We start from the raw sequence: 138,316 nt of genomic DNA on the forward strand, positions 1-138,316 counted from the left end.
TTAGCCAGCCCCACTCCATTATGCAGAGTCGTACCGACAAAGTTTCCAGGTCGCACATGTTGATTGTCTTTTCTTTGGTCGACATGCAAACTCCGAACTTAGGTAAATTCTTAATAATCTCATCCATCACTTTGTCATTGTTGAAGGAAGTTGAGGTTGTATTTCAAAATTAATTGGCAATGGAAGGAGTAGTTCAATTTCTTATAAATCCTTATAAGGTTTTCTAATTTTCCAATGTAGGACTCTTTACTTTCATATTCTCACACTTACTGGGTTAGCATAGATTATATGTGTTAAGAGTGTTTGTCTCACATTGAAATGTTAAGGGACCTAGCCTGGGTTTATAAGGAGTTGAGCTACTCCTCCCATTGCTAATTGGTTTTGGGGTGGAACCTCAACTTCCTTCATGGTATCAGAGCAAGGCTTCACGTGTTGGGCCTAACGGCCACACGTGCTCCCACGTCACCCAATATGTGTTGTCTACGTGTTAGGCTTGAAAGTTCGCCACACATGCGGGAGCGTGTTGAGAGTGTTTGTCCCACATTGAAATGTTAAGGGACCTAGCCTGGGTTTATAAGGAGTTGAACTACTCCTCCCATTGCCAATTGATTTTGGAGTGGAACCTCAACTTCCTTCACATGAACCTATATTTCATCTTTTTTATAAATATTATAATATTCTACCCTATCCCTTGTACTAGTTGGTGGCTTATAGCTTATCACATATAGGTAAATTGTTTTGGTCCTAGATAATTTGCTTACACATATAGGTAAATTGTAAGTAAAGTGTTTCGATTTGAAAGCTTGCCACGAAAATTACATATGATCATATGGAAGTAAGCAAATATGAGTCACAAGCAGAAAAGCCAACTTTTTTTTATTTTCTATGCTGAAGGCCTAAATTTATTAGAATCTTATCTTTTATATGAGGCCTGATTCTTTAATAACATCCAGAAAGTCTTATTTTTGAAATAATGTATGCAAACACAAAATCATATAAACCATTATAGATTAAATAACGAGCATCAAAATATGGTAAACTTTATTGTGGTTCCAATCTACTTGGATTGGATATCCCTAGCTCAAAGCTATAACTGTTGAACTTGAAGCCCTAGAATTGGGCGCAGATGCTCATACACTTGGCACCTTCACAAACCCTAATACATTTATCACCGCTGGCGTTCGATATCGGGGGCGTGCATTGAAGAGTTTCCTTGCAAGGAATGGTCCAGCAACCCACAATCACGATCACGGCAAAGATTATAAATAGACCCATGCAAAGTACAAAGTAGAACTCACGTAGATAATTTGTAACAACAGGAATGACCCTCCTTCTATGCCTTACTTCCAGTTCATCCTTAATTTCTACGGCCGTAGGATGTTGAGGATGTTGAATCTTTGTCGTATCCCAGTAGGTTAATATTTTAGTTTTGAGCCTTTGATCTGAAGGTGAAGTTTCTAGCTTTCTCAGATCACTTTCCAATTCAATGAGCTCACTCTTGGTTTGGTGTCTCTGCATGACGCTTCTTTTATAATTGCTTCCAATTACAAGCAAGGAAACCAAGTTGAGTATGGCTGCTATCAGAGAGAGGCTGAAAAGGAACCAGCGATCTGAGCATCTGAGCGCTGTGGTGGCAGTGAGGATAGCCCCCAAAATAATTCCTTGAAAGACGAAGTAGTAGTTTGCAAGGCTGAAGGCGCTTGTTTGAAGTTGATTTACTCGATCATCCTCCTTCTCAATGATAGTTTGCAACTCCTGTTTTCTTTTCTCCATGTTATCTCTCTTTTCTTTGTCACCATTTGGTGGACATGGATGGATAACCATACTCATTCTAAGAGAGCTAAGGATAAGAATGCAATGGAAGGAGTCTTAGAGTAATTCAAGTCCCCTCCTCCTCCATACAACTTATATACAGAGATACTTCTGTTGGCTTTTTGAATATGCCAAAACACTCACTGTCTCTCACACTCATATCAACATTATTATACATGGGCACAACCAAACCAATTATTGTAAAAAAATAAAAAATAACCTAATCATTCAATTCAAAATTAAAAAGAGGAAACTCAATAAACACCCACTCATAGTTCAAAAATATTTTTTTTTTTTTAAAAAAAGAAGAAGAAAAACTTACCCAATTGCTCAATTCAAAATTAAAAAGAGGAAACTCGATAAAAACTTAATTATTTTTTAAATTTATAGCTTAAATCAATTAACCTAGTATATATCAATTAGGAAATTGAAAAAGACATGACAGAAAACTTGATTATGTAAAGTTAATTGATACTTTTAAATTGAAAATGCAAGATGGGTAATATTTAAGTGATGTTTTGATGCATTTTATAAAGTTGTTGTGTAAATTACATATGATTGTTTCTTTTCTATTACAATTGTGAATTTCAGTTCTTATAATATTTTCTTAACTTACCAAAAAAAATTCACATAATTATACATATAGAGTATAAGGTCCCATTTAGGATGTTCGCTTAGGACTTCCAAAATCTAGAGCCGCAACAAGATACACAGCAGAAGTCAATGAGGGTAGTACATAGTGGAAACGTCTAGGTAACCCCTAAGCACGAGTGCGTGTGAGTAACTCCTCCCCCGTCCTACCTTTGACAGAAAGAGAGAAAAAAAAAGAAAAAGAAAAAAAAAAGGGCAAGATTTCCATTCATAGTGTTGTGGACCGAATCAACCCAAAAAACAGAGGAAGAATAAGAGAGGAAAGTTGCTCCATTGAAGCGTGAGAAGATCTCTTTGGCAAAGTTCACATTGTAGAAAAGGATTACGCTTTAACCTGTTTTTGCTTTACGGATCACCCGCACACAAAAGCTTGAGCATTAAAATAAGGGAATTCAAGATCTCTGATCTAATTCAGTCATTTCAAGATCAAGGGTGTCGTAGTGGTGGAACCCCTAATTTGTCTCTAATGATAATTAGTAATTGATAATGTGATGTTGCGTGCCGGCCAAAAGATTAACGCGGCTGGCTGGTGCTCAAGTTTTCTTTATGGGATGCTCTTCTTTTCGCGATCATCTCTTCACTAGAGAATGTGTGTCATATTGGGCTTTTGGAACATATGGTTGAGCCCACTAAACTAATGCATAAGCCCACACCAACGTCCGAGGAAGAATCCTTTTAGATCCCCAGCTACCCTCCTTTTTCACTGAACCCTGCATGTCATTTTTTGTCTTGTACAACAGAAAATATGAATTCCAATCTTCAATACAAGTTCCTATTTACCACAAAATATTCTTCAAATGCTTCAATTAGTTTCAGCCCATAAAAGTACCACATCCTACTTTCTGATTGTTATTGGGTCTTACATATATTAACGGTCAAAAATTACTTACGTGTGAGCGATTGAAAAATATCTTAACACAGTTGTTCTGGTAATAGTTGAAAAATAAACACTAGGATGTGTGCTTCACTTATGTTATGATGAGATTCACAGTCTAAGCATTTCATGTGAATACAATGAACAGCGTTTGAATTACGTTAACTGTAAAAACATTCGTGAAATATATATAGAATTTTAGATAAGAAAAGATGCATATTCACACAGGGAATTTGAAGACGGCATGTTCGACCTCACCGGAAACACACCACAACATAGCTGCTGTTGCATATGAGTCATGATTGTCTATAAGAGGATGTCCCAGTTGATCTTTCTGTTAAATATTAGCGTAAATAGTATTGTACCTACTACCTATTCCTTGATGGATATTGAACTTTTTGGTGGCTGAGAACAGGCTGTAAGTAAATTGTTATGAATTGTGCTTAGATAGTAGCTACTGAATCGCTGTGGCCTATCACACCATCTAGTTACTGTCATACTGAGCAATTTCATACAAACAACCATCGATTTTACATAGAATGAACCGGAAAACAAGGATAAGAAAGCAATAAAGACCCGGGACTATTTATTAGGCCCTCCCTGAGCCAGGGCAGGAAGTGCGACAGACCTAGACCCTGGTTCAAAGGGAGGTATTTTTTTTTGGTCATTGTCAGGTCATATTCAACGGTTATATAAACAAAATAAAAGACACATTGACGTAAAGTAACGCCAGCGGTGTTTGTTAGGCCTGGTTTTTAATTCAAGTCCATCCCAAGTTCGAATCCCAGCATTGTGTTTCATTCCTTTTGCCTTTTTTCTTTGTCTTCAAGTAATAGAGAGATGTATAAAAATAAGCAGGTTCTTTTGAGTACTCCAATGCTTTTATATACATCTCTCATTTTATAATATTACGTAGAGATACATCTCTCATTTTCTTTTTTGTCTTCGATCCTTTCTTATATAGAGATATATATAAAATAAATGATATTCTGTAGGTCTCATTTTATAATATTCTACATCCTCATAGATTTTTCTTGTGTGGTATATTTTTGGCGTCGCCCCAGGTCTTGAATATCTCAACGTCGGTCCTGCTATTTGTCAGCATTAAATAAAATTATTTATCAGCGTTAACACTTTATTTATTACATGAAAATATGGTAAGCTTTATATTATATATGGTACCAATATCTATGAGAAGAAAACACCAAATTCAACATAAACTTTATTGTACCAATCTACTTGGAGAACGCTAGCTCAAAGCTAGAACTGTTGAAGGCTCTAGTATTCGGTGCACATGCTCATACACTTGCCACCTTCACATACCGTGATGCAGTTCTCAGTGTTGGATATGGGGGGTATGCATTGAAGAGCTTTCTTGCAAGGAATGGTCCAGCAACCCACAGTCACGATGACGGAAAAGCATATAAAGAGACCCATGCAAAGTAGAAAGTAGAAATCACGCATCTGTTTATGATGATTATCAACCGGCACAACCCCCTTGCGGATCTGCCTTTGTTCCCTTTCATCCTTAATTTCTACGGTTGTAGGATCTTCAGAAGCAACCTGCCCTGAAGCTTCTATTATCGTTGAAGTCCAGTACGATAATATGTTGGCTTTGAGCCCATGATCTGAAGGTGAAGTTTCTAGCTTCACCAGATCACTTTCCAATTTATTTCGCTCAATCTTGGTTTGGTGTCTCTGCAGGACACTTCTTTTATAATTGCTTCCAATTACAAGAAATGAAACCAAATTGAAAACGGTTGCAATTAGAGAGAGGCTGAAAAGGAACCAATGATCTGAGCATCGGAGCGCTGTGGTGGCAGTGATGATAGCCCCCAAAAGAATTCCTTGGAAGACGAAGTAGTAGTTTGCAAGGTTGAAGGCACCCGTTTGAAGATGGTTTACACGATCGTCCTGCTTCTCAATTACAGCTTGTAGCTCCTCTTTTCTTTTGTCCATGTTTTCTTTTTTTTCATTGTCACCATTTGGTGGACATGTCTGGTTAACCATACTTAAACTAAGAGAGCTAAAGATAAGAATGCAGAGAGTCTTAGAGTAAAGTCCCCTCCTCCATACAACTTATATATACAAATATACTGTTGGCTTTTTGAATAATCCAAATACACTCACTCTCACACTCAGCTGCACCTGATTCTATACACAACAAAAGACTCAAAGTAAAGCAAGTCTTTTCAGTGCAGGACGTCCGTTCTTTGCTAAAGAACAGATTTTGTACTGATAATGTTGTCAACACCGTATCAACACATATAATCGAGGACGGATTTTGTATTAATAATGCTGTCGACCGCTGTATGAACCGAAAAAAAAAACAGAGCGGAGGAAAGTTGCTCTCGGTACAAACTTCTGCTTGTCTATTGGAAAGTGAGAACATCTCTTTGGCAAAGTGTAGACCGTTGAAAGGGAAAACTTCCCTGTTAACGCATATTATCCACACACAAAAGCTTAAAACAATCAACATCCTGAGGAAAACCTTTGCATCTTCTCAAGGGTGACTAGTGGAGGGACCACTAATTTGTCTTCGATGACAATTATTAGCAATTGATTTTGTGATTTTTCCGGCCGAATAAGATACGTGGGGCTGAGGTTTTCTTTATGGGTTTGAAAAATTGGAGATGCTCTTCATTTGGGGTCATTGGGCTTTTGGTCATCTTTTTAAAGTACTTGAACATGCAATTGATCTTATGTATATGATTTATTGCATCTGAAATTAAAAGTATCAAGTCAATGGATCGATATACGTGTTTAGATTGCTTAAACAAATCAAAGTACCCTTTTATATATTATCTTGAATTGATGAACTCAGATCAACATATATATGCTTGAATTCACCAAATTGATTGTTTTACAATTTTCTCTGTACTCAACATATATAACTAGTGTAGAGGCTAAAAAAGAGTGTTAAACCTAATCTATGTCCACCTTTTAGGACTTTTAGAATTTTAACCACTCGAGGGGGATTTGAGCACTGCTTGAGGAATCTAGAAGGGGATTTGAGTACTGCAAGAGGAATCTCAAATAGGGCTTGTGAAGTGATCAAGGAAACCTCAAGTGGCTATATTTCTAAATCTTGAAGAAAAAAAAAAAAAAAAAGCTTAATGTCTTTCATGTGTTTTAAAAATATTTAGTTGTTGCCAAATTGATTGTCATGCGCGGGTTGCTCACATTAGAAGGGAATGAAAGGAATTGAGGTTCCATTCCAAAACCAATGTATAGTTAGGGGGAGTAGTCCAACTCCTTATAAGCCCTTGCAAGGTTTTATAACTTTCCTTGTATTCTCTTCATAATTATCATGAATTTCATTTTTTAAATTTGTTAAATACTTATTTCGTCATCCACACTATTAAAGATTTAAAAATTAATAATTTTTTTTCCAATAGAGAAAAAAAAAAAAGTTCATGAAACTCAATATTAAGGTACCCAACTCATACAAAATAAAAAAATTCACAAAGCTTTAAACAAAAGAGGAAGAGAACTTTAAGAGTTTTTAGTGCAAATGTCTTAAACTACCGTGGCTAGGAGAACTGTGGCTTATACCATAGTTTTCTAGTAGTGTGGCTCCGGCCCTGCTGGTATAGCACAGCTTGGCGGTGCTCAAAGGTGTGGTAGGCAGTGCACTGGTGTTGCTAGTGATTTCACGATTGAGTTGGGAGATGAGGGAAGAGGAGATACGTATAGGGTTATTAAATCTTTTTATTTTTTTCCTTAAGAAAAGACTAAAATCGAAAAGAATAATAAATAAATAATAAATATTTATTGGCTGGGCTGGGGTGGCTTTTCTTGTTAGCATAGATTATGTACCTATATTTCATCTTTTTCTTAAATATTATAATAATATTCTACCCTATCCCTTGTACTAGTTGGTGGTTTATAGCTTATCACATATAGGTAAATTGTTTTGGTACTAGGTAATTTGCTTTCATGTATAGTTAGTAAGCAAAGTGTTTTGATTTGGAAGCTTGCCACGAAAAATAAATATGATCATATGGAAGTAAGAAAATATGAGTTACAAGCAGAAAAGCCAACTTTTTTTTATTTTCTGTGCTAAAGGCCTAAATTCATTAGAATCTTATCTTTTATATGAGGCCTGATTCTTTAATAACACCCAGAAAGTCTTATTTGTAAAATATGTATACAAGCACAAAATCATATAAACCATTACAGATAATGACGAGCATCAAAATACGGTAAACTTTATTGTGGTTCCAATCTACTTGGATAACCCTAGCTCAAAGCTATATAGAACTGTTGAACTTGAAGCCCTAGAATTGGGTGCAAATGCTCATACACTTGGCACCTTCACAAACCCTAATGCATTTATCACCTTTGGCGTTTGATATCGGGGGTGTGCATTGAAGAGTTTTCTTGCAAGGAATGGTCCAGCAACCCATAATCACAATGACGGCAAAGATTATAAATAGACCCATGCAAAGTACAAAGTAGAACTCACGTAGATGATTTGTTACAACAGGAATGACCCTCCTTCTATGCCTTAGTTCCGGTTCATCCTTAATTTCTACGGTCGTAGGATGTTGAGAGGTCGTAGGATGTTGAAAAGCGACCTCTGGATGTTGAATCTTTGTCGTATCCCAGTAGGTTAATATTTTAGTTTTGAGCCTTTGATCTGAAGGTGAAGTCTCTAGCTTGCTCAGATCACTTTCCAATTCAATGAGCTCACTCTTGGTTTGGTGTCTCTGCATGACGCTTCTTTTATAATTGCTTCCAATTACAAGCAATGAAACCAAGTTGAGTATGGCTGCTATCAGAGAGAGGCTGAAAAGGAACCAGCGATCTGAGCATCTGAGCGCTGTGGTGGCAGTGACGATAGCCCCCAAAATAATTCCTTGAAAGACGAAGTAGTAGTTTGCAAGGATAAAGGCGCTCGTTTGAAGTTGACGTACTTTATCATCCTGCTTCTCAATGGTAGTTTGCAACTCCCGTTTTCTTTTCTCCATGTTTTCTCTCTTTTCTTTGTCACCATTTGGTGGACATGGATGGTTAACCATATTCATACTAAGAGAGCTAAAGATAAGAATGCAATGCAAGGAGTCTTAGAGTAATTCAAGTCTCCTCCTCCTCCATACAACTTATATATACAGAGATACTTCTGTTGGCTTTTTGAATATGCCAAAACACTCACTGACTCTCACACTCAAAAGTCAATATTGTGTATGTTGCTGTCTATGTTTTGTAGTACCGTAGTGGAAACGTATGAGGTAAGGTAACCCCCTTCCCCATTCTACCTTGGACAAAACAAAAAAAGGCACGATTTCTATTCATTGTTAAAGGACGAATCAACACAACGAAACCATTGAAACGTGAGAACATCTTCTTGGCAAAGTTTACACTGTTGAAAAGGATTACGCTTCAACCTCCTTTTGCTTTACAGATCACCCGCACACAAAAGCTTTGAGCATATGTGGCTTAAAACAATTCACGGAGGAAACAATTGAAATAATTCAAGATCTCTAGTCTAATTCAGTCATTTCAAGATCATGGGTGTCTAGTGGAGGGACCCCTAATTTGTGTTTAATGATAATTAGCTACTGATAATGTGATGTTGGCTGCCTGCCAAAAGATTAACGCGGCTGGCTGGTTCTCAAGTTTTCTTTATGGGTCTGAAAATTTTGAGATGCTTCTTCTTTTCGCCTAGAGAGTAGAGAAAAGAGCTGTGTCACATTGGGCTTTTGGATCATATATATAGTTAATGCATAAGCGAGGACCCAAAGTAAAAGTTAAATTTGTGCATTTCTAAAAGCCCAAAGCCTAACGTTGGAGGAAAAATACTTTTTATTATAACGGAAATTTGTTTAAGGTATAAGCTTTAAGGCCATCTCTAGTTATAGGACTAAATGTAGTCCATGACTAAATATTTAGTCCTTTAAAATATTAATTTTTTAAAGAATAGTGTATGGTTAAATTTTTTCATCTCCAGCCCCCTTCATATTTTATTATTTAAAAAAAACTATAGTACAATACTCATACATTCCACAACTATATATTGTTTAATGTAATTAAACTACTATTTAGAGACAACATTCCATGACCAATAATTTTTTATAATTTTTTTTAAATAACACTTGAAAACATTTAAAAAGGTGACCGCATTTATTATATATATATACATATAAAAGGATGGGTTTCAATGGTCTGACCTCCAATGGTCATGACCAGTAATTTTTTACGAATTGAAAACATTTAAAAAGGTGACCACATTAAAAAAAGAAAATAGTTGGGTTTAAATGATCTGACCCCAATGGTCATGACCAATAATTTTTTATAAAATTTTTCTTAAACAACACGAATTAAAAACATCAGTCCCGATCTCTTGGACCACAGGAGTCCAAGAGATTGTGGTCACCCACCGTTGGATATTAATCCAATGGTTCAAAAAAGTTTTTTAAAAGGAGTGCAAGAGTGAGTGAACCGTTGAATTTACATCCAACTGTGAGTGACCACAAATCTCTTGGACCCCTGTAGTCCAAGAGATCAGGACTGTTAAAAACATTTAAAAAGGCTTTTAAAAATATATCGATGACATCAGCGCTTTTATTGTTGGCTGTTGGATATGCATTTACACGAGATGATTCGTGCTGTTGCCCACACTTGATAATTTATCTTCTTCAAAAGCACACGTACGGGACCCACAAAAAATTTGGCATAGGCCAAAGTTGGGCTAAATGTGGCCCGGTTGGAGGGTTAAAGGGCCAAATGTACCCCTCCAAATTTGGCCAAAATTTTATTTTGCCCATGACTGGAGATGGCCTAAGTATCTCTTCTTTGACCGTGTAGCTGAGACAAATACCAGTAGCTTTTAGATCCTCTGCTTGCCTTTTCCTCTTCTTTGGGCATTCTTTCATCTCAATGAAGTTTTGCTTGTTCAACCAAAAAACAAAACAAAACAAAAAAACAAAAAAATTCAACTACACAATATCGTGTGAGTAAAGTCTACAAAATGTTGTTGTTATAAAAATATGAATATTGTTTGAATACTTTAGGTTGATTATATTCTTCTCCATAATTAGGGATATATAGGAGTTTACATGAGTGCTTTACAAAGAAATAGATACAGTAAATAATTAGGAGAATATCTCTTCATTATACAAGGACATGCCAACTATATAAAATAAGAAAGTAAATCCCCTAATTAATCAAGGAAATAAATCTCCTTGACTAATTAGGATAGCTCATGTCAACAGCTGTCGCACGCCAATCATGCAAGAGGATGTATCAACGGTAACTATGCATAAACCTTGCAAGCTAGTTGGGCAGAACTTACACTAGAAAGATACACCTAGTCGGGGAATGTAATGAGCCTTATCCTCAAATGCATCTCTAAACATAAATAAAAGTGTAATGACCCAAACCTAAAATTCATATTTAATTAGTAATTTATTATGCGGAAAGACAATTTTGCCCTTGGAATAAATTATGAACTCAAAGTTGACTTTTTGACCGAAAAGAAATTTGATAATTCCACATACACCGTTGCGTAGAGCACGACGACACGAGTTCGTAAACACGAAGTGAGCTCGAATCGGAGTTTTAACGAAGAAAATACGAGTAAAATATCACGAGGGGCAAAATGGTAATTTGAAAAATTAGATTTTATAAAAAACCTCAGCTTTCTCTCTCTCTCTCTCTCTCTCTCTCTCTCTCCTTCTCTCTCCCCGCGAGCTCTCCCCCTCTCTGTTTTTTTTCCTCCAGCCGTCGCACTTCAAACGTCCATAACTCCCTCCACCGACCACCTCTGCACCTGCCGTCGGCGCCAACAGAACCAGCTCGGTTCCGTCTTCAAGCCCCGACCACTCTCCGCTGCCAGCCGTCACTGTAGTCGCCGGAATCCGTCCAAAAACGAGTCAGTTTTGTCAAAACTTCAAACTGTTCGTTCTCCTTCAATTATCCTCCGAATTTGTCAAGGTATGGATTTCTATCTATTTTCTGTGCTCTAGCTGATGGTTGGGTAGGTTTGCATTGATTTTTACCGTAGCTAGTTCAGTTATCAAATTGGAAGTCGGCCGACTTTCGGCCTCCGTGTTCGGCCACTTCTATCGGCCGACTTCCGGTCAGTTTTTGGGGTTGGTCCAAGAACAAAAGTGGTTCCAAATATGGTGTTATACCTAGAATAGGAGTTTGGAGCCTTGGTTTTGAGATTTTCTGGTGATGCGTTATCGCTTTGGACACCCATTGCTGCCGGCGCGTGCGACGGCGCGTGGGCAAGTGTGGTGCAGTGACACTGTGTTCTGATGCAATCCTTAGGTCGTCACGAGCGCGTAGAAATTCGCGGATCTCAATTTGGATACCGTTTGAGCCTCGAACGGATTTTCCATATTGTGCGATTATCGGGTTCAATACTGTCGAGCCGTTGGATAGTAATAAATTTTAGATATGTTATTCGAGATAATTTTAGAAACGTGTAGGATTCGACGGATTGTGAATCGGAGTCCCGGATACTCCGAAAACGCGACCCTAGGGCGAGGGTTTAGAAATTATGCGATTACAGGATTGTGATCAATCCGACCGTCCGATCAACACCAGTACCCTCGGGACATACCCTCGGAGTCCCGGATACTCCGAAAACGCGAACCCTAGGGCGAGGGTTTAGAAATTATGCGATTATAGGATTGTGATCAATCCGACTGTCCGATCAACACCAATACCCTCGGGACATGTGTCCTAAATATATTGGACCTTCTAGCGGCATCCGGATCATATTGTGAGGTCATGGACCCGTGGGGTTTTGGATTGACTTTTTGGACCTTAGCGCTATTTGAGTCCCAAGATACCGCTAAACTACCCCACGTGGAAGGAAAGCTTTTATGGGCATAGGGATCACTTTAAATTGCTGCACGTACTTTTAGGAGCCGGGGGTAGGATTTTTAATTTAATACTATATTGTATTAATAAAATATTATGGTCATTGAATCAGGCACCCGGGCACCCGTTGACCCGCAGGAGGGACCTTCAAGAGGTCCAACGAGCTCAGACTATCAGTGAGTGGACTCTTTGTTTTAATAAATGAATTTAAGCAGTTCAGTTTCAGTTATCAGCTGTTTTATTCTGTAAAATATTTTATGTTGCATGCTGCCGAGTGAAATTTCCTTTAAAGCTTATAGGAACAGATATTCTCGTTAATTGTCAGATAAATGGCAGCAGAATTTAAAAGGTTACAGAAAGTTAATTATTTAATAGTTTTGCTTCAGAAACTTTATATTTTCTTAAATCACCTTGTACCCAGTTATTAAATGTTGTCTTCGGATTATATTTGTTGCCTTCGGTTTAGTCAGCATGCTTGACAGTTGCCCCACGAATTCCTTGGTACTCGAACTCGTGTGGAGCGAGTAATGCGGATAAAGGTGGACTACGGTTCCCTGAATCCTGCCAGTTGCAGCTCAGACTGACCTCATGTCACTGAGACCTGCGAGTATGTGTCACCCATGGTGATGCAAGGAATTGACGGATACAAGGAATTAACGGAAAGAGGGTACACCTAGGTGATAGTTTAAATTGTTTTCAGGTGTATATAATTATATACAGGCATTGATTTCAGAAATGAAGCAAAAAAGCTAGTTTGTATAACTGTTTTTACAGTGGGGTTAGTATGTTCATATGGTATTTTCTAAACTTTGTTTTTGGGTCCACTCACCCTTTTTGTTGTTTTGCGCCCCCAGGCAGTAGACGTGCACAGGAATCCACCACCGGGCCACTTTCCATCTTCCGCGCCTTTCTTCTGATGTAGGATTTTGTTTTGTAAACAGATTCACTCTTTTGTACATTTAGTAGTCGCTCTGATTTTTGCCCTAGACTGAGATTTGAACTGTTGGAATGTATATATACATATGATGGCAGTTGGTTGTATATATGTATACTTGTTTGGCAAGTGAAAATGTTTTGGTATTGAGCCAGTTACAAGGGAAACTCTGCCGGTTTTTCGGTAGAAGTCAACCTTGTTATTTTCTCATGTTTTGTATAGAAGGGCAAATAGGTCATTTATGCCCGACATTTGCCAGATGTCGGACACGCACAGGGTCTGACTCGGATTCCAAAGCGGAATTTGGATCAGGTCCTGTCAAAAAGCCTTTTAAAAAAAATGAAAATCACCACATAAATAGAATTCAACACAAAACAATACTATTTAAATCTAAAAAGTTTACCTTGCGAGACTTAGAAGATAATATACCAACAACAAAAGGTTACCCTATGAATAGTATGGTCTCTTGGGATTCCAATTGTAATCCAACATAATAAAAGAATACCTATAAATAATGTGTTAAGGGCTTTTTTTTTAAAAAAAAAAAAGAAAAAGAAAATGTAGAATGACCCTTTTTTATAAATAAAATATAGGACTTTTAATTAAATATACCAACAACAACATCAAACATCTGAACATTAATCATAAGTAATAGCAAGAGAGTAAAAAGAAAAATTAAGTGCAAAAATTTTATATGCTTCTCAAAAATACCACATATGCTTGTTGATAGAGACAAACGCAAAAATTTGTGGAAAGACGCTTGTATGGAGAACAAAACCTCCGCGCAGCCAAAAATTGATGGCGACAACAAAACTCTGCCCACAAAGTCACAATGCGTAAAGAAAACAGAGGAGACGGCGTTTGGATTCGGTTGGGCAGATTAGATACGCCTTTTTTACTATCTTTACTATTCTATAATCTCTCCTGTACTAGGCTAATTTTTTTGGGGAAAACTCTGGGCCCGTAGCAGCTCAGTCTGCCGTCCATGTACATGAACTACAACACCCAAAATTACCAATACAATTTTTAAATTCTCATAAGTAAAAATAAGTAGATACTCAGACCAAAAAAAATATCAAACTCAAAAAAAGTTAATGTAATTATTACAAATAAAAAAAATTGTAAAATCAACCGAGACGACAGAAACTACAGTCGCAACCATGAATAGTAAGAGCTCTATTTAATTATGCTTTTTTAAAAATAAAAAAGAAAAAAAAGAAATCTTGTTGGACTCTCGTTTTCTTTTTGGCAAATAAAAGGTAGGGGTCGTTTTTAATAAACACCAATACCAAATAATTGGATATTTGGAATTGGACATTATCTGTCTTTCATTTTCTTGGATTTACCAAAAAAATAGAATATTTTTCATAATTTTGACAATGTTTCATTTTTTTCTCCACTATTTTAGCATCTTTAAAAGCTCAACATTCATCTCCTCCTTCTTCCATTTTCAGCTGTTGCATCTGTTGGCTACATCCATTTGAGATATTTAGTAATATATTCATTCTTAACATTAAAACTATAAATAAATTTTACACTATTTAATTTCTATAAACAAACCTAAAAAAAAAACTTAAAAAATGACAGTTAGCCCTATTGAATTTAATTTTGATTATTAAATTACTTTGATGTCCTATTGAGTGTTTTAGGCTTTTTTATGAGGTTTTTGGGTTGGGTTTGTTTTAAGAAATCAATGGCAATTTTGTAATTTAAAAGAAGTTAAAAGCCTTTTTATTATTGAAATTGGTACTGAGGTGACGAGGGGTAAATTTAAAAGATATTCAATCAAGAACACAACAACCTTCACACACTCTAGACCTTGACCAAATACTCTTATGACTAGTCAACTATTAGATATGAATTATACCAAACAATAACATACACAGAGCATACCAAGATGTACCTGCAGGCCTAGAGAATTACTAGTGGCAACCTAGGCACTCAGAAGGACCCATCAATCTAGGCATCCCTTGTGCTAGCAACAACTATGGTGAAAGTGTGTGAAGACAACATAATCAAGTAAACACCAAATAGCAGAAAAAGATGACTAGTCAACCGCACAAATTCAGATGACTAGTGAACTATCAAGAACACAAACTCAGAAAATTTACAGAGATGGAAACTAGAAATTGTTCACCCAGAAATCCACCATTGGGAAAAACTGGGGGTCATTAACCGACCAGGCAATCCACTAAGCAAAAAAGATTCTTACAAAGAACACTAGCAAGCTCAAGAAATTCCTAGGTCTATTTAGGAAGATGAGCTATACCTCCTTTGTGCAATCTTCTTCTCAAACTTAGCAAAGCTTGAAGCTCAGTTCTTCATGGCAATGGCAGCTCCTTCTCCAGCTCTTTCATCCCATGACACTAGCTTGCAAGCTCTAACTCAGACAGAAATGAAATTTGGATTCATGGAGAAAATGACCAATTTCTTCAAGAAACCATATTCTTGAAGAAATCAATCTTGAATCTGACCTAGATGTATATGATAGAGCGTTTGATCTAGCAAGATAAAGTTTTCATATTTCAAATGCAGTTTTCAAAAAGAAACAATTTGAAACTCAAAGATGAAAAATATGAAGGTTACTCATGAAGAAGAAGAAGCGAAAGTTTGCTATGAAACTTTCCAAAACCTATCCCCAAAAGTGACGGCTTCCCAAAGAAGAATCGCAAGGCCTTTACAGACCAAAAATTCCCGTAGGTCAGAATCCCATGTGGCAGCCAAGAGAGAAAAAAGAATAGGACAAAAAAGTTGGTTATCAAGCTGGAGAGCAAGGATGACTAGTCATCCAAGAAACAGATGACTAGTCATCATTTTATGAAAACAGTATGATGCAATGTTATGCAATACACAATTTACCTTTGCTAATTTGCATGAACCTCCATATGATAGTTGTTAGTTTAGAACACCTAGAAAAGCTATTCTCAATCTAAACTTGAGCTTGATAAATAACAATAGAAATCCTATTACAAAGTTGTCAAGGGAAGCCAAAAGAAAAAACCAAAATGCATACATTAACAATTATGTTGTAAATGGACTTTGGGTGTGTTTCTAAAGTCCATTTCATATATGGTTTTTTTTTATATAATTTGGGCTCCCATATTGGGTGTAATAATGAATCTCTCTATTTATTTTGGGGAAATATATGTATATATATATACAAAGAGCTTCCATTGAGGGATCCTTCAAATAAGCTTATTTGAGGGACACTCCTTGTAGGCCCCAATCCGGATTGTATTTCACTAATCCAAACCGTCTATTTTGTAGATACTCATTCAAAGATCATCTATACAAAAAATCACTTGAATCCGATATCATGTGACCACTCAATTGAGTTATTGAAATTTTAGTACTTTCTTAAAGCACCGTGTTCATTGATTTTGTAAGACACAATTGGATGTCTAAACGGTTTCCGATTTGTCTAATTTTTTGTAAGGATGATCTATGAATAAATACCTAAAAATAGATGGTTTGGATTATTGGGAAAAGAATTGTAGGGTACCCTAAAGGGCGTCCCTCAAATAAAATTATTTGAGAAATCTCTCAATAGAAGGGGACTGTATATATATATATATTGATTGCTCTTGTGAATAATTTTACTGTTTATAAGAAAGGTTGTGTATTTCAATTTGTTTGATCCTAGGTAAAAGTTCAGTCGGCAGAGGATACAGGTCCATTAAGGAAGAAAGTTTTCGGAACCTGTCCTCTCTCGTAATACAGTGGGGTCTGAAGCCAGTTCCACACCATTATACAGTTGGGACAAATTAGACGACGGAAGCTCCCAGGTGCCAGCACATGGAGATTGTATTTTCTTTGGTCGACCAAGTTGACTAAATTAAATTTGGCAGCACAGGCATGCGCCAAACGTATGTAAATTGTTTATCTAATCATCGGTATACTAGTGCCTATTTCATCTTTTTGTTAAATGTTAGCGTAAATAATATTGTACTTATTATTCCTTGATGGATATTGAACCTTTTGGTGGCTGAGAGAGCAGGCTGTAAGTAAATTTTTATGGTGCTTAGATAGTAGCTACTGAATCGCTGTGGCCTATCACACCATCTAGTTACTGAGCAATCTCATACAAACAACCATTGATTTTACATAGAACGAACCGAAAAACAAGGATAAGAAAGCAATAGATCAGAGTAGAAGGAACATTTACAAACATGGAGACACGGGACTATTTGTGACACTTTATTTAGTACATGAAAATATGGTAAGCTTTATATTATACATGTTACCAATATATATGAGAAGAAAACACCAAATTCAACGTTGTACCAATCTACTTGGATAACGCTAGCTCAAAGCTAGAACTGGTGAAGGCTCTAGTATTCGGTGCACATGCTCATACACTTGCCACCTTCACATACCCTGATGCAGTTCTCAGTGTTGGATACGGGAGGTATGCATTTAAGAGCTTTCTTGCAAGGAATGGTCCAGCAACCCACAATCACGACGACGGAAAAGCATATAAACAGACCCATGCAAAGTAGAAAGTAGAAATCATGCAGCTTTTTTTGGTAATTATCAACAGGCACAACCTGCCTTTGTTCCGGTTCATCCTTAATTTCTACACTTGTAGGATCTTGACAAGTAACCTGCCCTGAAGCTTCTATTTTTATTGAACTCCAGTACGATAATATGTTATTTTTGAGCCCATGATCTGAATGTGAAGTTTCTAGCTTCTCCAGATCACTTTCCAATTTATTGCGCTCACTCTTGGTTCGGTTTCTCTGCATGACGCTTCTTTTATAATTGCCTCCAATTACAAGCAATGAAACCAAGTTGAGTATGGCTGCTATTAGAGAGAGGCTGAAAAGGAACCAGCGATCTGAGCATCGCAGCGCTCTGGTACCACTGACGATAACCCCTAAAATAATTCCTTGAAAGACGAAGTAGTAGTTTGCAAGGTTGAAGGCACTCGTTTGAAGTTCATTTACACGATCGATCTGCTTGTCAACTGTAGTTTGTAGCTGCTGTTTTCTTTTCTCCATGATTTCTTTTTTTTCATTGTCACCATTGGGTGGACATGGATGGTTAACCATACTTAAACTAAGAGAGCTAAAGATATAAGAATAATGCAGAGAGTCTTAGAGTAAAGTCCCCTCCTCCTCCATACAACTTATATACACAGAGATACTGCTGGCTTTTTGAATAATCCAAACTCACCTCCTCCTCCATACAATAAATACACAGAGATACTGTTGGCTTTTTGAATAATCCAAACTCACTCTCACACTCATTCTAAAACAAAGGACTTAAAGTAAAGCAAGACTTCTCAGTGCAGGACGTCCGTTCTTTGTTAAAGGACTGATTCTCTATTGATAATGTTGTCGACGACGTATCAATCAGGACGAATCCAGGATTTCAAAACTCCGTGGGCTAAATTTACTTTACGTTCGCAGGAAATTTCAGCGGTGAGGGCTATATCGCACCGAGTTGGACTTTACAACACGTGTGAGAGAAAAAAGAGATACACATAATCAAAAAGGAGAAATGAAGGAAAAAAAAACAAGAGAAAAGCAAAAAAAAATATATATATAGGAAGAAGAAACTGTGGGAAAAAGCTCAATTCGTAGTAGATCCAAACCATAAAAAAATGGAGAAACAAAGGATCACTACAAGAAAAAACCTTTTTCGCGACCAAATTCCCTGCGACCAACCAAATTTTGGTCGCCAAAAGAAGCTTATAGGCGACAAAATTATGGAATTTGGTCGCCAAAGGTTTCGTTAACTATAAGACTTCAGCGAACGGAATGGCGACCAACTATTATTCAAAGGCAACCGAAATTTTTTGTGGCCAGCTGACAATTTGGCGACCAAACATGTGTTTGGTCGCCATTTTTTGAAATGGTGCGCACAGGAAAATGAAAAATTAGGGGCAACGAAAATATTTGGTCGCCAAATTTGCCAGAATGGTCTCGAAAAGAAAACTCGCGCCTAAATATTTCATGGGGTTTGCGACTAATATATTTTCGTCGCCAATAAGAGGTTTTACGAATTGAAATTTTAAAAACTACGTCGTTTTTACTGACCTTGCTGTTTGGCCACCAAACGTTTTTGTGGCTGATTCTTGAGACTTAAATTTTAGAACCCTCTTCTCTCTGCCCAATTCACTTCTCTATACCTCCTCTCTGCATCGCGCACACCATCGTTACTCCGGCGTCGACAGAACAATTGTCCACCGACGACGACTAGTCATATAGAAACTCTCTTCCCCTATGATTTCTCTTGGCATGAGTTACTTATTTCCCCCTCTCTCTGCCCCTAATTTTCTAGAATCTTCTCAGCCACTTACTTCTTCTGCTGCCTCTCTTCAGGTATGGACACCATCTCTCTGACACTAATTTTCTAGAATCTCTAGAATCTCCTCAGCCATTTCCCTCTTCTATTGCCTCTCTTTATGTATGAATGCCAGTTTCTTTGAATTTTTTAGTTTTGAGTTTTGGGTTTGCCATATTTTGATCTGGCACTTACAAATGAACCCTGATTCTGTTATCTCTCTCACACACATGAGAAATTCATTGTTTGTTAAAAAATGACGGTGAGATTTCTGTTCCAGAATCAGGAAAATATGCTACTTCTGTGAATGCATGATAAAATACGGGAATTGGCCTTGCCGAAAAGAGGCAAACTCCTTGTCTTCTTAAAGTTTTGTTCTTGATACCACACATGTTGATTCTATATAGAAAGTTGATAAGTAATATGTGCTTATTCCTTCATGTCTAACCTTGAGTCTGTTGCTTGGCATTATGTTGAAAGCTGAATATATGCTACTAATTTTGACAGAAGATGTAAGGCTATGTGGTTTTATGTTGGGGTTTTACCTTGGATATTTGCCCCTTTTATGATTGCTTTCATTATGATGGTTTGGATTAATAAGCAAAAAAATAATCTTGTTTTTATACTGTTATGTTTTTATGTTTTCGATTGTGATGTTCATTGAAATTAAGGGCAGAGGTTTAGACTATTTTGAGTCTGGAGACTAATTTGGTCTCAACCTCTCCCAAAATTAAGTCTTTTGCTATGTTTTTCTTTTGTAAAATCAATTATCTAGCTGCTTCAATTTTTTTTGTACTTTTTAAATGATTATAGTGTTCTACACTTGAAAATCATATGTACATTGCTTGTTCTCTAGTGGGATCCTTTTTGTTTTTTCAATTAACTTAAATGAGAGGATTTCTTTGCTAGTCAGCAATTTTAGAAGAGTATGTTCGTTAAGTAACATTCTTGGAGAAGTTTTTGGTTAATTTTGAGTCTCCAGGATTATGAGAAACTGATGGGTCTTCTTAAGGATTTGGTTAGCAGCAGGCCATGGTATTGGCATAGATTACGAAAATTAACTGTTTTGTACTATTTTTGCTGTTTTTTTAAATTTTATGGTGTCTAACAGAGTTTGTTTTATGTTTTGCCTTAGGTTTCAGTTTGAAATACTTGCTTAAGAGGCTATATTCTGTCAAGAGGTATGGATAGCTAAAAATCTTGCTTTTTGGTTAAGAGGTATATTTGCTTCAAAATATTGTTATCATTATCCACATGAAACTGTTTGCTACTATCTATTTGTATTCTCATGGCTATGAAATTTCAGTTTGCAATGAATGGCTATATCAATCTAAAAGGTTAGTTTTGTGTAGAAATTGAATGCAAGTAAATTGTATTGCATACCTCTGTGGTGTCTCTATAGTTGACTAGTCTGTGTTGCATATCTATACTAAGGCCAGCTCCATGAACAAACTGTGTTCTGGATTGGGCCCTAATTTGGGGCCATATCTATTAAAAGTTTAATTTGAACTTATTCAGTGGTCCAAATAAATATCTAATTCAGGGACCAAATTAGTTTAACTCAAATAAAATGGAAAAACAACTGAAAGGTAGAGTAGCTCAGCAACATCATTTCTCAGTGTTCATTCCAACCTCAAATTACCTTTTTATACAACTTCAGTCCTCATTCAACATGATTTATTTTGACACATAGATTGAGGATTTACTGGTTCAAACTTGAAAGTATATATACATATTGTATCCCCATTATAAAAATATTTTTTTATGTAGCAATGTTTTAATTCTAATTAAGTCTGTTGTTGTTCAAGAGAGTTTTTTTGATGTTGATCCTATGAGCATGTGTTAATTTGCTTGGCTGAGTATGATGGAGGAGATAAAATAAGAGTTCTCCTGTGTTGTGATGAATTTCATATGGAATGCATTGACAAATGGCTAAAAGAAAAGCAAGGGTACATTCATTACTTCTGTGATACTTATCCTAGTTTACCAAGTGCTTGCTTTTGATGAATTATATTCCTATATATGACGATATCTTATATTCTCCATATGCTAGAGTCTTCAGATTAGCTGACATGAATTAATTTTCCAATTTCATTGCCTGATTTTTTTTTCTTCCAGCTATTTGCATTAGACTTGAAATTTTCCTAAGAAACTCCTTGATCAGCCTGTGTCAATAATTCTTTCATTGATTATATATTGTTCTCTCATTTTTCTGAAGTTAACTTGATTGAGTTGTCATGCACTGCCTGAAATTTTGGATACCATGTGAGTTATAAGTTGCGAATGAAATTGAGACGAAAAACAATGAACTCTATTTTTATAAGAAAATTAGTCTGCTTTGAGTTTAAGTTTGTTTTTTCTTGATACGTAAGTAGGAGATTTTAAATTGGGCTTGTTTGTGCTTTTTGTGCATCTGCATATATAGCAATAAAAGGAAAGTGATGGTTCCAATAGAGCAGATCAAAGATGTACCACATTAATACCAATTTGTATTTTGTGTTACTCTGTATATACATATTTGACATTGCTTTATTTTGTTTCTTTGGTAGAGGCAGATGACGAATGAGTTTGAGAAGCTGAAGCAACAATTGGTAGAGTATGAATTCATGTCACGGTACATATCCCACAAGCTTGGTCTCTAGTCTTCATGTGGAGAAAATGAATGCATGACTTGGGGTTACAAAGGGAAAGAAAATTCGGAGCCTGGTCTCTAGTTTTTTTTTAATTTTTTGGTGAACCTGGACTCTAGTCTTTGAGTGTTCTTCATTCATTTATGCTTCTAGTTTTTGGATATAGGGTACGAAATTTATGTGTACTTAAATGACTAGTATGCTTGTGTGCCTCAGAATGTTTACAACTTTATTTATATTATTTTCAATTGATTTTGCTTCCCTAAATTTGTTGTTTTCTGAAATTACAATATGTTTATTTATTGTTTTTGAGAAACTCTCCATTCTTTTTAATTGACAAAAAAATAAAAATAAAAAAACACATTTTAGCGACGAAAGAAGTAGCTTCAGCGACGAAATCTCTTAGACCTATTGGCAACAAACATTACATTTGGTCGCCCAATCCCTTTTAAGTACGCGCCAATTTTTGGTCTTTTGGTGGGAGGCTACCTTCATAGGCGACCAACTGAAGTCTATTAGGCGACGAAACTATTTGGTCGCTTAAACAATTTGGCGACGAAAATTAGCTTTGGTCGCCTGGTACTTTTAGCCACGAGGCTAAGGCGACGACCTTAGCGACGAAATAATTTGGTCGCCAAATTGTTTTGGCGACGAAATTTGACCTTTTAGCGACGAAAAGTGGTGGTCGCTAAAAGGGTTTTTCCGGAAAAAAAACAAGAGAAAGGTGGAAAAACAAAAAGAAATAGGAAGAAGAGAGAGAGAAATGAAGAAAATAAGAATGTAATGGGGGAGTAGCCCAACTTCTTATAAACTCAGGCTAGGTCCCTTAACATTTCAATATGGGACAAACACTTTCAACACGCCTCCGTACGTGTGGCGAACTTTCAAGCCTAACGCGTGGACAACACATATTGGATGACGTGAGAGCACGTGTGGCCTTTATGCCAAACACGTGAAGCCTTGCTCTGATACCATGAAGAAAGTTGAGGTTCTACCCCAAAACCAATTAGCAATGGGGGGAGTAGCCCAACTCTTTATAAACCCAAGCTAGGTCTCTTAACATTTCAATATAGAACAAACACTCTCAACAAGAATATGGGTATTGAAATTTTCTTTTTTTAAAATGCATGGGCTAGAGAGAGAGACGTAGACTACATGACATTGACAAAAAAAAGAAAAAAAGCATGGGCTATAGCCCACACAGCCCAATAGCTAGATTCGTCAAAAAATGGAGGACGGATTTGGTACGTAGGGGAGGAAAGTTGCTCTTGGTACAAACAAACTTCAGCTTCTCTATATTGGAAAGTGAGAACATCTCTTTGGCAAAGTTTACCATTGAAAGGGAAACTTCCCCTGTTACTGTTAGTACATTTCAACTTGCTTAAAATTTTATTAATATTTTATTACATGTAAGGGAAAAATAAAACTCACAAATCATCTCTCACACAACTACAGCTGGCCTGAAGCCATCTCCACACAGGACTTTCTCCTGTTGGTTCGATGCAGTATGTGGTCAAACTGTACATAAAACAAAAGGATTGCTTTGCTGTTCTCTGGTACAGTGTTTGAGTGGCTGGCAGCACAACAACTTGAAAATAAAACCAAGCCAATAAAAGGACTTAATACAACCCCATATGTATAATCTGACACACAAGTTTATGACAGAAACTTGCTTAGTTGGTTCTCAGCTACGAAAAACAAATATGAAATACTGCAGGTAAGAAACAAAAGACTTATAGGGCTATTGATCATGCATGCCACATGATGAGTGGTAGAATATAGACCACCCTGGATTGTGCATGATCTTCTTTCCACTATTTCAACTCTTATGGTTATAGCCTTGTTAGATTGTGATAAGTTGAAATTGTCTTAGCCTGAAGATTATAATTACACTCCTTCATGCCTAAAGTAATCAGAATCTTATCTTTTCTAAGGCCTATAATTCTTTCATAATACCCAGAAATTCGTATTCATTCTTATTTGTAAAATCTGTTGACCCAGAAAATCATATAAACCATTGCAGATTAAATAATTTAGTAAGCTTTATTTTATATATATATATATATATATATATATATATATTACCAATCTATGAGAAATAAAACACCAAATTCAACGTAAGCTGGTACTAATCAACTTGGATAACCCCAGCTCAAAGCTAGAACTCTTGTAAGCTCTACTATTCGGTGCACATGCTCATACACTTGGCACCTTCACAAACCCTAATGCATTTCTCAGTGCTGGATACGGGTGGTATGCATTGAAAAGCTTCCTTGCAAGGAATGGTCCAGCAACCCACAACCACGATGACGGCAAAGGATACAAAGAGACCCATGCAAAGTAGAAAGTAGAAATCACGCAGCTGTTTGTGAAGATTATCAACCGGCACAACCCGCTTCCTGATCTGCCTTTGTTCCGGTTCATCCTTAATTTCAACAGTTGTAGGATCTTGACAAGTAACATGCCCTGAAGCTTCAATTTTTGTCGACTCCCAGTACGATAATATATTAGTTTTGAGCCCGTGATCTGAAGCTGAAGTTTCTAGCTTCCCCAGATCGTTTTCCAATTTAATGTGCGCACTCTTGGTATGGTGTCTCTGCATGACGCTTCTTTTATAATTGCCTCCAATTACAAGCAATGAAACCAGATTGAGTATGGCTGCTATTAGAGAGAGGCTGAAAAGGAACCAACGATCTGAGCATCGGAGGGCTGTGGTGGCGTTGACGATAGCCCCCAAAATAACTCCTTGGAAGACAATGTAGTAGTTTGCAAGGTTGAAGGCACTCGTTTGAAGATGGTTTACACGATCATCCTGCTTCTCAATTGTAGCTTGTAGCTCCTCTTTTCTTCTCTCCATGTTCTCCCTTTTTTCTTTGTCACCGTTTTGTGGACATGGATGGTTAGTCATGCTCAAACTAAGTGAGAGAGAGATAAAGATAAAGAATATGCAGAGAGTCTTAGAGTATAACGTCTCACACTCAGCTGGTCCTTTCTCTACAAGATGAACAATAATCCAATACATATACACAGCAGAGATACTATTGGCTTTGTGAATAATCCAATACACTCACTCTCACACTCAGCTGCTCCTTGTTCTACAAGATGCACAATAAAAGTGTCAAAACACGGCATGATTTCTCAGTGCAGGACGTCCGTTCTTTTGTTAGAGGACAGATTTTGTATTGATAATGCTGTCGACGACGCCGTATGAACCAAAAAACAGTGGCAAATAATAGCGGAGGAAAGTTGCTTTCGGTACAAACTTCTGCTTGCGCAAAAAAACAGTAGAAAAACATATCTTTGGTAAAAGTGTACACTTCCACCTGCTTTACATACCACCCACACACGTGTGCCGGCCTTAGAACAATCCACATCCTGAGAAAAACCATTAAGTAATTAAAGATTTCTACTCTGCAATTCACTTATTGATATACATCATTTTCTCAAGGGTGACTAGAGGGACCACTGTTTTGTTTTTGATGACAATTAGCTGAGGTGATCTTGCCGACCAAAAGATTAACTCACGTGGCGCTGGAGTTTTTTTTCTTGGGTCTGGAAAGTTGGAGATGCCCTTCATTTGTGGTCATCTCTTCAGGAAAAATGTGTCACATTGGGCTTTTGGTTACAATTTTCTTTGCACTCACAGAAAGAACTAGTGCAGAGGCTAAAAAAGAGCATTATAAATTCACTAACCTAATTTTTGTCCACCTTTTGTGACTTTTATAGTCGCTAAAATTCTTCCATTATGCTACACACTAATTTAAATCCCCCCTCCCAACCAATTCAACTTTAAATATATACTAGTCATTTGACACGCACTTCCAACTCCACGTACATGTGGGTGACGGGTTCAATGGTCCAAGGATCTGTTCATGGCTTTCTCCCATGTTTAACTTTGACTTTTCATTACTACTGCAAATAATCGATTGCTTAGATTGACTATTATTTGAGTTGAACAACCAGCAACCATTGAATTTCAAGCCATATAACCTCTATATAATTCACATCTGATACGGTCAACAATCACAAACAATAGAAGTAGTCTCGTCTCAAACTGCAAGGGATATATATTCAATGATATAATAAGGTAACCAAAATAATAATTTATATGCGTTATAGATTAAAAATCATATATTCGCATAGATTATGTACAGATTATCTGCTATATATATATGATCAGTACATAATTAACAGATTGTACATGGGCCGTAAGCAACCTAAAGGCATAATGGTTTCCACTAAATTTCTATTATTTCTTCCCCTAATTTTGTTACCGATCATCGGTACTCAAGCCATTGATATGTTCTGTCTTGATGCATTTTCTAACACCACCATTCTCAATGACACCTATCACAGAAACGTCAATGGTGCTTTGTCCTCCTCATCTCCTCCAACAATAGTAATGGGTACGGGTTTTACAGTTACTCCTACGGCGAAAACTCCAACAAAGTTTATGCAAATGGGCTTTGCAGAGGGGAATTGAAGCCCGCTGCTTTCGTTACTTGCCTCAACAGCTCCATGTATGTCCTCATGGAGGGTTGCCCTAATAATAGGGAGGCAAGTTTGTGGACCGAAGGCTGCAAGTTACGATATTCAAACCACTCCATGCCAGGAAACGTGGAATTGCTTCCATCTTCAACGTCCTATAGCAACAAAAATGTGTCATCGTCGTCGTCGGTCGTGGAAGGGTTAATCAGCGGCTGGTGGCGTTATTGGGAGAACTAAAAGTGGAAGCGGCAGACGGTGGTGACGTTCTTAAGTTTGCAGTGGGAAATGCAAGTGTTTCTATATATTCTAATAACATAAGTACAATATATGGACTTGCGCAGTGCAATCCAGATTTGTCTGAGCTGGGATGTAATAATTGCTTAGGTGAAGCTCTTGGAAGCCTCCAAAAATATTTTTATGGGAATGGTTTTGGGAAATATGCTAATCCCAGCTGTGACGTAAGGTATGAGCTTAATTACCACTTCTTTGCCCCTGCAAATCAGACAGTACCAGCGGCATTGTCACCATGAATGAGCTTCCTTTTCATATTTATGTGGATCAAGAGAGAAACAGAGCAACTTTGTCAATTGATTCTATGACGTCCAAGGATCTGTTCATAGCTTTCTTTCATGTTCAACTTTGACTTTTTCATTTTTAATGTAAAATAATCGATTACTTAGTTTGCGTGATGAGCTAAAACAATTCATATTAGTATTAATTAATTAATTAATTTTTATTTGTGTTGAACAACCTGCCACCATTGAAGTTCAAGACATTTAATCTTTTATATCATTCACATATGATACGGTCAACAATAAAAAACAATAGTAGTAGTCTTCATATATGATAAGGTAACCAAAAAATAATGCTTGCGTGATATTTAAAAATTCATATGTTCCCATCTTATGTAGAGATTATCCTATATATACATATAATCTGTCCATAATTAACACAATGCATATGGACCGCGCACAGATTAAGGCAGGCATAATGGTTTCCACTAGATTTCAACTATTTCTTCCCCTAATTTTGTTACCGGTCATCGGTACTCAAGCCGTTGATATGTTCAACTGTCTTGACGCCTTTCCTAACACCACCATTCTCAATAGTACCTATCTCAAAAACGTTAATGGAGTTTTGTCCTCCCTCATCTCCTCCAACAATAGTAACGGCTACGGGTTTTACAGTTCTGCTTAGGGCGAAAACTCTGACAAAGTTTATGCAATCGGGCTCTGTAGAGGGGATCTGAAGCATGATGCTTGCGTTACTTGCCTCAACGCCTCCAGATATGATCTCATGGAGGTTTGCCCTAATGACAGGGAGGCAAGTTTGTGGACAGAAAAATGCAAGTTACGCTACTCGAACCACTCCATGCATGGAACCGTGGAATTGATTCCATCTTCCACGGGGTACAGCAACAAAAATGTATCGTCGTCGTTGTCGGTCCTGGAAGGGTTTAACCAACGGCTGATGGCGTTGCTGGGAGTACTAAAAGTTGAAGTAGCGGCTGGCGGTGATGTTGTTAAGTTTGCAGTGGGAAATGCAAATGTTTCTATATATTCTAAGAATATAAGTACAATATATGGACTTGCGCAGTGCAGTCCAGATTTTTCAGAGCTGGGATGTAACAATTGCTTAGATGAAGCTTTAGAAAAGATCCAAATGTATTGTTATGGGAGTGGTTTTGGGAGCTATGTTAATCCCAGCTGTGACGTATATTATCAGGTTGATCACCTCTTCTTTGACCCTGCAGCTCAGACGGTACCAGTGGCATTGCCACCATTAATATCTCCACCTTCAGCCAATGCAAGAGGTATGTATATTTGATTATTGATTTTTCTAAACTTCAATTGATGATGATAACTTGTTTCTTTGTACCCCATTCTTTGATCTGAGAATATTATTTGTTTATGATTTTTCTTAATTTGCAGGAAAGAAGAGCAACATATCTCAAACTCTCATCGTTATTTTCGTGTCGATCCTACTTCCTTTCATCGTTATGCTTTGATCCGATGTGTATAGCTTCCATGTATTAGTTTGGAGATAATATGTTGACAGAAAAATAGTGCTTGTTATACTGTTCTTTTATCCAGAGAAGGAATAGAATCTTATGTATGTAAAAAGGTATACATTTTGTGGTTGTTGAATGCAACAAGAAGAAAGAAATTGGTATGTATGATCTATCAGATGTGTTTAATTCCCTGTTTGTGATTGTAAAGTTTGTCCTTGCTCTCTGATTTCAAAAATAAAGCTTTGACTTTTTATGTACTTTAAAAATATTTATTAAAAAAAAAGAGAGTATAATTTGTGCGGGTCTTGGCTTTCTCTCATGGTTACTCTGACTTCTCATTATATTAATGCAAGTAAATGATTGCTTATGATAAGCTAAAATGATTACTATTATTACTAATTACTAATTAATTATAATTTGAGTTTAACAACCAGCCACCATTGAATTCCAAGACATACAATCTTTAAAAATTCACAGAAGATTATACGTACGGTCAGTACAATCACAAACAATATAAATAATCTCGTCTCAGACGCCATTAGCAAGAAAAATTAACATAATTGTTAAGATACTATAGTATTTCTTGTGAAATATTCTTGTCATATGTTTAATATTTTTGTTTGATCCGATGCGTAATGACATTAAATAATTTTTTGATTTATTGACTTTTCTAAACTTCAATTGATGATGATAACTTGTTTCTTTGTACCGCATGCTTTGATCTGAGAAGATTTTTTTATGATTTTTTCTTAATTTGCAGGAAAGACGAGCAACATATCTCAAACTCTCATCGTTATTCTGGTGTCAATCCAACTTTCTTTCATCATTATACCACCGAGCTTTGTAACGCAAGCTTGTAACCCGTCCCGAGTGGTGGGGGCTTTGAGAGCATATAGTGCATATATATCAAATACGAATTGAACATCCTACCATTCAATATCAACTGAAAATATTGATAAATTACGAATTTTCTGATCACATACTTCTTGAATTTTAAACTGAGCTTTTGCCTTGTATTTGCGCAAACTAACATTTAGCTCAATAACTTCATAATTTGAAGAGTTTCATGATGCACATTAAAAAAAAAAAAAAAAAAGAGTTACTGTATAAAATTAGAAAATACAAAGATTTGGAGATAATAAGTGAATAGAAAACATTATAAATAAATAAAATGGAGAATCTTGTAAGCTATCTAACTAGGAAAAATGAGGATAGCCAGGAGGCTATACTATTTCTTTTTAAAGAATTAGATAAAATGAGTATAGACGTGCGTTTATACTTTTTTTTTTGGGGGGGGTAAAAAACCATAGTATATCTGTGCGGCTATACTATTTAAATACATTATATTTCAATGGTAGAGCCGCATGATGACACTATTTAATAAAAATAAATAATAAAAAAGGATCATCCTGGTTGCATTAGTTTATACTTTATAGATATTAATTTGGTATAACTGCACGGCTATATGAATAAAATACGTACGTTTTTTTTTTGGCAAAATTTTGGCAAATTACAACTTAAAACTTCCGCCACTATATAATATTTTAATATATATTATTTGTATTCAATAATATGTGATAATTATGTGTATAATACCTGAATTTTGTAAAAAATATGTATATTAAACATGAAAAATATGTATGTACATGTTCAATATGAATATTGTACATTCGCTTTTAAAAACTGTGAATTTTACCAAGTCCTAAAGACGGTAACAAAACAAGGATGTATTATTCAAATATTAATTTGGTATAGCAATGCGGCTATAATATTTTTTTTAACGTTGAAAAAACCGAGTATAGCCGTGCGACTATACTATTTTGTTAAAAGAATTGGGAAAAAGCCCAGTAAAGCCGTGCGGACACACCACTGCCTTAAGATTGGAAAAAACCTGGTATAGCCTTTTTTAAACGGGTATAGCCGGGCGGCTATAATATTAATTTTTTTAAAAAAAATAAGAACAAGAGTATATCAGTGCGGCTATACTATTGCTTTTAAAAAAAATTGGGGAAAACAGTATAGCCGGCCGGCTGTGCTACTTGTTTCCCCAAAAAAAAATAGAAAAAACGAGTGTAGCCGTTCGGCTATACTATTTCTTTTTAAAAAGTTAGATAAAACGAGTATATAAGTGCGGATATACTATTTTTTATTAAAAAAAAAGTAGTACGGCCGGACTGCTGTACTATTTCTTTAAAAAAATTGTAAAAACCCCAGTACAGCCGTGCGGCTATACTACTATTTCTTTTAATAGGAAAAAGAGTATAGCCGTTCGGCTACATTATTGTTTTTTTTTAATTGGAAAAACCTAGTATTGCAGCCCGGCTATACTAGTTCTTTTTAAAAAGGGAAAAAAAAATTCAGTATAGCCGGCCGGTTATACTATTTGCTTTAAAAAATTAAAAAAGTATAGCCCCTATACTATTTCTGTTTAAAAATATTAGATAAAACGAGTATATATGTTCGTCTATACTATTTGTTTTAAAAAATTGGAAATAAAAAACCCAGTATAGCCGTGCGGCTATACGATTGAATTGTTTTAAAAATTGGAAAAAACCGAGTACAGCCGCCCGGCTATACTATTTCGAAAAACCGGCCGGGAGAAAGAGAAAGCAGCCAGTGTCATCTTCAGGCCCTGCCAATAGCACGGGAACAGCAAACACAGCTGGGCCTTCCCCGAGTTCAGCCCCTTCAACTCCCTCAACGCACACTCCTGCAGATGTAATCTCAATGCCTGCCTTGCCCCATAGTGGTAGCTCCTCCAAGCCTCTGATGATGTTTGGCTCTGATGGCACTGGGACTCCTACATCACCATCAAATCAGTTGGTGAGCGACTTCTTCAACTTCGTGTATTAGAAGGAATTGGCAACTCCTTGCATGTATTCTCATTGGAATTCCATTTTGGCTGTGGGATGATAAAGATCTTGAATTGCAGGCTGATATGGATCGATTTGTAGAGGATGGTTCTCTTGATGATAATGTCGGGACTTTTTTATCCCATGATGATGTTGTACGTTAATAAAATACCAGGGCACTGCAAGTAATAGGTATTGAATCACAAGTCTGAATCAAATATCTTTATTTTTTCATTAATTTTTTTCTCACTTGTATTAATTACCATGTGTTTTTGGTAATTGTACCATCCACAAACTTAGAAACAATGTCAGTGCATAATCCCAGCATTAATATATATATATATATATTTATTTATTTATTTATTTATTTATATATCTGTATATGTTTTTAAATGTGGTTGTGGTGAAGCTACTATCATTTACTTTGAGGGCTCAGAATTTGAATTTGACTTTAGGGTTCACATTTACGGAAGTACACTCTGTTAAAGCAAGCACAAGCAAGGTTACTAGCTGTCACTTCTCATCGGATGGAAAGTTTCTTGCTAGTGGTGGCCATGATAAAAAGGTGAGTGAATGAATGTCTAATTGCTAAGAACTGCTGTGGGGAGGATTCAATGCTGCTACATATTGATTCTTCCAGAACATAAATGTGAAATTGCTTGCTTAATTTACTTATTAAAAGCAATAAGGTTGTTTTTTTGGGTCTTGCGTTTACTTATTGAAAGTCTTCTTGATATATGTATGATGCAGGCTGTATTGTGGTACACAGATACATTAAAGGTAAAATCAACCCTTGAAGAACATTCAGCTTTGATCACTGATGTTCGTTTTAGTCCAAGCATGCCACGTCTCGTCTTGCAACGTCTTCATTCGACAAAACTGTCAGGGTCTGGGATGCTGACAATGTTAGTTGAAAATTCTTTCGTTCTATTCATCTTATACTTTGAAAATAACCTTTTGTTTCGAAAATCAAATACTTTGAGTAATCAGACTAAGTATACTTCTAGATTGATCTCTATCATATATTCCATAAGCTTTCCCATGATAAGTTTGTCTTTGTGCTGAGTCATTGCTGGGGTGCCGAAGTGGTGGCTCTATTCTTAAAAGTGATGATTTATCTTTTTGTATCTTTTAACTGTGACATGTAACGGATGTGCTGTATTAAAACATCATTATGTCTTTAATCTGCAGCCTGGCTATTCTCTCCGTACCTTTATGGGACATTCTGCCTTTGTTATGTCATTTGATTTCCACCCAAATAAAGATGACCTTATCTGCTCCTGCGACTCGGATGGTCAGATACGCTACTGGAGTATTAACAATGGCAGCTGCTCAAGTGTGTTCAAGGTAGAATCTTGTATATTTGGATGTAGAAGTTCAGTGGGGTGGGGTAATAGTGGTTCTCAGATTATTGGCATTGCACAGCACAGATGAGATTTCAACCCCACCATGGAAGATTTCTTGCTGCAGCGGCAGATAATGCTGTATCTATACTGGATGTCGAGACACAGGCTTGTCGGCATTCATTACAGGTCAGTTTAACATTTTGTTTCATCATAATTGTCCATTTGATAATTGTGAGTTAAACTGATTATGTAATGCTACATTTTAACTTCTGATTCTTTCTTGAGTTCTATATCAACAATGATATTCTTTTTGGTGAATAACAGTGGGCATTATTTCCACATAAAAAAGGGGATCCTGCTTGACTCTTATAAACTTTATTCTTTTTTGGATTACATTGGAAGGGATCAGACCCCTGACCTATCCTAATCTTAATCCTAACCCATATCCCCACCCTCCCTCACCACTTAGCTAACCTAAAGGGCTTAGTCCGATAATCATTATTGTGGTCTCGTTGCAAGTATCTGGATGGTTCAAGTATCTGGATGGTCCGATAATCATTAAATATTTCGTTGAATTTCTACTAACATATTTATCTGTTGTCTTTTGGCACTTTTGATGCAATTTGATGTTCCTATACACATTCTTGAACTATTTACTTCTCATATCCTAATATTTTCATGTTGATTCTCAATTGTGTTACTTGGAATTTGGTTTTGAATGCAGGGGCAGACTAAGCCTGTCCATTCTGTGTGCTGGGATCCATCTGGCGAGTTCCTTGCATCTGTCAGTGAGGACTCTGTAAGAGTTTGGACACTCGGATCAGGAGGTGAAAGGGAATGTGTTCATGAGTTGAGCTGCAATGGAACTAAATTTCATTCATGTGTTTTCCATCCAACGTATACTTCGCTGCTGGTCATTGGCTGTTATCAGGCAAGTCAATTCTGCATGATTGCGCTCAAGTAATGTTTGTTACATTTTTGGTCAGAGTCCACCATTCTCTTAAGCTGTTAGGATGTTTGTTCCTATTTGACCTGTTTCACTGCCATAGAAATGATTCTTTGCTGATGGTTATGTTGCTGCAAAATATCACATTTGATTATTATCTGGGAAAATAATTGCAGTCCTTGGAGTTATGGAACATGACAGAGAACAAGATAATGACTTTATCAGCACATGATGGACTTATTGATGCTTTGACTATGTCAACTGTTACGGGTTTGGTTGCTTCGGCTAGTCATGATAAGTTTTTCAAGCTCTGGAAGTGAAATGATTGTTACTCTGCTTAACTGTACTTCAAAATAGGAATAGGTTTCTACCAGTCTTGGTCCAATGCTTTGTAGTTTGTCTTTTGGTTGCTCGATTGATCGTCGTCTTTTGCTTTTTTGGATCTCAAACTTTGGCTCCATATGACCCCCAGAAACTGACCTTGTAATATTATTGTTGTATTTGTCTACCTGTTACTGTAATAGTAAACCTGGAGATCTGTCATGCTTCATGGAACTCTTGTAACGCCTTTCAAACAGTGAAATAGAATTTTTATGATTCCTTTCTCATTTTGTTTCATTTTGGTTCAGTGCAAACTATATAATTCCAAGCTCCCGAATCTCAATGAGATGATAATTGTTCTCTCATCAATGTCCATTTTGTCAGTTTAAATAGGTTCCTGTGCCTTCTCTGTGCAAACTGTGTCGAAGTTTATCTAATACGTATGAAATTTTACACTTAGGAGAGGTCATTAATAAAATTGAAGCTGATTGCTTTTCATTGCCACCTAAAACTAAGCAAATGAAAGACCAACCACTAAAGAAATTTGTTTCAGATCCTGTGCTTCATATGTCCGTTACTTCAATTAGATACTGCCACAGAGGGATCCCTGGCAGAGCATGAGGTTTTGACAGCCTGGTAAGGGAGAGATTGTTGTGTGCCGGTAACATCACTTGGCATCTTGAGAGACTCCAACCCAAATTATTTCTGTGTGATGCATTGCTTAAAGCCTGAATGTCAAAGGTCTCTGGATAAAAGAATATCCAATGGCCAAGGGAACCATGCAAGTCTAACGACAACTAAACCAAGTTTGGCTGATATCTTATGTAAAAAATCTACTTGGCCAAACAAAATTTATTTCCCTATGTTTATCTATTCTAAATTTTTTACATGTTTGCGAAAGATATATATGGTTTTCTAGTTAACATCGTATTATGTAAGCTTATAGTGTTCTTGGATTTTCCGGCCTTCTCCCTTTCATGTTTATAGTTAAATATTAAGATGTCCTCTGGCCATTGATTCCAGTTGGGATATTTTAGAGCACTTGTAAATTGGTTATTTGGTTATATATCATTGTCGCTACAGAAACTCTGCTCTGCAATGTAAATAAAAGCCTCTAAAGAAGAAGCAACTCATCAGAAACGCAAAGCAGGTTTAAGAACATCTCCAGCAAAGATGGGTTCTGATTCTCAATGCCGGACACCGGCCATAGAGTTGTCTATCAATTCAGTGGGATTCGAACGTTGAACTGATGATTGGCACCATTAGAGCAAGAGTGTTAGAGAGGCTTGTGAAAATTATGGTTGTTTTGAAATAGTGTATGATAAGATACCTCTGCAGTTGAGAGCAGAGACCTTCTCAGTGATAAAGGAACTTTTCAGCCTTCCATTAGAAGCAAAAGAATATTAATCCAAACCCTTACCATGGTTACTTTGGACAGTATGCAAGTATTCCCTTGTATGAGAGCTTTGGCCTTGAAGATTCCTCCAACTATGACTCTCTTAAAAGCTTCACAGAGCTGATGTGGCCTAGTGGTCATGACCAGTTTTGGTAATAAGTTTCATTGCATTGTTCAAGAACTTATTTTGAGCTTATGTTCAACATGCATGTATAGTTAGAGTGATTTTTATTCTTGTTCATGCTGTTCTGTTTCCAACAGTAACACTGTAGTTACCATGATGAAGAAGCTGGATGAGCTGAAGGATATATATGATTGACATGATGATTCTTGATAGTTATGGTTTGGGAGAGAAATCGAATTCAATAGTGCCATGTAAGACGCTGATACAGGTGATGAAGTACAGCGCACCTCCATCTGGAGAGTACATGAAAGGGCTCCAAGCTCACACGGACAAACAATTCAGCACAATACTTTGTGATGATCAAGTTTCTGGGCTTGAATTTGAAACCAAGGATGGACAATGGAACAAGTTATCTCTATCTCCTAGCTCCTTCATCTTCTTAGTTGGAGATCCTCTTATGGTACAATTTAAAACTAATTTATTTATAACTGAAATTACTTAGATGTAAACATATCTGATACAATCAGAACGTGTGCTCAATATGATCTTGTGCAGCAAACATGCAACTTGGTAACACCTTCTAAGTGTGCTGAAGCTTGAAGATACGCATATATGTGATCACTCATGATGACTTGTTGTCCTTGACATTGACTTGCAGGCATGGAGTAATGGCAGAATGCATCCCGTGAAGCCTCGTGTGATGATGTCTGGAGAAAAAGATTGATATTCTCTAGGAGCTTTTGCAGTTCCAGTTGAGGGTACCATCATCAAGGCACCAAAGGAGTTAGTTGATGAAGAATATCCTCAAATTCTCAAAGAATTTGAATACATGGATTTTACCAAGTTCTCCTATTCAGAGGAAGGAAGGGCCATAGACTCAGCAAGGCAAGTTTTTGTGTTTGCTGGAATTAGCACTAGAGAACAAGACAATGGCTCTGGCAGAACATGAAGGACTCATCGCTGCTTTGGGTGTGCCAACAGGTTTGTTTTCTTCAGCTAGTCACAATAAGTTTGTGAAGCTTAAGTGAAACGATCGTTACTCCGATTAACTGCGGTTCACAATAGAAGTTCAGTTTCTATTAGTCTTGGTCCAATGCTTGTTGTTTGTGTCTTTTGGTTGCGTGGTTGATCATTGCCATTTTACTTTTCCCGGTTTTGAACTTTGGCTCCATATGTCTCCCAAAACTCACCATGTAATGTTAGGTATGCCTGTTGCTATAATAGTAAAGTTGGATATCTAGGCTGATGCTTCATGGATCTTTTGAGACACCCCAAACAGTTGTATAGAAATTTTCTATTTCCATTCTCATTGGGTTTCAGAATGTTAAGGCATGCATATGATTTGCTTCTCCCTAAATTCATATTTGAGCAACAAACTATTCAGTTTCGAGCTGCAGATTCATTCTGAGACGAAATCTGAAACCAAAGGAATGTGATGTTAAACAAGAGGTTTGATGGACATGATTTGAATTGATAAATATGCGCATGCCTAGCATATGTCTAATCTCAACTAGAACAAGTTTGGATGTTAGCTTATGTAAAAATCTTACTTGGCCGGACGAAATGGTTCTCTAAAAAAAAAAAAAAAATGTACATGCTTGTTAAGGTGATGGATAAGTATATGGTTTTCTAGTTAACAACTTAACATCGTATTATGTAAGCTTCTAAGTTCTAGTGTTCTTGGATTATATACTGGCTAATATAATAAGTTGATATTCTAATTAAAGATTCCATCTCTCCCTATCAACTGATCCAAATTAAAAACTTTACATGACCTCTGATTGGAAAGTGGGTAGCCGGCTATACTCCTTTTTATACAATTTATAAAAGGAAATAGTATAGCTATGCGGTTATACTCGGTTTTTTCCAATTTATTAAAAAAAAAAAAATAGTATGGCCGGCCGGCTATACTCACTTTTTTAAATAGCCGAGCGGCTATGCCGGGTTTTTTCCAATTTTTTATAAAAAGGAATGGTATAGCCGACCGGCTATACACGGTTTTTTCAAATATTTTTTAAAAAATAGTATAGCCGGTCGGCTATACTAGTATTTTTCCAATTTTTTAAAAAAGAAATAGTATAGCCGGTGGCTTAGTAACTTTTCCAGAAGTAGTACAGCCGCCCGACTATACTTGGTTTTTTAATTTTTAAAAACAAAATAGTATAGCCGTGCGGCTATACCGGGTTCTTTCAATTTTTTAAATAGAAATAGTATAGCCGATCGGCTATACATGGTTTTTTAAATTTAAAAAAAAATATTGTATAGCCGCCTGCCATACTATTTTTTTTTTTTTTTCAAAAAGAGCCAAGTAAAACCGTGCGGCTATACAATTTTCACTTCAGCTTCAGCAGCTTGTCAATATTAATAAACCACCTAACAAAAGACATCAGAAATACACAGGGCCAGTGGTGGTGGCCTTGATAAAACGGTGGGTGAATGATTATCTGAATTTCTTCAATTATTTTGGGCAAGAATAAAAAATGGATTTTATTTATAAGAAAATACAGAGTATAGCCGAGCGGCTATACTATTTGTAAAAAAATTAAGAAAATACCGAGTAAAGCCGCCCGGTAACGTTGTTCTCGCCATCATGCCAAGTAACAAGGAAAAAGAAACCAGAAGTTTATATTTTGAAATGAGAAGAATGTTTGAGATAATAAGGAAGAGTTGGGGTACATCAATATCAGGTATAGTTTTCTTTGACAATTGAGATTAGGAAGACTTGAGATCAGGTAAAGTCCTTTTCTATCTGTCTCTGGCAGCTGGTATCGTTTTGCTAATTAGTTAAGAAGTCATGTAAAAGCAGAGGGTTAATGTTTCCTAGTTTAGTCACTGAGGTCGACACCAGAAAAATGCAGCCCACCACGGTTTAGATTTCATAAGTTAAGAGAAGGTGTAGAAAGAGAAAAGACCTTAAAGATATTCTGCACAACTGATTCCGGTATCTTTTGAAATAAGGTAATCAAGAAGCACCTGATGGTCATAGCTCAACTGCAAAATAGGAAGAAAAAAGAAAGTGCACAATGTCAGTGATTCTTTTTTATTCTGCAATACCATATACTTCAAATTAACAACTAGGAGGCATGCCGAAGTGGAAATGCAGATATGTAAATGTCCACGAGTGAGCATCTTGCCTCTAATAGGAAAAGATGGAACAAGAGTACAGGATTGAAAAGATCTGAGACACGGAAAAGTAAATTGCCATTCGAATCCTCCAATGCAACCTTTTCCCTTTCATCCCTATATAAACCCAAAAATCTTGTTAAAAGGAATCCATGACGATAACTTTTAAAACAATGGAAAACTAGGATATTAATTCCTTACTGTTCTGCACAACAAGGTACACAAAGCAGATGCAAGAGCACTTTGAATAATACATCATCCTACTGTTCAAAAACACGCCAAGAAATGAGAACATGAGTCTAAAAAACTGCAAGAAAAATAGGACAAATGAAGAATACAGAACTGCAATTTTAGTACGTGAAATTGTTGAATAAGATGATGCATTCAGATAGACAAAACAAAATATGGATACAATTTTTCTTTTTTTGGGTCTGGGTGAATAGATTGCCTATTTTGTTTATATCACGTTGCATATAAACATAGACCAAAAAACTCCTAGTTTCAAAGATAAAGAAGACATACCTCTTTGATATACAGTTGGATGAAGGATTTGGCAAAGTCAACACATTCTACAAAATACATTTCATGGTCCATTGTCATATTAGCTGGAAGATGCCGTTGAAGCCAGTTATAAAGCTCCAAGAGACCTTTCTTTCTTAGACAGTAACATTAGGCTTCTAGTACTAGAAAGAAATCAATAAAGCAGAAAGGCATGAGCAATGCCAATGCGCCTCCCTCCACTAACCGACCTCTCCCTGCATGCGTGTTGACGACTAATTTATCCTTTCCTTTTCTTTACCCCAACCAAGACCACCATGAATTATAAATCTCTCACTCCCTCTTCATTTGCCTCCCAATTCTCACTCTCTCAACAACAGAAACACAGTTTTCTATCTCTTCCTTTCACTCCACACGAAACAAACCCCTCATTTCTTATGCCTTTCCTTATTTTATGTCACCTTTCCTCCTTCTCACACACTATATACATGTCACATTTGCTCCTTCGCACCAGCAAGCTTCGTCTGTCTTCATTTGGAAAAAAAGGACACGACCCGCCCCGCTGCCCAGACCCGCCCAAGCCGCCTAGGTGCCGCCTAGATCCGCCTAGATTCGCCCAGGCAGCCTAAGCCCCGCCTAGATCCTCCCAGGCCGCCTAGGCGCCGCCCAGATCCTCCCAGGCCGCCTAGGCCCCCTCTAACTCCCTGGTGTCGGTGTCCTCCCGCCTAGTGCCTAGGCCGATATCTCGAACACTGCTCAAAACCAGGAACGGGGTTGCTCGGTGCCCCTAGACGTTCGTAGTGATGAGTTCGAGTCCAATTCGCCAGAATATTACCCCAAAAAACCGAGTATAGCCGAACGGCTATACTATTTTTAAAACAAAAAAACAAAATACCGAGTAAAGCCGCCGGGCAATACTGGTTTTTTCAAAAAAAAATTTGGAGAAAAACAGTATAGCCGCTCGGCTATACTGTTTTTAAAAAATTATGAACCACCATTCTAACCTTTCTAAGAGAATGGATTCATCTTCATAAAAATCTTCGGATCTACCATATGAACCACCTTTGGCACGATTTTTTCTCTTATTGTTCCTTCTTTTTGTTTAAAATTTGAATTTTATAATTATTGTGCACGAATTATAATAATTTGAGAAAATTTTGATAAATCACATCAACATGCTATGTGGATATGTACACAAGCAATAAAATAACTTCTCAAGTGAGTCAGCGAATTACTAAAGTATTTTTATGATCACAAATTTATTGATTCAATTTAACACTCCCGACATAAATTTGTTTTGGTAAGGCTCCATTAACATAATATTTTAAACGTATAGCCGCACGGCTATACCCTTGAAATATCATAATCTGAATTTTTCTTTTTTAATTACTTTATTTAGTAGTTATGTTTTAATTATTACTAGCCTCTCTGCACGCGCTTCCGCGCTTGCGAGAGGTTTTTTTTAAAAAATAAGTAAATTTATTTTAGAATTAAAAAAGATAATGGATAGTTGTGTTCCATAAAAATAGGATCCATTATCTGCCTTTTCTTTTTCTTTTAATTTTTTTGAATATGAAAAAGTGTGAATTTACCATATTATCCTCATTTAATTAATAATTTGAATTCTTAATGTTTGCATTAACCAAGGGCATTTTCTGGTATTTTGAATGTTTCACCATTCTCTGCCTTTTGCTTTATATATATAGATTTACTTAGTGAATAATTAGTATTTAAGTATTTTATTAAAGAAAAATATTTAAAAACCAATTACTATTTATTAAGTAATATATTTATGAAGTTAATTAAAATATTTTATACTAATTATTCACAAAATAAATAATGATTAAAACATAATTACTAATGAAAGTAATTAAATAAGGCTAAGATTTTATTGAATTACTAAAAAGAAAATTTAAAATAAAAATGGACTGACCTAAAGATACTAAGTTTATACTTATTATTTAAAAAAACTCTCCCGACGAACTTTCGTCAGCACAGGTCTATCTCAGTGCAATTTTGCCAGATTAGACCTCTCCCGAAGACATTTCGTACTATGAGCCACTTGTGTTTGTTGTTTGAACATTTGAGTGTTATTTTTACGGAATTCTCTACATTTATGTAAATGATTTTGACATTTGTTCTGCGATGGGTTCTTTAGTTTTTCATACTAAATCCAACTATATAAAGAACATAAAATTTGGATCAACAGTTGGAAAGTTACAAGTAAAAAAGGGACAAAGGTTGAAACTGGAATAACATAGGAAATTCATAAATTCCTCTTTGATCAAAAAGTGCTATAGTACCCGGGTGATAAAGAAGTGATAGAATGGTGATAAAGCAGTGATACAATGGTGACAAAGAAGTGATACAGCAGTGATAAAAGAGTGATACAACAGTGATACAGCAGTGATAAAAGAGTGATACAAAATGCTGATTATATTTATCTTTAGTTTCTTGTTTTGTATTTAAATAATATAATAAGTATAAATATCATATCGGTACAGGTTTCCGTTGGATTAGGAATATTGTTTTCGTTAATCAAATCAAACAATTCAGTACGGATCGGATCGAAATAATTAAAATTAAAAAATAATTATTTAACCAAACCAAACCGTCGATACAGTACGATCAGTATGCGGATAATTCGGATGAGAAGCCCACCCCTAAATAAATCTACTTTACAAACCCTTTTTCATTTTCTAGTTTAGTCTGGGCTATAACATTTTTCCTACTCTCTCTGTTGTCCGTCTCGGATGGCATACAGAATCATTAGCAGAAGGAACGGAGAGCCAAGACTTAATTTGACTAAATGATCACATAGATTGGTTGCATATATGCTGGTTATAATCTTGGGCCTGCTGGCTTGTATTGTGTGGATACTTTTTGGGCCTCCAATGTTTTCATATTTTTTCTCTAAAAAAAAGGTAAAAAAAAACCCACGACAGACGAAAACGACACCAAAGAAACACCTTGCCAATGGAATTTTTTTGTTGTTTTGCTTTTGTTTTTCCTGCTGAAAACTTCCAATTGGTACTACCTGTACTACATGTACTACTTCTACTACACAATAATTATTATGCAAATCAAATGCTAGCCTATACTGCACCCAATTTAAACCATGAAAGAGAAATGCGACCGAAAAATCCAAAAATGAAGGAAATGCCTAGTAATTCATTGATTCTGTATTTGGCTATACATTATGGTGCATATACATATGGAACTGCAGCACAGGGTAATTTACATGGCAAAGCAACCGCCACTTCTTCTAACAACAACCGTTTTAACTGCAGGAGCATCCTTCGAAAACCCAACGACTTCCGATCTCCTCTGAGCCGAGGGCCTTGGAAGATTCTCAGGCACAATGGTCTCCAGAGAATTGGGGATCCACGGCGGGCACATTCTTTTGTCACTCCATTTTGTAACCCTCTGATCACTTGATTCTGTCACCAATGGCAAGGGCATGCCTTTGGCAATGGCATCCAAGCTGCCCATTTCCAACCCAATCATGATGCCGGCTGTCATGCCTAACACACATCGTTTTGTCCATGATCCATCATTTTTGTTCCTGCACACGCAAGTATTTACCATAATTAGACACCAACATACCCCTTTCAAAACTTTCAATTGGGTCATTAGACACCAACATAACACGCGTCTTAATTTTATAAGACCGCGCAAATTCTTCCCAAGAAAGTGCAAATATGGGCATATAAGAAAGTTGGGTTTAATTACATACCATGCAAGTACTTGATTTGGCTTTGAAGGCAAAGAAGGGCTTGAACCAAGGTTTTGAGTTGGCGGCGGCGGATTGAGGCAGCAATTGAAGTTTGTAATAGCCATCTCTCTCTCTCTCTCTCTCTTCTTTCCCTCTTAATTTAAGCAGAAAAAGGAGAGAGGGAGGGATGATATATAGAAAAAGAGGAAGGTGGGTTTGGTTTGGTTACATAGAGCAAGACAAGGACCCCAACGCAACGGTGACCCTCCATCAAACACGTGGGGTTGGACCCTCCATCAAACACGTATCATTTCTCTGTTTTTGCTTGCCGTCTGGTACCATTTTCTCTTGGAGAGACGCGTGTTGGAATGAGTTTCCTGTTAATAAAATCATCAGTTAGCGTATTCCCAAGAAAGATGGTGACACACACAGAAAACTCATTCAAAATTCATATTGAATTTCACTACTCAGTTAGAGTAACCCCAATTTTGATTATTTAATTATTATTTTATGTTCACGTGACAATTTAATATCTCGTTGAAAAAATAAAGAAAGAATCTGTATTAATATTGTCGCTATCTCTCTCTGCAGATACACCCAAAAACTCCATGAAAATTACTGAAAAGCATGCCAAGGCAGCTTTGAATGGTTACACTGCGTCTCACTTTCAGACAACAATCACGCCTCCTCTGCATCTGTGATTAGTTCAAGTTTGAACGTCAGAAACAATAGTTGGCACTTGCTTGGACTCCACCTCATTCGGACTTTAGACCAATCAACACATGCTACCCGTTTACCATCACTTTCACCCATCACCCAAATTTTGTTATTTTTCATCATTCATGTAATATTATACGTGACTCACCTAAACTTTTCTCCAATTTTATCTACCAAATAATATACGTGCATACACGATCTAAATCGATTATTTTTCAAGTCAATGTAATTATTTCAAAAAAAACACTCAAAATGATCATACATGAAAAATTTGACAGTTGAATTAAAAGCAAAAGATCTAAAATTTAAAAATAATAATTAAGGTAGTTATAAGTTATAATTATAAAAAGAACGCCATCATTTTAATCTGTACCATCATGTTAACTTTAAGCTTTCTTTCTTCATTTTAAAGGATTATTTTTAGATATTTATTTATTAAAAATATCTATTACCTCGAAAAATGACCAAAGCATGTGACTTTATGAAGTCCAAAGTCAAACGCAGCTGGGGTTCTCAATGCGACGTCGTTTGGCTTTCCCCTAAGAAACCGACCAGTTAAATCTTAGCATTCAGCGAAAACCAGTGTCTTCGTGTAGATCGCCCAAAATCTCTCGTTCTCTCAGTCTGTTAGATCACAGGGCATCGCTTTCACTACGATTTCGTCGCTTTCTAAAACCCTAATTCTCATTTCTCTCTCTGCAAAACCCTACTGTTCAATTTGCACTTCCCTGAAACCATAAATCCCATCTTTTTCAATCTCTGCACCTGCAAAACCCTAAATTCCCAAATCCAATCTCCTCTTAGTTCGCCATAAAAAGCCTTAGTCAAATCGAATCCCTTTTCGTTTTAAAAGTGCTAATCCCCAGCTGAGTCAACTAATCATTCATCAGCTCCTTAATCCCAATACATTTCTCCACTCCAAACCCTAATTTTTCATTTTCTGTTTCCTTTGTTCAATTCAGCATCGATCCACATTGCTAAAGTCCCATTCTTTGAGTTCAACAGAATCAGTAATTAACTCACTGAGTTACATTCTGAGCAAATTTTCAAAATTGACATTTATGGTGTGGTGGGTTTGTGGCAAAGGATGTGATGGTTGAGAACTATGGAGGGAAGTAAAGTTGAAAATGGAAGCTCAAGCGAGGGCCGGCCTCCCAACCCTCTCGCCGGGGCGTACTGGCAGTGCTTTAGCCATGACGGCGTTCCTGTGCTTTGCAAGAAATCGCTTGTTCGACACCCATCTCTTGTATGTGTCATTATCAGCTTATGCGTTTTTGCCATTTTGTCATAATAGCACTATATATATATTTACGTAGTATTGGTTTCTTAGCTGTTTATGACCGTACTGATGCAAACAGTTAGAAAATTTGTAAGTCTAGCCGCACTGTAATTTTGGGCAATCAGAATTAGGAGTGTCAATACATGATGACATAAACTTGAAATGCGAGCATTAGAAGTTGAATTATTAAAGGCTTTGGTGTGCAATTATTAAAGGTCTGAATGGAATTTTGCAGATGAAGACAAAGACATCTGACATTAAAGTTGAACCGGGAGTTCAAGCAGAGGAATTTGAATCTAAGTTCATTCCAGTTGTCCGGTCCGGAGCATGGGCTGACATAGGGTCTCGTCCCAGCATGGAAGATGTATATGTCTGTGTTGACAATTTTATGCACGATTATGGGCTCAAGAATCGTACTGATGGCCCAAGTGCCTTTTATGGGGTATTTATCTTCTCTTCCACATGTTATTAAAAATTTCCTTACTCGTTGTGCAGTTACATTCTAGATCCAAAGTTGTTTAGTTCTTATTCGTTGACTGTATACCTCATCTCTTTAGATGTAGCTTTCTGTGGTAATATCTATAATGAAACATACATATGGTTAGAATGATGATCTACATGTATTGAACTTGCTAGCTAATCTATCTTCAGCATTTCCCAACTCGACATTCCTATGTTATTGGTTGGTCAGGTGTTTGATGGACATGGAGGAAAGCATGCTGCTGACTTTGCTTGCTTTCATTTGCCAAAGTTCATTATTGAGAATGAAGACTTCCCTAGGGATATTGAAAGGGTTGTCACTTCAGCCTTTCTTCATACTGACACTGCCTTTGAAGAAGCTTGCACCTTGGATGCCACCCTTGCCTCTGGTACCACTGCATTGACCGCTCTTCTCATTGGAAGGTTGGATATTTTGGTTTTTGCTACCTGTGAACTATAGGTGCATGTATCATGATTGCTTAGAGTACATCAATTATATTTTAGTTCATTCTTCTATGGCATGATTGATGTGCGTGAAATTTGAATCTCATTCCTTAGTGCTTCTTTTTGTTGTTCACTGCCTTCTGAAGTAAGCTCTGAGTTCAGTACAGACTGAAGAAAATGTATGGAAAGTATTGGGAATACCCAGCCATACTCTGTTGAAAATATTTTCTTATGGGTGTGTGTGGGTAATCTTTGATCTACTCGTCACATTTAGCTGTATGCAGGCTGACCTAACGTTGTCTCAATCCAATTGGTTCTATGGTTCAAGCAGTTCTTGGTTAGTTGAATGATTTTGGTTTGATCTGGGTCTGCTCTGTTTATCTAATTCATGCATGTCCTGTTAATTTATCCCATCAGCTCCAAAATATTACTTTCAGATGCACCAACAAACATGTGTGTTTGATTAGCCGTACTGTATGTTGATCTTAGTTTCTGTTGCCAGGTTGTTGGTGGTAGCAAATGCTGGAGATTGTCGAGCAGTGCTGTGCCGCCGTGGCAAAGCAATTGAAATGTCAAGAGATCACAAACCGATTTGCGGCAAAGAGAAACAACGCATCGAGGCATCTGGAGGATATGTGTATGATGGTTACCTTAATGGACAGCTTAACGTTGCTCGTGCATTGGGAGACTGGCATATGGAAGGGATGAAGGGCAGGGACGGTGGGCCACTCAGTGCAGAGCCAGAATTTATGACTGCAAAACTTACAGAGGATGATGAGTTCCTTATCATTGGCTGTGACGGGATCTGGGATGTGTTTATGAGTCAAAATGCTGTGGATTTTGCTCGGCGCAGGCTTCAGGAGCACAATGACCCAGCCACATGTAGCAAGGATTTGGTTGATGAGGCTTTGAAGAGGAAGAGTGGGGACAATTTGGCTGTTGTCGTAGTCTGCTTCCAACCACAGCGTCCACCTAACCTGATTGCCCCTCGCTCAAGAGTGCAGAGGAGTTTTTCTGCTGAAGGGTTGAGGGAGTTGCAAAGCTTCTTGGATGACTTGAAAACTTGAGATAATGACAAATGGTTTACCCTTTTTTCTCCTTTTCTACATTGTGTTTTTCTAATTGAAATTTTCCATTGTAGTTTTACTGAGATTTTTGAGTTCCAACTGTAATATATGCGGCGGCCATGTCGGTAACCTAATTTGTTGTTCTTGTACAACTCTGATTTAACTTGTGTATGCACTCCTTGAAATGATTTTACTTTAGTGGATGGCATTTACTGTTGTTAAGGAATTGCTTGTTCATGAACGTGCCTTTATTATTTTATTGGAGGTTTGTTAGAGCATTTCCAGCAATTTGCCTTTTGCCATGGTAGGGGGGAGTTACTATTCATGTGAATAGTGGCTGCCCTTGCAAAAGGTTGTGGTGTTTCCACCAATTACCATGGCAACAACTATTTACATGAGATATAAGGAGAGAAATTTGTATAGAGTTTTGGTGTGGTAAGTAAAAACTATGACTAAGTATTTATTTATTTTTAAAAAATTTGAAATTTTTTGTATTTTTTGTAGATTTTTTTAAATTTTTGTTGTTGCTGAATTCAGCAAACCCGGGCTTGAACTTGGGCTATTCTTGCTTGAGGGCTGACCTGGTTTCGTATGCCCCAGCAGCTGCCCTGGCCAGCCCCAGTTGCCAGAATCACTTTTTGGGCCCTCAACCCCCAGCCTTAACATACGCCCAGACTTCTTGCATGTTAGTTTTGCCCTTTCCGGCTTTCAGGCAGGATCAGGAAAGATTAAAAAAGATTGTTGCTTTTACCATATTCGACTGATCTATCTGGAAAATACTTGAATCACAATGACAGATGAGAATGATGCAGGTTATTCAACAATGGATATTGTTCATATATTTATTTGTATAACATTCTCATCTTTTTTGGAAATTGAATGCTCTAATTCCATAGGCAAAGATGAAGCCGAATAGCAATGAAAATCCAACAATCACGACGGCAACGATGCCCAAAAAGTCATGCTTGTATCCAAAGTAACTTCTCAAGAAATGCTCCACTGATTCCCCCGACTCCAGTGTGTCCTTTATGTCTCCAAATTGTGAAGCAACCATTCCATACAATGTCCAAGCAACAGGGCAGACCCAATAGTACCATTTCCACCATATTGGAATTCTCTGTCATAACCAAAATTTAGTTCCATATTTCATAGAAGGTATGCATATGAATTTATGTATCTATGTATGTATGTATGTGTATATATTTACTTACTGTTGGAGGAACAACAAATCCGGAGAAAAGGTTCCATATTGCATAGAAGCTAGATGAGGTTATGGCAGCAATGTTGTGGTTGGGAGTGAGAGCCATGGTCATCATGCCATACAATGTATAGTATAACAAGGTGAAGTACAAGAAAAACAGGAACCAAAAGAACTTGGCAGCTATCCAATCAAATCCCATCATGGAATACACTATGAATCCATAAATAACAGTCTGAATGAAGATGTAGGGAAGCTCAATCATCATCTGCAAAGACAGTGACTTGGTGAGCCATTGAACATTACAATGAGCTTCCTACGATTTCCTGAGTTTCAGGGAGAGAAGCATGTGTGGTTTCAATAATTCTATGCCATGCATTGCCAGTTTCAACTGTTTTACCTGTCCAAATGCGTAGGGCAAAGCCGAATACATTCCAGCTGCTCTCTCTCTGTAAAAGACTGTTCTCTCAACAGCCACAACCGGCTGCACTGAGGCGCCGTTTTGTACCCCGAGAAAGATTACAGCAGCATACATGGAGCCCATAGCATTGAAGAGATCTTGCTGCTTTGTCCTGTGGTCCGCAAACAAGTTTGAACATATTGGTGATTAAGAAACAGAAATCTGGATGCCATTTCCAGCCATTGTTTAAGTTTACTCATCTACATACCTTTTCGATCCAAGATTCCAGAATATCAAACCAAACAACAAAGCGATGAACGTTGTGAATAGCAGCCTTACTGCACTATATGATGGGTTTCTCCAGTACGACCAGTGCTGTTTCCATAGGCAAGCCATACATTGGATGAGAAAAGACTGAGAGTAGCGAGTAGGGAAGTATAGATCTCTAGAACCCGAGGGTGGTGTACTTAGTTCCTTGATCATTGCTTTGCTGCTCCTGAACCATTGACCTTAGAGTATCAACAATTGTATAGAGCAACCACATGCATCAACTACAAATACTAAGACTTTTTGAATTCTCATCCCTCTCCTGGAAGAGACTTGAAATTAAACTCTTACTTAAATTGCTCTGAGTTCTTGTACACCTCTGTGAAATTAACCCTGAGAGCTGCCTCTTGCGCAGCCGAAGTAATCTCCAACATCCAGGTTGCAGGGTTATATCCATCTTTGATTTTAGGAACTCCATTAATTCCCTTGGTGCCACAAAACTCATATATATGTTAGTTAATAAATAATGTTAAGGAAGATTATGTCATTATTTATTTCTCTATGGTCCTGACCTCAAAGTACTTGATCAGATGAGAGGAATGGGAGCCTAATGGACCACCATACATTTGCTCACCTCCCAGTTTCAACAGAAGAAGCTGCAATGCAACATGAAGTGCTTAAAACATTTACTTTGCAACACAGGTTACAGTTCCTTTTTGAAATGGGATATCTAACCTCATCAAATGCATCAAATATGTCTATGCTTGGCTGGTGGATGGTGCAAACCACAGTTCTTCCTGTGTCCACCGTGTTCCTCACGGTTCTCATCACGATTGCTGCTGCTCTGGCATCAAGGCCGGAGGTTGGTTCATCCATGAAGATTATAGATGGATTTGCAACAAGCTCAACAGCAATTGTCAGCCTTTTGCGCTGCTCAGTCGAAAGACCGGTCACACTAGGTAATCCCACAAGTGCTCCCCTCAATGAAGTCAGCTCCACAAGCTCCATGACTTCTTCGATGAACATCTGCAACCCATCAAACATCAGATCAATTTGTACTTAACTTGGTAAGTAGGCCAGAGAGTACAAAAATGTTCATGTTTGATGCTTTATAATAGTTTCTTGTCTTCAACCCATAAAAAAAAAAATGTGTCTTGTCTGTCTGTTAAAAAAAGAATGCTGAAATTGTACCTTTCTTGTTGCAGAATCAACCTCAGGGAGTAGCCGAAGCCACGCAGAAAAAAGTAGAGATTCATAAACTGTAACATGAGGAGAGTGGATATCAGTTTGCTCACAATATCCTGATATGCGAGCAAATGTTTCTTGCCTTTTCGGATACCCAGATACCATGATGCTTCCCTTGATATGTCCACCAGTTTTCCTTCCAGCCAACACATCCATTAGAGTGGTCTTGCCAGCCCCACTGACACCCATTAGAGCTGTTAAGACTCCTGGCCTAAATGCACCACTCACACTCTTCAAAAGTTCCAACTGATCCTCTTGAGCACCCTCAGCTTTCATTTCCTGAAAATACATTGAAAATTCAACCAAAACATTATTATTGTCGAGGTACTTCTAATTTAACGTTGAAAGTTACCTGTGGCATATCTATTGCATATCTGATCTCATCGAAAGCAAGGGAAAGCGGTTGAAAAGGAAGAACCATTCCGCGCTTCCTTTTCCCATTAGCTTCATCAGTTCTTCCCCCTCTTGCAGATAACGGTAAGCTTCTTTGACCTTCAGTAATTTTTGCATTGAGTTATTGTACATCAACAATGCTTGAATTCAACAGGGTATTTAAAACAGAAACATATGTAGGAACTGAACTGAATGACCCACCAGAAGAGCTCTTTCCTCTTGGCAATAGCTCAATGAACTCTCCAGTTGTGCTAGCATTTCTTTCAGCCATGCCTTCTTTGGAAAGTACTGTCTGAGGCTTACCAAATGCTGCAACATTAATCCAGTTTTTAGATGAACAAGTCCAAAACTGAAAGCAGAAAGAACATATGAATCGTGATACTTACGATCAAGATACTGCAGAGCCAAAGTAAGAAGGAGATTGAACAGAAAAATATATCCAAATAAAGCCGCTACTCCAATCCAATACCATCGTGCTTCTGGGAAAATTCCATGAGACTTCAGGATCAAAACTCCCAAGGATTCTGTCGAATTAGGTGGAACCTATAACATAGAGATATCTCCACATAATCATTGATCACAATCATTCTACCTTCTATCAATTTTCTTTTAGTGGAGCTACACAAACTTTGAGAGAAATAGATGATTACATGTCTCCAATTCTTTCCAAGAAATTCATTCACAGTAATAGCATTTTGTCCATACATTAACGGCGAGATCCAGTAACCCCACAACCACCATTTTGGCACAGCCTCTGATGCAAAAAAAGAAGAGGTTTTTAAAATTAGAATCTGAATCACATCAGCAGTGGAAATTAGTAATCTTATTACTTCTATAGTTAAATCACCTCGAGATAAGACAAATCCACCCAAAACCATAATTATAAGCAATGCAAAGGATCCAGTTGTGCTTGCAACTATTACATCCCTTCCTAAGGCTGCCATGAACCTGAACATCCCAGATGCCATCTGGTTTATGCACAGGAGTAAAATGTACTGCTTGAACAACCTGAAATATATAGAGCTTTCATCAAATCCTAATCAAACTTAAAGTATGAAGCATTATTTTTCTCACCTTTCTGCACATGGATCAAATCCTATGACATAATAAGTAATGACCACCCAAATGGCACTTTCTACAAGAGTGATTGGGATCTTGAGGATCCATGCAGGTAGAGAGTATGCCCATGAAGGAAAGAAGAGAAGATCTCTTTGTTTGTAGAAGACAGGAAGTTTCATAATGGCCATGTTGAGTTCTGATATTCCATTAAACATTGCTACAATGACCGCAAAGAACAAAGCACCCATATAAACTCCACCATCCTCCACTGTGTTTTTGTGCATCTTAATTCGTAGAAATATCGATGCTGTTATAGAAGCTAACATAATAAGCTGAAACACAAGTTAAAAAGGAACAATTATAAGGTAGAATCACTTTGAGGCCAAGTACTTGTGAGAATATGAAGGTGAAAATGTCCCACATTGGAAAGTTCGAAAACCTTGCAAGGGCTTATAAGGAGTTGGGCTACTCCGCCCTTGCAAGGTTTTCTAACTTTGACATTTTCAACTTCACATTCTCATAGTACTAAGGTTTCAATAAAGTTTTCAAGTTTTCCAATTCAAGTCAATTACAAAAGACTCAAATGCTTTACTCACTAGGGCAAATTTGAAAATGAAGGCAAATGAGTTCCTCTTCATCAGCAAGAATTCTCTAGAAACGCAAGCTCGGAACAACTCCTTCTTGTTAACGCCATACTTCTTGGCTGACAAAGCAGCACGGTGACTTTTGGACTTGTCGAAGGGAACAGCAAGCTCATCACCAAGTTTCTGACCAACTGGAAATGACTGGAATGCTTCGGCGAAATCATTGACAGTAACAAATCTATAGGGCTCATCTAAACGTGCCCAGTACTGCTCTTGATCTTTCCTTGATGTCACCTATGACAACCCCCACGAAAAGAATATTGTTAAAGAAAAAAGTTAGTACTATGACAGTCAAACACTACAAGAAAGTGAAGAAATTAAAAAGGGAAATCACCTCTTGCAAGAAGTCAGCAACTCCTTTCCTCTCAGGACACTTGAATCCCATGGATTCAAAAAATTCAAGCACATTTTCGCGTGGACCCTGATACACGATTTGCCCATCTGAGAGAAGAATAATATCATCAAACAGGCTATAAGTTTCGGGGGCTGGCTGAAGGAGGGAGACAACTGCAGTTCTGCTTAGAATATGGATGGATTGCCTGAGTGAATTTACTATTTGGAAAGTTGTAGAACTGTCCAAGCCAGTTGATATCTCATCCATGAAAAGAGCTCTTACTGGTCCAACAAGCATCTCCCCTATGTCATTGTTACCAGAAATCTCAGAAGCATCAATTTACATGGTGTAAAATTTAGACTTTCTGAAACTTAAAAAAAAAAGATTTTTAGATACACAATGACTTGTTCTATGTTTTACCTATTGTGACACGCTTTCTTTCTCCACCTGAGATGCCTCTTACCATTTCATCCCCCACCATAGTATTAGCACAGACTTCAAGTCCCAGAATCTGCAATAATTAAAAGCAGAAACATAAAGTTATATGGATACAAGCAAATGGTTGTCCATATCTCCAAGCTGAAATGAACTTCAAGGTGGTACCTTGAGAATATAATCAGTGACTACACTGGTCTCCTGCCCTTCTAGTGCTGCTGCCTGAAGAATTTCAAGTGTCAGAGGAATTTCATAGAATGAAAGCGGCAGTTACATGAAATTTATTTCTGATAAGAAATGCAGATGGAGACTCCCACATTAAAAGGGTTGGTTAATTTTTCTCTTCAATCTGTTTACTTGCCTTCAGGTAGATGTCAATATCAGGGTCAGGTTTGATATTCTCCTCCTTCTCTCTTCTACATAGTTCTGCCAACATGTCTGCACTTTTTCCATATATGAAATCAAACCCTTTAAAACTCTTTGGAAGGAAAAATGAAATGTATCAAATAAATGGTGTTTTGACTAACCGCAATTTGATCCAACTCCTTGACATCTAGCTGAGAAAGCCAACGTCTCTTTCACTGTCATTTCTCCTATGTGGAGATCATTTTGACTTATATAAGCTGATGTTCTTTGAGGTACAAATTCTTCCATTCCATGTCCATTATATGTAACCCTCCCGGAAGACTTGACATTCATCAATTTCCCTATTAGAATTTGGACCAGAGGTGATATGAACTGAACCAAAAGAAAATCTCTAAATTTAAGCTTTCTTACTTTTAAATCTTTACCAAGTCTTCCGGCCAGAGCTAATAGTAATGTGGTCTTTCCAGAGCTTGGGGGACCTAAAAGCAAAGTCATTCTGCAGGAATTGCATCCATGAGTGAAAAAAATTTGGTAAATGTACAATGGATTTTTTTTAAAACATGGCTAACTCACCTTTGAGGCTTGATGATGCCACTAATGTTTTGAAGGATTGTTAAAGGTGTCTTTCTACTTGGAAAAATGTGAAGATAATGTAGCATGCCCTGTACCAAGGGGGAGTTTCATGACGTGAGTATTGGGAAAGATAATTACTAAAATTAGAATAGAATTTATGTTTATGTGATCTAAAAGATTACCTGTAACATATTGATAGCAAAGTTGAGTAATGTGGGCAGTGCTCTGCTTCCAATATAAACTTTTGCCTCAACAGTTAGATGGTTGAACCGAACTTCAATTGTTGGCACATCAAGTCTAACTCTGTATTTAGATTTGGGAAAAAAAGGGAAAAACCAACACAAATACCTCACCAAAATGCTCCCAAAGACATAATTAAAGTAATTCAACAGTATTGAAACTTGTACAGCCAACAGTTCCATCAACAAAGTCACATTCAACGTTAAATCCTGTTCTGTTTTTAGGTGGAAGACATAATTCCACTCTCTTAAATTGTTTGAAACACATAGAATGCACAAGAACTCACCGATCAATCCGTTCCTTGAGCTTCAACAAGAACTTTTCATTATCTTTCTCTGCATTGCTCACCAGCCTCTCCAACAAAGTCTTTCTCTCTAGCAAACCAAGTTTCTCTACATCAACCGCTCTAGCTTGACCCTCACCATCAATGAACAAACCTCTCCCTATACGTAAACACGTAGGGAGCCTCTCTATTGCAGCCCATTTCAGAGCTTCTTCATCTTCTTCTGCTCGAGAAGACCTCGAAAAGACTTCCATACCTGATCCTAAAAGGCCCTATACAAGGACTGAAATGTTTATATCACCATTCATGCTCTGTTCATACCAACCTGCTATCATGAATAATTGAACTGAAACGGCTTAGATATTATGAGATGGGTCTCTCTGTCTGTCTTTACTTTTTTTCTTTTGTCACTTGGGCAATGGACTTTGCGAGACTCTGGACATTTCGAAATATAGACACCAAATACTAAAAAAAAAGGTGCATGATGCGTGTGTGTGTGGTAGGGAAAGTATAAGGTGTCGAAAATCCATTCCGGTGATGTCTTATCTGAAATATAAGATTCTTGAAGGGTTTGAATTTAGTCCTTTGAGGTTTGTTAATGATGCCTAGATTATATGCGTGAGATGTGAGATTCACATCAATTAACGATTGTCAATTATTTCAACCGCAAAAAACTCATATATAGCTATCAAAATTCTCATCCTTATTATTGAAAAAACTTATGGTGCTTTATAATTTCAAAAAGACACCCCAAAAAAAATACCTAATAGGTTGAACCGTCAAGACGCCCCAATTTCAAGGTCCACTTAATCATCACTGTAAAGTTAATAAAAACTAATAATTGTGATGAAATAAGAGATAAGGTCAATAAAGTTTGGTAAAGAGCATATATAGAATTTTCTATTGGTCTACCTTTCGTAAAGTATGAAGGTGACTAAGGTCAAGTTGTGCAAGAAACAAGAACCTTTCTAAGATTAATCATTTTTATCAGCACGATTATAAAGACGAGGATACTTTACCAAAATATTCTTGAATATAAAATACACACATTCTAGCTGAACCATAATTTTCATTTCTAAAGGAAGTTTCTTCAACTATATTTGGATTTTCTCCGTTTTACAAACTTAAACTTAACTTAACCAAAGATTGGCAACTAGAAAAAAATCATGATCTCAGCCAATGCCAATGTCAATGACTATTTAGTCTAACCACAATCAGTTTCTACTTCGTTGAAAGAGGTCCCGAATTTAAATCTCGTTGGACAACAATAGTTTTTTTTCTTTTTCTTTTTTAAGTAGAAACCCCAATTGTTAGGTGGTTTTTTTTTTTTTTTGAAACAGTTCGAATCATTAAATCACATTGCGAGATCAAGATAATTTCTTGAATTTTTAAGCCCTTATTGTCATTTGCATGGTTATGAAGTTTCAAACAGCTCAAAACATGAAGTCATGATATTTGCATTTTGTCGTTCAGTTGAATGCAAGCACATAACACGTTTTCACCTCTTTTGGAGGTACAACACTTCAATTGAAAATGAGCCCTGAAATCCCGAGAAGCACAATTGCAACACCACCTGAAAACTCTCCTCTGTACCAAAAATAATCCTTTATAAAATCCTCAACAGGTTCACCATACAAGGCCCAAGACACACGGCACACCAATGGAACCATTTCCACCATATTGGCATTCTCTGTCACGCCCAAAAACAACAATATTAATTGTGAGTTATGGCCTGATTCTAAGTTAAAAGAGAAATGTTATTAGCACTCACAGTTTGTGATCATTCGAATTTTCATGTGAATCTTATTAATAGAAAAGTTAATACTTTCAAAATTCAATTTATCCCTTAAATTTGATCATATGTCGTAATTATAGTCATTTCTATTAATTCGGCTGTTTTTTTTAAACTCTAGGAGTAAATATTAATTAAAAAACGAAACTTACATGTTAACTTAAATTACAATTTCAAATTCGGATCAAACGCCATAGATATGGATTTTTTTTTTTTTTTATAGTAGAAGCGATTGGGAGAGGGAGGTTTTCTAACCTGTGCCCACATGGATGAAGGTGGAAGAGCTCAATCAATTGAGCTATACCCCACTGGCTAGACTTTGGTTCCTCGCATGGCAAATGGCATAGATCCTTACATGTACATATATGTTTGAACACTAACTAAAATCTAGGGATTATTTCAGCAAACTATCAAAACTTGAAGAGGTTGAATTTGCATTATTTACATGTATAATGTTCTCGGTTTTTCATCTCTTTTGGAATTTCAATACCTTGACTGAGAAGGCAAAGATGACCCAAGCAGCACTGAAATCCCAGCAAGCACAATTGCAACATCTCCTTATAAAGTCTTCCACAGGCACAGTGTCACCCAAATCTAAACGTGTCTTTTATGTCTTTAAATTGTGAAGCAACAGGTCCATAGAAATCACTGATTTACTTTCCTCAAAGCAACCTTGTTACTTGTCCAACCTGCGTGTCGTATGTATAATCACGGACTTTCAGCAAAACCAGAAATCATGGATTTTTGCACTATATCTGTTTACATATACACATGTATGTATGTATAAGGGTTGTCTTCATCTCTTTTGGAAGTTAAATACTTTGATTGAAAATGCAAAGATGAAACCAAAGAGCCCTGAAATTCCAACATGCACAATTGCAACAACACCTAAAAAATCTTTTGTGTATCCAAAATAAGCCCTTATAAAATCGTCCACAGTTTCACCCGAATCAAGTGTGTCCTTGATGCCTCCAAACTGTGAAGTAAACAATCCATACAAGGTCCAAGACACTGGACACACCCAGTAGAACCATCTCCACCATATTGGAATTCTCTGTTACCCCCAAACAACAACATTGTGAGCCATGGTCTGATAAGCTAAATCAAATAAACAAGCATGTGCATGGTTATTGTTGACCTGCGATACTTACTGTTTTCGGAATGATAAATCCTGAAAAGACGTTCCATAATGGGTAGAAGGCTGAGGAAGCGACAGCGGCAATGGTTGTGTTTGGAGTAATGCCCACAATCATCATACCATACAAGATGTAGTATAAGAAGGTGAAGTACATGAAGAAGATGTGCCACAAGAACTTGCTGACCGTCCATTCAAATCCGATCATGCTGTATACTATAACTCCATAGATGATTGTTTGGATCGAAGTGTATGGAAGCTCAATCAGAACCTACCATGAAATGGAATTTGATGAGAAATTATGATGAAATTCCACAAAACTTGAAAATTTACATTTTAAATCCAAATCTATTTCAGATCCTTTCATCCAAATGGGCACTTGAATTCTTCACTAACACAAACAAATAAATTGGTAACATACCTGTCCCAAGGCATATGGAAAAGCTGAGTACATTCCAGCAGCCCTTTCTCTGTAAAAGACTACCCTCTCAATGCCTACAACTGGCTGCACTGATGAGGCATTTTGTATTCCAATGAAGAGAACAGCAGAGTACATAGATCCCATTGCATTAAAAAGATCTTGTTGCCTATGCCTGCAATTCACAAACAGTTTTTGTCAAAAGTATGCACCAGGAGATGAGACGCCATTTTTATACATTACGTTTCATGTTTCATCACAACCTTAGGTGACAGTCTATCACAAATGAATTACATTGTTTTTCAGTGTACCTTTTGGAGCCAAGATCCCAGAATATTATCCCAAATACTAGAGCCATCACAGCAGTGTACAAAAGTCTCACTGCACTGTATGACGGGTTTCGCCAATAAGACCAATGCTGTTTCCATAGGCAAGCTATGCACTGGGTAAAGAAGGACTGTGAGTACTGTGTAGGGAAGAACAAGTCTCTTGAATTTGGTGGAGGAGTACTTAGTTCCTTGATCAAGGCCTTGTTTCTCCTAAACATTTTACACATGATCATTAGTAGCTGAAACAGAAGTGCAGCAATATATAAGACTGTTGCGCATATGATTTAAAATTTCAACTGATCAATCCAAACTGTGTTATATTTGTTTCTACCTGTATACTTCTGAATTCTTATATATGTCAGTGAAATTAACCCCAAGAGCCGCTTCTTGTCCTGCTGAAGTAACCTCCAACATCCAAGTTGCAGGATTGTAGCCATCTCTTAGTTTAGAAACTCCATTAATTCCCTTGATGAAATATAACTCCATTATGTTAGCAGTTGAGCAGAACATATTGCAGATAGTATAGTTTTAGTATTTAATATTTATAAGCCTAACCTCAAAGTAATTGATCAACTGGGAAGACTGGTGGCCTAAAGGACCAACATATATTTCTTCTCCTCCCCGTTTCAGAAGAAACAGCTGCAATGGGATATTGAATTTTTAAGTTCTTGGAACACAAGTGACAAATTCAACTTGTCTAATCCTAAAGCATAAAAAGGTATCTCACCTCATCAAAAGCATCAAATATATCAATGCTTGGCTGGTGGATGGTGCAGACTACAGTTCGCCCGGTGTCCACTGTATTCCTCACTGTTCTCATTACAATTGCTGCCGCCCTTGCATCAAGGCCAGAGGTCGGCTCATCCATAAATATTATGGATGGGTTGGCAACAAGTTCTACTGCAATCGTTAGCCTTTTGCGCTGCTCAGTTGAAAGACCATTCACTCCAGGCAATCCAACAAGTGCTTCCCTTATTGAGGTCAGTTCAACAAGCTCCATGACTTCCTCAATGAACATCTACAAACCATTATGCCGATTTTTGGTAAATGACTTGACTGAGCATAAAAGGCTAATAATGAAAATTAACATAAAAGGTTAATGACTTGACTGAACATAAAGTGCTGAAAGGAAGAATATATGTCGAAAGTATACCTTTCTGGTTGGGGAATCAACCCCTGGGGGCAATCGGAGCCATGCAGAATACACCAAAGACTCATAGACTGTGACATGAGGAGAGTGTATATCAGTTTGCTCACAATATCCTGATATGCGAGCAAATGTTTCTTGATTTTTTGGATATCCAGATACAATGATGCTTCCTTCGATATATCCACCTGTTTTCCGTCCTGCCAAGACATCCATTAAAGTAGTCTTCCCTGCACCACTAACCCCCATTAGAGCTGTTAGGACACCAGGCCTAAAAGCACCACTCACACCCTTCAGAAGTTCTAGCCGATCCTCAGTTATGCCTTCAGCTTTCATTTCCTACAAAAATATGTAGGAAGGATGTGAATGCATTTAGCACTGTATATTGGTTCAAAACTATAAGAGAGTTAATCTGAGAATGTTGTTATGCATCATCATTCAAACATAGAGTTCTACAATAGGGTTGTGGTATGCTGTTTTGAATATATTGTGTATAATCAAATGCTTATAATATTTCAAATTGCTTTTCGGAGGAAATTATCAAAAACTTCAATGAAAATGCCTCTCAGCATTTTCGCCCCATACAAAAAGTTGAAAAGATACCTGTGGCATGTCAACTGCATATCTGATTTCATTGAACGTCATTGAGAGGGTTTCAAAAGGAAGAACCATTCCTCGCCGCCTGGTATGATTGGTAGAGACACTCTCCAAACTTTCATTCCCTACTCCTGCATTGTTACACCATACAAATTACATATACATTGAACTCTACAATGCAGAAATGGACTAATTAATATTTGGAGCTTTATGACCCACCAACAGAGCTCTTTCCCATTGACGGTAGCTCAACGGTCTCTCCATTTTTCTTGGCAAGTTTCTCTTCCAAGGCCTCTTTGGACATTACTGCCTGAGGCTTGTCAATGGCTGCAGGAAATTAGTCTCATCATCAGAACATATTTTGTCCACTGAAGACAGAAGAATGTCTAAATTGGTACTTACGATCAAGATACTGGAGTGCGAAAGTAAAAAGGAAGTTGAACAGAAGAACAAATCCAAGTGAAGCTACTACTCCAATCCAGTACCAGTGTGCTTCTGGTAATACCCCTCGAGACTTCAAGACCATAACTCCTAATGGTTCTGTTGAGTTGGCAGGAACCTATAACCCAATTTTCCAGACACATATTAACCAACATTCTCCTCTTCTTACTCTTATATCTCAGTCATACGCATAATAATAATAATAATAATAATAATAATAATAATAATAATAGAGATGCTTACATGTCTCCAACTTTTTCCAAGAAATTCATTGACAGCTAATGCATTCATTCCATATGTCAGCGGTGAGAACCAATATCCCCACAACAACCATTCTTGCATACTTTCTGAGTCACAAAAGGACTTTTTTTACCATCAAAATTCAAATCAGGTAACCGAAAAGAAATGATGATTATATGTATGAACGATTCACCTCGTGATAAGATAAATCCACCAAGAACAAAAAGGACAAGTAAAGCAGCAGACCCAAATGTGTTTGCAACAACTGGGCTCCTGCCTACCGCCGCTAACAATCGGAACAGACCATTTGCCATCTGACTAATGCACAGTAGTAAAATGAACTGTTTGAAGAACCTGCTACCACAAAATTTTATCAATTTCATAACAAATGATTTTGAGCCTAAATTGACATGTAATGTCTGCCATGTTTTGCTTTTCACCTTTCAATGCTCGGATCATAACCTATAACATAGTAAGTCATGGCCACCCAAATGAAAGCTTCCACAAAGGTCAGAGGGATTCTTATCAGACATGTTGGCAAAGAGTATGCCCAAGCAGGAAAGAAGAGAAGGTCCCTTTGCTTGAAAAACACAGGAAGTCTCATGACAGTCATAGCAAGTTCTGAGAATCCAGTGAACATAATTATCATCATTGTGTAAAACAAAGATCCCATGTAAATCCCACCATCTTCCACGGTACGTCGATGCATCTCAGTTCGTAGGAATAGTGTCATTGTTGTAAAAGCCATTATAATGAACTGAAACCAAAACACGATACCAGTATTTCACTTTGCATTTATGGAATCAACCAGTGATTTTCTACTTATATTTAAAGTAAAAGTTCAATGCATGCTCATGTACTAATTACCTGGGTCATTTTGAAAATGTAGACAAATGAATTCCTCTTCATAAGCAAAACTTGTCTTGACATACAAGCTTTGTAAAGTTCCTTCTTGCTAACTCCATACTTGTTAGTTGTTAAAGCTGCTGGGTTCCCTTTAGACTTGTCAAATGGTGTGGCAAGCTCATCCCCAAGTTCTCTACCAATGCGAAATGATTGCATTGCTTCAGAAAATTCATTTGAAGTTACAAAGCTGTAAGGCTTATCTTTATCAGCCCAGTATTGCTCTTGATCTTTCCTTGATGTCACCTATTATAGAAATAACAAGAGGCAAAAAGAAAAATAAAGTTACAATTGTCAGGTCCAATCTGTTTGGAGAAATGAAATGAATTAATGAGAATATATGTCATTTTATAAGTAAGTCACAACTTACTTCTTGTAGGAAATCAGCAACTCCTTTCCTCTCTGGACATTTGAAGCCCCTGTGCTCAAAGAACTCGAGCACATTCTCGCGCGGACCTTGATATACAATGCGCCCATCTGAGAGGAGAATTATATCATCAAAGAGTTCATAAGTTTCTGGTGCTGGTTGCAGGAGAGAGATTAGGGCAGTTCCATTGAGAATGTGGATGGATTGTCTGAGTGAATTCACAATGTGAAATGTTGTTGAACTGTCCAACCCAGTTGATATCTCATCCATAAAAAGTGCTTTTTCTGGTCCAACCAGCATCTCCCCTGTTATTATTGACCATTTTCTTAGAAGAATCAGCCTAAGTACACTGTGACACTTACAGGGTCTGGAAATTGGTAGCAAAAAATTTGTTTGGTTCTAGAACTATAATTCATAAGTTCTACCTGTGGTGAGTCGCTTTTTTTGGCCCCCAGATATACCTCGTCTCATTTGATCCCCTACCATGGTGTCAGCACAAACTTCTAGTCCCAAAACCTGCAAAATTATATTAGCAAAAAAACACAAGGAGAAGCCAAAAGACTTCAGTTTCTGACCATATAAATTATACAGACGTAGTTCAGTTTCTGACCATATAAATTATACAGACGTAGTAATCTTTATATAAAGGCATTAACTTGGACAAACTGTGGGTACCTTGATTATGTAATCTGTAACCACATTGGTTTCCTGTCCTTCCAGTGCTGCTGCCTGCAAAAATATAAGAGCATGAAAATGCTTTCCAAAGGAGCACGTGCATAGTTGCTGACATATATATCAATTATGAACAGAAATCTATAACATTTTATTTCCTCCAGCAATCCAGCTGTTCTTATACCTTCATGTAAACATCAAGATCAGGATCTGGCTTAATATTTGCAGCCTTCTCTCTTCTTGATAATTCTACCAACATTTCTGAAAAGTTTACAAATGCAAATGAACTTAATTCAGATTTTCAAAAATATGCTTCAAACTTATAAGTTCAATATGTGAAATTTCACTGTGTTTTCAACCGACCATAACGCGGTCCAACCCCTTGACATCTTGCAGAAAAAGCCAGCGTTTCTCTGACTGTCAATTCTGGTATGTGGAGATCATGCTGGCTAATATAAGCTGAGGTCCTCTCCGGTATAAACTCTTCCATCCCGTGTCCGTTGTATGTAACTCTCCCAGAAAGCTAAGTTGTAAGCAAATTATATGAAATCATAACATGAAAACTGACACTAGAAGGATAGTGTAATTAATTAGATAGAAATATAATTCATATCCTTACTTTTAGATCTTTACCAAGTTTTCCAGCCAATGCCAATAGTAATGTGGTCTTTCCAGAGCCCGGGGGGCCTAAAAGCAGTGTCATTCTGCAGAATTATTCAAACCAGCAATTCTGGGAAACAGTTTGATAAGTACTACAGTCTATGTTGAATATTTATCTTCCTAATTAGTTACCTTCTTGGCTTGATAATCCCACTTACATCATGGAGGATTGGCAATGGTTTCTTTCGACTCGGAATAATATGAAGGTAATTCAAGAAACCCTTCAGAAAGAAAAAAGAAAACATGATGTACAAGAGAAAGTTGACCCAAGCTAAACACACACACCATACACCTAAACTATGTATACATGTTTGTTTGATTCAAAAGATGAATTACCTCTAACATATTGATGGAGAAGTTGAACACACTAGGCAATGCCCTGCCTCCTACATAAGCCTCTGCTTCAACATTTAAATGCTCAAACCGCACTTCAGTTGTCGGAAATTCAAGCCCAACTCTGAGTTTAAAGTTTGCAAAACAGACAAAACACCAACACCAAACAAGTCATGAATTTCTTCAGACACATAGTAAACACACATTTCTCAAGAACCCCATTAACAAGCTAATCAAATATAACGAGTCAGGAACTTTTGATGAACAAAGTGATTTGAATTGTTAATTACCTGTTCATGCGGTCCTTGAGCTTCAACAAGAACTTCTCATTATCTTCCTCTGCAATCTTCACAAGTCTCTCCAACAAGCTCTTCCTTTCTAATAATCCAAGATTGTTTACATCAATGATCTCTCTAGCCTGACCATCCTCTTCTGCAAGTAGGCCTCTCCGTATGCGTAAATATGTGGGCAATCTCTCAATAGCAGCCCATGTTAGAGACTCTTCGTCGTCTTCTTCATGGTGAGAAGACTTGGAGAAAGCTTCCATGGAAGTGTTTCTCCACATGTCAAAGCTGCTTATACGTCCACTCCCAGAATTGCTCATTGTCACCCCCCACCTCCGCTATACTAGTGCACCAATTTCATCAAAAATTCAAACACAACCCTCCAAGCTTTCTCCAAACTTTCATGCAAGAAAATTGCATTTCATGAATTTCAGAGCTGAACTCAGCATTGCTATTGATTGCAATGCCTTTCAGGATGTCTGAACGGACAGAGAGATGACCAAACGTGTTTGTGTCACACCAGCTATGTCATTCCTTCAGTCGTGTATGCTGTAGATGGATTTATTTATTTATATCTATTTTGATTTTTATACGCTAAAGCAATCCATATGTTCTCTTGGCAAACTATCTAACACCATAAGATACTTGTTAATTTGTTAATCTCGCTTTAATATATACTTCAGATTTACTGTCTGACAACATAAATATTTATCTGCGTAAGTCTGACAATAATAAAAAAACTGGGTTGATTTATGTTAACATGAATTTTGTTGTTTTCACAAATAAAAACTAATTGATTTATTTATTGATTAATAGAGGAAACAGCAGGATTGTTTCTGTTTTTTGAATTAATTCATCATTGGTTTTGTTTAATCTGATGAAATTTCTTTTAAAAAAGCGTCATGATATGAAATCTTTTGCAAAAAAAATGCAAGCTAGCTAGATTTTAAACAAGTTCGAAAATGAAATTACCATTTCCAATAGGATACTACTTGTCTCCTTATCTGGAAGGAGATATTTCTCCTCCCTGCGAATCACAATTTGACGCATATGCAAAAATAATTCATCAAAAACACAAAAAGAAAACTTTTGTACACATGACATATTGCTATTAGGAGGAACGTAAGAGCTCATACTTACCTAGTAAGGAGGGAAGCCAATAAAACTGCATTGGACATGTTGATTTTTTTTTTTTTTTATAAAAGGAAAAGATAACATTGCACATGCACATGCATCATTTTTATTTTCATTTTTCAGTTGGAATTTGTCACCACTCAGCGGGGGAACGGTCAACCCTTTTTTAAGAAAAATTAGCTCTGGCCAGATGCTTTGTCTTGCTTTGCTGATCGGGCTTTCTATCTAAACAAAAACTTGAGAATGTGACAGTACAGGGCCTGAAACACCTTGATTTACACAACAAATATAAACATGTACAAACAAATAGATTAATTTCCCTTACATGCATAGGATTTGACCAAAAAAAAAAAAAAATAGAACACAGCAATTACAGCCTAATCTTTTGCCAACTTTCAATCTAAATCTACCTTCCATTTATCCATGCAGTTAATTATGAATTTATGAGCCAATTAATGTTGGATTAGTGGGATGTAAGCCTAGAGACTAGTTGATTCAATACAGTGTGGAGTAGTTTAGAATATCATTTTGTAAAAATAAAATAATAAAAATATACATAGACTTAGAGAAATATTAAACGAACAAATCTACACATAAGGGTTTCGTCATTGATCGAACCATTAAGGCCTACCTAACTCTTTTTTATTTGAAGTAAAGCATGCTCACTTTTGTGCCCCCTTCATTCAAGGAATATATTCAATAATAGAAAGTTATAATAAAGCTCCAAAGTTAAAAATTCCATATTAATGGAATATAATCGAATTAATTAGCTCTTTATCAAATGATTTTTTTCTCTATTTTAGAAGATATGTTATATTCAAATTCCTCGTTCCATAAAATAAAAAAATAAAAACAATAAAATGACGTGGTTCGATGCTACTTAGTTACAGGGCCGGCGTTGACTAATTAGATCAATTTTTAAATTATCAGATTGCGGCCGGATGATCCAAATTAAAATAAATTATTATTTTTGGTCAATTACATTAAAATAAATTTAATGACTCAACAGAGTAGCATAAGAAGAATTATTAATTAGCAAAATAACAAGTGACACATCCATAATTTTAATAAACATAATTTTTTTTTTTATTTTTTTTTTTTTAGGAAGTGGTGCGGTGTCCTTGTTTCTGTGTTTTTTTTAGTCTAATAATTCTCAGAAGCTCAATAGGAGTTTGCTATTGTATGTATTTTGTGTTCGACTTTTCGATGCAGATTCGTCGTTACTGTCGTTGCGCGGTGGATTTGTATTGTAGGTCTAAGTACAGATAGTTCTTGTCTGTCAAATTGGAGTTTTTAAGTTTTTCTGGCATATGTAATTCTCTCCAGATCAAACCAATTTATCTTTTTGTTTGGTCACTGGAGATGTTGTACTCATATTTGGCATTGCGACTACTCTGTACTTTTTTATGTGTTATCAATAAAATTACTATCGCTTTTTATCAAAAAAAAAAAAACATAATGACTTATATATGAAGTACGTACGTCCTCCTCTCCGATCAGCTTTGCCACTTTAAACGTCATTGCTTACTGCATTTTTATTCACTGGAGGCGTCACTGCTGACTTCAGAATTTAAATCAGAATTTTTTTTACAAAATACATTTCCTTCCCCATTCCTAGGAGGAATTTCTGTTGAGAGCTTCCATTTCTTAGGTTATATGTCACATTCTCACTTGGACGACTTTAATTCACGGGACTAATGTCTAATCAATGTTCATTCAAGAAACACAATAGTAAGACGTTACATTAATAAATAAATAAAATAGAGTAAAACAGATAAAGAGGTGAAACACAACACGATACTCAAAATTTATGAATGAAATTGAGTTTGTGTATTTGAATGCAACACAATAAATTAACGAGTTGGATTTAAATTGATTACAATTTCACATGTCACGAACACGCTAGAAAAGAATACGTTGTCAAGAACATATACAACGATGTTAAATGCACAGATGTGCAACTAATGACATGCGTAACATCTGATTCATCCGGAATAAACGGAACCAACATGCCCGTTTTCAGGATAATGGGAAACTTCATCAATTTATATGTTGAAAATACAATTACATATCGCTGAGATACAGGATATAATATTGGGAGACTTTGGAAAAGCCCAAAGGAGAGAGAAAAATTTTAAAAGAATCCGAAATGGACAAAATTGCCCTTATTTATTTTTTGATTTCCTAAGGAATCTTTTACATTTGCATGTCTTTGGTTTGAAAGTTGAGAGGTTTTTCTGTCTTTTTTGAAAAAGCTTTGGCTTTTTTCAAAAGTGAAAGTTTTTTTATGGGTAAAACCTAAATTTACTTATAATATTCTACTGGCTCAAAAGATATATTTATATTGAAAGATAAAACGAAATTTACATGCTAAATTAAAATACAATTACAAAATTCAGATCAAACTCCATGCATATGGAGTTGGCTTGCCCCTTGCCCCAGAAAAACTGAGAAGAAAGATCTTGGAGTTTCCTTGTATGGCAAACGGCATAAATCCTAACATATGCATACAATATACGTATGCACACTTGGTAACATCTTGAAACTTCACCAAACCCTGAAACTATGGACTTTGCTTTCATGTTAGCATTCTCAACTTCCTCCTTATCTCTTTTGGAAGTTGAACACCTTGATTGAGAAGGCAAAGGTGAAGCCGAAGAGCACGCAAATCCCGACATGGACGGCTGCAACTACTCCCAGAAAGTCCTGTCTGTAGCCAAAGTAGTCCTTTACAAAGTGTTCCACACTTTTACCAGCACTTTCACCTGAATCAAATATTTCTTTAATGTCTCCAAATTGTGAAGCAACTAATCCATACAGTGTGTACGAAACAGGGCAAATCCAGTAGTACCATCTCCACCAAATCGGCATCCTCTGTCGTAGAAACAAAATTTCGGACATCGTTTAAGTAATGGTTGAGTTGATATATACATCAGGACAAAAAAAACCAGATATGGAAAGAAATTTTAGGAACTTACCGTTCTTGGAATGATGAATCCTGAGAAAAGGTTCCATATAGCATAGAAGGCAGAGGAGACTATGGCAGCAATGTTGTGGTTGGGAGTAACGGCTACGGTCATCATGCCGTAGAATGTGAAGTATAGGAAAGTGAAGTACATGAAGAAGAGATACCATAAAAATTTGCTCACTGTCCAATCAAATCCGATCATGGCGTATACTATAACTCCGTATATGATGGTTTGAACAAAAATGTATGGGAGCTCAATCACAACCTGAAAAACATGGGAATTTGATGAGAAATTATCATGACCAAATTCACCAAAATCTAATAAAATCCAAGTTTATAAGCAGCCTTGTTGAACTTCAGAGATTGAGAGTATTAATGTACCTGTCCAAAGGCATATGGCAAGGCTGAGTACATTCCAGCTGCCCTTTCTCTGTAAAAGACTGTCCTCTCAATAGCCACAACTGGCTGCACTGATGAAGCATTTTGTACACCAATGAAGAGAACAGCAGCATACATGGAACCCATTGCATTGAAAAGGTCTTGTTGGCTTCTCCTGCATTTTCAAGAAATTCTTGTCAAAATAAGGACTAATAGATCAGGGGTTTCATTCTCAAACGATTCAATCTGTATTTTATTTTAAATTTAAGTTGCCATTTACCTTTTGGAGCCAAGATCCCAGAATATCGTCCCGAACATTAAAGCTATGAAAGTTGTGAACAAGAGTCTCACTGCACTGTATGGCGGGTTTCGCCAGTATGATAGATGTTGTTTCCATAGACAGGCCATACACTGGCTGAAGAAAGACTGAGAGTATTGAGTAGGGAAGTACAAGTCTTTTGAACCTGCTGGAGGAGTACTAAGGTCCTTGATCAGAGCTTTGTTTCTCCTGAACCATTCAACACATTACTATTCGTAATTTGCAGTATCAGGGCTTTCAATCAAAATTTTAAGAGTTGAAAGATTTCAGTTCAGAGTCTCTAGAATGGGGACTTAGAAGTAGTATTGAAACTTCAAGGAAACCCTACCCATAGAGTTCTGAGTTCTTGTATATTTCGGTGAAGTTGACACCAAGAGCTGCTTCTTGTGCTGCTGCAGTAATGTCTAACATCCAAGTTGCGGGATTGTAACCATCTTTAATTTTAGGAACTCCATCAATTTCCTTGATAAAACAAAACCATATGAGTCACATTTTTTATCAGATATGACAATAGGTAACAAATGGTCTATGTATTGACCACAGTAAACATGTTATACATATATTTGCAGCATGCTTCTATAAACCTTACCTCAAAGTACTTGATCAAATGGGTAGAATGGCGGCCCAAAGGACCCACATATATTTCTTCACCTCCCCTTTTCAAAAGAAACAGCTGCAAGGGGACATTGAATTGTTCAGTTCTTGTCACATTATGTAGTTCAAATTTATAATCCTACAGCATAAAAGAGTTTCTCACCTCATCGAAAGCATCAAAGATGTCGATGCTTGGCTGGTGGATGGTGCATACTACAGTTCTCCCAGTGTCCACTGTATTCCTCACTGTTCTCATTACAATTGCCGCTGCCCTGGCATCGAGGCCAGAGGTTGGCTCATCCATAAATATAATGGATGGATTGGCAACAAGCTCTACTGCAATCGTTAGCCTTTTGCGCTGCTCGGTTGAGAGACCATTCACTCCAGGCAATCCAACAAGCGCTTCCCTTATCGGGGTCAGTTCTACAAGCTCCATGACCTCCTCAACAAACATCTGCAAACCATGAATCAGATTTATGGTCAACAACTTGATCTGAACAGACCACATAAATAATGAACTTATGCAACCTTGCCTTTTGTTGCTATTTCTTTCATCTACCTCAAGCTTCCAATAAAAATAGAAAGATAGGTCAAAAGTATATACCTTTCTTGTTGAGGAATCAACCTCAGGAGGCAACCGGAGCCATGCAGAATAAACCAAAGACTCGTAAACCGTAACATGAGGAGAGTGTATATCAGTTTGCTCACAATATCCCGATATGCGAGCAAATGTTTCTTGCTTTTTTGGATGCCCAGATATTGTGATGTTTCCCTCAATATATCCACCTGTTTTCCTTCCTGCCAAGACATCCATTAGAGTAGTCTTTCCAGCACCACTAATGCCCATTAGAGCTGTTAAGACTCCTGGCCTAAAAGCACCAGTCACACCCTTCAGAAGCTTTAGCCGATCCTCAGTTATACCTTGAGTTTTCATTTCCTGAAACCATGTAATAAGATTAAGGATAAAGATGCATTCTGTGTTAGGAATTAGTTCAAGGCTAACAATGAAGTACATTTCTATAAACAGTCAAACAGTACTTGTCTGATAGCTATAATTATAATAAAATTCAAGACTAATAACAAAAGAAGGGCCAAATTTTTTCATGAAAATATTCAAGCCTGAATTCTTAAAAACTCTTGCCTCTTACATAAAACTTAAATATACCTCGGGCATGTCAACAGCATATGTGATTTCATCAAAAGTAATCCAAAGAGGTTCAAAAGGAAGAACCATTCCGCGCTTCCTGTTTTCGTTGGCTTCAGTAATGCTGCCCACTCTCGACGACAATGTTCTGGATGATACACTTCTTCGACTTTCGTTCCTTGAGTCTGCATTGTTTACCAAAGCATTAATCATGTTATAAATCAATATATGCAAGCTAGATGGAGACCTATACTTGGGAGCTTTATGACCTACCAGAAGAGTTCTTTCCCCGTGATGATAGCTCAATGGAATCTCCAGTTCTATCACTAGTTTTCTCAGCCAAGGCCTCTTTGGATAGTATTGCCTGAGGCTTCCCAAATGCTGCAGGAATATTGATTGATTGTTAGAAAATTATGTCCATTTGGAAACACCAAAAATACATATATGCATAGGTAGGTACTTACGATCAAGATATTTTAAGGCCAAAGTGTAGAAGAAATTGAACAGAAAAATGTATCCAATTGTAGCTCCTACTCCAATCCAGTACCAGTATGGTTCAATGAAAACCCCGCGAGACTTCAAGACCATAATTCCTAATGATTCTGTTGAATTAGGAGGAACCTACAACACAGATATATCCATATACATATCAGCTAATGTTTTCAAAATTAATTCTCCAAATCTTCTAACTTTTATGCTTACATGGCTCCAACTCTTTCCAAGAAATTCGTTGACAGCTATAGCGTTCTGGCCGTACATCATTGGTGAGACCCAGTAACCCCATAACCACCACTTCTGCACATCCTCTGATTAAAAAATGACATGTCTTACAGCATCAGTAATTATGTTGCAATATCAGCAAAAACAAATTGAAATTTTTTAGTTGCTTAGATTATATTGTATCTTTAACTCACCTCGTGACAAGATAAAGCCACCCATAACTAGAACTGCAAGTAATGCAAAAGACCCGAATGTGTTTGCAACAATTATATTCCTCCCTAATGCCCCCATAAATCTGAATAGTCCTGATGCCATCTGGTTAAGGCATAGGAGTAAAAGGTACTGCTTGAAAAACCTGCCATTGAGGGTTTTCATCAAAATCAAATTCTAAACCAAGTCTGAACTATTAATGGGAATTTTAGTGTCTTTAATATTTTCTTTCTCACCTTTCGATGTTGGGATCGAAACCAATTACATAGTATGTCATGACCACCCAAACAGCACATTCTATGAAGGTGATAGGGATCTTAAGGATCCATGTTGGTAAAGAGTATGCCCATGAAGGATAGAACAGAAGGTCCCTTTGCTTGAAAAATACAGGAAGTTTCATGATAGTCATGGCAAGCTCCGAGAACCCGTTAAACATAATTATGATGATTGTAAAGAACATAGCACCCATGTAAATACCCCCATCCGCAACTGTATCCCGGTGCATCTTAGTCCGGAGAAATAGCGTCATTGACATAAAAGCCATTAGAGTGAGCTGAAACCAAACACCATATGAAATCAATATGCATAGTACTCACTGAGTTTCATTGAAAAGCTCTGCTTTTTAAACAGAGTTTGCACCTATTTCATATGTGGAATGTCCAGTAATTTGAAATATTTTCCAACAGATTACATGATTATTGCTTAAATAACACTTACCTGGGTCATTTTGAAAATGTAGACAAACGAATTCCTCTTCATAAGCAAATATTCTCTAGAAATACAAGCTTTGAGCAGTTCCTTCTTGCTAACACCATACTTCATAGTTGTTAAAGCTGCAGGGTGACCTTTGGACTTGTCAAATGGAGTAGCAAGCTCATCACCGAGTTTTCGACCGATATGAAATGACTGAAATGCTTCAGCAAATTCCTTAGAAGATATAAAATTATATGGCTCTTCTTTCTGTGCCCAGTACTGCTCTTGATCTTTCTTTGATGTCACCTATGGTGCAGCAGGTAAGCAAAAAATAAATGAAAAGTTAGAATGAAGTCGAACCTCTCGGAGAACAAACAGTGGTAAGAGAACAAAAGGAGTGTAAATTAGTATTACTTCTTGTAGGAAGTCAGCTACTCCTTTCCTCTCTGGACATTTGAAGCCCATGTGCTCGAAGAACTCGAGCACATTCTCTCGGGGACCTTGGTATACGATTTGTCCATCAGACAGCAGAATTATGTCATCAAATAAATCATAAGTTTCTGGTGCTGGTTGGAGAAGAGAGATAAGAGCAGTTCCACTCAGGATGTGGATGGATTGTCTGAGTGAATTCACTATCTGAAATGTTGTTGAACTGTCTAAACCAGTTGATATCTCATCCATAAAAAGTGCTCTTGCTGGTCCGACAAGCATCTCCCCTGCAATTATGGATCAGAATTTTCAATGACCAACCCAGTATGCAGTGACAAACCAGTAGGCAATAAGATGATCAATGCTTTACCTGTCGTGACTCGCTTCTTTTGCCCACCAGAAATACCTCGTACCATTTCATCCCCCACCATGATGTCGGCGCAAACCTCAAGTCCCAAAATCTGCAAAGTTTTTATTAGCATATGAAAAACTTATCCCAAAATCTGAATTTTTTATCAGACAAAATTCATACAGATTTGAGTCGTTTTAGTCTCTTGAGCTTAAACTTAGAAGGAAAAAGTATCCACCTTGAGTATATAATCTGTAACTACGTTGGTCTCTTGTCCTTCTAGTGATGCTGCCTGCAAAAGTTGAGAAGCATTTCTAAATGTTGAGAATGGCTCTTATAAGCAACACTTTTGCATTATCTCAAATATGTTATAAGCAGAAAGTTCTATACATATTAAGTTTACCTTCATGTAGATATCTAGATCCGCATCTGGCATGATATTTGCAGCCTTTTCTCTCCTTGATAATTCTGCCAACATTTCTGAAAATTTTCCAAATGAAAAATTAGATTTCCAATTCATGAAAATTCTTCAGACTAAACTATATGTCAAATTTCCTGGGGTTTCAACTCACCATAACGCGGTCCGACCCCTTGGCATCTTGCTGAAAAAGCCAGTGTTTCTCTCACTGTCATTTCTCCTATGTGGAGATCATGCTGACTGATATAAGCCGATGTCCTCTCCGGGACAAACTCTTCCATCCCATGTCCATTATATGCAACTCTCCCAGAAAACTGGAAATTTAAGCAATTTTATCAAATTATGAAGCGAAACAACTCTGTCAATAAAGGGCTGTACACAAAATTGGATTAATATCCTTACTTTTAGCTCTTTAGCAAGTTTTCCAGCCAAAGCCAATAGCAATGTGGTTTTTCCAGAGCTTGGGGGTCCTAAAAGCAGTGTCATTCTGCAGAAGGCAAAACAGAAAAATGAGAAATTACCAGTTTAAAGGTGTATGATTATTGCATCAGTTGGTTCTGTCATGTTACCTTCTTGGTTTGATAATTCCACTAACATCATCAAGGATTGGTAATGGTTGCTTTCTACTTGGAAGAACGTGAACAAAATTCAGGAACCCCTTCAAAATACAAAATGTCAAACCATTAAGTTTTGAGATATATAAAATTAAAAATTAAAGAGCTTCCAAATTTTAAAAGATGAAGTATTGAATTACCTCCAAAATGTTAACACAAAAGTTGAATATTGTAGGCAAGGCCCTGCCTCCCACATAAGCTTCTGCTTCAACACTCAAATGCTCAAACCGGACTTCAATTGTTGGAATATCCAGTCCAACCCTGAATTTCAATACACCAACTTTATCAAAATCTAAACACAAATTCCTCAACAACAACATAAAAAACATTCACTTTATGTTCAATCTTTTTCTCTAATTTCACTAAACAAGCTAATTAAGATGTGAAACTTACCGATTAATCCGGTCCTTAAGCTTCAACAAGAACTTCTCATTATCTTCATCTGCAGTTTTAACCAGGCCTCTCCAAAACACTCCTTCTCTCTAGCGACCCAAGATTCTTGATATCAATCTCTCTGGCTTGGCCTTCTGCCTCAGTAAGTATGCCTCTTCTGATACGCAAATAAGTAGGCAGCTTCTCAATGGCTGCCCATTTCAGAGCTTCTTCATCGTCTTCATCGTGGGAAGACTTGGGAGAAAACATCCCATGGCACTGTTCCTCCATATATTTGAACTGCTCAAACGTGCGCTGCTCACTCTGTATATATCACACCACCTCCACTCTCCATCTTTCACTAACTATATTGCAACTTCCGATACAATCAAGCAATCAAGCACAACCCACAAAGCATTCTGCAACTCTCATGCAAAATTAATACGCATTCATGGATTTTTGAGCCCAAGCAGCTCAGTATCCCAGATGGGTCTGAATATTTATGAATGGACAGACTTGGAGAGTTACATTAACGTTTGTGAAAAGACAGCTCTGTTTTTCTCTGCTTCTGCATTGAAAGGATTGTCTGGAGTTTTGAATTTTTTGAGTTTGAAGTGAAAGGAGGGTATATATACACAAAACTAATGAATAGTCAACTTGTATACAACTCTACATTCATTGTTGTAGTATGATGTAATGGCATATATCATATATACATGGCTCAATTTAAAAATAAAAATTAAAGTTGTACAAAGATTTTTCAATTTTGTAATGAGTCGATATATTTTTTTTTAACACAAGTGATAGTCTAAACTATAGGGCTCGTTTGATTCATGGATTGAAACTCATTCCCAAGCTCTTAAACCTTGAACCAAACGGGCCCTAATGGGAGGAACCTGAGACCAGTGATATGAAAATCAAGCTATTTTCCTCACTGAGCTAGACCCCGTTGGCTAATGAGTTCGGTATTTAATTATGGCTAACATCATAACTTTGTTATGGATGCTTTGTCCCTTTGTACCACTATCTTCGCAAATATCCTATGTTAGTAAATAAAATAAAATAAAATAAACTACTGAGATTATCAGGAAATACAGGAGAAGTTACTAATAATTCGAATTTTAGTGCTTCCCATCTTCACAGCTAAGTTTGAATGAAGTGCCATTTTGTTTGAGCTGTCCAAGAACTCAAAATCCAAATAATATTATATGGATTGCCGACTTCATTTAATAATCATAATTAATGAGTAAGTAAGTGAAAGATTCTGTAAGCCATTGTACTGACGCTGTACAAATCTGGCATGATATATCCAATATCTACTTTTAAATTAATTAAACCATTATATATTAGATTTGTTCATTAATTCCAAAGATAAGATTGAATTAGTAACATGGAACATGCAGTCTGGTTTACGCAATTCCTGGTTAAAATAAGCACGTTTTGTTCACAAGGGAGGAGGAAGAAGAAGAAGAAGAAGAATGTTGCATTTTGGTTCAGGGTCGTTTTTGTTTACCTGTAAACTATGACCTTTTTTTGGGGAAGTTTCTGGCATTATTTAGTCTTCATTTCGTGGCAGACAATCAAAGCCCAACAGGGATTTTCCTCTCCTTTGACAGAACTTCTTGGCAGTCTTGTACTTTTTTTTTTTCCTGGAAAGAGGGAAGTTTCTTGGCTAGCAATCAAAGCTCAAGCATTTCCAAGTCAGACTTCAAACCACACGCATAAATTTGATAAGGGATTTTCTGTATTATTTACATGATACAGAAGATTTTAATAGAATAATAGAAATTGAAGAGTGGGCTAGAGTGACATTCTTGTGGTATTAAATTTTCATGTGGAGTTGTCACATTCATCCCTTAAGAAGTTAAGATGCTCTCTTCTCTCAGAGAAAACAAAAATAAAACATAGCACACCTTCCATCTTATTTCAAATAGGAGAAAAATAGTTCCCAAGTCAAAAGAAAATCATGACAAATTTATGAATTGAAATTATTTTATATTTCTGTTGTCAACCGTGTTAGATCAAACTATAGCTGGACGGGGGTTCAGAGTATGCAGATCAAGGGTTGGGATCATCCCAGCAGAGACAATCCAAATCTTGAAAAAGATCTTGCCTTTACATGCAATGCATGTTTTCATGTGGGCTTTCCACTAAGCCAAACAAAAATTAATAATAAGAATCTTTCATGGGGTTGACTCCAAATGGTCTATGAGGGTCGTTGATTCTATGGCATATATGGCTTCCAAATGGTCAGAAGTCAAAGCTTTTTTTTTACTGTGTCTAAATTTAAATGGAGAGAAAACGGTAGGTTATTGTTTGCATTAAATGGAGAGAAAAACGGTGGCGTTAATTATAGCTTTTGATTAAGGATTACTTGAGCAACAAGCCATGGAAGGAAAAGTTGAAGACGTTATTGCTTACTTCATGAGCATCTGTTCAAACTTAATAAATATTCAGAAATAAATATTCAGAAAAACAAAACTATAATATATAGACTCTTTACCAACTTTTTCCTATTTCTTAAATCAAAAGACATTGAAAAAACGATTTCCCATTTCTTAGAAACAATAAAACGTTTTCCCATTTCTTTTGAAGCGTCATCTTCATATCTTGCATCTTTGATTTAAAGGTTAATTAAACCCTAATTTCGAGAACTCATTTAAACAACTACTTTGAATTTCCCTTAAAATAATCCTTTGAATTTGAAATCCAAGAACCGAAAACGGGCACATTTAGCACACTTCTTATAATTCAATTTTAAGCACCAAATTTTGAACTGTGTCTGCTTAGCTTATTATTTAAGCTTCATATAGTTCTTTGTTTCGATCGATATTCACACAACTTTCTTTTTTTATTTATCATCAAAGCTAAGTTTTTAAACGTACAATAATGGAATTTATTTGAATTCTCTATTAATTTCTCATATAAATTTCTAGCAAAGGAAAAAATCTTATACATGAGAGACAATTTCCACAGAAACCATGCATGTACCTGGTTGCAATTCAAAGATTAGTGACGTTTACGAACTAAATCTGGGTATTATGGTACTTCTTTTCCTAATGTCTAAAAACGTCATGAGTTTGAATTTCCAATCTCTATTGATTAAAAAAAGATTGAACATATGAGGATGAATTTATTTTGACTTTTATGACAACAAGACTTTTCTTATTGAGAGGAACAATATTATACTAAACTCACACATACAACACGGATTCTAGGACTCGAATTCAAAACTTTGTTTCGAAAAGCAATTACTACAAACCATTACATTATTTGCAAAATTTATATACATTTAAATTAGCATCCAAAAGCGATTTGAGCTTCTCTTCCAGTCAATAAGATGCATCTGGAGCAGGAGGTTTGGCTGTATTGCTCTGATCACGGGCTTTTGTCCGAAAATTTTCGTAATCTTTATTCTTTATTATTTAAAACTGAATTAGGTCAAAGGTTTTTTTTTCCTATAATAATATGTAGGTCAAAGGTGGAACCACTTAAATCATTGTATATATATATTATCTTTCCAACGTGCATTTTTCGTAATAACTATCTATTTTGGAAATAATTATCTAAAAACGTAAATCAAATCCTTAACATAAAAAAGAAAAAAAAATACCGAAGCTCAACATAAAATGCCTATGCATGCGGCTCTTGGACTTGCCAAAGGTTCGACCAAGCCCAGCAGCAAGATTTTATTTATTTATTTTTACAGGAACCATCAAGATTAATTGGATCTATATGATCATACGTCCCATGTGTACAAAATCCCCACACATCCGGAGAAGATATGTCGGTCCATATGGTCAACCAATTATTTTTTCCCCCTCTTATATTCTTATTATTATCAATGTGTATTATACTATATGTTACGTATAGTATGATATTAATTAGCTATTTCTTGGGTACATGCATCTAAGTGGAAGTTGCTTGAGGCCAACCCAAAATCTTTAGTTTTATTAATAAACGAGCTCGACGGAACTTTGAAGAAGGTTTTGCGTTAAGGACTAATTGAGGAATTATAATCTCAGTTCCAATCTGATGTATTTTCTACTTCACAGTTTCGATATCTTAGATCACAGGAGTCTAAGATATTGTGGTCACTCACCGCTGGATATTAATCCAATGATTTAAAAAAGTTTCTTAAAAGAAGTGCAAGAATGAGTAAACCGTTGAATTTACATCCAACAATGAGTGACCACAAATCTCTTGGACCCCTGTAGTCCAAGAGAGCGGGACTGTTCTACTTCATATTTGGTGTACGGATGTTGAAAAACTAAAATTGATCAAGTTTCCTATATTTAGTTTGCATGCAAAACTACAACTTGTATGTAGTTTTCTAATGGATATATACATAGAGTTGCAAGTTAATGAAACGACAAACCATGGAATCTCCCCCTCAAGAAAAAGTTAGTTGTTTTGCAATACCCTGCATGATGCTCAAAAGAGTTTAATTATAGATAATCAATTCGTCATTCATATAATTAACTATGATTGTTGTTGTTGGCATGCTACATAGAGCTAATTAGGTAATTTTTTATATATTAATACAGAGCTAATTTCGTCTTATTGGCTAGATAGAGATTGACTAAGGGAGATTCACTAATATACCCAAAATAGGAGCTGAAATTATAAAAAAACCCCACACGAAATGCACTTTAGAAACACACCCAAAATCCATTTACTACATAAAAAATGAGTGTTAAAGTTCCTATAAATTACATGATTGCCATTGATAAACTTAAAACAAGCCCAACATAAAAAACTCAAAAAAAACCCAAAATAAGCCCAGCAAGCCCGAAGTACATTGTTAATACCATATCATAGAAGTACATTGTTAATACTATATTATAGAAGTACATTGTTAATACCATGTCATAGAAGTACATTGTTAATACCATTTCTTACAAAAAAATCAACCAAAAAAAAAAAATCCAAAATAGCCCAACAAGACATCCGATATCCTTTTCAGAAACCACCTCCAATTGTCCATAATTTCACCAGAAACAATCGCAAAAGCAAAAGGAAATATCTCTACAAGAAAAAAAAAAGTAAATTGTTAATACTATGTCATAGAACTATCTCCCTAGTAAAAATCACATTATGCCTATCATAAACTTCAAGTGCATAGCTATATATAGAGCAAAATATAGAGCATGTTTTGTCACTGAAAATCTGTTAATACTATGTCATAAAAGTACATTGTTAATATTATATTATAGAAATCAACTCAATTGCATGGTATGAACAATATTTCAACTGTTCATACCACTTACTGGAAGTTAACGACTACATCATTTTATTTGCATAATAGGTATGATAAAAGTGTACAACTCCATACCACTCAAAATCAATACTCAACAATGATAAAAATACAGAGAATGACTCCATCTCAACAATAGTTGCAGGTTGAAAGGATTTGGGTTAGAAGAATTGATATGGCTCAATCTGCTAATCGTGCCCTCCCTTACTGCTGCGTATCTTTTACGCTAGAAAGGTTTGGGTAGCATGGGGGCCAGAATGACTTTGCTCTTCTTCAAATCAAGTAATTTTTCAGTGTGACTGGTGAACCCAAAACCTAGGCCTAAACACCAACACCACCTCCAAGTTCCTGTGCCCTGGCATTCCCTCTTAAAAAATGACTTGTATATTTCTTGGATTTCCCATACAAGATCAAAGTACAGCCCCCAAACCCTACTCTTACTATCAGCGATGAGGGATCTTCTGCCACACATGACCAAAGTATGTCTTTGAGAAGGGCTCAACAATCAAAATCAATAGTCCTTTGCTTGGGCCTATTGGGATTTCATGGAAGCTATGCAAAATCTGATCATTTCTCACATACCCAATTAAAATTAGTTCAAAAAAACAAAAAGGGTCAGTGAAGAATGGGACTCTCATGGGATTTTCTTTAACAGAGGAGCTCCGACTTCTCTAAGGATCCAAGAAACGATCAAGGAAAGGCCGAAAAGACCACAATAAGCAAGTCTAGCTGATTTCCTGGAAATCCCAGCGGAGGGCTTGAGGCTTCAGACCTGAGGTTGTCAAATCTGAGGGAGGCTTCAAACGAGATCCAAAACTAATTTAATGCTAAAAAGGGTAATAAAGATATTTCATCTTATTAATTAAAATAAAAAACATACAATTGTTGATTTTTGGGTTTATTTTGGGTGTGTTTCTATGTTTTAAATAGTGTAGTCTAAGAATGGGTGTTTCACTAATTTTTGGGAATGCCTAGCCAAGTTGGGGGGCTTGTTTATAAATAGAAAATTTTTTTGATTCAGTTACACATGATGCCAATGTGCTGACTGCCATTTAATATGAGGTAATCCGTATGATTAACTGTTTTAATTAATTTTATCTTGGCCGCAGAAATAATTGACCGTTCAACCTCAAAATGACGTCGTTCCTCCAAAACAAAATTGGCCACCATCAAGGGTTGACATAGAAAGCGGCTATTACTAGCTAGGCTACTCCGTATATACCCTTTAAGTAACAAAAGTTTACAAATTCAGCCTGCAATCTGCGTCAGTAGTCCAACGGTTAGGATAATTGCCTTCCAAGCAATAGACCCGGGTTCGACTCCCGGCTGACGCAGTTATTTTTCTTTTCTTTTTTTTGTAAATTTTAACTCTAATTTTTTAAAATTGCATAGGAATAATAATAGAGTACTTTGTGCTTGGTAGCTACTAACTATACATTTCCAGCCTAAATAGTTAAAAATCATGTATTGATTTATTTAAGATTAAGATGTAAGATAAATAAATAAACATAAAACTCAAAGTAGTAGGTGGTCCTTCTCCTTTAAGATAATGCTATTCAAGTTTTTCAACATTATGCTCTTTTTTATTTTATTTTAAATATTTTTTGGTCAATATGGGTCAGGCTATCTTAACAGTTTGTTTCATGTATTATTCATTTGTCTCTGTATGAATGTCTAAATTAATCTCAGAAATTATGGACAGAAGAGAGCATGTATCCAAAATTCCAAATCCACCAAGTAAGATGCTTCATCAACTGCAACACCAGCATCATTATTTAAGCTCTGTTTGGAGAAGTGGCACATCATAGTTCCAGTTCCAGTTGCAGGTGCTGTCTGTCTCAATCAAAATTCAAGTAATTTTCAGATAACTGCTTGTCCAAATTCTGTTAAATAATAACCTATTTCCCTTTAAATCAGGGGCATTAGCTGTGTAGACCTTTGCTTATGCTTCTCTAATCCAGAAAGTATATATAATTATGTATATGGCCGGACTGGTGAAGGTAATGCCTAATAGTTTGACCTATATTTTTTCCTATTTATAACTGTCATTTACAAGGTTTGAATTAAACCGATTGTCATTCTAAGTTTTCGTAACATATTAAAGATTACAAGATATATAGTTTGATTATATAAAAAATTGAAGAAAAAAAAAGGAAATAAATACTTAGCTTCACAAATACATTGTATGTAACCTCCTGTGGTTGAAACATACACGTCATGCTTTGGGAGCTTCTGCTAAAGATTGGATGAGGGGACACAATCTAAGTTTGGAAATATGGAAGAGAACAATGAATTGTGAGGTGCTAAATATATTCTAATGCCAAAATACTAAAAATAAATATATAAAAATTAAGGAAATTGGTGGGCGGATATTTAATAAAATAGTACATGTTTTCCATTCTACGACTATCCTATGACATGTTTAGCAGTAATGTCTAGTGGTCTGCGAAATTGAAGGTTTTGTGGTAGCATGAAACGTGTCCAGTTTTGATGGTTTGTCACCACCATGATGAATACAAGCCTCCTATCAAGGGTACAAAATCAAAACAAGAATTGAAGAAAATAAACATAAACATACATAATTGGACTGCTTGTCACACCCATTTGTATACATTTGATGCTCACATAAATAGTACTAAATTAAATTCTGACCATTGGCTTCGAAACTCAATTTTTGTTGGGATATGGTGCAACCCTTGTATTGTACTAAGAAACCCAGCTAGGTTTTGTTCAAATCCATCAAGATGGTTGGAGAGAGTTGTAAAATAAGATCGTCTTCACATAGCTTGGTTACCTCATCACGTGGAAGTGTAACCATTACTGCCCTACTTAGTTGACCATCTTTGGGTTTCGCTGGAAGGATCAAGACTTTCCCTAATCCTAACACCGGTTCGATATAACACGAAACATGAATCGGTGCGATCCCATCTTCAAAAATTGCTGAAAACGGGTCCACAGCTTCTAAGCTAGCACAAATGAGATCGCAGCCGTTCATCAACGAAGGAGATTGGTCATCGTTGCATTGAAGCCATTCGATCAAATCCATGATTCCCTCATTGTCCATTTTTGCTACAACTTCACCTATAGAAGTTGCAGCTTGTGATAGACTATTTTCTTGGAAACTCTCTAGATGGACCTTATTATAAACCATGCTATTTCCAAAGAAGCCTTTATCCAAACCCAAAACCTGTCTCACATCGATAGATATGGACATGTCAATAAGCCCATTTCTCACTCCCTTGACCTTGCTAATACAAACCCAAAATAGCCCAGCCAGAGCCTCAAACGGTGATGGGCTTGATTTGTCATTTGCACCATCGGGCTGGGCCATTTCCATGCAGGCCCGAACCATGTCGTCCGAAAAACCGAAACTAACAGTTGTGTGCTTTTTGTCTACAAGATCAATGGACTCGTTGATGGAGGCTTTGTAGTGGGTGATCAATGAATTATAGGTGTTGTGGTTGGGCCTTGTGTTGCCGGGACTCCGCCGCGGCAACGGATAGAAAAACGGAAGACTCATCATTTTGCCCGGAAAGGTTGTGTCGGCCCAAGCCTTGATGAACATGGTGGCACAAGTAGGATCTGCAAGGAGATGAGTGCAACTTAGCCCAATTGCTAATCCACCATCTTCAAATTCAGTAATCTGCACACAAAAAAATTAAAGACACTGCTAATATTACGAGAGAAAATATTATATTGTCGAAATGTCAATATAATTATATAATATTATATAATATCAACCTGAACATAAAATGTTGACCAAAAGTAAGGCTTATGGTACATTTCCTCCCAATAAACAAGCATAAGCTCCTTGTCCCTATCCACATTCCTTAGCCACTCCTCCAAACTCCCTTTGGCCTTAGCTTCCAGCATTCTCACACCAGCATCATTGCACTTGATCATCCACTGATCATTGTCATTCTTCTGCAACCGGCCTGTAACGATCGGGAAATGCGTAAGCATGACGGCGAGGGACTCTCTGAGCCTCCCTGTGATCTCACCAGGCTCTGTTGGGGCACCCATTGATGGGTAATACAAGACCATCCTAAGATGGTTGTGTTCCATATGGCGGTCAAGGACAGATAAGGGGTAGCTTTTTCCTGCTTGGACTGGCTTTGTGCTAACTACGGTGCGTTTGCAAATGATTGTGATGATCCCGGCCATTGCTAGGATCTGGCTGGGATTTCTGATGATGATCAAGGCTCTTATTTATTGGTTGCAAGTTCGAGATGAAGGAAGGTTGAAGGGTCCATGCTTAAGGGAACCAGAAAAAACGAACTCTCGCGTATTGGGGGAAATGAGATTCTCATGATCCAGTTAAAAAATTAATATCTTTTTGGCATGTTTGCCTTTGCATAATGAACTCTGTTTTTGTTGCCTCGCTCTATTTTTTTTTTTTTTTTTTGGTGAAGAAACTTTGACAAGGAAAAGTAAAATTATGACATGACATGGTAGATGGGTCTTTGAAGGCAATCATACCAGTTATTTCAAAAGTAATAAAAGACGATGAAAATAATTACAATTTCATATATGGAGTATACAACGAAGATTTATAAATTTAAATTATATTGTTACAAAATTGAGCACGTCAATTCAAAATTCGAAAACGTGTTCGTATGGGATATGAATCCCTACTATAAAAGTTTCCTTGTTTGATTTGATGGTGGATATGAAACCCTCCTTCAAATCAAACCCCCCTGTTAAAGATAAATTCTTTTTATTTTTATTTTTTTGAGATCCATGTAAAAGAATAAATGAGAAAATAAGAACCATCTCGGAAATTTCCCAAAAACCATTAAGTAGCTGTTTAGAAGCCCAATTGCAAAAGTCCTCTTCGCTTTCAAATCCAGACCCAAAATAACAACCCAGTAAGCATAAGTGACCGGAAGATAAATACGCGCGCACAGAGCACGTGTGACACACATCTCCTTCCCTCTCCTCCTCAACTTCTCATATCACAATATCTCACACCAATCAGATCAGAAACCCTCCCTCTAATACCCAGAAGAACCAGAAGCAGAAGAAGGGTTTTCGAAGATGTCAGGTGCAGTAGTGGTGGGTTACTCGAGCTCATGGTCGCGCGCCCTAGTCCAGATCTCTCCGTACACATTCTCCGCCATCGGAATCGCCGTTGCCATCGGCGTCTCTGTTCTCGGCGCCGCCTGGTTCTTCTCTTTCCCTTGCTCTCTCTTCATTTCTGTTATTAAAGTTTTAATCTTTGAATTTGGTATTGAATTATGGAAATTATTGTGTGGAAATTAGGGGAATTTATATCACTGGCAGCAGTTTGATCGGTGCAGCAATCAAGGCCCCTCGTATCACTTCTAAGAATCTCATTAGGTAATTATTTCTATGAAATTTAACACAATTTCTTCATTACATGTTTGTTTAACCTCTGCTTTTCGATTCACAAATTTATAAAGTAAAATGTAAATCCCAGAAATTGAGATAATTATGATGATCTGAAGTGATATCCCAGTAATTGGATTTGATAGTGGATGTCTAGTCTTAATTGAGAAATGGTTCTAATTGTTTTTGGCAATCACTTATATAACTAGCTTGGTTAATTGATTGGTGGATGGAGAATTGTGCTATCTATTCAAAACACCCCCTCAATACTGTTTCTTCATACCAATGTGGGAAGTTTTGTTATCTTCTTTCACTTCAAGCTCACTGCCATTGTTGTGAGAAGTTTTCTTTTAGTGAATGATGTACCTTGAATTTTTGACTTAAACATAGCGCTGATTATATATTCTTAAGTCTGACGTTAAGGACTAACTTCGATGGGATTCATCTGTTGTATCAGTGTAATCTTTTGTGAAGCTGTTGCTATATATGGTGTTATTGTTGCGATTATTCTACAAACAAAGTTGGAGAATGTTCCAGCATCAAAGATATATGCACCTGAGTCTCTTAGAGCTGGATATGCTATCTTCGCCTCTGGGATTATCGTGGGCTTTGCAAACCTTGTCTGCGGGTTGATATCTTTAGCCTCCTTTCTCACATTTGTTGTTTTTCTTTATGGAGTCTCAAAAAAATTATATGGTTCTTGCAATATGATGATTTTGATATGGATTTTGTTTCTGTGGCAGTTTATGTGTGGGAATCATAGGAAGCAGCTGTGCATTGTCTGATGCCCAAAACTCTTCACTTTTTGTGAAGATCCTTGTGATTGAGATCTTTGGCAGCGCACTTGGATTGTTTGGAGTGATTGTGGGAATCATAATGTCAGCTCAAGCAACATGGCCTTCGAAATGATAATTTGTTGCTCAGTAGAACTTGGCAACACATTATGACCGTGTTATGTGCGCAAATGATTTTCTGTGTTTTGTGCTTTTCATCATTAGTGATAGGAACGTACAAACTGCTGTGGAAATATTATTTGCCCGCTTGTATCAATCTTAGGCTGTATTTAATCTGATGGGAATGAGTTTGTGGGAGAGCTGGTTGTTCAATATTGTATAAGGATGAGTTAAGCATTGCCTCATTCACGGTGGTAGACAATATTATCTTAGTTTTGAATGAATAACGTAATGATTTTTTGTGAAGACCACCTCCCTGAAAGAAGCTGATTTGTTTATGTATCCAATTTTATTTCCCATTTTTATGTGCATCAAACTATGTCAGTTTTCTATAGTTTCTATTTGAATTTTCATCATTGTAGCCATATAACCCTTTTTTTCTTCCATAAATAGTTTGAACACAAGACTCAAACAGAGATCATGCCTTATTGGATGCATTGCATCAAAATAAATACAAAAAGGAGTGGTATTCTTCTGTTAAAGCTCTCAGCAACCGAATTGGAAGGACAATTTGTCTTGTCGATTTCCGGGAGCATAACATTTAAATCATAGTAGTATGGCAGGAACATCACTGAAAAAGGGCATGAGTCTCTGATGAAGCTCTTGGCATTCCTCTGAATTAGCAGTCTTGGGGTCGAAAGATGGTCGATCAGGAAGAACCAGGCCTTGTTTAATCCGACCCATTCGCCTTGCGTGCAAGACTTGTTTGGATACAACTGGTAGCCGAATCGACTGATATTCTTCGAGAGCTGATTGCAAATTTTCTACTCCCCACTTCTTCAGGCATTGGCCTAGCACTGCAGCATCTAATACCGACATGTTCGTGCTTCTTACGGCATGAGGAGTTGTGGGATGAGCCGCATCTCCAACTAGTACCACATTGTCCCGGTAGATTTGTTCTAAGGGTTCACTGTCATAAATGGCATTGATGAAAGGGTCCCTAGTTTCTTTGATCACTCTCACAAACTCTGGAAGCCACACCTTCTCTGCTTCTTTGTGCATATTCTGGATCATGTAACTGCCTGCTTTCGTGGTCATCGAGTTACGCTTCAGATCAGGCTCTGGCTGGTGGACATACCAAATCCAATTGAGCCTCTGATTCAGAAGCTCATATAGCACAGTGTGACTTCCAGAACCTAAGCCAAAGTACAAGCATTTCCCAAGTTCAGGGTATGCCTTCCGGATGCCGATTATAGTTTCTGAATTCTCATTTCCTGAAAAATCAAGAACGCCTCTCCATGCACAATAACCTGAATACCTACAAAACCATCTACAATCAATACCATAACATACCACAAACTGAAAAGATACACTTTTTCATGAAAAGGGTCGACATTTCACAAACCTCAGTTTATGGTCAGGGACAAAACTTTGGCGGATAGAGGAGAGGCACCCATCTGCTGCAACAAGCAAATCGCCTACGATTTCGATGATCTCATTCGTTTGATGAGCTGTGGCCTTCACTTTAACTGAACCCTTGTCACTAGAAACAGTGAAAGATAGGAAATGGTGACCCCAGAGAAACAAGTTTGGTGGTAGAGCATTGTACAGAAGGGCATGTAGGTCAGCCCAATGTGCTGCTCTACAGTTGAAGTCCTCATCTCTAGTTAATGTCCATTTTACCTTTTTCTCACCATCTATTGCATCATTCTACATAGCAAAAAAAAAATTCCTAAACTAGGAAACTTGTAAAATTGCAATATAACAAGATTGAATTGGAAATTAATTGAAGTTTGTACCTGATCAATTGTGAGGGGTAAAGTGGCCTTGTTGAGAAGCTCGGGCTCTTTGATCCATGACTGAATGAGTTTTAGAGCCAGAGGGTCAAGGCCAAGTCCTGCCCCAGTTGGGCTTCCAGTTGGGGCTGCATATGATTTCTCTACCACCACAACATCCCACCCAGCTAATATTAGCGTGTGTGCGCATGATACCCCTGCTATGCTCCCTCCCACTATCACTGCCTTGGGCTTTTTCTTCTGATCAGTCATCTCTCTCTTCTCTCTCTCGAGAGAGAGGCCACAGTGCTCTCTCTCTCTCTATCTGTCTCTCTTGTTTTTGGTGAATTGAAGAGAGGTGGTTGTGACTAAAAGACAGTGGGAAGACTACAAGAAAATCACATGGCCTCACACGATAAGATGGTTTTCTAGAAGCCAGATATTTGTGGAGTTATGTTTATGGTCCTTACTAGGAAAAAATAAATAATATTGAACATGAAATAGATTGATGAAGAAAATGTAACAGATAACGCAGAATAATGATACGAAGTTTGTGGAAATTTTACCTGTACAAATGATAATATATTTTGATATTGTGGTGCATAGTTTTCACTTTATTAGAAGAAGTCTCAAGTATAAATCTAACTGACGACAATTGTTTAGTTTTTTTTTGTTAAAATTAGTTAGAGGAGGATGGTTTTTCACACACATTACCTACCTTTTTTAACTAGGCTAGACTTGTTAGCCAATTGTGGTTTAATATATCAAATATATAATTTTTTTTTTTTAAAAGTTAGTAAGAAAAAGAAAAAACCAAAATAAAAACCGTATACATTTAGAGATATGTTAATGGGCTTGAATCTCATAGTTTTACCAGTTAGGCCCTGGCCCGGACCGCCCGGACCACTACATAAACCCAAAGATACGCTGTCCGTACAAAATTACAAATCCACCCCCTCCCCTCTCTCCCCTTCTCTCTCTCTGCAAAACCCTCTCTCTGCTTTTCTTCTCTGTAAGTGAAGGTATCTGTGGAGAAATGGGGGCTGGGCGTGAGGTCCAAAGCTCACTGGACGGGCTGAGGGACAAGAACGTGATGCAGCTGAAGAAGCTCAACACTGCTCTCTTCCCAGTTCGTTACAACGACAAGTACTACGCCGATGCCCTCGCTTCTGGCGATTTCACCAAACTAGGTTGAGCTACGCTTCTGGGTCTTGCTTATTTTTTCATAATTTTTTCTGGGTTTATCTTATTTCGTGTTACCAATATAGGTTTTTGATGCAAAATGCCTTGAAATCTCTCGTTCTGGCTTATTTGTAAAGCTTTGATTGGCTTTTGTCATTTTAGCTTGTAACTATGCTCCAATTACTGTGTGTTGCTTTTTTCCATTGTGCGTAGTCTGTTATCTTTGTTGTTTGATTTGCTTCTGCTTATTTAAAAATTATGGCTTGTGTTAGAAAATATTGGCTTTTAGCTCATTGCATAAGAAAATCCTACACTTTTGAAGAATGTTGATGACACAAATGTACTATTTTACTTATAACACACTCGGTGCACTGGGGGGCCTTCAAGTAAATGGGGAATGGATAGTTATTGTTTTATCAGGGATTTGGGGTAGTTTAGTGTAGTAATTCTTGTTTCGATATATTTGTGAGTCAGAGTCTACTTGTTTCTCCTTGTTGATGTTCTCAAAAAACCGCGAGGAACTACATATGTGCAGCATCAGATGAGGTAGTCGAGTGATTAACTGTCCCACAAATTCTTAATCAGAAAGGTTACTCAATAAAAGTAAAAGAAGATTTGAAAGTTAAAATGTCTTCATTGATGAGTTTTGTTTATTTTCGTAATCTATTACCCTAATAAGTTTTTGTAGTGCTGGTTTTTTTAATACACCCGCTTGATTTTAGGAAGGACTGCTGTTGTATGTCCTCTTATTATTAGACTTGCAAAGAAGGTCATTACCTTTTCTACGCTTGTCAGAACTCATGAATGAAGAAGTGGGTGGGACAGTGGCTTGAGCATTTTCAAAGGTATCCTGTTATGAATATGTGCACAATGCGTATGCGTAAGGACCAATTGTGGGACTATCATTTAACATGCTTATTGACTGAGCTGTCCAAGTCAATTTCTTATAGTTTCTTGATGGAGGTGCATGTATGGTCTAGGAAATTAGATTGATTGATATACCTGGAACATGTAAAGAAAATTACAAACGTATTGTGTTTATGTATGTCCTGAATTTATCATTCTGGGGATTTGCCATCCTTAGCTCTCTTGTGGATGCCAAATTGATAAAAATTATGGATGTTGAAATTTTAATTCCTGCTGTTATTTTTATGCAGCATATTTCAGTGATATATGTGTTGGTGCAATTGCATGCCGGCTTGAGAAAAAGGAAGGTGGGGCTGTCCGTGTGTACATCATGACACTGGGAGTTTTAGCACCATATCGTGGGCTGGGCATTGGTAAGCAAGCAACGTTTCTTCTTCTTATAACTTTGGTATGGCAGTAGGGCTCTGTTTGAGAAGCAACAAATGCATGTTTATTGTTTATGACTTTGGTCGAAATGCATGAACCATCCTTTGTTTAACTTTGCCTTCTGGATAAAACTTGTTATGCAGTAGAGTGGCCTTTGAAATTTCTAATTGATTTAAGATTAGGTTGTCAATAAAAATCCCCCCGACTTTTTGGTGGTACGGTAAAAATTTGGTTAATCTGGACACTTACAAGTATGTGCAGGTTTCTGATCTAAGTTTTGGTATTTGTGCAGGTAAAAAGCTGTTGAACCATTCTCTTGATCTGAGCTCCAAGCAAAATATTTCTGAAATTTACTTGCATGTTCAGACAAACAATGAGGACGCCATAAACTTCTATAAGAAATTTGGGTTTGAAATCACGGAAACCATCCAGAATTACTACACAAACATCACCCCTCCAGACTGCTATGTCCTTACCAAGTATATTACTCAGACAAAGAAATAACATGTCAAAGGTATCAATGGGGAGTTGTTACATTAAATTTTGATCTCTGTTATTTCTAAATTATGCTGGATTTTGTCTAGTTTTTAGAATTATAAACTTTGCTAACATTTGTTGGAAGGCTGAATCATGTAACAGTTAATCTGCTATATTTTTAGAGAAATGAATGTCTTTTAATGATTGGATTAGCTTATGAGCACTTGAAAGTTTTGTAATTTATTTGGACCAGGTATGTGATTTCAGCATTTTATTAAGGTAATGTGCCACTATCTGTGTGAAATGGCCCTAACATCAGTGGCCTTGTATCTTGACCTAAGCCACCGTGAGTGGGAGAGAGAGGTTGGCAAGACCCTCCCATAATTCTGAAGGGCCAAGAGTTGTGTTCGCTTTTACAATCCAACTTATCTGTTGAGTGGGAGGAAAAAAATTGGATATCTGGAAAACCCCTTCTGGTTTTTCTGAGGAAGTTGCTTGGATTCGCAATTCTGCAACGATCATGGAATTGAAAGTCCGAAGTGAATCCTCTTCAGACGTAGCACATAAATTGCTGAACTGAGAACTCTTGAGCAACAAGGATTAATGCTCATATCTCTCTTTGATTATTCTTTTATTTTACGCGGAAAAATATATGCTGCCTACTAACATGACATATAAAACTGAATATACAATATATGATTTACATAGTTCAATCAACTAGAAATACTATAATTACAACAGCTTTGCTTATTCTTCCATATGTACAAATTCTAAGGTCGGAAGTAGGTGAGCAAATGTCATGCATAAACAGACCTCCCTCCTTCAGAGTGACCATCGTCCGAATAGCTGCATCGAATGTTCAATAAGCCAAGCCGCCAGCAAAAGCATCTCCATCATGAAGTAAACTCTCCGTCAGCCAATAACCATCCCATGAACCTCCAACCCTCTGCCAACAACAAGCTTCAAATCAGAACTGGTATGATATAATTATAGTTCCCATGGTGTACCTATCCTGCATAGACATGTTCACCATTCTCCTATTCCCTTGAGACAATTATCATAAACAATATATATTCACCAACCTGAACCATTGTGAACTGAAATATTTCTTCTTCCTCTGGACGACTTCCTCGTATCCATACCCGCTGCTTGAATCGGTTCTAGTTCACAGTTCATTAAACAATGACAGTTGATTAGAAACACAAATTTACTGTTTACATCAGAAAACTTAAGACTAGTATGACAGATAGCTCAAAGTTACACCACATATAAGAGCTCAAATTATTATGCACGCATCACACTGAACAGCAACTCATACCTCCTCTACAAACAAACTGCTCAACATCTTCCTCTCCTTGTGGCCTAGCAACACTCTATAGGTCGAATGGTGAAAAATCCGCCGAAATCGTTCAAACTGCACTCACAGTGAAGCAGACAACCAAGATCAAAAGTATTAGCTATAATATATCATATCAGCAATTGTGTACAACTACAAGTCTACAACTATTGAAAATTCAAAAATGTACCAACCTGCCCCAAATCAAAGAATGGCCCAAAATAGGTAGACCTCTCAAAAGGATCAAACCCAGCAAACTATCAACAAAGGAAAAAAAAATTGTCAGTTCAAAGACCACCCTGTTGTTCAGTGTGATATGAAACATAAAGCCAACCCAGAAGAAGAAATGAAGAAACTTTACCCTGTACATGACTTCGATGCCATAATCTTGACGGGGTTGGTCGTTGTACTTCAAGGCATCAAGCTGATGCTGAACAGCTTCTTCTGCGCTAAACTAGAGCACAGGTCACATAGATTGACAACATGCTATATTAAAAAGAAAGGGAAAAATCAATCAGTGAAATGGTGGTGGTGCTCATTTTTGCATGATCAGATGCTTACATTTAATCTGGGGCCAAAGGGTTTCTTCTTGCGAGATTCTAACCTGCAATTCAAAGATAATCAACTCTAACTTATATCAAAGCAGAGCTTGAAATCAAAATTAACATCAACATCAACTTTGAATTTAAACACTAAATAATTCAGAGAGAGAGAGAGATAGAGAGAACCAATCAGCTGAGAGGAAATCGGGAACGTCAGCAGAAGCTCTGAATCGAGTGCCGAGGGAGACGGTTGGAGGTTTGATGTGAGCAGAGAAAGGTTTGGTTTTGGAGAGAAACAGAGAGTTGGGATATGACAGGGACGAGCAAAACGACATAGTCTTACGCCTGGAAAGAAATCTCCTTCTTCTCTCTAAAGTCCAATCCGTACGGTATAACTGTATAAAAAGGGTAATGGGTGGAAATTGGAATGGAAAGGCGGGGAGGGTGGGTTTAAGGATGAGGCTGATTCGATATTCACCGTTCGATCTAGTGACAAAATAGCTCTTGGAACCAATGATTTTTTCTTCAAACTCAACTAAATAAAATCCGCCACCTTGATAATTATTTCATATTAGTACCCGAATTTTGAAGCTCTTCAAAAAAAAATTTTTTTGGTTGAGAAATTATGGGATTGCATTCATAATTCAGCCAAAAAAAATCATTAGCATGGCCAATACAAACTAGCCACAAATGACCATTACAATAAAGAAGCTATCTAATATAAATTTTGGCATAGACAGCCCAACTAAGATTGCAAACTCATAACAATTAAAAAAAAAAGATAAAACTTGAAAAAATCAAGTCATAACAATACAAATAAAACTCTCATGAAAGAGAGATGGAGAACTCCTACGAAAAGAGAGGTGAAAACTACACAGAAAAATCAAAGAGTCTCTGCGATCTATTTCAAATATAAAAAAAACCACAAAAAGAATAGTAATGAAGATCCGACACCGAAACGCATGTGGATATCTGAAGATGAGACACATACGCTTGTGATGAATTGAGAAAATTATAACAAAATGAAGACAAAAAAGGAAAACCTTATTTCATTGAAAATGGGAGAAGAGAGGAGAATGGAGAAGGAGAGAATGGGAGATGGGAGGAAGAGAGGAAGGGAGCTTAAAAACTCATATTCAAACTTACAAAAACATTTATCGCAATCTTTTTCATTGGTAAGATCGTTAAGAATTATGTTAAATGCTAACATGAATTTAGGTTTTGGCAATAAGCACTTGTCACTGTCGATGTCTAAGAGCATCCACAATTATGTTCATTATTTTTTAGTTAAAATTTAGCTAAAAACACACAAAAACTATTTTAGGAGCTCTCTATGAAATTTGAACTCAAATCATACTCCCTAGTTTAGAGAGTCATAAATACTATAATTATTTTTTTAATTTAATATAATTAGTCTATCTCTATAAATTAAAAAAAAATAATGTTAATTAAAAGTTTAAAGTATGCATAAAATTAAACATCATTAAATGATAGGAAGCCACCAAGAGTTTTTTCTCTCACCTCAAATTTATTAGAAACTCATAAAAATCTCCATATTTTAGAGTTGTATTTTTTCAATTCCTCTCTAAAATTTCTCTAAAGAGGCGTTGAAATATATGAATCGTCATTCCTCATCAATCTAAATAAATTTTATAAAATTTTTATTAAAAAAACCTCTCATATAAAGTTTCCAACAATTTGGGAAGGAAAAAAAAAAAACCAAAATCAATTACACAAGGGCCACGTGTGGGTCCCGCCGAGGTTTGTGACTAGTGTGTACCGGTCCTTGCCACCCGCGAAGTCGTTACACAGCCGCTTCCACTAGAGCAAATGAGGCGTGCTCCTCCTCCTCCTTCCCTCCAATTCCTCGCCGCAGCAGCCACTGACGCAACCACCGCCATGTCTTCGCGCGCTTCTGTATTTTCTCCCTCTTCTCCAATTTAAAAAATGGCTCTGAAACTTTCAGCTAATTGATGCGTTCTCTTTTACAGTACCGAGGTGGTCGAAACCAATGGCCGAGAGCCTCCTCCTCGAACCGCCCCTATTCGGGCGGCAGAGGCCCGTACGTCACCGGAGATTCGCATATCCGGTCGGTCCGCGACGCCAATCTAGAGTTCCGGCAAGGCGACGCCGGCGCCGGACCCTTCCCCAACCAAACCGGCTTTCGTCAACATCCGCCGCCGCCTTTTCAGCACAACCATCACTTCCGTCAATCTCGGCCGCTCGATCCAAACCAACCGTACCGGCCGAACCAGCAATTCCGCCCTCCTCAGCAGTTTCAGCCTCCGCAGCAATTCCGGCCTCGGCCGAAGCCCTTGGATTATCGCAACTGGGAGTTTGCGAAAACGACGCCGTCCTCTACTTGTGGTAATCGATCGTTACTATTTGTAAATGTATCAGAGTTGTTTTGGTTTGGCTTTCTTTGAATATATCGTTTGGGGCTGACAGATAGGTTTACGGTGCTATCTTATAACATACTGGCTGATTCCTTGGCCCATGAGCACCGGAGCAAGCTTTACTTTCACATACCTCATCACATGATGGACTGGCAATGGAGAAAGAAGAATTTGATTTTTGAGCTTGGTCTGTGGTCAGCTGACATAATGTGCTTTCAGGTGCATCTTAGCTGTTTCATTTTATCCGCAATCAGTTGTGTTTGAAGTATCTTGATTTTATGTTTTGCTTTGTCACGGGCCTGGCTGAAATTTTTATGGCCTGGTTTCAATTGCAGGAGGTTGATAAATTTCAGGACATCGAGGAGGAGTTGAAGCTTAAGGGGTACAATGGCATTTGGAAGGTGTGCTTAGAAATGCTTATGTTGCTGTTTTGCTAAATCAAAAACATTCACATCATATGTTGATGCTTCCCTCTCTACATGGTTTGTTTTTAAACAAAGGCTTTGGATGTGTATCAGACACCATTTTGAGCATCAATACACACTGTATTTTTAATGTAGATTAAAGAACATGAACTGTGTAGCAGAAATGAGGGTTTTGAGGAAATTGGTAGACGGATAGCATCCATATTGGGGGTTATTTTGTTTGAGAAATATCATTGTTAACTATTATTACTTCAAAATTGACGCATAAACTATCTGTCTAACTGAATAATGATGGATGTTGTGAAGAGAAGGATGCCATTTTTGGTGTTCTTATTGCATGTAGATACCTTTTCTATAGTAGGAAAGGTCAGGAAAATAGATTAACTTGGCTAACTTTCAGCAACTCAATAAGTGCTGTGTGTAATAAAGTCACTTGATTAACGATTTATTTATGGTTCAGCCCAAAGGAAAAAAAAAAGATATTCAGGGATGATGGAAATTTACCAATTCTTGGTTTGTGCAGATGCGGACTGGCAATCCAGTTGATGGCTGTGCAATTTTTTGGCGATCCTCAAGGTAGAGTATGTATCTAGTTTTTGGATATCCTTGAGTTGTGAACAGTTATGCACCATTTTTCCATGCTGCTTATGAGCTAAGGGAGTGGCTTATTTACTTCCCTGGCTGTGAATATCATCAGGGCATGTGAATATGTGCCTGAGCTAGCTAAAGATAAAAAAGTACTTTGTCCTTCCGCTTCAGTGATAGTTCATAAGAGTTTTCATACTCATTTACCCTGTTTAATTGTCATTTCCTTGTGTCCTAAATACATTGGTACGTGAGCCTGCCTACTTTCATGATAACTGAATTTATGCTCACATTTCTACATTCATCTTACTGTGTCTCCTAATTGGGAGCTGAGTTATAAGGGCAATCTAGTTGAAGTATGGGGATCTTTAATGGAAATAGGAAGTGTAGACCGATGAATTACAAAAGCTTGCCCTCAAAACATAACTGAAGGTCATTCAATACAAGTAGTTAATTATAGTGATGGCATATCTTAACAGTCATTTTGATGAACGAAAAGTCCCTTGGTTTGGCTGAACTAAGGACCATTGCCATAGACCTAGTATAAGCCAATTTACTAATTTCCTGTATTATGTCTGATCTTTCATTTCCTATCTTGTCCTAGTCATCTTTTATTGCACCGCTGTAACTATTCTGTTTTGCATTCCCTTATTACTACTTTGTTATAATATATCCATCTTTAGAGACTTAACATGCTAGTACCACATGCTAATGTTGAGCAAAACTGATTTATTACTGTAGTCTACACCTTACCTTGGTTGCCTTTATAGATTCAAGTTGATTCATGAGGAATGCATTGAGTTCAGTAAGCTTGGACTTCGGGATAATGTTGCTCAGATATGTGTGCTGGAGGTATTTTAATTATTTTTATCTTGAACCTTCCATGTGATCACCAGCACTAGTTCTGATTGTTCAAAATTGGTTTGTCCATTTCATTTCCTTTTTATTTTGTTTGATATGGTTTCATGTAAATGCTATTAGTTTTTTTTGCTAAACAGTCAATGTGCCAGACCAAAAATCTTGCAGTTCTACCAAGAAGGTAATTTAAGAATCTTTAGATAATTTACCTTCATTTGTATAATACATATGCATGCAGACATGCTTTAGTTTTGGGATTGCCTCAACCTTTGGTACTTTTAGTCACCTAGATATGAAGTGACTTTGACTAGGATATTTGGAAAACAACTAATTTTAAAAGTAGGAAATTCTCGCTGATGCTGGGATACAGATGAGTTTAATAGTAGAAGAAAACTGTGTTTCTTTTTCGACAGATTTTGTGTAACTGAGTTTTGTTTGCATCTGTAGCTCAACAGGTTCTAATAAAGTTGTCATTTGTAACATTCACGTGCTATACAATCCTAAACGGGGAGAAATTAAGCTTGGCCAGGTAATTACTCTCCTTTGAGTAGGCCATACAAATTTGTGTATCTGGTCAGTTGCTGCAGCTCTGTTCTGTCTATATATGTACAGTATATATATCTCCCTCTTTGGCATTCTTGTAATGGCGTTCAAATAAGATATAAATGTGGTGTGAAATCCATCTCAAAGTTTAACTTCAGCAATGCTAAAGATTTCATTCAGCTTTAAATTTGAAATCATACTTTCCTTTATGTTTCCTTCAAACAGGTCCGGGTGCTCTTGGATAGGGCTCATGCCATTTCCAAAATCTGGAATGATGCTCCAATTGTTCTTTGTGGGGATTTCAATTGTACGCCAAAGGTTTATTTATAACACTCTTGAAGTCTATATCTGGAATGTGACTCTTGTGGCACTGCTGGAGGTAGTTCTGTTTTTTATTTTATTTTGATGGTAACACTTTTTTCATTCCTTTTTTCAGAGTCCGTTATACAACTTTATTTCAGAACAGAAGGTAAGCTCCTTTCTTCTCCATTTTTAACCTCCATCAGTTTGTAAGTTACAAGTATAGTTACATCATATTTGCAGTTAGATTTGTCTGGAGTTGACAGAGATAAAGTATCTGGACAAGCTTCAGCCCAAATTTATGCAGCAAGGTCATATAATCGTAATTATGGGTAGGTTTTGTTGGAGTCAATTACTGAATGCTGATATAACGACTACAATTCTATTTGTGAATACCTCTTCTATTTTGAAGTGAAAACTTTTTAAAAAAAATATTGCAGGGCTCAACCTGGTAATCATTTTGTTCAAGGTACATCAGTGGTAGATGGGAGGGAAGGTGGAATGAAGCCGAGTGATTCACCATTGGATATTCAGAATCAGAACCTAAACAATCTAGAAAGTAGTGTGGAGAATGTTCCATTAACAAACAATTTGTCTCAGCCTCAACCTACTAACACCCTCAATTGGTTTGATAAATCTTGCACCAATGTTGATTCTCAAAAAGTGGATGGTGCCCAAGATGTTGAAGTTAACAAAGAATCTAAGCAGAATGATGTAGCGGTTGAATCAGCTTTCCATGTTCCAGGTGACGGCTTAAAGGATGATGCAAGTACTTCTTACAGTGATGGCGGCTTTCCTGTAGCTAAGTTGACTGATCCTGAACACGCTTTCTCTAATGTGACTGAGATTGGATACAAAGAAAAAGTGGATTTCATCTCTACTTCAAATCATGGATTACCAAGTGAACATTCGGACTCAAATATTTGTGCAGAAAAAGAAACCATGAACTGTGATATCCATAAACATCCCTCTACAAGGGACAATGATTCTATTAGGGAAGGGATTGGTCCAGATTATGTGGATCCTCTCCAGTCAGAAATTCCTTTGTCTAAGCTATCCGGCCAGACTTCCATTGCTGATGCTATCAAAGTCTCTTCATTAGGGAACTTAGGAAATTTGTCTTCTAAACCAATTTATTGTGTTGAGAACGATAGCCGTTCAGTCCCAGAGCAAGTCGACATATCATGTGCACCTACTAGTGTTGACCTTGAGTTGCAGAAAAATCTAGAAAATTTATCTCTTACTGAGTTAGATGAAGCCATTCCAGAAGGTGGAAATACAGCTGAAGATGATAATACATTTATATCTGCATTACACAACACAGAAGATGCCTTTCCATCTGATTTTTCTGTTTCTCCCAACTCAGCGTTGTCTGCATCAACCAATGCAGTTGAGGATGGTTTATCTCCAGGATTGGATTCAGAGACTGTTTATGTGGAGAGAACTCCTTATGATCCCGCACTATGGACTCCAATGGAAATAGAAGCTGCTACAGGCAATTCAGAATGCACTCTTTTAGAACATCCTCTAAAGCTTAGGAGCACATATACTGAAGTTGAGGTAGTTATATCGTCTAAAGATCCTTTACTATCGAACTCTATCTAGAATGTTGCAGTTTGATCTGCAATCTACGTAGCAATCGCAAATGGTTTAGAAAATTTACCACTCTTAGATATTATATTTGGTCAGGATCTGAAATTTTTTACTCATACACTTATTTCTTTTATCTTTGCAGGATTGTGCTGGGGCCAGAGACTCAAATGGAGAGCCCCTGGTTACCAGTTATAACAGATGTTTCTTGGGCACAGTTGATTACATCTGGTAAATTTTCTATGATTCTGATATTCCTTAACCACTCCTGTCAGTCTATTAATATTTTATTAGATTTTGAGAGTTGATAAATCATTGAGTAATTACATTACTTTTTTAATAAATAAAACAGAGTTTATGCATCACTCTTTCAAATATATATTTTTTCTTCTTATTCTGAGCATGTAGAATAGGGTTGAGACCTTTTATTTCTATTAATTATTATTTTTAAATTTCAGGCGCTCCCAAGGTCTGCAGACTGTAAGGGTGCTTGCTCCTATTCCAAAGCATGCTATGCAATGGACTTCAGGGTTCCCAACCAAGGTATGGGTTTTCTACCGAGCTGATGTGATGCCTTAGAAGGCAAAAGTAATGAGAGAGTTCATTGAACATTAAACAAAGAATGATATCTCTCTACTATTTTAGTGAAAGCAAAGGAAGGATTTACAATATAATTATAAGAATTGACATATCGTTGGATAAATTTATAACATATAACATTTGTTAATCCAGTCGGTGAAACAAATGAACTTGAGCTTTGACATATACCTGAATGCATATTTTTCCGACTGTTTTTCAGAAATGGGGTAGTGATCATATTGCCTTGGCTTCTGAGTTGGCGTTCGTGAACAGTTTTGACCAATCATAACAGCAACACAGAAGGCCGCACCAGCAGTCATTATTGACATTTGAGGATTGCATTTGGAGAAGTTGCGGGATTGACTGTCATCTCCGTCAAATTTTTTCAGCGTCTAGTTTCACCTCTTCCCACATGTTTTAGGTTGTGGGAAAAACTCAGTCACAGGTTCTCTTCAAAAAATTTGAGGTTAGTTGAGTTTTTCGGCGGCAAATTCCTCATGTATATATTTTGATCTTCATGTATCGTCTGTTTTCTATTTTTCAATTTTAAACTTGAGAGAAATTCACTAACCTAGGCCCTGGACGTACAAGTGTTGCTTGAATTACACTTTACAAATTTATAAAGAAGTTGTAGTCTATTTTATAAAGCACACTAATTGAGTTGTACATTTTCTATTTGGCTGCGTGGTTGATTGTTTTTAAATTCACAATGGAACAATCAAAGGTTCATAGTTACCCATACGACTGTGACGACCATATTTTAGCACAAACGACGTCAAATTGTTTCTTCAGAAATTGAATCAACTTCACTTGTGAGCTGTACGAGCATGTTCTACGTCAAAAAGAAACAATAATAATTCGTGACCACAGATTTGTTTTCTGACTCCAACGAAAGAAAACATGTATAAATGGATGAAATTACTAAATTTATTTATGTCATTCAAAAAGGTAATTGAGATTTTCCTATTTGAATTACGAATATTAACTGGAAAAATATTATATTCTCAAACTGTTTGGCAATGCAAGATGTTCATGTTGATTCTTGTCTGAATTTAAAGCCCAAATTCACAATTTGATGAGATTTGTCGCATTCAACACAAGCTTAACTCGAATTGGATCAGCTTTATAATTTCTCAATCTAAACTCATCCATACAGGCACTGGCGGACCCAGAAATTTTTTAGCGGAGATGCAATATTGACTAAATATGAAAAATGATTTTTTGGAATAATCATTTTCTCAAGATAATAATATATATTGACTTAATGAGCTATCATTTTTAGCCTAAATCGTATTTTGCACTAAAACCGAATTTTCATATTTTGATTTGGTGGGAATTTGATTTTTTGGTATTTTTATTTGAATCCAAATGGGGGGTACTTCTTTATTCACATTGTAAACTTTTTATTTATTTTTATATTACTCCATTTACTTAAATGTTGAAAATGGAAATAAGGTAATCTATACACCAGTTGAGCAAATGGGCAATTTGAAGCACCTACAATGGTTTTTCTAGCGAAGGGAGGTGCAGCTGCACCTCCTTACGCCTTACTAGGTCCGCCAGTACATACAGGTCCAAGGGTGTGTTTGGTATGCCTCACTAGACTGGACTATGCTAAATAAGCCTTGAAACCCATGTTTGGTAAAATGGGGGACTAAGTTAAATGGGATTGTGGAGTCCAACAGTTAAAAAACCTCCTCACTCGCTCTCCTTATACAGAGAGGCTGAAATGCAGTTCGCAAAATAGCGAGCGTGCTATTTTGACGCGCAAGTCCGACTAATCCAATCGCAAGACCAAATCCATATCCAAGCTTCAAGAATCAATTTCTTCTTCTTCTTCACCTAGAATTATCACCACCATAAACCCAATCACACCAACCAACCACCACCAATTCAAACTCAACCACTTGAATCAACCACCACCAAATCAAACCCAGTGGAACCACAACCCAATTGAACCTTTCGAAAAATTACTAACCATTGACCGTGGCTCAGTGAAACCAAATGGAGATTTGTGACTTCGAAGAAGATGAGGATCTGTGACTTCAAAGGGAACAAGAGACCTTGGCTGCCAATCACAAGTTTAATCATGGCCTCGATGTTTTTGAAGAAACTCCCGCCTTCCTTAGAGCCATTTTAGATGTTGATGCTCAAGGTCCTGCCAGACCTCCCCTTGTCATATTTAATTGTTTTTGTTTTGGGGCGTTTACCCCCTCTGTAACAACAACAACAACAAAAAAGGAAGGGGGGGGGGGGGGGGGGGGGGGGAAGAATAGAGAGAAAATGAGAGGGAAGCAGAGAAAGGTTTGGGAGGGGAATATAAATAAATAAAAAAGGGATACCAGTGTTGTGTCAATATTGGAGAAAAAAAGAGAGAGAACCAGAGAGAGATCGGGAGGGAGAAAGAAAAGAGAAAAAAGAAACAGGGCTGGGAAGGAAGAAGAAAAGAGAAGGAGAGAAAAGGAAGAAAGAAAGAAAAAATAGAAAAAAGATAAAAGATAAAAGATAAAGATAGTTTGTCTTTAAAAAATATTTTAATTTTTTTTTTATATAATAAATTATACATATCTCATTGGTTTCTTTGTAGTATTTATTTAGTTTTAGGTCAAAATCCCAAATTAATTTTAAATATTTAAATAATTTTTTTTAGTCCAACACAGTACTAAACATAGGTTTTCACTATTTTTACAATCCAGCTTCTTAGTCCGACGCATCACCAAACGTAGGCCAGTACTTAATCCAGCTTAGGCCAATCTGAGCTAATCCAAGACAGTCCTAGGATTTAGTCCAGTCCATGACAGTCCGCCGTACCAAACGACCCCCAAAAATTTGAGTTAACTTCCGAACAAGCTTGGGTTGAATCCTTGCAAGTTGCACCAATAATTAGTAGTCTCATATTCCCAACATCTTCAATGGTCCACACAAATATTGGTACATTATTTTGATTTGTTGCTTTAACATTCATTTTGATTTTGAGCTCAAACCTCAAATTGACGGTTATTTTCATTCATTTAAGTGAGAAAAATACTTTGGCCAACAAAATATATATATTATTGGAACTTTGAACCCTTCCTCTCTTTGTCCGGAGAAATTGCATAGAAATAGCACTATTTGGTTATTCCAGACCAATAATGATATGCCACATGAAAATGTTATCACAAGTGTCAAAGTGTTATTGGCCGAAAATAACAAAATAATGATATTCTCGTTTTATGAAATAATTTCTCTTTTGTTTAGCTCAAATTCAACTTTTGAATATGTCCTTGTTTTGAGAAAGTGGGTTGATTAAGATGGCTCCTTAGGCCATTTCCAATCCGAGAGGACTCAAACTCAAATTTTCTCCCATCAAAATACAACTATTCATGTATTGTCCGGACTCAAATAGATTTTTCTCCCAACCTTGCACACCAAAATGAATTCGCAACTTTATTAAATTGTTAAAAACTGTATAACTTTTTTTTTTGGGGTTAATTTATATATAAGTAATGCTATTTAGACACATAACATTGACCACCTTAACTGACTACCTTATGTGGCAACTGATGTGTCATGTCATGTCAATTAATGAATGTTGCCATGAGGCCACTCACTAGGAATGCTAGGGTTTTTTAATTGACATGACGACATTCATTAATTGACATGGCATGACACATCAGTTGCCACATAAGGTGGTCAGTTAAGGTGGTCAATGTTGTGTGTCTAAATAGCATTACTCTTTATATATAAACTTTATAATTTATTTTTCTGAACATTTATACATTTTAAAAAAAAAAGGAATTTCACAAACATAAAATTATTTCATTTAAAATGAGAATGAAAAATAAAACCAAAAGGAGCAAGTTCAAATACAACCATAAAATTATTTCACTTGAAAATAATAATAAAAGAACGAAAAGGAGCAAGTTCAAATACAACCATTGGATGCAAACGGTAAATGCTCCAGCGCATGCCATGTGTCCAGTTTTAATAAGTGAAAGTGGATGCCTTTTTACCATGATGCGCCTACTCCTTCAAGTAGGTTCAGTTTGGGCCTTACAAAAATTATTGCCTGGACTACTAAGGCCATCTCTAGCCATAGGCCATAGGTCAAATATAGTCATAAAATAATGCAAAATTCATCTCTAGTTATGGGCTAAATTTTTTTTTTGGCCAAAAGCCACATTTGGCCCTTTAACTCTCTAACCAAGCAAATTGTAGCCCAGCTTTGGCTTAGGCCAAATTTTTTTGTGGGCCCCATGCATGTGCTTTTCAAGAAGAGAAATTATCAAGTGTGGGTAAGAGCATGAAACATCTCGTGCAAATGCATATCCAACAGCCAATATTAAAGGCGCGTTAACATCATCGATGACGTCAGCTAGCTGTTAGGATAATTTTTTTAAAAAAAATTGCCTTTTTAAATGTTATCAACGTATACGTGTCATATATGGAATATTGTCTCTAAATAGTAGTTTAATTAAATTAAACAATACATAGTTGTGGAATGTATGAGTGTTGTACCATAGTTTTTCTGAAAATAATAAAATACGAAGGACTCTAAAATATAGCCATGCATAGCTGGGGATGAAAAATTTTAGTCCTATACTGTTATTTTAAAAAAATTAATATTTTAAAGGGCTAAATTTATAGCCCTCGACTACATTTAGGGGCGGCAGTCGCATTGAAGATTACCTTATGAATGCAGGAGGACAGAGAAAGAGAAAAGTGGTAAAAAGACAGTGGTTTATTGTACTTCTGTAAAAATAACAATATGTACAATTATTGATTCTAAGGAGACCGCTTGCCTCTTTTTGGGGTGACACAAAGTACCTTTACCAGCTTGGTTCCTGTATGTGCATAAATAGAAATGTAATTGAACTTCTTTTCTTTTCTTGGTAATGAAATGTAATTAAATTTGGTGGAGTGAACATGTGACCGAATTTTATTCTTCTTTTTCTTGGCTAAACAGTCGGGTTTTGTGTTGGTCTTACCATATAACATGGAATTTGGTTAAATATTACAAAATGGATGGGAATTTAATGTTAAATCCATTTTATCTTAAAAAACAAAAACAAAAAAAACAAAAAAACAAACAAAAACAACCAGACCATCTTGTGAGAGCTGCAGTCCTAGTTCTTCTCAAATGGTCAAGGTAGTTGGTTGTGAGTGGTAACCTACTCTCTGAACTTTTTTGTGTCCTTTTTTTTTACTTATTAAAATTCAGCAATGGAGAAAATTTTCGCAGTGCTGTAGATAGTTGCAACTTACAAGTCAGCCCAACACGAAACACTCGTTGCAGCTGAAAAAAAAAAAACATTTGAAAATAATGTATTGGTTCTCTGCCTCCTTCCTCAGTCTCTGTTACAAGGTCACAAGACTCGCAACAGAACCTCGGTTTCTCGGGCAAAGAACAGAGCATTTCTGATCGGATTTTCCATTCAAGGTCAGTTTTTCTCATCTGGGTTTTTCTCAGAATACAATTTTGTCATCTGGGTCCCGCATTGCTTGTATTTGATTCCTCTTACATGCATTGCGTTTTTTTTTCCCCATTGTATAAAAGAGAGAGCTTTTATTTTTGGGTAAAAAAGGAGAGAGCTTTAGCTAGATCTTTTTATCGAAAAGGTGAAAAATGCCAATTTTTTGTATAGTATCATAAAAAGTATGTGTTGTTTGGTTATTGATGATTGATTGGTCATTCATTTTGCAGGGATGTTTAGGTCCTTTGAGTTTGAGCTGCATTTGCTGTTCTCTATTGTTAAAGTCCTTCTCTTTGATCTCTCTCACTTCACTGTGATCCATCAAACCCTCTTAGATTCTTTTTCTTGTTAGGTTGATTATCCAAAGCAAATCCCATTTCTGAAACCCCAAATAAACCCGAATGTCATAGGAAATCCAGTCCAACCCAACTACCTAAATCTATTTTACTGTTTATTGACCACCCAAATTATAGATTCCTGATCTCCTATTCTAGAGGAAATCGCTTCCTGTAGTCTAAAATATTGTTTAAATTGCGGTTCAAGAGAAAGGGATTCATGCTTCTTTAACATCACTGTTCCATTGAGATCACCCAAGTCTCCAAATTTTGTCAATTTAGATCAACCCATCTCCTCAAATTTTCTGAAAAATGTCAGCTTCCAATTTAAGGACTCCTTTAAACCCTCCATCATCAGTATCCCCATCCTCATTGAAGCTTCCTGATTTCAAACAATCTGTGAAGCTGAAGTATGTGAAGCTTGGCTACCATTACCTCATCACCCATGGGATGTACCTGTTCCTATCCCCTCTATTTGTTCTCACTGTGGCACAGCTCTCTACATTTTCACTCCAAGATCTCCATGACCTTTGGGACCATCTCAGGTTCAATCTCATATCTGTTGTCCTTTGCTCAACTCTTTTGGTCTTCTTATTGACCCTTTATTTCCTTACTCGTCCACGCCCCGTTTACCTTGTTGATTTCTCATGCTATAAGCCGGAGGATGCCCGAAAATGCCCGAGACAAATATTCATGGATAGGTCTCATTTTATAGGAACATTCACTGGGGAGAACCTCGAGTTTCAACGAAAAATTCTTGAGAGATCAGGTCTTGGGGAGTCAACCTACCTCCCTGAAGCTGTTATACAGGTTCCTCCTAATCCATGTATGGCAGAGGCCAGAAAAGAAGCTGAGATGGTAATGTTTGGTGCCCTTGATCAGCTCTTTGAGAAAACTTCTATAAAACCAAAAGACATTGGTATTCTGATTGTAAATTGTAGCTTGTTTAATCCAACACCATCTTTGTCAGCTATGGTTATCAATCATTATAAGCTACGAGGGAATATTATTAGTTATAATCTTGGTGGGATGGGATGTAGTGCTGGCTTGATCTCGATTGATCTTGCTAAAGATCTTCTTCGAGTCCACCCCAATACCTATGCTTTGGTCATTAGCATGGAAAACATCACTTTGAATTGGTATTTTGGGAATGATAGATCAATGCTTGTTTCAAACTGCTTGTTTAGAATGGGAGGAGCTGCAATATTGCTTTCAAACAATGGGTCTGACAGACGTCGATCCAAGTACCAACTGGTTCATACTGTTCGAACCCACAAAGGTGCCGATGACAAGTGCTTCTCATGTGTAACCCAAAAAGAGGATTTTGCAGGTAAAATTGGAGTTTCTCTGTCGAAAGATCTTATGGCAGTTGCTGGAGATGCTTTGAAGACCAACATCACTACCTTGGGTCCTCTTGTGTTACCTATGTCTGAACAGTTGCTCTTCTTTGCCACACTTGTTGGGAGAAAGCTTTTCAAGATGAAGGTGAAGCCTTACATCCCTGATTTTAAATTAGCTTTTGAACATTTCTGCATTCATGCCGGAGGAAGAGCTGTGCTGGATGAATTGGAGAAGAACTTGCAGCTTTCGGATCGCCACATGGAGCCGTCAAGGATGACACTTTACAGATTTGGCAACACTTCAAGCAGCTCTCTTTGGTATGAATTGGCTTATACAGAAGCCAAGGGGAGGATGAAAAAGGGAGACAGAACTTGGCAGATTGCGTTCGGGTCTGGCTTCAAGTGCAACAGTGCAGTTTGGAAGGCTTTGAGAACTGTGAATCCAGCAAAAGAGAAGAATCCATGGATGGATGAGATCCATCAGTTCCCAGTGGATGTTCCAAAGGTCTCAGCCCTCTAATTCCAGTGGCAGTTTCCCATTTCTTCTAGCAATATAAAATATATTAGGGGTAGCTAGTTTTCTGTTTCACTGCTACACTCTTCATGTTTGGCTTTAATGGAGTTACTGTTTGGCTTTAGTTATTAGGAGAGGAGATAGATGGTGTTAGTGTTTGGTTTACAGTGTATCCGTGTGGTTTTGACTTGTGATTATATACCTAATTAATCGGCTGTTTGTTTTATTATGGTATTTTTCTTGTAGTTTTGAGTGTTTTATGCTGTTTGGTGATCCATAAACTGGGATTAATATCCAATGAGAAGGATTATTCCTAATCATCATATATTCTTCTTGGGTTGATAGATGTTTCTTGGCTCCTGCCTACATTTTCGTCTGCTACCTATGTTTTGTGGATCCATTAACTGACCTCATGCCACGAGAGATTTGTCTCCATATCAGACACTTCTTTGACTGACACTAACAACTAAATTCTTTTTGTTTTTTATACATCACTATAAATTGTGTGTACACACGCCTTTGATAGTTCCCCACATAGTTGGAGCCAAACTATAATTTTCTAGTTTAATACGCTTGTGTTTATCTTTCACTTCATGTATAATATTTTAGTATTCTAAAGTACTCATTAAAGATACAAAGATGACACTGTGAGAGTCCAAATAGTCTTGCCTTTAGAAAATAAAGTGCTACATGAGGCCTCGAATCTTTTATAAAGATTACGCTATTATTTTTGTTTTTTACGTTTAGGTTTCATGTGATTTTCTTACTATTTTTTGTACTTTTTTACGGTGCTTTTATTTTATAGAGCATATGCTTCTTCAACAACAACAACCAAAAAAAAAAACCGTTACATGAGTTGTTTTCAATCTTTTGTAAGTGCCTCGATGGAAGAGTCACTTGATTTTTTATTTTTTTTCTCGGTATCAGAGGGGGCTAACGCCCAAGAAAACAAGCCAACCAACTAGAAGCAGAGAAGACGAGGCCTGGAGTCTCCCCTTGAATCAGCAACCAGGATGTCAAAAATGCAAGCTGGCATCTCCTCAAAGATATGCAGACCTGGATTAAAATCAAAACTAATAGCAGCCAAAGCATCAGCTGCACAGTTTTGTTCAAGAAGGATGTGTCTAACTGAGCAATTCCAATCAACACTCATTTTTACTTTGCAACAATTGATGATACTGAACAGGGGGTGGGTAGAAATAGTGAGAGAATTAAGAAGAGTCACTGCAACCTTGGAATCACTTTCCACTTCCACAGTTCGAAACCCAAAATCCCAAGCTAGGGAGAGCCTCCAAAAAATACCCCACAATTCAGCCTCAAGTACAGAGCCAATACCCAAATTCACAGAATAGCCCTTAAGCCAAGCACCAGTTGCATCTCTTAACACACCTGCAGCGCCAATATGACCAGTAGTATTATTCCAACTACCATCAGAGTTAATCTTACAGCGTCCAGGACTGGGCCTACTCCAGGAAAGCTGCGTCAAAGTTTGATTAGAGGTTCCAGTAATTGGTTTGTTGGCCGAGTACCACTCTACAGCATACTGGAAGATAATTTGCCTTGGTTCAACATGCATAGTAAAGTTTTGGTCAAACACACCTTTGCATCTCCATTTCCAAATAAACCAAAGAGATAAAGTAAAAATTAGGTGCCAAGTTCCCCAAAATCAACACCAATGCCATTCCAGGCAGAGAGTCACTTGGTTTTTGACTTAGACGGAGCCTTTTCTTCTCTTTGTTTTTGGAAAAACATTGCAACCATTTATTATTGAAAGGGTTAGTAATTTTCGACATGACACTACTCAAATATTTTGCGAAATTAACAAAATTGAAGAATTAGACAACAGATTAGGCTCGCATCAATCACAAATAACCTAACTATGACACTACAAATCTCTTCAACTAAATTTCTAATGAAAAAGAAAAAAAATCGAACGAGTGCAATTATCTTATTTTCTCCAACTTTTGAGGATTGGGAAGAAACGTAAAAACAAAGAAAAGAAACAGAGTTATGATTATGAATCATATAGTGTGCAAAAGACTTTCATTTAATAACCCATAACACACCAAACGAAGCACCTCTAATTTCTAAACTCTAACCACTACCAAAGAAATGAAAAAAATATATTCTTTGATTGTTCCCAATAGAAGTAACAGTATGCCAACCCACAAAGGACATTATCAATGAATAAAATGTATCTGAAAATGTACACAGGAGTTCCATTTTCCCAAGAGGAGTTGACAATACATGGAAAGCACAAGAATACTAGTCCTTGGTGGACTTGTTGATGAGAGACTTGTGAATGTGAGGGATCACGCCACCACCGGCTATTGTTCCTTTGATCAGGGTGTCTAGTTCTTCGTCACCACGAATTGCAAGCTGCAAGTGTCTGGGTGTTATACGCTTCACCTTTAAATCTTTGCTTGCATTACCTGCCAGCTCCAACACTTCTGCAGTCAGATACTCCAAGATAGCGGCAGAGTACACAGCAGCTGTTGCACCAACTCTTCCATTAGCTGAAACCCTCGACTTCAAAAGACGGTGAATTCGACCAACTGGGAACTGCAAGAATACGTATTCAAATATCAGAGATAGGGAACATAGAGGGCATATATACCCAAAAACAACTAAATAAAATCCATTGTGAATGGGAGGAATTAAAGAACTACAAAAATATCAACCCGTGGAAAGTCCACGATACACTGATGCTTAAACACAAGTTCATGAGACTATACTTGAAACCCAAATTATCATCTCGGGTAAATAATTTACAGCACCTCACCCAGGTTAATGACACATCTGATTAAATTGATCTCATTATTAAAAAGAAAGGCATTGCAGGATAGATAGAAACAGGGACCAAGGTTCAAATTGTGGACTCAGGATAATGAATAAACAATGAACATAGATGACCCGATATCAAATCGTCCTTTTATATGTTTTGGTCATAAATGTGATTGGATTAGGGCAACTACTAGATCAAGAATACATCAGCTGAGTAAGTTAACAAGTCTTTTATTGATTCCCCTTATACCCTCTAAGTTGGGTAAGCTATTCCTTCACCACTCTGGGGAATTTCTTTAAAGGAGCCCAGCCTTCACTCACATACAAAGAAAATATCCTAATCTAAGTTTAGTAGACCCGGATTTGACAGCAAAAAGATAATGTTGATGTCTAACCTTCTTGACCAATTATAATCTTATCAAGTTGGAAGAACCTATCCTACTCTCACCATCAGGAGAGTTGAAGCTAAAATTTCTAAAACAGCTGCAGTGAATACTATGCCCTGTTGCTTAACAGAAAAACTGAACAGACTAACTTCACGAAAGAGAACTGTAAAATCTCTGTGCCAGTGCAGAAACGTATTGAACCAAAATCAGCTGAGACAACTATTTACCTAAATATTTGATGCTTATCTGCCTACAGTTAGATGCACAGAGAAAACTCAAATTTGCAGATCTTAAAGCACTAAATATAACATATGAGGGCCGTGGGTAAATAAGAAAAGCAGAGCAGAGCAGAATTTATCCTCTCCATTACCATGATAGACCTCTTCTTCATGCCAAGCTCAGTACCATGATAATCCATCCATTCCCACGTAATTGAAATCCTATGAATTTGAAATTCAGTTACTTTTACAGCAAGCAAACTAATCATAACTAACCACAATTATCCCATGTACCCCCATCAAGCACAATTTAGCAGATTGCTCTGAGCTAGTGAGCTCTGAAATTACGAAATCTCCACGACCCAACTATTCAATATCTTTTTTTTCTTCCACTTCATTAATAATTTAGATTTTTCCAACCATAATTCTAATTCTATCCGTAATAATTCGTATACACACCAAGAACCAACACAAATGAGAACACGCATTTTCTAAACAGAGCATATTTTGAAAAACGAAGATTTACCCATGCATGACACACGAAGGAAAATCAGCGAAATCGAACTGAAAACAAATACAGATGAAGAGAGAGAGAGAGAGAATTGTACCTGAAGGCCAGCTCGGGAAGAACGAGAGATAGGTTTCTTCTTGTCCTTGTCTTTGTCTTTGTTGATGGCTGGGCTTTTGCCCATTATCAAACCCTTCGCGCCTTTACCTGACATTTTTTTTTTCTCGAGAAATTGAATGAAACTGTGAATAACTCAATTTTGCTTTCGAGACAGCAGCAAAAAGCACAAAACGCGAACGCAGATAAAAACAGAGAGAATTTGCAGATGGGGGTCGAGAAAGATCGAATCTTTTTTAGATTTCAGAGACTGGAGAGAGAGCGAGTCGGGTTATTTATACGGAGCTTTTTACCGCTTAAAATACCCAACGACTTATGTTTAATCACGAACAAACCACTTTCTTATTTGGATTTGGATTGGGTCTTTTGGTCTTTTGGTCTTTTGGATATGTGAGAACGTTATGTATTGACCTTCAAAGAAAGTGGGTTTATAATAATTTTGGCAAATAATAGATTGGTCAAGTAAGTGATTTGGCTTCTACAATGTTAAAAGAGGTCTCAAGTTATTCGAAATGTCGTAGTTAACGCGTTACACTTTTTGTTAATTTAATTTCTATTACAAAACGACAAGCTGAGGCATAAAATCATGCCTTAACTCTCACTTCTCAGAGTAGGTTAACTTGCTTATAAATTCATTCCATTCCATCATCACTATAGTACTATATCATTATCCTATTGATATGTTTTATTTAATTAATTATGGGAACATACCCATTTTATTTTTATATATAGCTAGTTCATTCTTAATTATCAAATCATGATATGGGTGATTAAATATAAACACATGTATAAATCTGAGACAAAGACGAATGGTTTTGCGTTGAAAAATATAACAAGTTTAGGAACTTGGGAGGTTAAGATAATACACATTTTCTTCAATTCTCTAGAAACACTTAATAGGAGCAAAATTCAACTACATACTAACCATGCTGAAAGCTACACATACAATCAAACCAAACTAATTGACCTTCCATCCTCGAAGTTCTAGAAAAATAAATTATATCAAGGGGGTCCCATGTCCCTTGATAAACAATGTGTTGTCTTCTAATTCAAACCCTGCAAATGCAAAATTAAATCACAATTATTGATCATTAAAAGCCACGAAGAAATACAAAACGAAAATCTAATGAGTTAATTTATACATGTTGATTAACAGTTTGACAACATAAAATTCAATACTTACTGTTGAAATTCAATGTTAACGAACTTAGCAGAAGAGTTGGCGATTGCAGCGAAGGCGGTGGTGGAGAGGGCCATGGTAGTATCTTTCCTTGAAGGCCGAGACACCGAAGAGAGAGCTCGATCTACAATCTTTATCTGAATCGTCTTCCCTGGAACGCAAGTTCCTAGCACCGGCGCACTAATGCACCTCACCAGATATTGCCTGCCGCAGGCCGCACCATTGTCCCATATTCCCTCGCCGGCTGACCCAAACAGGTTGCTCGACGGAAACTGTGAGGGGTCGCTTCCCCTGCAAGCGGTGGCTGCATGCATACAATGCAAGCTTAGGTATTGATCAAATATCCACGTTAACAGAAATATATCGACAGCTTGAAACAATGAAGATTTTAAACTAAATCTATTTGACATTCAGAAACATTATATGAAAGTTTCGAGTAAAATGTACTAAAAGAAAAAAAAAAAAAAAACAACTGAAAAAGATATTGTATGTAATAAAGATACATTAGGGTTTTAGGTTTACGCAAATATGGGGGGCTGTAGTGGGCAGCAGAGCCAACATCAGCCTGAGAGGAACGAAAGAGCGCTGATAAAAACAGGAAGAGAAACAGCCATGGAAGGGAGCTCGGAGAAGTTGACATGCCTGGATCAAAAAGTAAGAAGAAAATAATCTGATGGAATTAGTTAAACATTATATATATATATATATATATATATAAAATATCAATTAAAGATTCATTCAAAGTCAAAGGTTTGAAAATTAGATTGATTTTAACTTGGGGTGCAGGACAGTTACTTGGCAGCTCAGAGTAGGACACCGAAAAATAAAAATGTACGATCGTCTAAACAAGTAAAAACAGCAGAAAATATGTCCCGATCCTAGGATGAGGTAGCCTTCCCTCCTCCTAAACTTTTCTTCATAAAAAAAACAGCAGAAACACAAACACAAACAGAAGTAAAAACAAAAAGGCAGATAGAAAGAGCAAGAAATAATAGATTAGTTAAGAAATCGTGTTTAGTGGTTTTGGTACGTAGGTAGGGTGATCAAATGAGTTATGGTTGATCCAAAACCACCTTAATTAATCACCTTAAATAAGTGGAAGAAGAGTCCAAGAGGTGAGACAAGAGCACAATCTTAAATTCTTAATTAACAGCATCAAAATATAGTACAAATCTCAGCCGTCCATTGTCTACTACTGGACACCACACAGAAGAGTAGAGGACCCATGGACTTCCATGTGGACAAAGCTAGAGCTTGCTTAGCCGTCCCTCACATGCTCTTTGCTTACAAAGTCATTCACTGGCCAAGGCAAGTCATGTTGGTTGGTTTGGTCGATATTCGCTTTTTATTCCGCAACCATTTTCTATTTTTGTTTTATATATCTATTTTAATCAATGAATTAAAACACTTATGTTTGATTCTTGGGATATTACCAACGTATTTTTCTTTCCATTTAATCCAAATAATCTAACAATTTAATAACATTCCAATTTCTAATAAGAAGATGACACCCACAAATAAAAATTTGTTTTAAATTAAATTATAATACTCGATTCGTGGTTTAGGTATTATCGAGCTCAATTTTTCCATTCAAACTTTTGGTTTAGATTGAATCGGTATAAAATAGAAATAAATAATTATCATACTAAACTGGATTATTCGTCTAGTCGGTATTCGATTTTTCAGCACAAATACCCACCCCAGCTTTCCCATGTATGTATTATACAAAGATCCAACGGTCTGGCATATTAGAATGGAAGGGGGAAGTACCTAAAACATATACAATGTATCTAAAGGAACCAAATATTGTAATATTAAGGTAACATCTAAATTAATTTGTGAGTGAAGGAGATTACCTGGGCAAGTGCTATGCTCAGCGGGAAGACTGATCGAGAGTGCAGGCAATGTAGGTAGATATGGAGGAATTTATAAAGGAAAGAAAAATAAAATCACATCTTCTGAATGAGGTAGGCAATCCATTTGGAACGTTTCCTTGCAAGGGAGGGACTTTTCAGATGTGCACGTTAATGTTAAGATGCGTAGTCGATTTAAAACGTAACTTACTCATTAATTCTTTTTTTATACGTCTAATAATGAATTCCGAATTTCCACACCAAATTTACTTTCTTTATTAGTAAATTTGTATTAAGGATTAAGGTAAGGGTGATCCATTCAATGCACCTATGTATCTGAAAAAAATCCCAACAAAAGCTTTCTTATTTTATGCACTCTCTTTCGTTTTCATAAGTTTTTTTAACTTCAAAGGAAAATGACAAATTGTTATGCCCTCTCACGGGGTCGATGAACATGGCGTACGTAGTTACTTATTTGTACAAGTAGAAGCCAAAAAAATATTCTAATTTCAATTTCACGTTTAATTTCTATAATTACTCTAACAAACAAGCAAAGTTGTCTTTTTTGGATACAATCGATATTTGATATTGGGGAAGGGGGAATGAAACCTAGGACCCAAGAATCTAAGAGCATCTTCAATCAATATGTCAAAAGTGCCACATAGATATTTAACGGCTAGAATTAACATCTCATATTACTCCAACCGAATTGTCAAAGCTTATGTGGAATGAAGGCCGGAGGTTCATTACTTTTGACATCCCAAAAAGCAAGATGTCAAATGAATATTTTATTATTTTTTTAAAGACAGTTGGCTGTTACTTTCATTTATTATTTTCCTTTTTTATTATTTTCTTCTTTATCTTGAATGATTTGACTGTTACAAATTTTTTCCTTCTTTATCTTTCCAATTTATTTCCTATCTTGAATAAACACTGAAATGTAATAAAATAATAATTTAATTTGACATATCAGGTGGAGTGTAAAACTGTGTAATTGTCAAATTGCCACATCAACCATTAAATTTAAATTTGATGTTTGGTATTTGACATCTCCCTTGGCAATGCTCTAAGATCATGGATAAATACTCTTAACCACTTGAGTTACAAGTTCCTTATGGAAAAAATTGTCTATCTAATAGAAAATTCATTGAATTAGTTATAACATGAATTTGAACATAATGAAAAAGAAAAAAGAAAAAAAAAAGGATACAGAGAAAAACACAAATAGAAAGACACAAAGAGAAGGCCGAAAAACACAAATAGAAAGGCGGTTACCATTCTCTTATAAGGTTCCAACAAACATTGCCGACTCTCTACTTTTTTTGTTATCCTAATATTTGGTTTTTAAGGAAAGAGAAGAGAGTAAATCACTTGCAACTCTTACCATAAATGAAAGGTTAATCTGCATCCCAACGAACGTGAGCCGCCGTAATACATGTTTCGGAGCTTTCAACAGACACAAAGTAAACAATAAAATTTGAAGTTGTTGGTACCAATTATCCTAGAATCTCTTTCTCTTTAATTGGATATTTGCATTGTGAAATTATCGTCTGCAATTTTAAAAGGAAAAAAAAGAAGAAGAGAGAATCCATTTGGGTTGGAAGGCCGATTAAGTGTATTGCCTTTATAAATTAAGGGACACCAGAGCCTTGCATTTATTTTGTACTTTTGCAAATAGATACTCTCCAATTAATGCTTCTTGCGTCTCCTCTGAATTCTCTGTTCACTTCCTGTTGATTTTTACTTCCACCAGCCTCTTTCTTTGCTCTGTCTCTCTGCAACTTTTCACAACGCTTAAATGTTTTGGTTGTGTTACTGTGATTCTTTATTCATTTCCGGCAAGTGAGCTCCCAAATTCTGTTCTTTCTTGAAATTCATTGAGTTTGGAGAGTTGGGTTTGTGTTTTTCCTCATGGGTACTGCTTCTGCTGGGTACCCATCTGGAATTACTTCCCATTACCGTGGAAAGTTTGGGGCTTTTCCTCAAAAAGTCGAGTTCATTGGCTCTAATTTTCCACTTCATGTGGAATTTCCGAGAAGTAACTTGTACCCAAGGTCTGTTTCCACCACGACATCCAAGGTAATCACTGTTGCCTCCCTCATCTCTTTTGTACTTGCTTCAGAAACTGAGAAAAAGAAAGAGAAATAGCACCTGAACAAAATCTATGCTTTGTTTGAATGGGGTTAAATTATGTTTAAATTTGTGAGGTGCTGTGTTCTGTAAAGTTACAGGCCAATCATTCAATTTGGTATCTTTCTTGAATTGGGTGAGCGGCAATGTTTGTTTGTCACTATATTCGCTATTTTCAGTAACTATTTGTTTCTAAAACGGAAAAGCTTTATTGGTGAATGAGAACTTGGTTTCCAGGATGATGAGAGACAGAAAGGAAGAGGGGAAACTGCCATCATCATCAAATATTTTTCTTTTAAGTTAATTTATAGTCTACATCATGCCCCAGATGATTTTAACACTAAGCACTAAGCGCACATAGAGGTTCATCTAGATTCTGGATTGATAAATCCCTTAAAAATATAGAATGTTTATATTATCCACTCCTACATAGGCAGTAAATATCTGTTTTTTTTTTTCATGATGCAGGAAATAGTGTGTCCAAAATGTTCTCTGCCTGATAGTGGCGAATTTTTCTCTGATGAAGTCTCGACACCCATTCTTGATTCGGTTGAAAATCCTATCCACCTGAAGAACTTGTCTCTTAAAGTGAGTTTTGAGGCGTTTACATACTTTGCTTTTATGGTTATACTTAAGTTTACAGCTTCTTTACTTACCACAGATCGATCAGTGCAGGAACTGAAACAGTTATCTGATGAAATTCGTTCAGAGTTGTCATCAATAATGTCAAAAACAAGAAAGTCTTTTAAAGCTAGCTTGGGAGTAGTAGAGTTGACAGTTGCCATGCACCATGTTTTCCATGCTCCTGTGGACAAGATACTATGGGATGTTGTAGAACAAGTAAGATCATAACGTCTATACCTTCTTCTGGTAGGGATACCTAATTTTTGGAGAGATGGTGCTGAATATGGATCACTTGTGGTATTGTTTCCATTTTGATGTTCAGAAATAATACCAGAAAAACACTTATAAAACAGGAAGCGAAGAAATCAATGGAAATCTTCAATTTATATTTAGTGATTGTATGATCTAAGTTTTAAAAAATTTCTCTTGTACTGGCAGACCTACGTGCATAAAATTCTAACAGGAAGACGGGACCTCATACATACAGTGCGACGAAATAATGGTCTTTCTGGTTCTACATCTCAATCCGAAAGTGAATATGATCCATTTGGGGCAGGGCATGGGTGCAGCAGTGTTTCTGCTGGACTGGGTAGTTGTCTGCTTCCATTCTGCTTCTTGTTCATTTTTTTCTTGTCACAAAATCACTTTCTTTGAGAAAAGTTCACGCTTTTATTGAACTTAACTTGCATTGAACACTTCTCTGGATATTCCGGTAATCATATATGTTCTTTTTATGTTGCTTTACATATTGATTTTCATGCTCGCGTCCAGCTTAATTTGCATTTTACACTTTCCTGAGTTTATGTAGCTCATGATAGTATGTTCTTTCCTTTCAGATTTTTTTTCTTTTTTGGGGTTAATTTCAGATTTGTTTATTTGCTTGTTGTGCAGTTAGCATATAGGAGAAAAGCTTTCAAGTTTGGTCAGCTAACTTAGATTTACAACTTTATTATTTTTTAACTGGACTGCAATTTATAATCTTTACAGGCATGGCAATTGCACGGGATATTAAGGGAAAGCGGGAACGTATTGTCACAGTCATCAGCAATGGGTCAACAGTAGCTGGTCAGGTCTATGAGGCAATGGGTAATGCAGGTTATTTGGACTCAAATATGGTAGTAATTTTAAATGACAGCAGGCACTCTTTACACCCAATGATTGAGGAGGGCCCCAAGACAGCCATTAATGCTCTGTCTAGTACCCTAAGCAAGCTCCAGTCAAGTAAATCATTTCTGAAGTTTAGAGAAGTTGCTAAGGTATTTCCTTGGTTTTATGATCATGCCTCTAGGACTAGAAGATTTTATGACACTGAAGCGTTATGTTGAGGACTTTCATAAATATTTAGCTGTATTGGAATTATTGAAGTCCAGAGAACAGAGATATTAAAAAATATATATTTAAAAAATATTTAAGACTTTGGGCAATATTTTAGACAACCTGACCTGAGCATGCAGAAGTTATTTGATTTTGTGTGCCCTGCATCTAAGAGAAGAACGTAGTGGGTATCAAACATTTTCTGTTGCTTATGGTTAGCATTATTGAGTTTTTATGCGTTATATTTTTCATTTGCTGAAGTATTTATTTCTCTCCCACCCTTTTTTTTTCAGGGTGTTACTAAAAGAATTGGTGGAGGTATGCATGAATTGGCAGCTAAAGTTGATGAGTATGCACGTGGTATGGTCGGTCCACTAGGATCAACTCTTTTTGAAGAGCTTGGATTGTATTACATTGGCCCTGTTGATGGACACAACATTGAAGACCTGATTTGCGTTCTACAGCAAGTGGCATCACTGAATTCAATGGGTCCTGTTCTGGTCCATGTGATAACGGAAGAAAATCGGGGACTGGAAAACAACCCAAAGAGTGGGGTGGCATACAGGCAGCAGGAAGGTATGTCTCTCATTTCCTTCTCTGATGTTCAGTTCATAGTCTGTGCAAAGTTCTGCAGTAACTTTTGGGATTCGTGCATTGATTTAGGTGTGATGTAGCCAAACTCATCCCATGTTAGTTTGGTTTTATATTTCATATAAGGCTGGCCTTGGTTCAGGCCTTTAGTGAGTATAAGAAATTTCCAACTACAAAAATTAGTTCCCATTATCTCTGGTTTCCTGGCCTGACTCTCTCCTTTTTGTGGAGGATAAAAAACCAAGTTGAATTTATACATATGTTGTTTTACATTCCAAACCTGCAGGTTTGAGTAATTCTGATGATTTACCGTCCAAAGTTCGCCCTAGAACTTATAGCGACTGCTTTATGGAGGCTTTGGTTATGGAGGCAGAGAAAGACAAATATATTGTGACTGTTCATGCAGGAATGCATATGGAATCATCATTTCACCTATTCCGTGAAAGATTTCCCGACAAATTTTTTGATGTGGGAATGGCTGAGCAACATGCAGTTACTTTTTCTGCTGGTTTGTCACGTGGAGGATTAAAGCCATTTTGCATAATTCCTTCTGCATTTCTACAGAGAGCTTATGATCAGGTCTGTTTGATTGATCCCTTCTGCTTGTTGGTAGTAATCATATATCTAACAATATATTATTAATAATATCTTTATTTTGAGGAAAATTTTATTAAGTTTATTTTCTTATGGCCTGTCTAGGTGGTTCATGATGTAGATCGGCAAAGAATTCCTGTGCGTTTTGTCATTACAAGTGCAGGATTGGTTGGATCTGATGGTCCCCTGCAATGTGGGGCATTCGATATAACATTTATGTCATGCTTACCAAATATGATTGTCATGGCACCGTCCAATGAGGTTGAGCTTGCCAACATGGTGGCCACTGCAGCCTACATTGATGATCTTCCAGTTTGCTTCCGATATCCTAGGGGAGCCGTAGTTGGAATGGAACATTCTATATGCAGTGGGACCCCTATTGAGGTAATTGTTGCTATTTGTCCATTGCTTAGAAATAAGCGTACCATCATTTACCAATAGGAATATTTAAAAGATAAAACTTGGTACATTTTCATATTACCTTCGTTCTTTTCACTTAGTAATGTTAGACGACTTAACTTGTTCTTATGCCTTTATATTGACTGCTATGCACTGCTGAGCAGATCGGAAAGGGGAAAATTCTCACAGAGGGTAAAGATGTGGCATTGCTTGGATATGGATCAATGGTTCGGAACTGCCTTAAGGCTCGGTCTCTTCTTTCAAAGCTTGGCATTGAGGTAACAGTTGCTGATGCAAGGTTCTGCAAGCCCTTAGACATCAACCTTCTTAGGCAGCTTTGTCGAAACCACTCATTTCTAATCACGGTCGAGGAAGGCTCTATTGGAGGATTTGGATCTCATGTTGCGCAGTTCTTTGCGCTTGATGGACGGCTTGATGGAAGCATTAAGGTAATATCTATTTTCAGCAACATGGTGTGCAGCTTCCTTTGGAATTTTCTACATTATATATCTTACGCTGTTTCGGTCCGATAATAATTGTCAAAGGTACACTTAATGTTAACTCATTTTGACCTAAATTTTTCCTTTCTCTGTCTGAAATCGACTTTCCAGTGGCGACCAATTGTTTTACCGGACAACTACATTGAGCATGCATCCCCAAACGAACAGCTAGCTATTGCTGGGCTGACCGGACATCACATAGCTGCAACAGCGTTAAGTCTGCTTGGCCGAAATCGTGAAGCCCTCCACTTAATGTGCTAAGCACCTGCACTTCTCTGCCATTTGCACTGAGACTCTGCTGGTTAGCAGAAGAAAGGGAAAGACAGATAGAAGCTCAAGCAGCCTTAATTCTACCAATGTTTAGGAAATTTTTTCCCGTACCTATTTGTATATAAGTGCTTCTCACAAGTTTTTGATATAATTGTACAGCGGCAATGTCACAATGGAAATGCATGTTTGTTGATATGCATTAAGAGTTATACTCTTCAGCCCAACTAAATACTTTAGAAATTTAATATCATGTTCTTAAATCTACTGTAATAAATTGAAGATTTGCAATCATAGCTTAACAAAGCTAAGGCCAGAGATGGGTGGAGATTAGGGTGTAATTGTCAATGCTATAATAATTGTATATTTATTAATAAAATCATCACTCGTCTATGTTATAACAGATGGATCAGTAATACCACGACAGTGGTGCATATCACGAACCCAAAAAATGAAACTCTCGAATTTAGAATGAATGGTCCTAAAAGAGGCGATATGTATTTGTTTGTTTTTATTTTTTTAATACAACTCGCAAAGAAGCAGACTCACTGCCCAAATCAATTGGCCTAACAAGTGTATAATGCAAACATGTTTGTTTGTTACAAAAAGTGATTCAATTTTAATGTAGATCTCCATAAGATTCGCATGAATTTCCCATTATTAGACCTAACACGTTTGTGATGTAGTCTATATATGTTTTTGAGTGGCTAGTTTTTTCTTTTCTTCTTCTTTTGGTAGCATAGTGAAGTCCATTGGCTACAGTTGCATCCTTGACCCCAATTCACCCCTATCCACCTAACAAAGTTACAGAAAGTGCTATTTCTGTAGATTGATATTCTCCATAAATTAGGTCATATGAATGACAAAGACTCCACTACTTGAATACTGTATTAGCAAAGTAACCTGAAAGAAATCCAAAAAATTCACAACCCATAATAGGTCTAAACTTTTAGGACTTGCATATTTTAAATATGACTTTGTTGCCAATTGAATAAGTTCTTCTTCTTTATGATTGTGCATATTAAGTAGGGTAACTGTTCTCTAGCGTGACTCGACTGATTGAATTTGAGCCCTCCATTACAGTACTATAAAGTTTTGAGTCTCAATATTTATAAGTTCACCAACAGTACTAAGACATTAGTTAATTTAAATAGTTCGGTTGAAGCCGGACCTTCAAACTGGCGCTTATGATATAAGACTACAAATATAAACACCATTAAGTTGATTATTCATATAAATGTACACGGTGTAAATTTGAATATTATAACATAAGTTTGGTAAGAAAACATCACTCCATAAGTGAGGTTTAAATTGTGCGCATTGAAGAATTTAATACAAAATTTTCATACATGACTCATGAATGAATTCAGTGTAATTAAATTGGCAACAATAGTAGTGGGACTTAAACATAGGTCACTGTCAGTTTGGGTGGGAAAATCTGGCCGATTCCCATGCATATATTGCTTACCCAGTCAGTAAAAAGTAAACCCAAAAGACCAGCTTACCTTAAGCTCACCTCTGCTCAGCTCCTCAGCTGAGCTCACCCACATGGCAATGGCTGCCAGGCATTCTCAGCCGCAGGGTGTGTTCCCCTTTACCTTTTGGCAAATAATAATAAGATAATTTCAGGCTGCGGATGGTTTAGGGATAAAGAGAAGAAAACGACATCACCACCATTAATCAACGACACTCAATGCGTGGGGGCATCAGGGTGTGGGGGCCATCCCTGCCCTCCAAATCAACGCAGAGTTCAGTGAGAGGTTGCCCACGTTCTTCAGCAATTCATGCTCACCTCAAAAACTAAATTGGTATTATTACTTTGTTCTTATTCTCTTACTGTTCTTCATTTCTTTGTTTGGGTGGTTGGTGATTACTCGACCAACATAACACGTGTTGCTGTGTTCATTCGTGACGAGACGACAGATTCTTCATTCCCATCGTGACATTCTTAGGTAGCATTATCGATTCACTTATATTATAATATATATTTATTTTTGTTAATATTAAATTCAAGATTTACGATATATTAATTATTTTGTTCACTTATATTATAACACATGTAGTAATAATATCATGTAACGGTGTGATTACCACACCTAAATATTTTTCATTTATGACAAGATTCTCTGAGATGTATGCTAACTAGCTAACAAATCATTCAGTGAATAATATTACATGAAAACAATCCAAACTCTAGCCTTCCCCTTTCTTAAGTAAGAAGATTTTAAAATTCCTAACTTGTGCTGCTGTACTAAAAATGTATGCAGATGATGATTGAGCCATAATTTAATTATTAATATTATACTCATGTTAGAACATGTGTACAAATTTATTAATATTATACTCGAGATTTATAAGTTCATAACATATCAATCATGTCGTGTACTCATAATATAACACATGAAGTAGTAGTATTATTTGGATACTTACTTAAGTATTTTCCACTCATGACAAGATATTGACATGTATACTCGTGAACAGATCATGTGGTGTGGAAAAGTTTTGTGACCTTGTTAGTATTACATGGCAACAACCCAAACTCTTCTGGCCTTCCCCTTTCTTTAAAAGAAAGGGTTTAGGGGTTGCAAACTTAAATAGGTTATAATTCCAAACTTTGCAAGATTAAAATGTGTAGATGATGGTTGAGCCATAATTTAATTGTTGTTCAGACTTCTCTAAATAACGTGAAGAATTGAAGATGATCGATCCGAGATCCGTGTACAGTACATTACGGTACAGAAAATCCTCAAACTCAAATCCCTAGAAAATCCAATGCACGCGAAGACAGCAAAAGTACAGAACACAAAACGCTACACATAAATATAATCATCCATGAAAGCAGTCTGCCATCCAGTAATGAGGGCCCTCCACGTAAGCATGCCTCTCCCCCAAGTGAGCCGATATTTAAGTACAATCCCCTGCTTCTCCCTCCGCAGTTCTCTCCCTCTTGTATCAGGAGAAACCAGAAAGTTATTTTGAGGGTGGGGAGAGAAAAAAAGACCCAGAGAGACAAAAGAAAGGTAATAATAAAAGAAACTTAACAGAGAGATTGAGGACGGAGAGGGCGAGATTGTCCCTTGACCCCTTAAACAGAGTCTGTGACTTCCGGCAACCTCCCCCGCTGGAATAACTCAATCTTCCGGCACCGGCGACGTCCTCCAGTCCTTCTTACTTATAAACCCTCTTCATCGTCGTTCCGGTGCGTGGGCCCCACCATTTGTCTTCCCATGCATGCTCTGGGTTTTGCAAGTTTGAGAAAAATAAAAAATAAAACTACATTTCTTGTATTTTAACTTGATTGCGTCGATTGCCATGTGTACCATGTCTCTGATAGAAGCGGAGCAGTGTGGGTAACAAGTTGGTTTTGGGGATTTCTGGTTTACATTGCATGTTGTTGTTGTTGATGCTTGTGTTTGTATTATATGAAAAGTACTTAACTATTTGAATTTTGAATCACATGCATCCCATTATTTGTGCAGTCTTCTTCTTTAAAGAAAAGTATTGAAGCTTTTGGTATTCTATTTTTTTGGTTTCTTTCACAGTTGTGTCATGAGGCTCTCACACACCATAGCAATATTTATTATTATATTTTTCACCTACTGGTGTTCATGTGACTTGCCAAAGTTTATTGATACTCGCCAATCAAAGAAACTTGCATGTAATGCAGTGTAAATTTGAACCTAACCCACATAGCTAATTTCTTCCACCAGCAGCAATGGACAGCATCAGAAGTCCATTCAAGGGAATAATCCACGACGTCAAAGGAAGAGCAGCGTGCTACAAGGAAGACTGGATTGGAGGACTTTGCTCTGGTGTTAGGTAAAAATCACCATGTTCTCTTTCAGGGATTCCATAAACTTGATTAGTTGATTCACAATCTTCTCCAATCGTTTCAGGATTTTAGCTCCAACTTTCTACATTTTCTTTGCTTCTGCACTTCCCGTTATCGCCTTTGGGGAGCAATTGAGTAGGGATACAGGTATATCATCTGTTCCTTTTGGACTTTATCTTAAAAAGTTCAATTTTTTGAAGAAAGAGTTGAAGAGGTGCATGGTAACTATTGGTGATAAGAAATTAGTACCTAACGTTGTGTATCGATTTATAATTCTTGCTTTTTCTAGTTGTGGATTTTAATGGAGGAAGCCTGAAATTTATGTTTGTATGATGGTAGATGGAACCTTAAGCACTGTGGAAACTTTGGCTTCTACTGCTCTATGTGGTATCATTCAATCATTCTTTGGTGGGCAGCCTTTGCTGGTCTTAGGAGTTGCTGAACCCACTGTCATAATGTATAATTATTTGTACACTTTCAGTAAGGGAAGACCAGAGTTGGGGACCAAACTGTTTCTAGCTTGGACTGGCTGGTATGGGAATTAATCTCATCTATTTTCCAGATTGCCAATGTTTCCTTTGTACTATGAGAACTACGAGTCAGAAAATAGATGTTAATGACTTTTGTGTTTACTTATGTTACAGGGTTTGTGTCTGGACATCCCTGTTGCTCATTCTTCTGGCAATTTTCAATGCATGTAACATCATATCCAGATTTACTAGGATTGCAGGGGAACTTTTCGGCATGTTGATCTCTGTTCTTTTTATTCAAGAGGCCATCAAGGTTTGCATAGAGTTTCTTGACAAAACTAAACAAAACAAATTTCATCAGTTCTAGTGGATTGATTTTAACCCAAGTAAATGCTCACTGGCAGGGAGTAATTTCTGAATTCAGTATTCCGAAAGCCGAAAATCCAAAGCTGGAGGAGTTTCAATTCCAATGGCTCTACACCAATGGGTTGCTTGCTGTCATTTTCTGCTTCGGTGTCATTTCCACTTCCCTTAAGAGCAGAAAAGCAAGATCATGGTGGTATGGCACAGGTAATGAATTGAATTATTTTTTATAGTGATTTTATAATTTTATGAAATATTATTCTATTGCACCAGATCTGGTTTTGGCTATTCTTATTTGGCTCTTTTCGGGTGGCGGATACAGGGTGGCTCCGAAGTCTTATTGCAGATTATGGGGTTCCCCTAATGGTCTTGGTGTGGACAGCACTGTCTTATGTTGTACCTGGTAAAGTTCCACATGGAGTTCCTAGGAGGCTTGTTTGTCCATTTCCCTGGGACTCTGCATCACTCTACCATTGGACCGTCGTCAAGGTATAATTAGTTCTCTGATGGGTAAATTGTACATTTAAGCCTTTTGCCTTTAACTGGGATCAATGGCTAATATAAAACATAATCTCTAATCCTGTCCATTTCCCATATTGAAATTGCAGGATATGCCAAATGTCCCAGTCTTGTACATCTTTGCTGCCTTCATACCAGCTGTGATGATAGCAGGCCTGTACTTCTTTGACCACAGTGTAGCTTCTCAGCTGGCACAACAGAAGGACTTTAATCTTCAAAAACCACCTGCTTACCACTACGATATGCTACTGCTGGGAATAATGGTATGTTTTCTGACTTTAATCTTTTTCTTCTATCTCTTGTTTTGTAATATATCTTTCTATCTAACTATGCTGCTATATTTTCATTGCTACAGACATTGATTTGTGGGTTGCTTGGGCTTCCTCCTTCAAATGGTGTTCTTCCACAGTCCCCCATGCACACTAAGAGCCTTGCTGTTCTAAGGAGGCAGGTAAGCTTAGGGTATCATATAGGATTTCTCTTGATTCGTAGTGTTATTGTCATTTGTTTACACAATTGGACCGATCAGGTGATTCGAAAGAAGATGGTAAAGAGTGCCAAGGAATGCATTAAACTAAAGGCAACCAACTCTGAGATGTTTGGAAGGATGGAAGCTGTGTTCATAGAAATGGATGGTGGCTCTCCTCCAAATGTAAGTGCTCAAGGCTGATATATATATATATATATATATATATATCACTAATCCTCCATCATTTGTGCTAGTGCATTGTCTAATCAGCGTTTAGTTTTGTCTTGCAGCCTAAGGAGTTGCAGAACCTAAAGGAGGCTGTAATGAAATCTGATGATGGGGAAGAGTTGAAGGGAAAATTTGATCCAGAGAAACACATTGATGCTCATTTGCCTGTTCGGGTTAATGAGCAAAGAGTGAGTAACCTGTTGCAGTCACTCCTTGTGGGCGGCTCAGTATTTGCAATCTTTGTAATAAAAAAGATACCTACCTCAGTTCTTTGGGGATACTTTGCCTACATGGCGATCGATAGTCTACCCGGGAATCAGTTCTGGGAGAGGATCTTGCTGCTCTTCATCAGCCCTAGCCGGCGTTACAAGTAAGTCAGTTTAATAGTGGTTTAGAAGTTTTATTAAACTTTGAATCATAATCTTGATTCATCTTTAATTTCTGTCATTTTTCTTGGACAGAGTCTTGGAGGGTTCTCATGCTTCATTTGTGGAGTTAGTACCATTCAAGTACATTGTTGCATTTACGCTCTTCCAACTCGTATACTTTCTGATATGCTTTGGGGTGACATGGATACCTATAGCTGGAATATTGTTCCCACTGCCATTCTTCGTTCTCATAAGCATAAGGGAACATGTGCTACCCAAGTTCTTTCATCCTGCCCATCTACAAGAACTGGATTCTTGTGAGTGGGAGGAAGTTCCCGGTGCTCCACAAGTATGTCTCGTTTCCTTTCATTGCTAATTAATTTGCAGAATGAATGTTTTGTTTTAGTTATTTTGATAAATGTATTTGAAGGATTTTAATTCATGGCCTATTGCACACTGTGTGAGCAGGAAAAAGTACCACCTGAACCCGGTAACGACGAGGGCGCAGACTATGATGATGAGATATTAGATGAGATGACAACAAGCAGAGGTGAACTAAAGCTTAGAACCAGCTTCAGTAGTGAAGACAGGCTCTCTCATGTAAGACTGTTAAAGAATGACCTTAATGCTTCTTTCCATATAATGACTCCTTAAAGTCAACTCTGTTTGTATATGCCAATATCCTGTATTATAAAACTTACCTCTCCAGAGATGAATAAACAATTTGATTACAAGTTATCAATCAGTTCAACGCCATATTTACATGCAAATTTGTGCAGGTGCACCCGGAAGATGGCCGAATATGAGGAGACAGTGGATGCTAATCAAATTATAGATTGATTGAGATCTAAGCTTGTGCTTTTCATGATGAGAGAAATGATGGTTAAGCTCCTCAGCAGAGGATTGTTGAAGGACAAGGATGCCTAGCTTGAAAAAGACAAGTTATGGATTGAGCAAAGCACATATAGAAAGTTATTTTTTTTAAGGCAAAATTGAGGGACAAGGAGTAGAGATGAGGGGATAACAAAGGGTGTAAATTTTTTTTTTTCTTCTTTTTGATGGAAGCCAGAGGGTGTACTAAAATTTTCACTTCTATTGGTTTTCCATTTTACAAATCTTTGTAGTTAAACCACAATTCCAGATTAGGTTCTTATCATTTATCTACGGTTTTCTTCTTTTTCTTGTTGGCATTCCCTTAGCTTTTGCAGTGTGTTCGAGTTAAACTGAACCCGGTTAGAAGCTCGATACTTTATGGATTTACGGTTTACCTGATACAAGGTTTCGACCAAAAAAAAAAAAACCTGATACAAGGTTTGATTTGTATGAACACTAAATTATATATCAACTTTTGTTACAAAATTATAACAGAAATGTGCCTACCTAAGAAACTACATCTAGAAAAAAATTATGAATATTACTCTAGGAGATGACAGTTACAAGCATGTCATCTGCTAAAACCTCCATCCCATTTCTGGCCTTTTGCATCATCAAATCCCATCATCACCAACAACAAGAAGATGGTCACCATCTCTAACAAGCTGTATATCTTCAATTTCAGCTCCTTCTTTGGTTAAAACTTTGGTGGGACTAAACTGAAATTTTTTGGCACCAATGTCAAGTAGTTCTTGAAGGGACTCTGGCAGAAGCACAAGCTTTGCAGCAGTTTCACCTTTTTCCGGGCAGCTAAGAATCACTCTGGCAGGATAGCTTATCTTACTTAGGGTACTGGTAAAAATGCCTGAAGATGTAGCAAAGTCTTTCTCTCTCTCCCCTGCATGTTTTGAAATTAACCTTGTCAAAACTTGGACACAATGTAATCAAAGTTCTTAATTGCTTTTCCTTTGTACCATTAACTCTCAGTCTCAAAATTTCATCACCAAGTGTTCCAAAAGTTCAAGGTTCAGTAAAAGGCCGCTACTTCTAGTAGGTCGAGTACTAATGCACTCATGCATTCACGTACGTGGTGAGAGAGTTTGCAAAGAGAAGAAAAATGGAATTTATAGCATCATCCTCCAAAGAAATTACAGAGAAAAGTGAGATATATGTGTACCTGTATTGGCAGCTGACATGATCCCAAAAAGCGAATTACGGAAGTTTTTAGCTCTTCTCCAAGTATTTTCCGTTGATGATATTTCAGAGCCGGATGGCCTACTATCACGGGCATAGGGAGGTAAGGCGGGCTCACTCCGGAACTTCCCATGGTGTGGTAGCACAGGATCTTTTGCCATTGAAACAATAGTTGGTTTCTTAATCTCTGATTTCTTCTGAAACAATTCTATTATTTCTTCATGTCCCTGATGCTCTGCCAAACCCCTAGGATTCCATCCGTAGCTATCCGGCTTGTCAGCATCCGCTCCTTTTTCTAAGAGGAACTTAACTATCTCAACATTTGCTTCACATACTGCTGTGTGAAGTGCTGTAGTCCCATTGCTCTTGGGCAGCGTTACATCACCTCCATGTTTGGCTATGTCTTTAAGAAGCTGTAAGTTGTTTTGCTCAACAGCAGCACAAGCAAAACTACCCACATTGCCAGAAGTTATATGTGCTCCATTGTTTAAAAGAAGTTTGATCAAAGATTCATGTTTCCCTGATATTGCTTCCCACAGAGGAACATTTCCTTCCGAATCTGCATGCAAAGTAATGAACACTTAAATCCAGGCTAAAATTGATGCATGGCAGATTGTCAGCCATCAGAAAATTTCCTTACCTTGAGTGTTAGGATCTGCTCCAAATTCTAAAAGTAAGAGTGCGCAGTGCTCGCTTCCATTCGATGCTGCAATATGCTGTCGAAAGACAAAAGAAAAGGCATACAGAATAAGCTCGAAGTCTCACATGCAAAGGCCATATGGGACGAGTGTATTTGTGCAGATATAAAGATAGGATGATGTGAGCACCATAGCTGTTCTTCCATTATCATCCGTCTCATTTGGATCTGAACCCCGCCTGAGCAAATGGTGCAGCAACAAATCATCACCCCTCTTTGCAGCAAAGCATAAACTAAGAGGCAAATCCATTCTACCCCGAGCCAGCATGTGCTCTATGTCCGCCAAGATTCCTTGCATCAGGGGATCCTCTATTTCTTTCAAATACTGCATCAACAACATGCATAAGAGACAGCAAAAACCAAAAGATTTTCTTCCTGATAATAAAGAATAACAAACAATGATCAATGTAAGAAATTTACATACCTGAAGAAAATTGTTCATGATAATTGTTCCATCTCCAACATTTGCCTGAACAATATTTAAGAAAGCTGTACGGTTCAAACGCAGAAGCTGACAGAGTCCTTTCGTACGAACTGTGACCATTTGAGGCCTGTAGCAAATCACCCCAATCTCACCAACAACGTCTCCTGTCTTCGCTTCACGAACAACCTGCAGTCATTGCACAACAAGCTCATCACTAGTAAGAAAACACCAATGTTAAGTTTTGCAAGACACCTGAACAAAGATTTATATTATTAAACTTGCCGGTTCTGCTCCATTCCTTTGCAAAATTAGTTCCTGTTAGCAAGTAACAAGAATCAGAAGCTATTTTGACCGAATAAAAAGACAAAACAAAAGAAAAGGAAAAAGGTGGCCTGTGATTCATGTGCCAAAGAGTGTGAATAGCTTAGTTTCATATTCTTACCACAGCGCCAGTGACTACTATATACAAGTCAGTGGGTGCTTCATTCTGCAAAATTACATCTTCTTTTGGAGGAAAATACTCAGCCTTCATCTCGGAGACCTTAACCAAAGACATGGAAGTAAAACGAAGTGTATTACGTACATGTAAGATTACAGGAAACACAGGAAAAAAGCTTTATGTCCAAGCACCACCAACAAATACGAATTACTGAAAGCTTAAGAAGTACCAGTTGGAAAAGCAAGTCTCTTGATACCCCCTGGAACAAGTAGACACTGTCAACAAGTGGATAGAAGAGATAGTGTGAAATACTTGATCTAATGGCTTTAGGGAGTGCATCAAGAGTCTCTTGCTGCTGCAGCCCTTCTGAATTAGTTCTGTACTTCAAACACAAATGAGCAAGCATCTGCTCATGCAGGCGATCAGGTATTTGGTTTCGTTGCGCAAAACTTGTGGCAGCTTGAATAGTATCTCTCTGAGTCCAGACAAGCAAGTCCAAGATAATGGGAAATGAAAAGGGATATATGTTAGTCATAACTTGAAAAGTGCTATACTTGTGAATCTGTCAGGACAATGCAGTTTATTTCTATATTTCCTAAGTAACAATTTACAAACTTTAGTAGTCAAAAGTATAATGTTAGTGCAAATACAAAAAAAAATCATTTTGGTTCAACCAAACCATGTCCTGGTAGGGGATAGCTTCTTTCCTATAGCTCATGCAGAAGAAATTGAACTATGATAAGTATTTTGCCATGAAACACGATAAATAGCTTTCGTACATAAAACAGAATAACTTCAGGTGATTAAGAATTCACTTGTCCAATTTTGAGCAGTCAAGAAACCCACAGTCTACTGGATAACAGAAGAGTGTGTCAAACCGAAAAAAGGTAAGAAAGAATGTACGTACAAATTGTCTAGTTCGAGCAGTCCCATGGACAATCAAGTTAGTCATGTTTCCAATCAAGTAAGCTTGCAGCCCAAGATTAAAGAGCATATAGAAGATATCAAATATCATCTCCAGTGAATTTACAGGATGCAAATCACCATAGCCAGTAGTTGTAAGGGTGATTATGGACCAGTACATTGAGGTCACATACCGATCCCACAAACTGATATCATGAAAGTTATCTGTAATAAGCCCAAGCCATGTCCTTCTTGGGTTACGATTATGTGCAGCAAGAAAATAGAAAAAGCAACCGGCACAATGAACTGTAAGTAGAGTAACCTACAAGCACAAGAAAAGCCCGATGATCATGAGAAACATCAGTAATAGAAAATCACACCAGTATTTCATAAAAATGACTAGATATTAGTCAAAAGACACTCACGAAGATAAGCTTTAAGTATCGAACCCAGAAGTAGCTATAGTTCCTGTCTTTTTCCAATCTAGAATCCAAAGAAAAAAACAAGAGAATGTGAGATCAGTTCCTGCAACATGCATAGATGAAGACGCTATAAACCAGCATTTACATAATCATCTATGCAGATTAGTCCCACCATGTTATCTCCATTCGTCTCGAGTGGATAATTATCACCCTCGAGACTAATGGAGATAACATGATGAATGCTAGGAAAATCAATAGAGGAGGAAGAAGCCATGGGTGCTGGAAAAAAAAAGGGAACAAGAAGATTGAGGATCGAAGACTGTGAGTCTCAGGCTCTTGATACCATGAAAGGTTTTGAATATTCTCAATGATTTTCATTGAACAATCGTGTGATAATTATACACAATGCTTTGCTTGGTGTCTACACAAAGGATTTCCTATTCTAAGCAAGAATCAAGTCTTTGAGAGACAAGGAATATATATACAGCAAATCTATGAAATAAATACAAATAAAACAGAAAACTAAATCACATCTCATTATAGTACCTGGCAAACATTGCACTGACTCTTCGGAGACGCCATAGACGAAGGATATTGAAGTATCCATAGGTCTCAAGAGGAGGAGGCAAAACACTCTGAGCAAGTTCTGAAGGGATTGTGGAGATGATGTCAAAAGCCAACCAGGTTTTGGCATATCTCAGAGCAATTAGCTTGGGATTGTCAATGAGGAGATAAGAAGTCTTATCAAGGTAGGCCACAAAGAACGTCAAAACAATGTCAATGGCAAAAAATCCATTTACAACATTATCAGTAATGGCCAGGGGTCCTTTTGCTCTGTCCATAAATCCAAATTCAAAAGGGCACACCCAGGCCGTGTAGAAAACCAGGCATACCAGAAATGACTGCCAAAGTCTGCAAAATTAAGACCCAAAATGTAAACTTTATTAATGCAAGGATTTCAAAAACAAAATGTCACACTCAAAATGATACATAAAACCCATCAAGACACAGCATAAAAACCCCATGGACGATTGAAAACATCATAAAAGAAGAACCAAACTGGGCCATAAAAATTCTAGTTTTTCATGATCTCATGCATTGTACAAATCAAATCATATCAACCCATTTGAACACAGACATTGACATGCAAAACCAACAAGAAAATTTTGAAACTTGAATTGAATTGAGAGAGAGAGAGAGAGAGAGAGTCTCTCACCTGTAATGAGAATGAAAGGGAGTGATAATGAAACGACGTAGCTTATGTCTGGGACGGTTTCTAGAAGTGGCACCAAGAGAAGGCAAAATGCCATCGTTAATGCTATACTGGCTGGTCTGGCTTCCTTCATCCCTTGACATTTGCTCTGTCGTCTCTTTCTCTCTAATGCCATGCCCACACATGGCCATTGATATCGACATTGGCATCAAACCCTTCATCTTTACAACACCTTCATTGTGATCACAAGTCATCATCTTCCTCCTTTGCCTCTGAACTCTGCCCAACTATTCCTCTGTTTCTCTCTCTCCAACGTAATCCATAGTTAATCTCTCTCCTTGGTTTCACCAAAAAAAAAAAAGAGAGAGAGAGAAACAAAGGAAGCTGTGCGCTCTCTTTGTTTTCTCTTTTCTCTTTTCCTCGTACGTAGACAAGCAATTTGTTTTTCTTATGTAAGATTGGTTTTTGAGGATCAATTTAAACTAACAGAACCAAAGAGCAGTGCCTGAGTGTGTCACTCGTAAAAACAGTGTTGAATTCAATCTTAACAAACCTACACGTTTCTTTGTCCTTATCTACCGCTTCCATTGTGTTTAAACTTGACAACCAAACAATCAATTTTTTCAGGAACACAACATAATTGACACATTGGCCTACATGTGGCAAACATGCACCTACAAAAAAATATTACGTTCTATTGGGAAAAAAAAAGGGTTAAATTGTTGTTATAATTTCATGCATTTTGTGTTCGTTTGCAGATAAGCAGCGAGGACAAATTTGTTACAATAAACTACATACAAATGTCAAATGTGAGTTAGGCCGGTCCGCCGTGTCCGGCCCCTTGTATGTGAGTTCGAATTTCATTACCCTAATGTACTAATGTAAAAAGGGATAAACATCCCTTAAATGTAGGAGCTGAATTGTGAAATAAGGCTGAGTCAGAAATATGGATGCATTGGATCCTTGCTTCCTTATATTCAGGTTTTTATATAACATGAGAGAGAGAGAGAGAGAGAGAGAGAGAGAGAGAGAGAGAGATGGTTAATAAGAGCAATGAGAATCTGAATTTTAGACCAATGCAAGAATGGGATATAATATTTAGTGTCATGTTCAACTTTCTTTTTTGTTCAAAGCATCGTCACCCTGTAAATTTGAGCCCACCAATTTGTCTTTGCCTTTGGACAAGTTCTCTACAGGGCTTAGCTTTAGTTACCTTCAGCCCTACATGAGCCACCCATGCATCGAATATAAAGTGTATAAATATGAACGATCTGAAATAAGAAATTTGGGTTTGAATTCAGTTCAAAATGCATGTTACTCGATGGGATTTTTTCAGATATGAATATAATTAACATATAATTTGATTATCTTAAAGAACGATTGATTCCAAGTGTTGAAAGAGAACACATGGAGGAGAAGTGATTCTAATTTCTAAACAAATGGTGGGTTTGAAAGCGGAGAATGTGAAAAAATATTTTAGTGGGTGGGGAGAGTTTGAAAAAGGAAAACAAAACATTACTTTGATGTTTAAACACTTGAATAATATTATATGGAAGCCGGAGCCTAGTCTATTGGAAAATGCACTTCATTTTATAAATTAGTGTTCTCAAGTTCGAATGCCTATGACATATTGGCAATGTATGTGTGTGAGAAAATTTTATCCCTCTCTTAACTTTGGAAACAAAAAAAAAATTAAAATGGAAATATAAAATGACTTAGTTTTCAACATAAATAGAGCACCGGCAAGAGATTTATAGTTCAAGTGGTTGAGATTTTTATAAGAAACACGTGTGATATATGATTGGCTCTTATTTCTTTTTCGGTGATTAAAAAATGAAATATTGCTGCTTCTCAAAATAATAATAATTCTAACTTGGGGCCTCATTAATCTTAAGATCCAATATCCAAGCTCCACAACTGTGCTTATTTGGTGGCCCATAAAACAATAGAGTAGCATTGGCTCTTCAGCCCGAGCCAGGAGCCCTTTCCTTTTCAGGTGGCCCGATACGAAACGACGACGTGTCGGTCATTGGAGTCGTCAATTCGTCATAGCCATAGCCACCACAACTTCGCTGCCCCTCAAAAACTCAACGATTTTTCGAGAAACTCTGCACAGAGAGAGAGAGAGAGAGAGAGAGAGGGAGAGAGAGAGAAGGCAAAATGGCGTCGTTTCTGCAATCGTTGGTAGATCCAAGGAAGAATTGGTTCGCCCGTCAGCACATGAAGGCCGTCTCTCAACGCCTCCGCCATTACGGTTCGCCTCTCTTTCACAAACCCTAATCTATATGTGTGTGTGTAAGTATGTATATTCTGATTTGATTCGATTTGATTTATGCTGAATTGGGTATGAAAATTAGGGCTTCGATACGACGATCTGTACGATCCCTACTACGATTTGGACATCAAGGAGGCTTTGAATCGGCTACCAAGGGAGATAGTGGATGCTCGTAACCAGCGTCTCAAGCGCGCCATGGACCTCTCCATGAAGCACGAGTACCTTCCCGAACATCTTCAGGTGCCTTTTGCTTTTACCTCATTTCATTTCCTTTGAATTACTTTCTAAATCTAATTCGTAATGATTTGTGGCCTGAGATATTTGATTTCAATTTGGTTTCATGTGCTAATATAAAAAGGATGGTAGTAATTGCAAACAAAGGGTGTTCATTTCTAATGCTTATGATAGCATTTGCATTAAGATTTGCTATGAAATCCTTTTAGTGGGTGTAGATTCTTGTATTTTAAATATGTATTTTTCCGTGCATATTGTAAATACCATTCTCAGCATACTCTCTTTTATTGTTAAAATTTGACTGTAAATATTTGCCTTTCTTTATCTATTTTGCAGGCACAGCAAACACCATTCAGGAGCTACCTTCAGGAAATGCTGGCTCTTGTAAGTACCATTATGTTGCTCCTTTGCTACTTCTTTCTTGGGTAATTCAGTTTGTGTTCGTATGGTCAACTATGAAGCTCCTATTTACCAACCCTATTTGAGTATCTACCCAAAACATAGAAGTATGCCGGAGATTGTTTTCTTTTTTAAGCAAACTTGATGGAAGGAATAGTTAGTATTCCATTTTCATTTGTTCACCATGTTAAGTTATTCGATATATGTTCAGTGTGCTACATGCATTTGTAATTTTGCAGTGAGACTCATATTGGTTCCCCTTTCTGTTATGGTTTTTGTTCTCTTACCCCGTGTGGAACAGAAGATATAGAATAATGACTGTACAGATTAATTTGATGGATGTCCTACCGAAAAAACTTATGACATGTTGCACGAATGAGTTGTTGGTAAATGTTTAATTATGCTTTCTATTTTTCAGGTGAAGAGGGAGAAAGCAGAGCGTGAAGCTTTGGGAGCATTGCCACTCTATCAGCGCACCATTCCATAAGCATGTTATTGCCTCTTGTAGCTATTTTTTGTTGGAATGGTTCGTTGGACGAAATTATAGCAGTGTTTCTGGTAGATGTTTCCATACCTTAAGGGAGATTGTTTTCTGTTCTAGAAGCTTTTCCCAATTGTTGGCATTTGAGGACCTGAATTGGAACTTCCTGGATGGTTGTCATATTCTGGAAGTCCCTTGGTTTTTTCATAATAAATGTATGATCCAAATTTAACTTCTTTAATATGCTTGATTGCAATAAGCTGACTTTCTCTATGAATGGATGCGAGATGGGTTCGAATTTTGCTATTTCACTAAGTAATTTTGACCAGTCTGCAAGTCACCCGTTTTCTACTGGACTAGACTTGCTTGGCGGTTTTTACCGTTCTTAGTTCATAGAAATGGTGATGATGTTTTTCAAGGTATTTAAAAAGTTCATTTGTAACTAACGTTTTTCAAGCAAATTCCTACCTATAGAGAAAAGTAAGCAAGTATTTTTCTTTGATAGAATAGAAGAAGACCCACCTAACCTATAGAGCAAATTTTAAAACCAAGGTTCGCGTGAAACCCATGTCATGTCAAATGCAAATTCCTATTTACATGATTTGGTGAATTGAACAAAACTTATGAGAGTGATGGAATTTAGAAAAAAATTGACTCGTAAATGGTGGATGATTAATTTAGAGGTGTCAAATGGGTCGTGTGATGCTGGCTCGACTCATTTAAAATAGTGTCACTAAATTAATCGTGTCAAGCCACGATACATCTAATTAATCGGACAATGCCATGCTAGCCCATTTATTAACTTCATTGAACCGAGCTCGGCCCAAAAAAAAAATAAAAAATTACTTAGTTAGTCGACTACCATTTAGAGCATTTCCATCCATGGTGGCCAGCACAGGCAGAAGGCCCTTCTAGCTCCCAAAAATCAACTCCAGCGGTGAAGGCCAGCTCGGGCAAGGAGTTGGCTCCATCAGCCTGGGCAAGCTCAAAGGCAAGACTTGCATGGGTTTGCTTATGTCAACATGACATCAGCAACCAATTTAAATACCCAAGAAAATTAAATAAAATACCAAAAAATTCAGAAATTTTTTTATTTATTAATACCTAGCCATGTTCTTCACTTCCCACACCAAAACTCCATACAAATTCCTCTCCTCATATCTCATATGAATAGTATTTGCCTTTACTTGTCATGACAATGGATGGAAAAGCAAAATTAAAAAAAGTAAGGTAATCACTATTCACATGAATAGTATTTGCCCTTACTTGCCCTTGCCCTTTGTTATGGCACCATGGGTGGAAGTACTCTTATGAGTAAGTTTTTTTCGTTTTTTTTTTCTAATTTGAATTTTTTTCATATATGAGACAATTTTATTTTCAACTCCCAATCATCAGTAGAAAAGACAATATCTAAAACTTCGTTGAAAACTGGCATGTCAAATAGGTCAAGTTGATTAAGCAAGGCGCGAGTCCAGCCCATTTAAATGGGGCATGACAATACCCAAGTATGATTATTGGTAGGCCGTGTTGAGATCAAAAAATTAAGGTCAGTGGATCAAGCCGGCTCGCACCCCATCATGGACTATGCTTGACCCGAGCCAGCTTAAAGCCCGGCCTATCCCACTTAACTTTTTTTTAGGCCCATTCCAAAAATTCCTTGGAAACATGGATGTTTGGAAGGATAGAAGTTGTGTTCATAGAAATGAATGATGACTCTCCTCCAAATGTAAGTACTCAAGGCATATATATATAACTAATCTTCCATCATTTGTGTTGGTGTTTTGCCTAATTAGAGTTTGGTTTTGTCTTGCAGCCTAAGAAGTTGCAGAACTTATCCCGTTTGGTTCACGAAATGGATTTGAGAGGAAATCATTTCTCATGTCATTTCCCAAGGAATGAGAATGAAAGATTCATTTCCCACGTTTAGTAATGTCGGGAAAGTAACCGGGAGATTTCACTTTGTTTCCTTTCCCATGTTTGTTTTGAGTAGAAATGGAAAACAAAGTTTGTATAATTTTTCAATTATACTCATATTAAATCAAATAAAAAAGAATGCATTTAATGATACGTTGTATTATAAATTGTTCATAGGGACAAA

The 138,316-nt window shown here is 37.1% G+C and overlaps 19 protein-coding genes, 1 long non-coding RNA gene, 1 other non-coding gene and 3 pseudogenes across 30 annotated transcripts; 13 read left to right on the plus strand and 11 right to left on the minus strand.

The window, feature by feature from the left end:
• LOC18791154 lies at positions 943-8,323 on the minus strand. The gene is made up of 2 exons (XM_007226005.2): positions 7,926-8,323; positions 943-1,388 (listed from the first exon to the last, which is right to left on the minus strand). Exons 1-2 carry the CDS (start codon positions 8,308-8,310, stop codon positions 1,111-1,113), a joined length of 663 nt encoding a protein of 220 aa, XP_007226067.2. The 5' UTR covers positions 8,311-8,323; the 3' UTR covers positions 943-1,110.
• On the minus strand, positions 4,344-5,436 carry LOC18792419. The gene is made up of 2 exons (XM_007224457.2): positions 4,569-5,436; positions 4,344-4,428 (listed from the first exon to the last, which is right to left on the minus strand). Exon 1 carries the CDS (start codon positions 5,345-5,347, stop codon positions 4,616-4,618), a length of 732 nt encoding a protein of 243 aa, XP_007224519.1. The 5' UTR covers positions 5,348-5,436; the 3' UTR covers positions 4,344-4,428; positions 4,569-4,615.
• LOC109947664 lies at positions 18,890-22,291 on the plus strand. Its single transcript, XR_002270449.1, has 3 exons — positions 18,890-19,432; positions 20,530-20,575; positions 21,944-22,291. It is a non-coding gene; the product is annotated as an uncharacterized LOC109947664 (long non-coding RNA).
• On the plus strand, positions 27,494-28,693 carry LOC18793917 (cysteine-rich receptor-like protein kinase 25). The gene is made up of 2 exons (XM_020555069.1): positions 27,494-28,325; positions 28,444-28,693. Exons 1-2 carry the CDS (start codon positions 27,809-27,811, stop codon positions 28,518-28,520), a joined length of 594 nt encoding a protein of 197 aa, XP_020410658.1. The 5' UTR covers positions 27,494-27,808; the 3' UTR covers positions 28,521-28,693.
• On the plus strand, positions 31,251-34,275 carry LOC18791372 (annotated as a pseudogene).
• Positions 35,162-37,116, plus strand: LOC18788135 (annotated as a pseudogene).
• LOC18792844 lies at positions 42,100-43,027 on the minus strand. Its single transcript, XM_007223421.2, has 2 exons — positions 42,866-43,027; positions 42,100-42,694 (listed from the first exon to the last, which is right to left on the minus strand). The coding sequence occupies exons 1-2, from the start codon at positions 42,967-42,969 to the stop codon at positions 42,367-42,369; spliced, it is 432 nt and encodes a 143-aa protein (XP_007223483.1). The 5' UTR covers positions 42,970-43,027; the 3' UTR covers positions 42,100-42,366.
• Positions 44,128-47,054, plus strand: LOC18789917 (probable protein phosphatase 2C 22). The gene is made up of 4 exons (XM_007223237.2): positions 44,128-44,807; positions 45,076-45,282; positions 45,532-45,743; positions 46,267-47,054. The coding sequence occupies exons 1-4, from the start codon at positions 44,667-44,669 to the stop codon at positions 46,829-46,831; spliced, it is 1,125 nt and encodes a 374-aa protein (XP_007223299.1). The 5' UTR covers positions 44,128-44,666; the 3' UTR covers positions 46,832-47,054.
• Positions 47,562-54,800, minus strand: LOC18789742 (pleiotropic drug resistance protein 1). Its single transcript, XM_020562996.1, has 24 exons — positions 54,272-54,800; positions 53,928-54,048; positions 53,746-53,834; positions 53,584-53,668; positions 53,334-53,493; positions 53,168-53,244; positions 52,975-53,028; positions 52,792-52,882; positions 52,372-52,673; positions 51,990-52,271; positions 51,409-51,725; positions 51,182-51,342; positions 50,985-51,088; positions 50,721-50,877; positions 50,536-50,643; positions 50,294-50,433; positions 49,888-50,220; positions 49,432-49,722; positions 49,269-49,352; positions 49,048-49,181; positions 48,698-48,925; positions 48,430-48,601; positions 48,043-48,297; positions 47,562-47,948 (listed from the first exon to the last, which is right to left on the minus strand). The coding sequence occupies exons 1-24, from the start codon at positions 54,520-54,522 to the stop codon at positions 47,691-47,693; spliced, it is 4,254 nt and encodes a 1,417-aa protein (XP_020418585.1). The 5' UTR covers positions 54,523-54,800; the 3' UTR covers positions 47,562-47,690.
• Positions 56,429-64,027, minus strand: LOC18791853 (ABC transporter G family member 39). The gene is made up of 24 exons (XM_020556100.1): positions 63,593-64,027; positions 63,306-63,426; positions 63,102-63,190; positions 62,929-63,013; positions 62,673-62,832; positions 62,494-62,570; positions 62,313-62,366; positions 62,063-62,153; positions 61,641-61,942; positions 61,235-61,516; positions 60,808-61,124; positions 60,561-60,721; positions 60,371-60,474; positions 60,089-60,245; positions 59,906-60,013; positions 59,693-59,817; positions 59,096-59,428; positions 58,670-58,960; positions 58,498-58,581; positions 58,274-58,407; positions 57,925-58,152; positions 57,617-57,788; positions 57,212-57,466; positions 56,429-57,114 (listed from the first exon to the last, which is right to left on the minus strand). The coding sequence occupies exons 1-24, from the start codon at positions 63,904-63,906 to the stop codon at positions 56,857-56,859; spliced, it is 4,302 nt and encodes a 1,433-aa protein (XP_020411689.1). The 5' UTR covers positions 63,907-64,027; the 3' UTR covers positions 56,429-56,856.
• Positions 67,037-74,221, minus strand: LOC18792951 (annotated as a pseudogene).
• Positions 80,448-80,519, plus strand: TRNAG-UCC. The gene has a single exon. It is a non-coding gene; the product is annotated as a tRNA-Gly (tRNA).
• LOC18793426 (protein ECERIFERUM 26-like) lies at positions 81,905-83,371 on the minus strand. The gene is made up of 2 exons (XM_007223923.2): positions 82,927-83,371; positions 81,905-82,828 (listed from the first exon to the last, which is right to left on the minus strand). The coding sequence occupies exons 1-2, from the start codon at positions 83,347-83,349 to the stop codon at positions 81,905-81,907; spliced, it is 1,347 nt and encodes a 448-aa protein (XP_007223985.1). The 5' UTR covers positions 83,350-83,371.
• Positions 83,381-85,784, plus strand: LOC18790394 (V-type proton ATPase subunit c''1). The gene is made up of 4 exons (XM_007227465.2): positions 83,381-84,350; positions 84,448-84,525; positions 84,992-85,162; positions 85,278-85,784. Exons 1-4 carry the CDS (start codon positions 84,223-84,225, stop codon positions 85,441-85,443), a joined length of 543 nt encoding a protein of 180 aa, XP_007227527.1. The 5' UTR covers positions 83,381-84,222; the 3' UTR covers positions 85,444-85,784.
• On the minus strand, positions 85,850-87,573 carry LOC18793865 (6-hydroxynicotinate 3-monooxygenase). The gene is made up of 3 exons (XM_007222492.2): positions 87,227-87,573; positions 86,833-87,137; positions 85,850-86,745 (listed from the first exon to the last, which is right to left on the minus strand). Exons 1-3 carry the CDS (start codon positions 87,473-87,475, stop codon positions 86,034-86,036), a joined length of 1,266 nt encoding a protein of 421 aa, XP_007222554.1. The 5' UTR covers positions 87,476-87,573; the 3' UTR covers positions 85,850-86,033.
• Positions 88,138-90,432, plus strand: LOC18789044 (N-alpha-acetyltransferase 50). The gene is made up of 3 exons (XM_007223559.2): positions 88,138-88,392; positions 89,542-89,664; positions 89,970-90,432. The coding sequence occupies exons 1-3, from the start codon at positions 88,239-88,241 to the stop codon at positions 90,179-90,181; spliced, it is 489 nt and encodes a 162-aa protein (XP_007223621.1). The 5' UTR covers positions 88,138-88,238; the 3' UTR covers positions 90,182-90,432.
• Positions 90,727-92,502, minus strand: LOC18790050. Its single transcript, XM_007224018.2, has 7 exons — positions 92,219-92,502; positions 92,052-92,094; positions 91,852-91,944; positions 91,685-91,747; positions 91,473-91,568; positions 91,237-91,314; positions 90,727-91,100 (listed from the first exon to the last, which is right to left on the minus strand). Exons 1-7 carry the CDS (start codon positions 92,365-92,367, stop codon positions 91,014-91,016), a joined length of 609 nt encoding a protein of 202 aa, XP_007224080.1. The 5' UTR covers positions 92,368-92,502; the 3' UTR covers positions 90,727-91,013.
• Positions 93,559-99,976, plus strand: LOC18790489 (carbon catabolite repressor protein 4 homolog 6). Of its 2 annotated transcripts, none has more exons than XM_020555712.1 (15): positions 93,559-93,949; positions 94,024-94,399; positions 94,481-94,647; positions 94,764-94,829; positions 95,377-95,429; positions 96,209-96,290; positions 96,437-96,477; positions 96,744-96,825; positions 97,065-97,157; positions 97,276-97,308; positions 97,383-97,471; positions 97,580-98,699; positions 98,875-98,960; positions 99,188-99,272; positions 99,529-99,976. In XM_020555712.1, exons 1-15 carry the CDS (start codon positions 93,863-93,865, stop codon positions 99,595-99,597), a joined length of 2,529 nt encoding a protein of 842 aa, XP_020411301.1. In that variant the 5' UTR covers positions 93,559-93,862; the 3' UTR covers positions 99,598-99,976. The 2 variants fall into 2 exon arrangements, with proteins under 2 accessions (XP_020411301.1, XP_020411302.1); XM_020555713.1 differs by having other exon boundaries at positions 93,841-93,949; positions 94,485-94,647.
• Positions 104,169-107,294, plus strand: LOC18791652 (3-ketoacyl-CoA synthase 11). The gene is made up of 2 exons (XM_007223088.2): positions 104,169-104,727; positions 104,992-107,294. The coding sequence occupies exon 2, from the start codon at positions 105,409-105,411 to the stop codon at positions 106,954-106,956; it is 1,548 nt and encodes a 515-aa protein (XP_007223150.1). The 5' UTR covers positions 104,169-104,727; positions 104,992-105,408; the 3' UTR covers positions 106,957-107,294.
• Positions 108,935-114,122, minus strand: LOC18790211 (histone H2A variant 1). 4 transcript variants are annotated; one of them, XM_020555478.1, is made up of 6 exons: positions 114,000-114,122; positions 112,939-113,057; positions 112,666-112,785; positions 112,147-112,447; positions 110,947-112,019; positions 108,935-109,512 (listed from the first exon to the last, which is right to left on the minus strand). In XM_020555478.1, the coding sequence occupies exons 5-6, from the start codon at positions 111,058-111,060 to the stop codon at positions 109,216-109,218; spliced, it is 411 nt and encodes a 136-aa protein (XP_020411067.1). In that variant the 5' UTR covers positions 111,061-112,019; positions 112,147-112,447; positions 112,666-112,785; positions 112,939-113,057; positions 114,000-114,122; the 3' UTR covers positions 108,935-109,215. The 4 variants fall into 4 exon arrangements, with proteins under 4 accessions (XP_020411067.1, XP_020411066.1, XP_020411065.1 ...); XM_020555477.1 differs by lacking the exon at positions 108,935-109,512 and having other exon boundaries at positions 111,753-112,019; positions 112,939-113,052; positions 114,000-114,096; XM_020555476.1 differs by lacking the exon at positions 108,935-109,512 and having other exon boundaries at positions 111,753-112,019; positions 114,000-114,096.
• Positions 114,619-120,731, plus strand: LOC18792377 (probable 1-deoxy-D-xylulose-5-phosphate synthase, chloroplastic). Of its 3 annotated transcripts, XM_007225139.2 has the most exons (10): positions 114,619-116,075; positions 116,595-116,714; positions 116,802-116,966; positions 117,189-117,339; positions 117,738-118,006; positions 118,358-118,640; positions 118,942-119,234; positions 119,355-119,633; positions 119,813-120,097; positions 120,260-120,731. In XM_007225139.2, exons 1-10 carry the CDS (start codon positions 115,908-115,910, stop codon positions 120,407-120,409), a joined length of 2,163 nt encoding a protein of 720 aa, XP_007225201.1. In that variant the 5' UTR covers positions 114,619-115,907; the 3' UTR covers positions 120,410-120,731. The 3 variants fall into 3 exon arrangements, with proteins under 3 accessions (XP_007225201.1, XP_020410722.1, XP_020410723.1); XM_020555133.1 differs by lacking the exon at positions 114,619-116,075 and having other exon boundaries at positions 116,605-116,714; positions 116,797-116,966; XM_020555134.1 differs by lacking the exon at positions 114,619-116,075 and having other exon boundaries at positions 116,641-116,714; positions 116,788-116,966.
• On the plus strand, positions 123,082-127,842 carry LOC18791602 (boron transporter 4). 3 transcript variants are annotated; one of them, XM_020563388.1, is made up of 14 exons: positions 123,082-123,614; positions 124,126-124,234; positions 124,312-124,394; positions 124,587-124,779; positions 124,892-125,030; positions 125,122-125,287; positions 125,403-125,569; positions 125,689-125,862; positions 125,955-126,050; positions 126,129-126,251; positions 126,359-126,666; positions 126,758-127,013; positions 127,133-127,264; positions 127,444-127,842. In XM_020563388.1, the coding sequence occupies exons 2-14, from the start codon at positions 124,131-124,133 to the stop codon at positions 127,468-127,470; spliced, it is 1,968 nt and encodes a 655-aa protein (XP_020418977.1). In that variant the 5' UTR covers positions 123,082-123,614; positions 124,126-124,130; the 3' UTR covers positions 127,471-127,842. The 3 variants fall into 3 exon arrangements, with proteins under 3 accessions (XP_020418977.1, XP_007226316.2, XP_020419039.1); XM_007226254.2 differs by having other exon boundaries at positions 124,129-124,234; XM_020563450.1 differs by lacking the exons at positions 123,082-123,614; positions 124,126-124,234; positions 124,312-124,394 and having other exon boundaries at positions 124,591-124,634; positions 124,729-124,779.
• On the plus strand, positions 126,987-136,516 carry LOC18791434 (cytochrome b-c1 complex subunit 7-2). 2 transcript variants are annotated; one of them, XM_020563606.1, is made up of 5 exons: positions 126,987-126,990; positions 134,940-135,083; positions 135,187-135,344; positions 135,675-135,722; positions 136,156-136,516. In XM_020563606.1, exons 2-5 carry the CDS (start codon positions 134,990-134,992, stop codon positions 136,222-136,224), a joined length of 369 nt encoding a protein of 122 aa, XP_020419195.1. In that variant the 5' UTR covers positions 126,987-126,990; positions 134,940-134,989; the 3' UTR covers positions 136,225-136,516. The 2 variants fall into 2 exon arrangements, with proteins under 2 accessions (XP_020419195.1, XP_007225830.1); XM_007225768.2 differs by lacking the exon at positions 126,987-126,990 and having other exon boundaries at positions 134,905-135,083.
• Positions 127,943-133,141, minus strand: LOC18792664 (potassium channel AKT1). The gene is made up of 12 exons (XM_007224967.2): positions 132,833-133,141; positions 132,163-132,528; positions 131,620-131,677; positions 131,199-131,516; positions 130,521-130,766; positions 130,295-130,393; positions 130,135-130,167; positions 129,853-130,038; positions 129,559-129,753; positions 129,372-129,447; positions 128,715-129,290; positions 127,943-128,435 (listed from the first exon to the last, which is right to left on the minus strand). The coding sequence occupies exons 1-12, from the start codon at positions 133,084-133,086 to the stop codon at positions 128,152-128,154; spliced, it is 2,691 nt and encodes an 896-aa protein (XP_007225029.2). The 5' UTR covers positions 133,087-133,141; the 3' UTR covers positions 127,943-128,151.

Source organism: Prunus persica, chromosome G1, assembly GCF_000346465.2.
Source record: "Prunus persica cultivar Lovell chromosome G1, Prunus_persica_NCBIv2, whole genome shotgun sequence".
In the NCBI taxonomy this organism is placed as follows: domain Eukaryota; kingdom Viridiplantae; phylum Streptophyta; class Magnoliopsida; order Rosales; family Rosaceae; genus Prunus; species Prunus persica.

Bases quoted from the DNA above. Each gene is read 5' to 3' on its own strand.
- LOC18790211 (XM_007225960.2), bottom strand. From the start codon at position 112,783: ATGTCAACTTCTCCGAGCTCCCTTCCATGGCTGTTTCTCTTCCTGTTT. The intron at 112,448-112,665 runs GTAAACCTAAAA...GTATGCATGCAG, and splicing joins CTACAGCCCCCCATATTTGC to CCACCGCTTGCAGGGGAAGC.
- LOC18790050 (XM_007224018.2), bottom strand. From the start codon at position 92,367: ATGTCGTTTTGCTCGTCCCTGTCATATCCCAACTCTCTGTTTCTCTCC. The intron at 91,748-91,851 runs GTAAAGTTTCTT...CTTTGTTGATAG, and splicing joins GCATCGAAGTCATGTACAGG to TTTGCTGGGTTTGATCCTTT. The intron at 91,569-91,684 runs GTTGGTACATTT...CTGTGAGTGCAG, and splicing joins CATTCTTTGATTTGGGGCAG to TTTGAACGATTTCGGCGGAT.
- LOC18791154 (XM_007226005.2), bottom strand. From the start codon at position 8,310: ATGGAGAAAAGAAAACGGGAGTTGCAAACTACCATTGAGAAGCAGGAT. The intron at 1,389-7,925 runs ATCCAGAGGTCG...CAAAGATTCAAC, and splicing joins GGATACGACAAAGATTCAAC to ATCCTCAACATCCTACGGCC.
- LOC18792844 (XM_007223421.2), bottom strand. From the start codon at position 42,969: ATGGCTATTACAAACTTCAATTGCTGCCTCAATCCGCCGCCGCCAACT. The intron at 42,695-42,865 runs GTATGTAATTAA...TTGCGTGTGCAG, and splicing joins CCAAATCAAGTACTTGCATG to GAACAAAAATGATGGATCAT.
- LOC18791853 (XM_020556100.1), bottom strand. From the start codon at position 63,906: ATGAGCAATTCTGGGAGTGGACGTATAAGCAGCTTTGACATGTGGAGA. The intron at 62,833-62,928 runs GTAAGGATATGA...CTTACAACTTAG, and splicing joins AACTTGGTAAAGATCTAAAA to CTTTCTGGGAGAGTTACATA. The intron at 60,014-60,088 runs GTAAGTACCAAT...AATTTCCTGCAG, and splicing joins CGCACTCCAGTATCTTGATC to CCATTGACAAGCCTCAGGCA.
- LOC18792419 (XM_007224457.2), bottom strand. From the start codon at position 5,347: ATGGTTAACCAGACATGTCCACCAAATGGTGACAATGAAAAAAAAGAA.
- LOC18793917 (XM_020555069.1), top strand. From the start codon at position 27,809: ATGGAGGTTTGCCCTAATGACAGGGAGGCAAGTTTGTGGACAGAAAAA. The intron at 28,326-28,443 runs GTATGTATATTT...CTTAATTTGCAG, and splicing joins ACCTTCAGCCAATGCAAGAG to GAAAGAAGAGCAACATATCT.
- LOC18793426 (XM_007223923.2), bottom strand. From the start codon at position 83,349: ATGGCCGGGATCATCACAATCATTTGCAAACGCACCGTAGTTAGCACA. The intron at 82,829-82,926 runs GTTGATATTATA...TTTTGTGTGCAG, and splicing joins GGTCAACATTTTATGTTCAG to ATTACTGAATTTGAAGATGG.
- LOC18790394 (XM_007227465.2), top strand. From the start codon at position 84,223: ATGTCAGGTGCAGTAGTGGTGGGTTACTCGAGCTCATGGTCGCGCGCC. The intron at 84,351-84,447 runs GTTCTTCTCTTT...TGTGGAAATTAG, and splicing joins TCTGTTCTCGGCGCCGCCTG to GGGAATTTATATCACTGGCA. The intron at 85,163-85,277 runs GTTGATATCTTT...TTTCTGTGGCAG, and splicing joins TTTGCAAACCTTGTCTGCGG to TTTATGTGTGGGAATCATAG.
- LOC18791434 (XM_020563606.1), top strand. From the start codon at position 134,990: ATGGCGTCGTTTCTGCAATCGTTGGTAGATCCAAGGAAGAATTGGTTC. The intron at 135,084-135,186 runs GTTCGCCTCTCT...TATGAAAATTAG, and splicing joins TCAACGCCTCCGCCATTACG to GGCTTCGATACGACGATCTG. The intron at 135,723-136,155 runs GTAAGTACCATT...TCTATTTTTCAG, and splicing joins TTCAGGAAATGCTGGCTCTT to GTGAAGAGGGAGAAAGCAGA.
- LOC18792664 (XM_007224967.2), bottom strand. From the start codon at position 133,086: ATGATGACTTGTGATCACAATGAAGGTGTTGTAAAGATGAAGGGTTTG. The intron at 130,039-130,134 runs GCAAGTTTAATA...CAATGACTGCAG, and splicing joins AAAGGAATGGAGCAGAACCG to GTTGTTCGTGAAGCGAAGAC. The intron at 129,448-129,558 runs GTGCTCACATCA...GTCTTTCGACAG, and splicing joins ATAATGGAAGAACAGCTATG to CATATTGCAGCATCGAATGG.
- LOC18789742 (XM_020562996.1), bottom strand. From the start codon at position 54,522: ATGGAAGTCTTTTCGAGGTCTTCTCGAGCAGAAGAAGATGAAGAAGCT. The intron at 50,644-50,720 runs GTAAGTATCACG...TTAATGTTGCAG, and splicing joins GGCTCTGCAGTATCTTGATC to CATTTGGTAAGCCTCAGACA. The intron at 50,221-50,293 runs GTAACTTTCAAC...ATGTATTTTCAG, and splicing joins ATGCAATAGATATGCCACAG to GAAATGAAAGCTGAGGGTGC.
- LOC18793865 (XM_007222492.2), bottom strand. From the start codon at position 87,475: ATGACTGATCAGAAGAAAAAGCCCAAGGCAGTGATAGTGGGAGGGAGC. The intron at 87,138-87,226 runs GTACAAACTTCA...TTTGCTATGTAG, and splicing joins TACCCCTCACAATTGATCAG to AATGATGCAATAGATGGTGA. The intron at 86,746-86,832 runs GTTTGTGAAATG...ATGGTTTTGTAG, and splicing joins GTCCCTGACCATAAACTGAG to GTATTCAGGTTATTGTGCAT.
- LOC18792377 (XM_007225139.2), top strand. From the start codon at position 115,908: ATGGGTACTGCTTCTGCTGGGTACCCATCTGGAATTACTTCCCATTAC. The intron at 116,967-117,188 runs GTAAGATCATAA...TTGTACTGGCAG, and splicing joins TATGGGATGTTGTAGAACAA to ACCTACGTGCATAAAATTCT. The intron at 118,007-118,357 runs GTATTTCCTTGG...TTTTTTTTTCAG, and splicing joins AGTTTAGAGAAGTTGCTAAG to GGTGTTACTAAAAGAATTGG.
- LOC18789917 (XM_007223237.2), top strand. From the start codon at position 44,667: ATGGAGGGAAGTAAAGTTGAAAATGGAAGCTCAAGCGAGGGCCGGCCT. The intron at 45,283-45,531 runs GTATTTATCTTC...TTGGTTGGTCAG, and splicing joins GCCCAAGTGCCTTTTATGGG to GTGTTTGATGGACATGGAGG. The intron at 45,744-46,266 runs GTTGGATATTTT...TTCTGTTGCCAG, and splicing joins ACCGCTCTTCTCATTGGAAG to GTTGTTGGTGGTAGCAAATG.
- LOC18791652 (XM_007223088.2), top strand. From the start codon at position 105,409: ATGTCAGCTTCCAATTTAAGGACTCCTTTAAACCCTCCATCATCAGTA.
- LOC18790489 (XM_020555712.1), top strand. From the start codon at position 93,863: ATGAGGCGTGCTCCTCCTCCTCCTTCCCTCCAATTCCTCGCCGCAGCA. The intron at 94,400-94,480 runs GTAATCGATCGT...TGGGGCTGACAG, and splicing joins GACGCCGTCCTCTACTTGTG to ATAGGTTTACGGTGCTATCT. The intron at 94,830-95,376 runs GTGTGCTTAGAA...TGGTTTGTGCAG, and splicing joins GGTACAATGGCATTTGGAAG to ATGCGGACTGGCAATCCAGT.
- LOC18789044 (XM_007223559.2), top strand. From the start codon at position 88,239: ATGGGGGCTGGGCGTGAGGTCCAAAGCTCACTGGACGGGCTGAGGGAC. The intron at 88,393-89,541 runs GTTGAGCTACGC...ATTTTTATGCAG, and splicing joins TGGCGATTTCACCAAACTAG to CATATTTCAGTGATATATGT. The intron at 89,665-89,969 runs GTAAGCAAGCAA...GTATTTGTGCAG, and splicing joins ATATCGTGGGCTGGGCATTG to GTAAAAAGCTGTTGAACCAT.
- LOC18791602 (XM_020563388.1), top strand. From the start codon at position 124,131: ATGGACAGCATCAGAAGTCCATTCAAGGGAATAATCCACGACGTCAAA. The intron at 125,031-125,121 runs GTTTGCATAGAG...GCTCACTGGCAG, and splicing joins TTATTCAAGAGGCCATCAAG to GGAGTAATTTCTGAATTCAG. The intron at 126,667-126,757 runs GTAAGTCAGTTT...TTTCTTGGACAG, and splicing joins AGCCCTAGCCGGCGTTACAA to AGTCTTGGAGGGTTCTCATG.